The sequence below is a fragment of the Mesoplodon mirus genome, assembly GCF_964341445.2.
Source record: "Mesoplodon mirus genome assembly, chromosome: X".
NCBI lineage: Eukaryota > Metazoa > Chordata > Mammalia > Artiodactyla > Ziphiidae > Mesoplodon > Mesoplodon mirus.
This window is the reverse complement of record NC_138981.1, coordinates 22,166,227-22,310,400: the sequence shown is the minus strand read 5'-3', so window position 1 is coordinate 22,310,400 and position 144,174 is coordinate 22,166,227. Positions and strand designations below refer to the sequence as shown.

Genomic DNA, 144,174 nt, shown 5'->3' with positions numbered 1-144,174 from the left:
CAGATTGGGACCTTTATATACAATTTTCCACTAAAGGAATCAGGGTTCCTGTGATTCCTGGGCTGGAGCAGAAAAGTACAAGATGAACTAGGAATATCTCCTTATAACAGAAAAAAAGAAAGAAAGAAAAGAAAAAGTGTCAAAAGGTCTCAGGAGCCAGATTAAAGAGGCTCCAGTTGGCTAAAGATGAAAAAAATTTGAATGTTAAAAGAATAATTGCTATGGATCAAAACACATTAAGTGGGCTTCCCTGGTGGCGCAGTTGTTGAGAGTCCGCCTGCCGATGCAGGGGACACGAGTTCGTGCCCCGGTCCGGGAGGATCCCACATGCCGCGGAGCGGCTGGGCCCGTGAGCCATGGCCGCTGAGCCTGCACGTCCGGAGCCTGTGCTCCACAACGGGAGAGGCCCCAACAGTGAGAGGCCCGTGTACCGCAAAAAAAAAAAAAAAAAAACAAAAAACAAACACATTAAGTGTGCTCCTGAGTTTATAATGAGGCTTTTAAAAATGATCAACTAGAGACCTCCCTGGTGGCGCAGTGGATAAGACTCTGTGCTCCCAGTGCAGGGGACCCAGGTTTGATCCCTGGTTGGGGAACTAGATCTTGCATTCAGGCTGCAACTAAAGATCCTTCATGCGGCAACAAAGATCCCGCGTGCCACAACTAAGACCTGAAGCAGCCTAAATAAATAAATATTTTAAAACTATAATAAAAATTTAAAAATAAGTAAATAAAAATGATCAACTAGTGGTGATGGTTGCACGGCTTTGTGAGTATACAAGAAACTAGTGAATCATATACTTTAAAAGGGTGAATTTTATAGCATGTGCATTATATCTTTTTTTTTGCCCCCCCCACCTCCCTACCTCCCCACATTATATCTTGATATCTAAAAAATGATCACCTTTGGAGAATACTAGAGAACCAACCATTATTTTGAAAACTAGTAAAGGGAAAGATCAAGTAGTACTTATCCTGTATGAACTATACCTCAGGTTAAACAAATAGTTGATGAAAGGAATATTCTCTTAATAGAAGTATTCCTACTAATACATGAAGAAGGCTTGATAGAATTAGAATATCACCATTTTGCAACCATTAATAAATCAACGGATCTAAGCAACAATCATCTATAGCTGCTAACCAGAGTGACAACCAGACATATGCCTCATAATTGAAGTACACAATGTACTGGCCAAAAAAATCAAATCTGAACCTGATCAACCCCCTAGCTCTTTGCCAATTTACAGGAAATGTAAGGACAGAGAAACTTATCAATGAAACAACAGGGAATGTAATCAACAAAATCTAGATGGTGGGAAACACTATGGGATCTTCTTTCTTCAACAAATAGATTATAAGGAAAAAAACATTGGAGGGAAAACCAACAGATGAGAAAAGACATAAAAAATATATCAATCAATTGAAGTATATGAACTTTATTTTAAACTTGAGTCAAACAAATAAGTATAAAAAAATGAGACAATCGGAGAAATGTGAACACTGACTGGATTGCTATCAACACTAACTGGATAAACGCTGATATAAACAAATTATTGTTAATCTGGTTTAAGTGTAAAGATGGTGTGATTATATCTTTGAGCCCTTATCTTTTAGAGATACATTATCAAAATATTTACAGATAAAATGATACTATGAGAGATGGCCTTCAAGCTAATCTGGGAGGCTGGGGGCGGGAAAGAGGTTGAGGGTTAAGGGGGTGGGGGATATAAATGAAAGAAGATTGCCCTTGAGCAGACAGTTGTTGACGCTGTGGGATGGGCACATGGGGGCTTGATGCATTATTCTCTTTGTATATATATTTGAAATTTTCCATAGCAAGTTTAAAAAACAAACACAAATAAACATACAAAGAAAAAATTATCTTCAAATTTCAAAGAATCTTTGGAGTAAGGTGAGCATTACAGATATTAGTTGCTTCCTTTCTCACTTTTCTGTGGACCATATAACACCACTTATTTTCAAGACAGTTAGCATAATTAAGCAATAAAATTAGAACAACATTAGGAAAACAGCAATGTTTTTCAAATTTGGAAGGGAACAACACCTTGCTAAAGATGCAAATTCCTGGGCCTCAATTCCTAGAAATTCTGATTTTTAGTAGATAAAGTATAGGGCTGAGGAATCTGCAATTTAACCAAGCCCACACACCAACAGAACTTTAAAAAATACTAGTGCATCCTGGTAAGTACCTCTTTGCCCACATTTATAAGACTTTCTCTTGGAGTATAAAGAAGTAAAATTGCTGGATATGGTACATTTTCAATATTACTTTCCAAAATGACTGTACTAATATACATTCCCTCCAGTAGAAGAGAATTCCCAGTTCCCCATTCCTTCGCCAACTCTTTTTTTTTCCTTCGCCAACTCTTGATGTGCTTATGCTTTTAAATTTTTGCCAAGAACATAACTATCTTACAGAATGACCTTTCAGCTAGCAACATTTGTTAAAGCAGCTCTTGAAAAACCTTCCACATTTTGAACAAAGACTCCTTTTTAATGACATAATGACTTTTCACCCCAAAATACATTAAATAAATATGCTAAAAGAAATGATCATTCAAGCTTAAGTTTAAAGCAAAAATATTCTCACCAGCTACGGACATAAGAATTCTTCTTCAGAGAACCTCATATGGAACAAATTTGAATTGTGCTCTGTGTTTACATGAACCACAAATGTTTTTTGATTGTTTTTGCATACAGACATCAAGCAAATAGAAACAAACAGCCCAAATTGAGAACAAAACAGGAAGAAGCATCTGGCAGAAATGTGGAAAGTTTCGTAATTCTCCAAAAGGTGAGGCGAGCCAAGGACACAGCAGGAATCTGACCTAGTAAAGTTAAAGTTTCAGTGAAGTGTGGACTGTGCATATAAGACTCCTAGTCCCTGGCAATGTAGCCCCCACTCTATGATAATAACATTACATTAAGGGAAAATTCACATGAAGATGAAGTAAGCAATAAAGAGAACATGACGTGATCTGGTCTGGTGATAAAGTCTGGGAAGGTTTTTGCTGTAAAGAACGACTTTGTGAGTAGACCAAAAAAAGAAAAAAAAAAAAAAGGATCATGAACAAAAGGGTTAAAGTGGCCTGTGCTCTGGAGCAAAGCTTCTCAGAGGTTAATGGGCACACAAATCGCCTGGGGATGTTGTGAGAAACGCTCTTTGGGATGCAGTGGGTCCTGAATGGTGCCTGAGATTCTGCATTTCCTCTGAGCGCCCAGGCTAGGCCTGTGCCGCAGTGGTCTGTGGGATCCTGCAGAGCCGCCGCTCCTCCCCCGACTCTGCCTGAAGTCTGCACTCAGAAGTCGCGTATGGCAGGTACCTGCCAGCACTGCTGCTAGAAGGACAGAGGCCCTGGCCCGGGAAATGGCCGAAGCCCATCGTCCCGGGGACCCCTCCGGATAAAGGGGCTGCCTCAAGGCAGCCAGGGGCTTCGTCCTCCCAGGCCTTCTGTGGCCCAGGAGGGTTGGGGGTAGAACAAGGAAGGAGTCAAGCGCTCTCGGGATTAACACTGTCCCCCGCGTGCACGCCCCCCGGAGCTCATCAGGCAGAGGTGGAGGAGAGAACGACGAGAGAGAGAGAGAGAGAGAGAGAGAGAGAGAGAGAGACGATCGATCGATACGGAGAACAGAGAGGGAGCACCAGCACCCAGGTACTCGCTGTTCCCAGCCAAGACGTGCAATGAAAGGTCTCTGAGAAAATGGTCTTCCTAAGCTTGAGGAAGATCTGTACCTGCAGACTGCAAGAACTTGCCACACTTCAGGGAAAATGAACTACCTACACGCAGACACAGTTGGCAACAACTTTTAACAAGGGGGAAAAACCCTGTGATCATTACGGCAGGAGAAAACAAGTCATCATTAACCGAGGGCTCACCTGGAGTTCCACACGCCACTCGGTGCTTTCCGTGGACGCTCTCATTTAACCCTCATAGCATTCCAGTAAAGTGGCGGTGCGGGCCTTTCAGTGGACTGGATTCAGAAACTCGGACGATCTTGTCAGGATCCCTGTGCTCTCCAGCTGCCTCAGCTCTCTCATTCCGCGTGGGAGCAGGCAGGCTTCCCCCAGAGCGGCACACGCAGCTCCGGGCTCACGTTGTCCCAGCTCAGTTGCCCCAGAAGAAAGGCAGGGTCCCTCTTCTGGTTTCACCACAGAAGGACACCGGTTGTCTTTATGTTCTGTGCTTGCCCTTGGATCCACCACGGTGGCCAAGAGGAGGGAGGAAGATCCTTGGCCAGGGGCTGAGGGCACTATGATTAGACGTCCCAGAACTAACAGGTTAGAGTGAGAAAAAATAGACAAATAAAAGAGAGGAAGGATGGTTTGGCTAACAAATCCAAAGGGTCCACGACAGGGAGGTCTAGGAGCTGCCCCACTTTACAGATGACGACAGTAAGGATTAGAGAGGTCGAGTAACTTGCCCAAGGTCGCACATCCAGGGTAAGGTGAAGAGCCAGGACACAAACCGAGGCAGTCTGACCAGAGCTGTTAACCACTGTGCTATAAGGCAACAACACCAGTTTGGTTTCAGGCTTCTCTGCAACATCAGCTTTCAGAAGAAAATGGAGCAACAGCTAGACTTTGTGGAGAAAAAGATTGTAACCAAAGATTTGCGTGCCCTGCCAAATTGTCTTTCACAATAATACGGAACAGATATTAAACACACCCTGTGTGGCAGGCACAGGTCTAAGTTCTAAGGGGGCCTGTGCACTAGTATACCTGAGCTGGGGGGAGGGGAGGATGATGGCCCACTTCTCCCAGAGTGACACATCTGCTCTAGAAGAGTGTAAGTGGGCAGGGATAGTAGCCCGTGCTCTTCTCACCTTGCTTCTCCTGCTATGGAACCGTTGCCCTGTGAGCCAGCTGGAGTGATCACGGCCTAGAACTACATAGCCTCCCGCACGTGTAGTAGAACTTCTGTTCTACAGCGGAGGCTGGGCAGGGGGAGAGAGCTCCAACCCTCTGCCCTGCACCTGCCTGGATATACCTTCTGCAACACAGAGCTGGCTGTGATGAGAGATGGTAATGGCCTGCCCTTCCTGGAGTGAAACCATAGCTCTAGACGGGGAGCTGTGAGGAAACGGGGCCGCACCTTTCTGACTGTATTTTCCAAGAATAGAGCTTCCATCACCCTGAGCTGGGGATGGAAAGCAGTTCTTGGCTCAAATGCCACAGACTCCCATTGTTCTTACTAAGGTTTGTAGTAGATTTTCTTGAATACATGTTTCTCTATTCACTGTATGTCCTTAGAACAAATTCCAGAGACTTTAAATGATTGGGCTTTTAGAATAATTTTCACTAGCTAAATGGTTATTTCACTGGGGAGAGTAGCTCCCAACCTCCTTACCCCACCATTTTGAAAGTCTGCTACCTTAATCAGGTCTTTTTTTAGGCAAAAAATGTTTGTTTGGTAGTATTATAAACTCATGATTCAAACACATTCAATGTGGGGCTTCCCTGGTGGCGCAGTGGTTGGGGATCTGCCTGCCAATGCAGGGGACACGGGTTCGAGCCCTGGTCTGGGTAGATCCCACATGCCGCGGAGCAACTAGGCCCGTGAGCCACAACTACTGAGCCTGCGCGTCTGGAGCCTGTGCTCCGCAACAAGAGAGGCCGCGATAGTGAGAGGCCCGCGCACCGCGATGAAGAGTGGTCCCCGCTTGCCACAACTAGGGGAAGCCCTAAAAAAAAAAAAAAAAAAAAAACACATTCAATGTGTTTTGACCCACTGCAATTTTTTGGGGGGGGTGGGGGCTGTGCTGTGCGGCTTAGTTCCCTGACCAGGGATTGAACCTGGGCCCAGCAGTGAAAGCGTGCAGTCCTAATCACTGGACCGCCAGGGAGTTCCCCAATGCAGTTATTTTTATTGATGTTCAAATTATCCCAACTGTGGCTAGTGGGAACTTCTTTAAGTTGCCTCCAGAGTCCTTCTGAAGTGACCCTAACAGTTACGGACAACTTTCTTGCTCCTAAAATACTATGGGGTTTCCCTGGTGGCGCAGTGGTTAAGAATCCACCTGCCAATGCAGGGGACACGGGTTCGAGCCCTGGTCTGGGAAGATCCCACAAGCCGCGGAGCATCTAAGCCTGTGCGTCACAACTATTGAGCTTACGCTCTAGACCCTGCGAGCCATAACTACTGAAGCCTGCACACCTAGAGCCCGTGCTCCACAACAAGAGAAGCCACCGCAATGAGTAGCCCGCGCACTGCAACAAAGAGTAGCCCCCACTCACCGCAGCTAGAGAAAGCCCCATGCACAGCAATGAAGACCCAACACAGCCAAAAATAAATAAAAATAAAATAAATTATAAAAATAAAATAAAATACTATGTACATGACCTTCCACAGACCCACAGAATGCTTTTGAAAAACTTATAAGTCATACTTACCAGGGAACTCCCTGGTGGTCCAGCGGTTAGAACTCCATGCTCTCACTGCAAAGGGCTGGGGTTCACTCCCTGGTCGGGGAACTAAGATCCCACAGCTGCGCAGTGCAGCTAAAAAAAAAAAAAGAAGTCATAGTTACCAGCATCAAAAGGAATATGTAGGCCTTCCAAAGAAACAAAGATAAAATCAAACACTCAAAAGAGAAAAATAAATTTAAAAATCATAAAGCAAATAAAAAATAAGGAAACATTAAAATAGCATAGAAAAATATGACATGAATAATAAAACCAATGTATTAGTGATCATGATAAATAAAAATGGACTCTACTCCCTTATTAAAAATTAAGATTCACAAATTGGATTAAAATTCAATTTTATATTATTTAAATGAAGCACAAAATGAAACAAAAAGATTAATGTAAAGGAAGGGGAAACATATAAAACAAATACAAATTAAGAGAAATCAAATATGAAAATACTTACATTAGTAGAGTTTGACATTAAAAAAAGACATTGAAATTTATAAAGAAATTCATACGTAGAAGGATAGAAAAATGCTTAATAATATGATTAATACCCTGCAAATAAAAGTCCAGGACCAGACAGCTTCATTGAAGAATTCTACCAAACATACAAAGAATGACTTATGCCTAACCTTCTTAAACTAGTCCAAAAAATTGAAGAGGAGGGAACACTCCCAAGTTCATTCTATGAAGATACTATTACCCTGATACCAAAACCAGACAAAGACACTACAAAAAAAGAAAATTACAGGCCAATATCTTTGATGAATACAGATGCAAAAATCCTCACAAATATTAGCAAGACGAATCCAACAATACATAAAAAGGATCACACACCATGATCAAGTTGGATTCATTCCAGGATCGCAAGGATGGTTCAACATATGCAACTCAGTCAATGTGATACAGCACATTAACAAAAAGAAAGATGAAAACCACATAATCAGCTCAATAGATGCAGAAAAAGCTTTTGACAAAATTCAGCATCCATTCGTGATAAAAACTCTCACCAAAATGGGTATAGAGGGAACATAGCTCAACATAAAAAAAGCCATTTACGACAAACCCACAGCCAACATAATAATCAATGGCGAAAAGCTGAAAGCGTTCCTGCTAAGTTCAGGAACAAGACAAGGATGCCCACTCTTACCGCTTCTATTCAACATAGTATTGGAAGTCCAAGCCACAACAATAGGACAAGAAAAAGAAACTAAAGCTATCCAAATTGTAAGGGAAGAGGTAAAACTATCATTATTTGCAGATTTCATGATACTCTATATACAGAGAGAGCCCTAAAGTCTCCACACAAAATCTATTAGAACTAATAAATGAATTCAGCAAGACAGCAGGATACAAAATTAATACACAGAAATCTGCTGCATTTCTTTACACTAATAATGAAATGTCAAAGAGAACATAAAAAACAATCCCAGTTAAAATCACATCAAAAAAATAAAATACCTAGGAATAAACTTAACCAAGGAGGTGAAAGACCTATACACTGAAAACTATAAAACACTGTTAAAGGAAATTGAAGGTGATTCAAAGAAATGGAAAGATATCCCATGCTCTTGGATTGGAAGAATTAATACTGTTAAAATGGCCATACTACCCCAAGCAATCTACAGATTTAATGCAATCCCTATCAAAATACCCATGACATTTTTCACAGAACTAGAACAAACAATCCTAAAATTTATACGGAACCACAAAAGGCCCAGAATTGCCAAAGCAAAGGAAAAAGAACAAAGCTGGAGGCATAACCCTCCCAGCCTTCAGACTATATTACAAAGCTACAGTAATCAAACCGTGTGGTTTTGGAACAAAAACAGACGTGTAAACCAATGGAATAGAATAGAGAGCCCAGAAATAAACCTTCACACCTACAGTCAATTAATCTATGACAAAGAAGGCAAGACTATACAATGGAGAAAAGACAGTCTCTTCAACAAATGGTGTTGGGAAAGCTGGACAGCTACATGTAAATAATGAAATTAGAGCACTCCCTCATACCATATACAAATATAAACTCAAAATGGTTTAAAGACCTACATATAAGGGCTTCCCTAGTGGCGCAGTGGTTAAGAATCTGCCTGCCAATGCAGGGGGCACAGGTTCAAGCCCTGGCCCAGGAAGATCCCACATGCTGCGGAGCAACTAAGCCCGTGCACCACAACTACTGAGCCTGCATTCTAGAGCCTGAGAACTACAACTACTGAGCCTGCAAGCCACAACTACTGAGCCCATGCGCCACAACTACTGAAGCGCACACGCCTAGAGCCTGTGCTTCACAACAAGAGAAGCCACTGCAATGAGAAGCCCGCACACCACAACGAAGAGTAGCCCCCACTCACTGCAAGTAGAGAAAGCCCACATGCAGCAACAAAGACCCAACACAGCCAAAAATAAATAAATAAAATAAATTTATTTTAAAAAAAAGACCTACCTATAAGACATGACTCCATAAAACTCCTAGAAGAGAACATAGGCGAAACATTCTCTGACACAAATCACAGCAGTATTTTTTTAGATCTGTCTCCCAAGGCAAAAGAAATAAAAGCAAAAATAAACAAATGGGACCTAATCAAACTTAAAAGCTTTAGCACAGCAAAGGGAACGATCAACAAAATGAAAAGGCAACCTGTGGAATGGGAGAAAATATTTGCAAACGATGCATCTGACAAGTGGTAACTATCTAAAATATACAAACAGCTCATACATCTCAATATCCAAAAAAAACCAACCCAATCAAAAAATGGGCAGAAGATCTAAATAGACATTTCTCCAAAAAAGACATAGAGATGGCCAATGGGCACATGAAAAGATGCTCAACATCGCTAATCATTAGAGAAATGAAAATCAAAACTACAATGAGGTACCACCTCACACTGGTCAGAATGGCCATCATCAAAAAGTCTACAAATAGGGCTTTCCTGGTGGCGCAGTGGTTGAGAGTCCGCCTGCCGATGCAGGGGACGCGGGTTCGTGCCCTGGTCCGGGAAGATCCCACATGCCGCGGAGCGGCTGGGCCCGTGTGAGCCGTGGCCTCTGAGCCTGCGCTCCGCAACGGGAGAGGCCACAACAGTGAGAGGCCCGCGTACCGCAAAAAAAACAAAAACAAACAAACAAACAAACAAACAAAAAACCCCAAAAGTCTACAAATAATAAATGCTGGAGAGGGTGTAGAGAAAAAGGAATCCTCTACACTGTTGGTGGGAATGTAAACTGGTGCAGTCACTACAGAAAACAGTATGGAGGTTCCTTAAAAAACTAAAAATAGAGCTACCATATGATCCAGCAATCCCACTCCTGAGTATATATCTGGAAAAAATGAAAATTCTAAGTCAAAAAGATACATGCACCCCAATGTTCACAGCAGCACAATTTATAATATATAAGACATGGAAACAACACAAGTGCCTACCAACAGACAACTGGCTTAAGAAGATGTGGTATTTATAGACAATGGAATATAACTCAGCCATAAAAAAGAATGAAATATTGCCACTTGCAGCAACATGGATGTACCTAGAGAATATTGTATTCAGTGAAGTAAGTCAGACAGAAAAAGACAAATACTATATGATATCACTTATATGTGGAATCTAAAAATAATACAAATGAATCTATATACAAAACAGAAACAGACTCACAGACATGAAAACAAACTTATGGTTACCAAAGGGGAGAGGGAGGGAGGGAGGGACAAAATAGGAGTATGAGATTAACAGATACAAACTACTATACATAAAATAGCTAAGCAACAAGGATTTACTGTATAGCACAGGGAATCATATTCCATACCCTGTAATAACTTAAAACGGAATACAATCAGAAAAAAAATAACAGAATCACTTTGTTGTACACCTGAAACTAACACAATATTATAAATCAACTATACTTCAATAAAAATAATAATATCATTAATAAGTCTTGCTATTTAATAGCTCCCTGGAAAGAAACATGTATACTAGACAATATACCATTTTTTCCCCCTCAGTGCCCATGGAACACTTACAGAAATTGAATATATGCTGTAATAACAGTGACACTTAAACAGGGATCAATTGCTGAAGAAGACTCACAGGACCCAAATGACAAAACTTACAAATGTACCGTTTATTACAGGGAAAGGACACACTATAGCAAGAGCGTGAAAGTCAGAACATACATCGGAGCATATGACTCACAGCAGGGGTCTGGAGAGGCCAGGTGCAGGCTCCTATTGTTTTTTTTCCCTCTGGTCCCACAAGATATTCTGTACTCATCTTGTATCTTCCTGCCCCAGTGCTAGAATTAGCCATTTCTTCAAGGAGCCCTGATTCCATTTATGGGAGAAAGGTATTTAGAAACAAAGATTTGGATGCTAGGTGTGCTTACTGCTGCTGGGGTGCCACTGTTTCTAGGCCATTTCAGCAGTCAGAGCCAGGAAATATATCTAAGTATACCACCCTACATATACAGACATACCTATAGTTCTGTATCTATTTACCAACTAGAGTACAGTATTTATGTACAGTTCTTTTTGTTGGTAGCCTTACATTACCTAGTCAAAACACAGGCTTTCTTTTCTTTCTTTCTTTTTTTTTAATATACTGGGGTATAATAGACAAAGAGCATTATACTAGTTTCAGGTATACAACATAATGACTCGATATATGTATATATTACAAAATGATTCCCACAATAAGTCTAGTTAACATCCATCACCATACAAAGTTACAGATTTTTTTCTTGTTATGAGAACTTTTAAAATCTACTCTCTTAGCAACTTTCAAATATGCAATATAGTAGTATTAACTATTATTAAATGAAGCACAAAATGAAACAAAAAGATTCATGTAAATGAAGTGGAAATATATAAAACAAATGCAAATTAAGAGAAATCAAAGATGAAAATACATTACTAGAATTTGAAATTTTAAAAAATGTCACCATGCTGTACATTATATCTCCATGACTTGTTTATTTGTAACTGGAAGTTTATACCTTTTGACCCCCTTCACCCATTTCACCCACTCCTCACCCCTCGCCTCTGGGAACCACCAGTCTGTTCTCTGTATCTATGAGCTTGAAAACACTGTTTTTCAGTTTCTTAGCAACTTTTCCCGCTACCCTCTTTAGTGAAGTTGTCATACATTTTTAATACAATTAAATTATTTTGTCACACTCTGAGATCATTAACAACCAAAGTGATTTTTAAAAATTTGCATACAGTAAAGTTCATTCTTGGTGGTGTACCATTCTACAGGTTTTGACAATTGTAGAGTCGTGTATCCACTACCTCTTGTGCAGCCCATTACATACTCAATCCTTCCCTCTCCCCCAATCCCTGGCAACCACTGATCTGCTTTCCTAGTCCTGTTGTAAACTAAATAGTGATATGGAAAGATAGCCATGTCCTAATCCCCACAATAGTTGAATATTATATCATATGGCAAAGGGGATTTTGCAGATGTGATTATCCAGGTGGGTCCTAAATGTAATCACAAGGGTCCTTAAAGAGGGCAGCAAGAAAGTCAAAGGAGGTAGCATGAGACATGAGGATGGAAGCAAGAGGTTGGAGTGATGTGAGGAAGGAGTCACAAGCTAAGGAATACAGGTGGCCTCCAGAAGCTAGAAAAGTCATGGAAAATAAATTCTCCCCTAGAGGTTCAAGAAGAAACCAGCCCTACCTTGACTTTATTTAGCCTAGTTAAACTGATTTCAGATTTCTGGCCTCCAGAATTGTAAGAGAATAAACTTGTGGTAATTTTTTATAGCAGCAATAGAAAACTAATACACATATCTTTAGTCTTGCCTTTTTCAAAATGCCATATGAATAGAATCATACAATACTTTTGGGTCTTTGGGGTCTGGCTTCTTTCGCCTGGCAAAATGCATTTAAGATTCATCCATGCTTATGTTATGCATATTTTACTACTTAAAAAAATGATTCATTCATGTTATTGAGTGAATCAATAGATCTTTCCTTCTTATGACTGACTAGTATTCCATTGTATGCATGTACCAGTTTGTTTATCCACTCACCTGTTGAAGGACATCTGGTTGGTTCCAGTTTTTGATAAAGATGCTATAAACATTTGCATACAAGTTTTTGTGTGTACATAAATTTTCATTTCACTTGGCTATGAAAGACAACTCATAAGGGACTTCCCTGGTAGTTCAGTGGTAAAGAATCCGCCTTCCAATGCAAGGGATGTGGGTTCGATCCCTGGCCGGAGAACTAAGATCCCACATGCCGTGGGGCAACTAAGCCCGTGCACCACAACTATTGAGGTCACACCCCTCAGTGGGAGAGCCCGCGTGTCGCAAACTATAGAGCCCGTGTGCCCTGGAGCCCGTTCGCCACTAGAGAGAGAAAACCTGCACACCACAACTAGAGAGAAGACCGCGCACTGCAACGAAGAGACTGCGCGGTAACAAAAAGATCCGGTGTGCCACAACTAAGGCCCGACGCAGCCAAAAACATAAGGAAAATAAATAAATAAAATAAATATTAAAAAGACAAATCATAGGTATTCATAGCTTTTAGGCCATGGAGATGTCGATTTAAATATCATTACCAGGGAAACATATTACTAAATAATACAAACAAAAAGAATTAACAGGCTTTTTAAGGCCAAGGTTACATTCACAGAACAAGCCATAAGTTCTCAGTTCCAGATGTCTTACAAGTCCCCTTTGGTAGAAATCACATTTTCAAGGACATTTTAAGAAACCAGAATATCATCTTCTTATTCTGTTGCTGGGATTTCTTACACCAGCAGTTAGGAAGGGCCTGTGGTTTTTCAGACTAAATGATGAAATTCCATTATTTAGAACTGTGAGAAATAAGGACAGTTCTAAGAAGATTAAAACTTACTATGGAAAGGAAAGGGGCAAAATAGAATTACAAACAATTGGAATAGGAGCATGTAATGTTACCCACCCCTACTCCTTAGTATTGTTTGCTATGAAATTTTGTCAAATAGTTTCATGAAGTCATTAAAATTTACCTGTTTTTTTCCAACAGATATGCAGTGACACTTCTGCCAGAGGACTTTTGCCTTAATAGAGAAAAAAAATAAGCCATTCAAACATAAAAGTGGCAATATTTTTCCTTAAGTCACCAAAACTAAAGAGGAAGAACTCTGAGTTGCACCCCTCAATGTGAAATCAGGTTCAAGTCAGGTAATATGCAAAAGGCTTGTAAAACCAACCTCAAAGTGTGTAACAAATATCTGTCAGGGTATGGGATTTTCTCCTACTTACAAGCTAACAAGTTAGTCTGTTACTATTTCCTGGGTGCCAGCAGCACAGTAAGCAGTATGAGCAGTATGAGCATCATCAGCATATTTCTGTGGGTTCTCCACATCCCCAGGTCCAACAGGGGGCCATGCAGAGGGGCCAGGTGTACACAATGCATGTCTGCGTCACAGCCGAAGGATATTGGCCTTGGGAAATTCACATCTTTTACAGCAAGCCTGCTCTTTATCCCAGAAGGAAATATCACCTCATCCCTCAAGACAGCTCCCCGCAAACACAGCCCTGAGAAATGAGCCAGGTAAAGTGGTCAGGGCCTTGCATTCTTGGCATATAAAATGAGAACAAGCAGGGACACTCTGGGCTGTGTCAGATTGTATCTCCCAATAACATTATGCCCAGAGAGAAGAGAGGCCATCTCTCCTTCCACATGAAGTGAACAATAAGATGTACTGCCCAAAGTTTTGTCCCTAGAATATTTTCTTTTACCACTATTTTTCAGTGGTAAAATAGAGGCTAGAATGCAGCTACATTCTGCCTTTAGCTGGTTCCAGCAAACTGTGCAAAAACCAGGCCTGTGCTTTTTCTCTGTTAACCAGCCATAGAGAACTCTCTAGGAAGCCATAAATGTGGATTAAGTGAGAAGTAAATCGGTAGGAGCAAGTACCGTAGGAGTTTAAAACACCTCTTCAGGGCTTCCCTGGAGGCGCAGTGGTTGGGAGTCCGCCTGCCGATGCAGGGGACACGGGTTCGTGCCCCGGTCCGGGAAGATCCCACATGCCGCGGAGCGGCTGGGCCCGTGAGCCGTGGCCGCTGAGCCTGCGCGTCCGGAGCCTGTGCTCCGCAGCGGAGGGGCCGCGGCGGTGAGAGGCCTGCGTACCGCAAAAAAAAAAAAAAAAACAAAACCCAAAACAAAAAACACCTCTTCGGGCAGTTTACTTGTGCCTTCTGACTAGCTTGGACTCAATCGTATATGTAACGTTATCATTTTCAAACAGAATACCGTTGTCACATCCAACTTTATGTTTCCATGGATCAGATAACACCTAGTTCCTGATGGTCATTTCAAGTAGCATACCTCACTCTCCTTTTACCTTCCAGATCTCCTGCCCATGCTTTCCAACGAGTGAACCCACCCAGAAGCTAGAGGGCTAGGAAACCTGCTGATACAATCCCTTCCCAGGGCCAGGGGAGGTAGAGAGGGGTGGAGGGAATCTTGAAGGGCAAATGGAAGATATCCAGTACAGCCCATAAATGGCATTGATGTCATTGGTGTGATTTTCTAAAACATTAAACCATTCTTGGTAACATTCCAAACAAAACAACACACACTCCTTTCAATTTACACAGTAGTTCCGTTCCTGGAAAATTCCAGGATGTTAAAACTGTTCAGAAAATACTTTGAGTTATGCTCGCTTCAGCAGCAATATACTAAAATTGGAATTATACAGAGAAGATTAGCCTGGCCCCTGAACCAGAATGACATGCACATTTGTGGAAGCATCCCATATTTTTAAAAGTAAATTTTAGAAAAAGAAAAAAGTACTTTGACTTTACATGTAAAATGAGGTTAGGCTTAGGCTGAGACAATCACAAATAGGTTTCTCATACACACGACTGGCTAGAGGGACATTTGAAAATTATGTAAGGTGTAGAAAAATTCATCCCTGTGAATGTCACATGCATTGAAGGACATATGACATTCTTGGCCCCTGCCCTCTAACTGCCAGGAGATTCCTGCCAGGGGATTCCTGTCAATCACTGTAACAACCAAAATAGCCCCATGTGTTTTCAAAGCATACCCTTGGTGGTACTGTCCCCAGTGAGACCCACTCTCCTAGGGTGAAACATTCATCCTTACAGAATTTGAGTCTGATACTTCATCCCCTCAGCGGCTGGGGGAGACAATAAATGGAAGAAATGACTTTTCAATTCATGGGTCCTTGTTCAATCCAATATACAAAAGTCTCTGACCCAGCTACCAAACACTTGCTGCCATTTCTAGCAACATACTGTGAATTTGAATTTTATGATTTAATATAAATAAAAAGTAAGAAAATAATTGGATGCGAACTGGATCTATTTTATTGATCTTTGCTATTGTTTTCTTTGTTTCTATTTCATTTATTTCTGCTCTGATCGTTATGATTTCTTTCCTTCTGCTAACTTTGGGTTTTGTTTGTTCTTCTTTCTCTAGTTCCTTTAGGTGTAAGGTTAGATTGTTTATTTGAGATTTTTCTTGTTTCTTGAGGTAGGCTTGTAAAGCTATAAACTTCCCTCTTAGAACTGCTTTTGCTGCATCCCATAGGTTTTGGATCATCGTGTTTTCATTGTCATTGGTCTCTAGGTATTTTGTGATTTCCTCTTTGATTTCTTCAGTGATCTCTTGGTGATTTAGTAACATATTGTTTAGCCTCCATGTGTTTGTGTTTTTTACGTTGTTTTCCCTGTAACTCATTTCTAATCTCATAGCATTGTGGTCAGAAAAGATGCTTGATATGATTTCAATTTTCTTAAATTTACTGAGGCCTGATTTGTGACCCAAGATGTGATCTGTCCTGGAGAATGTTCCATGCACACTTGAGAAGAAAGTGTAGTCTGCTGTTTTTGGATGGATTGTCCTATAAATATCAATTAAATCTATCTGGTCTACTGTGTCATTTAAAGCTTCTGTTTCCTTATTTATTTTCATTTTGGATGATCTGTCCATTGGTGTGAGGTGTTAAAGTCCCCCACTATTATTGTGTTACTGTTGATTTCCTCTTTTATAGCTGTTAGCAGTTGTCTTATGTATTGAGGTGCTCCTATGTTGGGTGCATATGTATTTATAATTGTTATATCTTCTTCTTGGATTGATCCCTCAATCACTATGCAGTGTCCTTCCTTGTCTCTTGTAACATTCTTTATTTTAAGGTTTATTTTATCTGATATGAGTATTGCTACTCCAGCTTTCTTTGGATTTCCATTTGCATGGAATATCTTTTTCCATCCCCTCACTTTCAGTCTGTATGTGTCCCTAGGTCTGAAGTGGGTCTCTTGTAGACAGCATATATATGGTTCTTGCTTTTGTATCCATTCAGCAAGCCTGTGTCTTTTGGTTGGAGCATTTAATCCATTCACGTTTAAGGTAATTATCGAAATATATGTTCCTATGACCATTTTCTTAATTGTTTTGGGTTCGTTTTTGTAGGTCCTTTTCCTCTCTTGTGTTTCCCACTTAGAGAAGTTCCTTTAGCATTCGTTGTAGAGCTGGTTTGGTGGTGCTGAATTCTCTTAGCTTTTGCTTGTCTGTAAAGCTTTTGATTTCTCCATCAAATCTGAATGAGATCCTTGCCGGGTAGAGTAATCTTGGTTGTAGGTTCTTCCCTTTCATCACTTTAAGTATATCATGCCACTCCCTTCTGGCTTGTAGCGTTTCTGCTGAGAAATCAGCTGTTAACCTTATGGGAGTTCCCTTGTATGTTATTTGTCATTTTTCCCTTGCTGCTTTCAATAATTTTTCTTTGTCTTTAATTTTTGCCAATTTGATTACCATGTGTCTCAGTGTGTTTCTCCTTGGGTTTATCCTGTATGGGACTCGTTACGCTTCCTGGACTTGGGTGGCTATTTCCTTTCCCATGTTAGGGAAGTTTTCGACTATAGTCTCTTCAAATATTTTCTTTGATCCTTTCTCTCTCTCTTCTCCTTCTGGGACCCCTATAATGCGAATGTTGGTGCGTTTAATGTTGCCCCAGAGGTCTCTTAGGCTGTTTTCATTTCTTTTCATTCTTTTTACTTTCTTTTGTTCTGCAGAAATGAATTCCACCATTCTGTCTTCCAGGTCACTTATCCGTTCTTCTGCCTCAGTTATTCTGCCATTGATTCCTTCTAGTGTAGTTTTCATTTCAGTTATTGTATTGTTCATGTCTGTTTGTTTGTTCTTTAATTCTTCTAGGTCTTTGTTAAACATTTCTTGCATCTTCTCGAGCTTTGCCTCCATTCTTTTTCCGAGGTCCTGGATCATCTTCACTATCATTATTCTGAATTCTTTTTCTGGAAGATCGCCTATCTCCACCTCATTTAGTTTTTCTGGGGTTTTATCTTGTTCCTTCATCTGGTACATAGCCCTCTGCCTTTTCATCTTGTCTATCTTTCTGTGAATGTGGTTTTTGTTCCACAGGCTGCAGGATTGTAGTTCTTCTTGCTTCTGCTGTCTGCCATCTGGTGGATGAGGCTATCTAAGAGGCTTCTGTAAGTTTCCTGATGGGAGGGACTGGTGGTGGGTAGAGCTGACTGTTGCTCTGGTGGGCAGAGCTCAGTAAAACTTTAATCCGTTTGTCTGCTGATGGGTGGGGCTGGGTTCCCTCCCTGTTGGTTGTTTGGCCTGAGGCGACCCAACACTGGAGCCTACTCGGGCTCTTTGGTGGGACCAATGGCAGACTCTGGGAGGGCTCACGCCAGAGTACTTCCCAGAACTTCTGCTGCCAGTGTCCTTGTCCCCACGGTGAGCCACAGCCACCCCCCGCCTCTGCAGGAGACCCTCCAACACTAGCAGGTAGGTCTGGTTCAGTCTCCTATGGGGTCACTGCTCCTTCCCTTGGGTCCTGATGTGCACACTACTTTGTGTGTGTCCTCCAAGAGTGGAGGCTCTGTTTCCCCCAGTCCTGTCCAAGTCCTGCAATCAAATCCCACGAGCCTTCAAAGTCTGATTCTCTAGGAATTCCTCCTCCCATTGCTGGACCCCCAGGTTGGGAAGCCTGATGTGGGGCTCAGAACCTTCACTCCAGTGGGTGGACTTCTGTGGTATAAGTGTTCTCCAGTCTGTGAGTCACCCACCCAGCAGTTATGGGATTTGATTTTACTGTGATTGAGCCCCTCCTACCATCTCATTGTGGCTTCTCCTTTGTCTTTGGATGTGGGGTATCTTTTTTGGTGAGTTCCAGTGTCTTCCTGTCGATGATTGTCCAGCAGCTAGTTGTGATTCTGGTGTTCTCACAAGAGGGAGTGAGAGCACGTCCTTCTACTCCGCCATCTTGGTTCCTACCTCCAATAAATCTTTAAAGATGTGATTAAGTGCAGGATCTTTTTATAAAAATTTTAAAAATAAATTTATTTATATTTTATTTATTTCTTCTTGGCTGTGTTGGGTGCAGCCCGGTGTGTGGGCTTCTCATTGTGGTGGCTTCTCTTGTTGCAGAACACGGGCTCTAGACATGCAGGCTGCAGTAGTTGCAACATGCCAGCTCAGTAGTTGCAGTGCGTGGGCTCTAGGGCACACGGATTTCAGTAGTTGTGGCACGCAGGCTCAGTAGTTGTGGCACACGGGCTTAGTTGCTCCGTGGCATGTGGGATCTTCCCAGTCCAGGGATCGAACCTGTGTCCCCTGCATTGGCAGACGGATTCTTAACCACTGCACAACCAGGGAAGTCCCGATCTTTTTTTATTATTATTATTTATGTATTTATTTATTATTTTGTTGCACCAGGTTTTAGTTGCAGCAGATGGGCTCCTTAGTTGTGGCTCGTGGGCTCCTTAGTTGCATCATGCATGTGGGATCTAGTTCCCTGACCAGGGATCAAACCTGGGTCTTCTGCACTGAGTGCCACCAGGGAAGTCCCTAAGTGAAGGATCTTGATGGAGAGATGATCCTGGATGATCCATGTGGGCCCAATGTAATCACAAGGGTTCTTATAAAAGGGAAGCAGTGGCTTCCCTGGTGGCGCAGTGGTTGAGTCCGCCTGCCAATGCAGGGGACATGGGTTCGTGCCCTGGCCCCGGGAAGATCCCACATGCCGTGGAGTGGCTGGGCCCGTGAGCCACGGCCGCTGAGCCTGCGCGTCCGGAGCCTGTGCTCTGCAGCGGGAGAGGCCACAACAGTGAGAGGCCCTCATACCGCCAAAAAAAAAAAAAAAAAGGAAGCAGGAGGATCAGAAGGCAGAGAAGGTGATGTGATGATAGAAACAGATACTGAGTGATGTGCATTCAGAGCCAAGGAATGCTAGGAGCCTCTAGAAGGTGGAAGAGGCAAGGAATGGATTCTCCCCTTGAGACTCCAAAAGGAACCAGCCTCGCAGACACCTTGATTTTAGTCCCATAAGACTCATTTTATACTTCTGGCCTCCAAACCTGTGAGAGACTAAATTTGTATTGTTTTAAGCTACTAATCTGTGGTAATTTGTTTCAGCAACAATAGGAAATTCATAAACAACCCCCTCCCCTGCCAACCAAAACAGAGATCCACCTTTGTTAACACCTTAGTACCTGTACTTCGAGATCTTTTCCTATACTATTATGTGTGTGTGTATGTATTTTTTACAAGAATGGATCACAGTGTACATGCTATTTTATAACCTGCTTTTTTTAAGTCAACAAACTCCATCTTTCCATTTCATCAAATACCTAGACTATATTAAAAATTTCCCAAATAACACAAAAATGTCCTTATCAGTTGTTTGGTCCAATCATGATCTGTTCAAGGACCACCCATAGCACATAATTATTAGGTACCTTTCGTTATAGTGTTGACTATTAGAGAGATGGTCCTACAGTTGTTCTGAGGATATACCACCTTCTGGGTTTGTTTAGTTGCTACCTCTTGGTGCTATTTAGTTTGTTCTTCTATCTGTTATTTTCTGTAACAGTCTTATTAAACATTTTTGGCTAGAATATTTTATAGGCGATTGGTATTCATATTGAATTGCATCAGGGGAAACACATAATATATGGTTAATCCATTAATAATCTTAAGATTGATTACTCGATTAAAGTGATGACTGCTTAATCCCTCCATTTTACAATTATATTTTTGCCCTGAAACTAGGAAGTGACCATCTTACTTTTGCATTTTAAAAATATCCAATGCCACCCATTCATTTTAACACCAGTTGATAACCATTATGATGATGATAGTGATCCTGATAATTTCTTTAAAGTTTGTGATGTTTTTCAAAATCTATCATCTTGTCTACATTTACTAATTGGCATTCATCTGTGAAGGAGAGCTTCCCTCATCAACTGGGGATATTTGGTTACCTGAAACACAGATTCTACTGAAAAGGCAGGATAAAATGCTTACTTCTTTACTATTAATTACCAATTTTCATAGTAAGCAGTTGATTTAATAGCTGCCTCAAATGGTGACAAATAAAAATTTTCAGACTTTATTTTGAACATCATTATCAAATCATGGGTTTTCCTAGAATCCGTTTGTTTCAATTAATTGCCACCATTAGTCTTTATAATGTTCTAAATGTCATGGCTGTGGCCAGTGGAACATAACCCCATTGATCTTCAAGAACTTTATGGATTTCTAGCACAACAAAATGTCCCTAGCTCTCCTTGTACTTTCCGTGTCCCAGCCCTGGAATAAACTATTTCTCCAAAAGCACCCAGCTTCCCTTTAAGGCAGAATGGCTTTTCAGAGGCCACAACCTGAGCACGAGGGGGTGTTCGTTATTACTGAGGTGACGTTGCTTTTGGGTCATTTCAATGGACAGAACTAAAAAAAAATACACATATTGTGGCAGACAGACTTTAGGGTGGCCCCCATGAGCCCTGTCTTCTGGTGTTCATACTTTTCTGTGCTCCCCTCCTCCTGAAAGTGGGAAGAACTATGACTTTCTTCTAGTCAGTAGTATATGCCAAAGGTGACAGGATGCACATGATTCCACACACACACACACACACACACACACACAAATATATATGATTATAGTATGTATGATTAATGCCAGCCTTACAAGGAGACTATCTCCCTTGCTGGCTTTAAAGAAGACAACTGCCATGTTGTAAGCTGCCTATGGAGAAGGTCACTTGGCAAGGAACTAAGAGCAGCCTCTGGCTGACAGCCAGCAAGAAACTGAGGCCTTCAGTTCAGCAGCCTGCAAGGAATGAATAAACCTGCCAACAACCATGTGAGCTTGGAAGCAGATGTGACCACAGCCTCGGCTGACACCTCGACTGAAGCTTTGTTAGTCCCTGAAGCAGAGTGTCTAGTTAAGCTATGCCCAGACATCTGACCCACAGAAAGTGTGATATAATAAATGTCTTGTGTTAAGCCTCTAAGTGTGTGGAAATATTGCTATGTAGCAATAGATAACTAGTGCACTATTTAATGATGGATTTACATGAATATTTTCAATTCCATTTTAATATTACAATGTTTTCAATTTCTTGGATTTTATCCTAATATTTTTACCAATAATGGAACTACTGGTCCTATCCCCTGGAGGACTGCACACCAAATTGTGAATGAAAAACTGAAAATGAAGGATCTCCTCTCCTTTCTATTTTTCTATTCTTCCTCTCTTTGAATGGGAACATTTATTCATTCATATTTTCTCCTCTTATGGCCTTGCTCATTTAAGTAAACTAAGTCTATGAAATCACTTCATAATACTTTTAGCCCTAGGATTCCTTTAAATTGTTATTACAAACTGTAATATTTCCTGTTAATATAGTACTTAATGGTTTAAAACTAATTTGTTCATGTATAAGTTTCTCTAATAAATTTTTGGAATAGCATTCAATTAACAGAAATTTGATTTAGGCAAAATTATCATACAAATTATTTGCTTCTCACTAACAATATCTATTTCCCCAAACAAGGCACATCTATGCTTCAAAAAAAAATTTTAAGTTAAATACACTTTGATTCTTCATATTTTTAATTAGCATATTAAACAGAAATTCAAAGTCCAAGCTGTGAACAACCACTTATGATGAATAAAGATGTCCCTAACCTAAACCATCAACTTCTTTGTTTTTGTTTTGTTTTTTGATTTTTTTTTTTTTTTGGCTGCACCGCGTGGCATGCAGGGATCTTAGTTCCCCAACCAGGGATTGAACCCGTGCCCCCTGCAGTGGAAGCACGGAGTCTTAACCACTGGACGGCCAGAGAAGTCCCCACAACCTTTTTTTTGAATATTTGGTAACAAATATTTAATTTTCAAAATTATACAAGTACATTTATATTTCTATTATTTCTGCTCAAAAATTAAATGTTGTCAAACGTCCACTTGAAATGGTATTATTAATACTGATGAAAGAAAAAACTGAGATTCATTTTGAATACTTGTCTATTAATACTTTCAGGTTCAACACAAGATGTTATAGAACAAATAATTCAGCCTGACAAAACATTTCCCAAAAGTACTATTTCCAGTAACAATTTCTCTGCTGAATGAGACTTGACAGTAAACATTGTAAAATATCTCACAACCATCCTGCACATGGATCAATAAATATTACTGTAATGTATTTTTATTTATTTGTTTGTTTGTTTATTTATTTATGGCTGTGTTGGGTCTTCATTTCTGTGCGAGGGCTTTCTCTAGTCGCGGCGAGCGGGGACCACTCTTCATCGCTGTGCGCGGTCCTCTCACTGTCGCGGCCTCTCTTGTTGTGGAGCCCAAGCTCCAGACGCACAGGCTCAGTAGTTGTGGCTCACGGGCCTAGTTGCTCCGCGGCATGTGGGATCTTCCCAGACCAGGGCTCGAATCCAGACCAGGGCTCGAACCCGTGTACCCTGTATTGGCAGGCAGATTCTCAACCACTGTGCCACCATGGAAGTCCTACTGTAATGTATTTTATAGAAAGTAGCAGGACTGGCATTAAAGAAGCTTGAGGAACAAGTTTCTCCTGACCAAAATTATCACACCAACTAAGAAAGAGATTAAGTTGGGCTTCCCTGGTGGTGCAGTGGTTGAGAGTCCGCCTGCCGATGCAGGGGACACGGGTTTGTGCCCCGGTCCGGGAAGATCCCACATGCCGCGGAGCGACTGGGCCCGTGAGCCATGGCCGCTGGGCCTGCGCGTCCGGAGCCTGTGCTCCGCAACGGGAGAGGCTGCAACAGTGAGAGGCCCGCGTACCGCGAAAAAGATATTAAGTTATTTAATACACTTTTATTTTTTTAAATTAATTAATTTATTTATGGTTGTGTTGGGTCTTTGTTGCTGCATGCGGGTTTTCTCTAGTTGCGGCGAGCAGAGGCTACTCTTTGTTGCAGCGCGCAGGCTTCTCACTACAGTGGCTTCTCTTGTTGGGGAGCACGGGCCCTAGGCGCGTGGGCTTCAGCAATTGTGGCACGTGGGCTCAGTAGTTGTGGCTCGCAAGCTCTAGAGCGCCAGCTCAGTAGTTGTGGCACACGGGCTCAGTTGCTCCACGGCATGTGGGATCTTCCCGGACCAGGGCTTGAACCCGTGTCCCCTGCCTTGGCAGGAGGATTCTTAACCACTGCACCACCAGGGAAGTCCCTAAGTTATTTAAATCAAAGACTTTTCTGGCACAGCTTCACATGTTCCTTAAAACACTGTTCTACGTCATGAAATTTCTCTCTGGATTAATAATGCATTGAAGAGGCTGCGGGAATGCTGAGAAAAGGGTCTGGGTTTTATTTAGCTCTGTCCCCCGGTCTAGTATAGAAACTGGCATATTAACTCAATTAATGTTAAATAAATGAATGGATAATTGGGGGAAGGGAGGCAAATGATACAATGAGATGGCCTTATGTGGCTTTAAGTTACTCTGAAATATATTTAAATACCTTAAATGGAACAAAGAAATACAAAGCAATTAAGGACTGAAGGAAGCTAGCCAAAATCTTAAAGCTGCAGATTTCCATGAAGCAGTGAAAGAAATAGGGATTAATAGGCTATAAACCCAGAAATGAGGATTATGTGGTCTGCAGGTACAACCCCTACTTTGAAATTTTGGAATCCATGTTATTTTGTCTATAAAAAGGGAATTAGTCTAGCCTGTGAGACCATGAGAAACTGGAGATCTACAGCCCAGATCTCACAGCCCAGCCAGTCTATGGTCAAAAAGCAACCTCAGTCAAAAGAGACAATTGTCTCAAAAGTGCTATGGGCTCAACAGGGACAACACTGCCCTCTAGGGAGAATTTTAGAAGTTTGTGGGTACTTTTTCTTTGATAAAGGGAATCTTGAAAGCCACAAGAGAAAAAAGGCATTACCACTAAGAAATGTAAATCAGAATATCAGCAGACTTTGCATCAACCATCAACTGATACCAGAAGACAGTGGAATGATATTTTCAAAGTGAAAAGGGAAATTATTAGCAACATAGGATTTTTTTTCTTTTTTTTTTTGCAGTACGCGGGCCTCTCACTGTTGTGGCCTCTCCCGTTGGTGGAGCACAGGCTCCGGACGCGCAGGCTCAGCGGCCATGGCTCACGGGCCCAGCCGCTCCATGGCATGTGGGATCTTCCTGGACCGGGACACAAACCTGTGTCCCCTGCATCGGCAGGCAGACTCTCAACCACCACGCCACCAGGGAAGCCCACAACATAGGATTTTATACCTAGGTAAATTACCATTGTAAAGGCAAAACAGAGATACATACAGACATACAAAGAAGTAATTTACCACTCACAGGCTCTCACTAAAAGAAATATTGTGGATGTACCAATTTCTGCTGCCAGTCAAGATAGAGTAAGCCCACTACAGTCTATCTCTCCCACTTCAAACAACTAAAATCTCTGGGAAAAAAACAGAACACAAAAAGCAACTACTTGAGAATCCTGAAAAGTAAGCAAAGGAGGTGAATTGAGAAGGGAAGTCAATACTTGGAAGAAGTGACTCATACAAGGGTGATTTACCAATTTTTATCTACATTCTATTCCAACACTGATCAGAGGAGAAGTCTCTAGCAGAGCTGCTGTAGGCAGTACAAGGAGAAAAACTCCAAGGAACCCCATACTTCTGGCCAGAGGTCTGAGAAAACGTGCCCCCGAAAGCTGGAAAGTGTAGAAAGAATCACAAAGAGTGAGCTGGAGAAGGGGATCTATTAATTCTGTGTATGAACCAGCAGAAATTCCAGGCTCACCTCTGAGCTGAGCATGCATGGGGCAGACCCAAAGCAACATAGCAGACTTTGAGAACTGAACTACTATATGAAACATCACTCAAACTAACCCTTGAGGAGCGCATATGTAGGATAAGCCCAAAGTATTAGCACAATGGCTTTGAAAACTGAACTGACGCTGGGACCACCTCGCACAGAAGGTGAGCAAGAACTTGTAGACTGAACCTAACTAGGTTGATTGCCTGCTTTAAAAAAAAAATCTCATCCATCAGAGGACTTTAACAGGACCCAGATTCTTATTTTAGGTTCAAAGCATCCAGTATAGAATCCAAAATTACTTGACATACAAAGAATTAAGAAAATGTGACTAATTCCCAAGGGAAAACACATTCAACAGATGCCAAATCCAAAATGATGCAGATGTTGAAATTAACAAAGACTTTAAAGCTGTTATAATTATGCTCTGTGAGGTAAACACACCGTTCAAATAAATGAAAAGGTAGTTCTCAGCAGAGTAAAAAGAAACTATAAAAACTAACCAAATGGAAATTTTAGATGATAAAAATACAATATACAAAATTAAAAACTCAGTGGATGAGCTCAATAGAAGTAAATGTGTAATACATATATATAAAATATATATGTATAAAATCCTCATTATATGTATGTGTATGTATATATATCACACATCTACTTCTACTGAGCTCATCTAGTGAATTATGTTTATATAAAATGAGGATTATGTGGATTGCAGGTACATCCCCTACTTTAAAATTTTGGAATCCATATCATTTTGTCTATAAAAAGGGGATTAGTCTAGCCTTTGAGACCATGAGAAACTGGAGATCTACAGCCCAGATCTTACAACCCAGCCAGTCTCTGGTCAAAAAGCAACCTCAGTCAAAAGAGACAATTGTCTCAAAAGTGCTATGGGCTCAACGGGGACAACACTGCCCTCTAGGGATCATTTTGGAAGCTTGTGGGTACATTTTTTTGATACATTGGAGTCAAACTGCAAAACATCAGTGATAAAGAGAATATATATATGGAGAGTGAGACAGAGAGAGAGACAGAGACAGAAAAAGGGTTTGATTGACTGATTTTAAGGAACTGGCTTAAGGCAATAGTGGGAGCTGCCAAATCCAAAATCTTCAGGGCAGGAGAGCAGGCTGGAGACCCAGGAAAAAATTGATGTTGCAGTCTTGAGTCCAAAAGCAGTCTGGAAGCAGAATTCTTTCTTCCTCAAGGAAGGTCAGTCTTTTCTCTTGAGGCCTTCAACTGATTAGATAAGACCCACCCACGATTATAGAGAAAATCTGCTTTATTCAAAGCCTGCTTATTAAATGTTGATCACATATTTTAAAATATCTTCACAGGAATATCTAAACCAGTTTTTGACCAAACACTGGGTACCATAACCTAGCCAAGTTGACACACAAAATTAACCATTACAGATGACAGAGGAGTTAGTGAGCTTGAAGACAGATGAACAGAAATTATCCAATCCAAAAAATGGAAAGAAAGAAAATTGAAGAAATTTAGCAGAACTTCAGGTCTGTGAAAAAAATATCAAAAGGTCTACCATTTGTACCACTGGAGTCCCAGGAGAGCAGAAAGAGATTAGCATAGGAAAAATATTTGAAGAAATAATGGCTGAAAATTCCCCAAATTTGAAGACAAATATATAAAGATCAGCAAACCCACAAGATAAACTGACCAACAAAAAAGTTTTGTTCATTCTTCTCTATTACATATAGAGCATTTATTTAAAAATGACCAGATATAAGTGACAATGAAGTCTCAACAAATTTCAAAGAATCAATATTAAACAGACCTCGGACCTCCCTAGTGGAGCAGTGGTTAAGAATCTGCCTGCCAATGCAGGGGACACGGGTTTGAGCCCTGATCCGGGAAGATCCCACATGCTGCGGAGCAACTAAGCCCGTGTGCCACAACTACTGAGCCTGCGCTCTAGAGCCTGCGAGCCACAACTACTGAGCCCGCGTGCCACAACTACTGAAGCCCATGCACCCAGAGCCCATGCTCTGCAACAAGAGAGGCCACCATGATGAGAAGCCCACGCACTGCAACAAAGAGTAGCCCCCACTCGCCACCAACTAGAGAAAGCCCGTGCACAGCAACGAAGACCCAACGCAGCCAAAAATATAAATAATTTATTAAAAAAAATTAAACAGACCTTACTCTCTGATGGAAAAGAACTATAAAAGGAAATTTTAAAAATGTGTAGCCAATTATACCCCAATAAAGCTGAAAAAATTGTTTAGAACACTAAAATGCTACTACAGAACTCATGGGGGATTTCCCTGGTGGTCCAGTGGGTAAGACTCTGAGCTCCCAATGCAGGGGGCCTGGGTTCGATCCCTGGTCAGGGAACTAGATACCCCATGCATGCCACAAGTAAGAGTCCACATGCCACAATGAAGATCCTGCGTGCAACTAAGAGCCGGCACAGCCTAAATAAATAAATAAATATTTTAAAAAAGGAAAAGAACTCATGGGTTTAACAATAAATCATGGTTTGGCAAAGGATTCTTAGATATGACACCAAAGCCATGAGCCACAAAAGAAAACATAGATAAATTGGACTTCATCAAAATGAAAAACTTTTGTGTTTCAAAGGATACCACCAAGAAAATGCAAAGGAAGGGGACTTCCCTGGCAGTCCAGTGGTTAAGACTCCATGCTTCCACTGCAGGGGGCACGGGTTCAATCCCTGGTCGGGGAACTAAGATCCTGCATGCTGCGCAGCGTGGCCCCCCACAAAAATAAATAAATAGAAAAGAAAAAATAAATAAAAAAGAAAAAGAAAATGCAAAGAATTGGAGAACGTATCTGCAAATCATAAATCCGTTAAGAGATTTGTATCCAGACTACATAAAGAACTATTACAACACAATAAAGACAATCCAATTTGTTTTTTATCTTATTTATTTATTTTTATTATTTTTTTTGTGGTACGCGGGCCTCTCACTGTTGTGGCCTCTCCCCTTGCGGAGCACAGGCTCTGGACGCACAGGTTCAGCGGCCATGGCTCACAGGTCCAGCCGCTCTGCGGCATGTGGGATCTTCCCTGACCGGGGCATGAACCCGTGTCCCCTGCATCGGCAGGTGGACTCTCAACCACTGCACCACCAGGGAAGCCCTATTTATTTTTTATACAGCAGGTTCTTATTAGTTATCTATTTTATACATATTAGTGTATACATGTCAATCCCAATCTCCCAATTCATCACACCACCACCCCGACCCCCGCCAGTTTCCCTGCTTGGTGTCCATACATTTGTTCTAAAGACAATCCAATTTTTAAATGAGCAAAGGATTTGAATAGACATTTCTCCAAGGAAGATATACAAATCACCAATAAACAAATGAAAGGGTGTTCAAAATAAACAAATGGGACTATATCAAACTCAAAAGCTTCTGAGTAACAAAGGAAACCATCAGCAAAATGAAAAGACAACCTACCAATGAGAGAGGATATTTTCAATTCATATATCCAATAAGGAGTTAATATTCAAACTATATAAAGACCTCATACAACTCAACAACAAACGACCCCATTAATAAATGGGCAGGGCTTCCCTGGTGGCGCAGTGGTTGAGAGTCCGCCTGCTGATGCAGGGGACGCGGGTTTGTGCCCCGGTCCGGGAAGATCCCACATGTCACGGAGCGGCTGGGCCCGTGAGCCATGGCCACTGAGCCTGCGCGTCTGGAGCCTGTGCTCCACCAATGGGAGAGGCCACAACAGTGAGAGGCCCGCGTAACGCAAAAAAAAAAAAAAAAAAAAACGAGTAGAGGAGCTGAATAGACATTTTTCCAAGGAACACATACAGATGGCCAACAGGCACATGAAAAGATGTTCAGCATCGCTAATTATTAGAGAAATGCAAATCAAAACTACAGTGAGATATCACCTCACACCTGTCAGAATGGCAACTATCAAAAAGGCCAGAAACAACAAGTGTTGGCAAAGATGTGGGGAAAAGGGAGCCCTCGTATACTGTTGGTAAGAATGTAAATTGGTGCCGCCACTATGGAAAACAGTATGGAGATTGCTCAAAAAATTAAGAATAGAACTATCACATGATCTATCTATCCCACTTCTGGGTATTTATCCAAAGAATACAAAAACACTAATTTGAAAAGATATATGAACCCCTATGTTCATCACAGCATTATTTACAATAGCCAAGATATGGAAACAACCTAAGTGCTCATCAATGGACAAATGGATAAATAAGATGTGATATATACATGTATACACACATATAAATACAATGGAATACTACTGAGCCATAAAAAAGATGAAATCTTGCTATGTGCAACAACATGGATGGACCCTGAGGGTATTATGTAAAATGAAATAAGTCAGATGGAGAGAAAGACAAATACTGTATGATTTCACTCATATGTGGAATATAAAAAAAAAACTAAAAAAATGAATAAACCATACAAAAGCAAACACATAGATACAGAGAAGAGTGGTTACCAGAGGGGAAGGGGGTAAGGGCAAAATGGGTAAAGGGGGTCAACTGTATGGTGATGAAAGGAAACTAAATTTTTGGTGGTGAGCACATCATAGTGTATACAGAAGTCAAAATATAATGTACACGTGAAATTCATACAATGTTATAAACCAATGTTACCTCAGTAAAGAATAAAATGGGGCTTCCCAGGTGGCGCAGTGGCTGAGAGTCCGCCTGCTGATGCAGGGGACACGGGTTCGTGCCCCGGTCCGGGAAGATTCCACTTGCCGCGGAGCGGCTGGGCCCGTAAGCCATGGCCACTGAGCCTGTGCGTCCGGAGCCTGTGCTCCGCAACGGGAGAGGCCACGGCAGTGAGAGGCCCATGTACCACAAAAAGAAGAATAAAATGAAAAGAAAAAGTTCAACAGCATTAGCCATCAGGGAATGCAAATCAAAATGATAAAGGGATACCACTTCATACCCACTAGGATGGCTAGAATCAAAAAAGCCACAATAAGCAACAGGAACTCTCATCATTGCAGGTGAGAAAGCAAAACATACAGTCGCTTTGGAAGATAGTTTGGCAGTTTCATACAAAACTAAACATACTCTTACGTGATGCAGCAATCACTCTCCTTGGTATTTACCCAAATGAACTGAAAACTTGTGTCCACACAAAAAATTTGCACATGAATGTTTATAGCAGCTTTATTCACAATTGCCAAAATGTGGAAGCAATCAAGATGTCCTTCAATAGATGAATGGATAAACAAACAGTGGTTCATTCACACAATGGAATATTATTCAGTGATAAAAAGAAATAAGGGCCTCCCTGGTGGCGCAGTGGTTGGGAGTCCGCCTGCCGATGCAGGGGATGCGGGTTCGTGCCCCGGTCTGGGAGGATCCCATATGCCGCGGAGCGGCTGGGCCCGTGAGCCATGGCCGCTGGGCCTGCGCATCCGGAGCCTGTGCTCCGCAGCGGGAGAGGCCGCAGCAGTGAGAGGCCCGCATACCGCAAAAAAAAAAAAAAAAAAAAAAGAAATAAGCTATCAAGCCAAGATGACGTGGAGGAACTTTAAATGCAGATTGCTGAAGTGAAAGATGCTAACCTGAAGAGACTACATACTGTAGAATTCCAACTATGACATTCTGGAAAAGGCAAACTATGGAGAGTAAAAAGATCAGTGGTTGCCAAGGGATGGAGGGGAAGGAGGAAAGGATATGAGTAGCAGAGCAAGGGGATTTTTAGGGCAGTAAAGCTATTCTGTATGATAGCGTAATGGCAGATATATGTAATTATACAATTGTCAAAACCCATAGAATGTATAACACAAAGAATGAATCGTAACGTAAACCACGGACTTTAGTTTAAAAAAAAAACTGTTGTAGAGTAAATAATGTAAAATAAAAAGAATATAGCCAAAAGAGAAAAAAGGTCATAATAACAAGTTTGGTAAGATGTGGTGAAATAAGAACCCTCACAGATTGCTGGTAGGAATACAAAATGGTGCAGCCACTTTAGAACACAGCCTGGCAGTTCTTCAAATGATTCAATATAGTTATCATTTGACTCAGTAATTCCATACCTAGCTATATACTAAAGAGAAACAAAAACATATGTCTACACAAAAACTTGCATACAAATGTTTATAGCATCATTATTCATGATAGTCAAAAGATGGAAACCCAAATGACCATCAATGGATGAATGAATAAACAAAATGTGGTATATCCATATGACAGATTATTCAGCAATAAGAGTAATGAAGTACTTACTGATGGAATGTACAACATGGATGAACCTTGAAAGCATGCTAAATGAAGGAAGTCAGTCACAAAAGTCCACATATTATGACTCCAGTCATATGAAAGTTTAGATTGTGGAAATTTATAGAACAGAAAGTAGATTAGTGGTTGTTTAGTGCCGTGGGGGGGCGGGTGGCTTTCAGAGGGAGGGGATGATAGCTAGAGGGTACAGGGTTTCTTTCTGAAGTGATGAAATGGTTCTAAAATTTACTGTGGTGATGACTGCATATATCTATGAATATATTAAAAACCACTGAATTGTACACTCTAAATGGGTGAATTGTATGGTATGTGAATTACATCTCGATAAAGCAGTTTTTAAAAAAGTAATGAAGTACTGATACATGCTACAACATGGATGAATTTCAAAAACATTATGCTAAGTGAAAGAAGCCAGACACAAAAGACCACACGTAATTCCATTCACATGAAAGTCCAGAATAGAAAAATCTATAGCGACAGAAAGTAGATTAGCAGTTATTAGGGCTAGAGAGTTGAAGAACAAGGGAATGAGAGTGGGTGGGTGATATCTAAAGAGTATGGGGTTTCTTTTTGAGATGATTTAAACGTTCTAAAATTTACCGTGATGATGGTTGCACATTTCTATGAATATACTAAAAAACCACTGAATTACATTTTAAATGGGTGAATTGTAGAGTATGTGAACTATATCTCACATATAGCTGTTTTTTTTTTTTTTTGAAAAGAGTAAATAGGGACTTCCCTGATGGCGCAGTAGTTAAGAATCCACCTGCCAAAGCAGGGGACACAGGTTCAAGTCCTGGTCCGGGAAGATCCCACATGCCGTGGAACAACTAAGCCTGTGCACCACAACTACTGAGCCTGTGCTCTAGAGCCCGTGAGCCACAACTACTGAGCCCGCGTGTCACAACTACTGAAGCCTGCACGCCTAGAGCCCTTGCTCTGCAACAAGAGAAGCCACCGCAATGAGAAGCCTGCGCACCGCAATGAAGAGTAGCCCCTGCTCACCGCAACTAGAGAAAGCCCACGCACGGCAACGAAGACCCAAGGAAGCCAAAAGCAAATAAATAAAATAAATTTATAAAATAAAATAAATACAAATAAGAGTAAACTTAAAAATTACAAAATATTTATAGCTGATTTAGAATTTAAGTACTACATACTAAAATGTATGGGGTGTGGCAAAATCAGTATTTTGAGATAACTTTTTGATCCTAAAATGGATTAATTTTAAATAAAAAAGGAAAGCTCCAAAATGGCTGATTCCAAATCTGGGAAGGAAATGTACAAGGCAAACCTGGGACAACTTGCAAGGATGCTACCAGGATGGCACAGGAGTCACGTTGAAGGGGCCCCACTGGCCAAAAAGAATGAGAGAATTAGAAAATCAACAGTTTGCCACCCCTAATGAAGTTATGGATTTACGTTACAATTATCAGTGGAGGCTAAAACCTCTAGATGAGAGGTGAAAGGGAAATTTTATAATGGAGAGATAACACTGAGAACACCTAGGTAACACACACTTGACTCACAAAGATTAAATGTTTTCCCCCTACAAGCCAAGAAACATCAAAGATTGCCAGCCAACTACCAGAAGCTAGGCAAGAGGCCTGGAACAGATTCTCCCTCACAGCCTTCTGGAGGAACCATTCCCGCTAGCACCCTAATCTCAGACCTTTAGCTTCCAGAACAGTGAGACAATAAATTTCTGTTGCTTAAGTCATCCGTTTTGTGGTAATTTGTTATATCAACCCTAGGAAACTAACACAAGTACTGATACAGGCTATAACATGGGTGAATCTTGAAAACATTACGCTAAATAAATCAAGTGTAAAAGGCCATATATTATATGATTCCATATATATTAAATGTCTAGAACAGGCAAATGCATAGAAACAGAAAGGAGATTAGTGGTTACCAGGGGCTGGAGCTGGGAATGACGGCCTACTGGGTATGCGGTATGGGGCTTCAGGTTTGGGAATGACATAGTGATACTGGTTGTACAACTTCGTGAATATACTAAGACCCACTGAATCACACACTTTAAGTGGATGAGTTTAACAATATGTGAATTATATTTCAATGAAAAATAAAATAAACACCCTGAGCCTCAAGGAACAGGACAGTTCCAGTGGCTGCTCCTGGGGAAGGGGCTTGATTTAAGAAAAAAAAAGTTGCAAAATCGAAGATAGGAAATCCTGAGAATAAATGAGCTCCATATTCAGTTCAGGACCCTGGGGTGAAGAAAGTAAACCCAAAAGAACTGGAAAAATGAGTATAAAAATAAAAGAGCAGGGGAGTTCCCTGGCAGTCCAGTGGTTAGGACTCTGTGCTTTCACTGCCAAGGGCATGGGTTCGATCCCTGGTCAGGGAACTAGAAAAAAAAAAAAGAAAGAAAAGAAAAAAATAGGAAAAAAATGTATGTAAGAGCACAAATTAATAATAGAAAACAAAATAATAATCAATAAAACCAAAATCTTGTTCTCTGACAAAACTACTAAACTAGAAAAAACTCCGGGAAGTCTGCTTATCAGAGAGGAGAGAGTGAGAAAATAAACAATATTAGGAACAGAAAAGGAAGTATAACAAACAGTAACAGCAGATATTTTTAATAACATATGAGAATACTATGAATAACTTTATTCCAGTACATTTGAAAACTAGGAAGACATGGAGCGATTTCAAGAAAAATATAAATTACCAAAACTGGAACTGACAATCAAATGTCTTCCATGATAAGAAATACCAAGCCCACAGTTTCACTAAAAAGTTTTACCAAATCTTCAAAGGAAATATAATCTTTCTATATTAAACAACATATTTCATAAAACAGAAGAAGTGGAAAAGTTACTCAGCCCATTTTATGAGCTAACATAAACTTGATATCAAACCAACAAAATAGTAAAAGAAAATAACATTTTAGATCAATCTTGCTTATTAATATGCATGCAAATCTTCTGAATAAAATAGTAACAAACCAAATTTCAGCAGCGCATTAAAAAAAGTAATGTGCTCTGACCAAGTAGAACTTTTTGAGGAATGCATCAAGAAGAGTTCAACATTGGAAAATCAAGTAATATGATATTTTATAGATTAAAGGCAAAAATATAGTCATTTCATGAGCTAGAGAAGAGACGATGAACAATTATTCACTACTTAAAATAAAACAAAATAGGAAATTCCCTGGCAGTCCAGTAGTTAGGATTCGGCGCTTTCACTGCCGTGGCCCGGGTTCAATCCCTGGTCGGGGAACTAAGATCCTGCAAGCTGCGTAGTGCAGCCAGAAAAATAATAATAATAAATAATAATATAAAATAAAACAAAATAAAAACCCTTAAGAGAATTAGAATTAAAAGGAAACTTCTTTAACCTAGGAAAAGAAAGTTATGTTTTTAAAAAAGACTACAGTAGAGAAGGGAAGGTGGAAGACAAATCCTTTCCCAGAAAAGCAACCACAAAGTTGGATAAAATTGACAAAAACCATTTCAGTGTTCTAGAAATCGACCGAAGAGGGGAAAGGGAGGGAGGACACAAACTACCAGTATCAGGAATGAAACGGGATATGACTACAGACCTTGGAGACATAGAAAGGATGATAAGGGATACTACAAACAATTCTACACACAAAAACTTGACAACTAAGAGGAAATGCACCAATTCCTCAAAAAAAAAAAAAAACTACCATAATGCACCTAATATGAAATATATAATTTTAATAGTCCTGTAACTCTGAAAGAAATTGAAGTTTTAATCTTAAAAATCCCAAAAAAAGAAATCTTGAGGCCCAGATCGCTTGATTAGAGAATTATACCAAACTTTTTTTTTTTTTTTTTTTTGCGGTACGCGGGCCTCTCACTGTTGTGGCCTCTCTCGTCACGGAGCACAGGCTCTGGACACGCAGGCTCAGTGGCCACGGCTCACACAGGCCCAGCCGCTCCGCGGCATGTGGGATCTTCCTGGACTGGGGCACGAACCCATGTCCCCTGCATCGGTAGGCGGACTCTCAGCCACTGCGCCACCAGGGAAGCCCTTATACCAAACTTTTAAAGAAGACTTAACATCAACTACATACAGTCTCTTACACAGGTTCTAGTATCAGAGTATATTTAAAAACCTTCTACAACTCAACAACAAAAAGACCCACTTAAAAAATGAACAAAGGACTTGAATAGACATTTCTCCAAAGAAGATATACACATGGGGACTTCCCTGGTGGTGCAGTGGTTAGGAATCCGCCTGCCAATGCAGGAGACATGGGTTCGAGCCCTGATCCAGGAAGATCCCTCATGCTGCGGAACAACTAAGTCCGTGCGTCACAACTACTGAGCCTGTGCTCTTGAGCCCGTGAGCCACAGCTACTGACCCCGCGTGCCACAACTACTGAAGCCCGCGCGCCTAGAGCCTGTGCTCCGCAACAAGAGAAGCCACCGCAATGAGAAGCCTGTGCACCGCAACGAAGAGTAGCCTCCGCTCGCCACAACTAGAGAAAGCCTGCGCGCAGCAACGAAGACCCAACGCTGCCAAAATTAAAATAAATGAAGTAATTTAAAACAAGATATACACATGGCTAACAAGCATATGACAAAGTGCTCAACGTCATTAATGATTAGGAAATGCAAATCAAAACCACAATGAGACACCACTTCACACCTACTAGGGTGGCCATAACAACAACAATAGCAAAACATAAGATAACAGGTATTGATGAGGGTGTTAAGAAACTTGAACCCTCCCTCATAGATTCCTGGTGGGAATGTAAACTGGTGTAGCCACTTTGGAAAACAGTTTGGCAGTTCCTCAAAAAGTTAAAACGTTGAATTACCATATGACCCAGTAATTCCACATCTAGGTATATACCTAGAAGAACTGAAAACAGGTGTCCAAACAAAAACTTGTACATGAAAGTTCACAGTACCACTATTCACAATAGCCAAAAGATGGAAACAACCCAAATGTCCATCAACAGATGAATGGATAAACAAAATATGGCATATTATTCAGTCATAGAAAGGAATGAAGTACTGACATGCTATGACATGGATGAACCTTGAAAACATTATGCTAAGTGAAAGAAACCAGACACGAAAGGCCACATATTGTATAATTCCATTTATATGAAATATGCAGAGCTGGCAAATCCATAGAAACAAAAAGCAGATTAGTGGTTGCCAGGGGCTGGGGGAAATGGGAATGGGAAGAGATTGCTTAATGAGTATGAGGTTTCCTTTAGAGGTGATGAAAACGTTCTGGAATTAGACAGTGGTGATGGCTGCACAACACTGGGAATGTACTTAGCAACACCTAATCGGGCTTCCCTGGTGGCGCAGTGGCTAAGAATCCGCCTGCCAGTGCAGGGGACACAGGTTCGAGCCCTGGTCCGGGAAGATCCCACATGCCGCGGAGCTCTAGAGCCCGTGAGCCACAATTACTGAAGCCTGCGCACCTAGAGCCCATGCTCCGGCAACAAGAGAAGCCACCGCAATGAGAAGGCTGCGGGCACCGCAACGAAGAGTAGCCCCCACTCGCCGAAACTAGAGAATGCCCACGTGCAGCAACGAAGACCCAATGCAGCCAAAAATAAATAAATAAAATAAATAATTTTTTTTAAAAATGCATAAGAAAAAACATTAAAAAACCCCAACTAACTGTATACTTTTAAATGGCTAAAATGGTAAATTGTATGCTATGTGTATTGAATATTTTACCATAATAATTTTTAAAAAAAGAATCATACACCATGACCAAGAGGTTTATTCTCTGGATGCAAATCTAGCTTAATATTCAAAAATCACATCAACAAGCTAAAGATGAAAAATCACATAACCATATCAATTGATGCAGAAAAAGCATTTGAAAAAAGTCAACACCCGTTCCTCATTAAAAAAATCTCAGAAAACTAGGGATAGGAGGTAACTTCTTCAACTCGATAAAGAAAATCTACAAAAAGCTTATAGCTAACATTATACTTATTGGTGAAAGACTGACTGCTTTCCCCCTAAGAACAGGAACAAGGCAAGGACGTCTGCTCTCATCACCTTACTCAACATAGTACTAGAAGTCCTAGTCAGTGCAACAAGACAAAAAAAAAAAAAAAAAAAAGGCAACTTGTTTGTACACAGAAAAATAAAACTGTCCCTATTTGCAGATGACATGCATGTCTATGTAAAAACAATCTATAAAAGAACTCCTAGAACTTAAAAGTGAGTCCAGCAAGGATGCAAGAGAAAAGGTAAACGTATAAAATCAACTGTATTTCTACATATTAACAATGAACACTTGGATACCAAAACTTAAAAGACAATCCCATTTACAATCAGTCCAAAAAAATGAAATGCTTAGGTGTAAACCTAACAAAACATATATAGGACTTGTATGCTGAAAACTACACAGCACTGATGAAAGAAATAAAAGACAAAAAAATGGAGAGACATTCTGTGTTCACAGATTGGAAGACTTAACAAAGAAAAGATGCCCATTCTCCCCAAATTCAGATACAGGATTAATGTAATTCCCATCAAAATCCTAGCAATATTTTTTATAGATGTAGACAAGTTTATTCTAAAATTCATATGGAAAGAAAAAGGAACTACAATAGCTAAATTAATTTTGGAAAAGAGGAATACAGTGGAATGAATAGCTACAGCAATCCAGATTGTGTGACATTTGCAGACAGACATAGATCAATGGACAAAACAGAGAACCCAGAAACAGACCCACACAAATATGCCCAAATGATTTCTGACAAAGGTGCAAAAAGTAATTCAGTGGAAGTAGGAGAACCTTTTCATCAAATGGTGCTCGATCAACTGAACACTGATAGGCAAAAATATGAACCTCGACTTAAACCTTATACCTTACACAAAAATTAACTCAAAATGGATCATGGACTTAAACGTAAAACATAAAACTATAAAACTTTCAGGAAAAAAAATAGGAGAAAATCTTCGGGACCTGAGACAGTTTTCATAGACTTAACATCAAAAGCACCATACAAGGAAAAATGGATAAGCTGAATTTCATTAAAATGTAAAATTTTCCTTTGTGAACAACTTTAACTAGAAGATGAAGAGTCAAGCTACAGACTGGGAGAAAATATTTGCAAAGCACACATCTGACAAAGGACAGTATTTCAAACTCAACTGTAGAAAAGTAAATAATCCAATTACAAAATGAGGAAAAAACATGAACAGACATTTCACCAAAGAGGATATACAGATGGCAGATAAGCCCATAAAAAGATGTTCAATATCATTACCATAAGAGATGCAAATTAAGACAACAATGAGATATCACTACACACTTAACAGAATGGCTAAAATAAAAAACAGTGACAACATCAAATGCTGGTGAGGATACAGAAAGACTGGCTACCTTCCTGGTGGGAAAGTAAAATAGTACAACCATTCCAGAAAAGAGTTTGGCAGTTTCTTGAAAAACTAAACATGCAACTACCACATGACTCAGCAATTGCACTCCTAGGCATTTATTCTGGAGAACTAAAAATTTAAGTCCACACAAAGACCTGTACATGAATGTTTATACCAGCTTTAACTGGAGGCAATAACTGGAAAAAACCAATGTCCTTCAATGGGAGAATGGTTAAACTATGGTATATCCATACCACGAAATACTATTCAGTAATAAAAAGAAATGAACTACTGAACTATTGATACACATAACAACTTAGATGAATCTCCAGAGAACTATGCAGAGTTAAAAAAAAAAAAGAAGCCCATCCCCAAAGGTATGATTCTATTTATATAAACATACTTGAAATGACAAAATTATGAAAACGGAGAACATATTAGTGGTCACCAGGGCTAAAGGACTGAGGGGGAGGGAGAGCAGGAGGAAGGCAGGTATGGCTGCATGAGGGCAACATAAGAGACCCTTGGTGATGGCAAAGCCCAGTATCTTGTCTATGTCAATGTCAATATCTTGGTTGCAAAATGGTATTATAGTTTTGTAAGATGTTACCACCAGGGGACATTGCATAAAGAGTACATGGTTATCACTCTGTATGATTTCTTAGAACAGCATGTGAATTCACAGTTATCTCATAGTAAAAAGTTTAACCTTAAAAATAGGATGCTATGGGGTTTCCCTGGTGGCCCAGTGGTTAAGAATCCGCCTACCAATGCAAGAGACACGGGTTCGAGCCCTGGTCCAGGAAGATCCCACATGCCGCGGAGCAACTAAGCCCGTGTGCCACAATCACTGAGCCTGTGCTCTAGAGCCTGTGAGCCATAACTACTGAGCCTGTGTGCCACAACTACTGAAGCCCACGCGCCTAGAGCCCATGCTCTGCAATGAGAAGCCGCCACCACAATGAGAAGCTTGCGCACCGCAACCAGAGAAAAGCCTGCACACAGCAACGAAGACCCAACACAGCCAAAAATAAAATAAATAAATCTATAATAAAAAAAAGGATGGTATACAGAGAAAACAGTGCTTACAGGGAAATTTATAGTTTCAAATGCCTATATGAGAAAAAGGAGATATCAAATCAATAATCTATCTAATATTTAAAGAAGAAATATTACCAATCCTTCACAAACTCTTTCAGGAGACAGAGGAGGTTAGAACATTGACCAATTAATTCTATGAGCCTAACATTATCATTGTCTCGTATGGACCAAACAAAGCCATCACAAGAAAAGAAAACTAAAAATCAGTATCCCAGGAATTCCCTGGTGGTCCAGTGGTTAGGACTCCACACTTTCACTGCTGAGGGGCAGGTTCAATCCCTGGTCGGGGAACTAAGACCCCGCAAGCCCCTTGATGCAGCCAAAAAAAAAAAAAAATCAATATCCCTCACAACATAAATGCAAGAATCCTTAACAAAACATAAACCAACTGAATTAAGCAACATAAAAAGGATCATACACTATGACCAAATGGGATTTATCCTGGGAATACAAGGTTGATGTAACATCCAAAATTTAATTAATGTAATACACTGTGTTTAAAAAAGAATAAATGACAACACATATTCATCTCAATAGATGCAGAAAAAAATATTTCACAAAATCCATCACCCATCCATGATAAAAACTATCAACAAACAAGGAATCAAAAGGAGCTTCCTCAACCTAAAAAACCCACAGCTAACATCATACTTAATGGTGATAGACTGAATGCTTTCTCTCTTAAGATCAGGAACAAAACAAAGATGTCTACTATTGCCACTTCTATTCAACATTGATCTGGACATTCTATCCAGTATAATAAAGAAGAAGAAAAAAAGTTAAAGGTAACCAAACTGGAAAGGAAGATGTAAAACTGTCTTTATTTGCAAATCATATGATCCTATTTGTAGAAAATCCCAAGGAATTCCCCAAAAAAGATTAGAACCCATAAACGAGCTTATCAAGGTCACAGGATATAAGATCAAAATGTGAAAATCAAAAATCAAATAACCCTGGGCTTCCCTGGTGGCACAGTGGTTGAGAGTCCGCCTGCTGATGCAGGGGACACGGGTTCGTGCCCCGGTCCGGGAAGATCCCACATGCCGCGGAGCGGCTGGGCCCGTGAGCCATGGACGCTGAGCCTGCGCGTCCGGAGCCTGTGCTCCGCAACGGGAGAGGCCACAACAGTGAGAGGCCTGCGTACCGCAAAAAAAAAAAAAAAAAAAAAAAAAAAGCACAAGAGACTTAACAAAGCCAAAAACTGGTCCTTTGAAAAGGCCAATACAATTTTTGAAAAAACAGTCCATGAGGAATAATAGTAGTTGATGAGAAACTTTGGAGACAAAAGATTGTTGGAATAGTGCTTTCGAGAATAAAAACCACTGGACTAATGGGTTTTGTTGTTTCTTTGTTTTTTGTTTTGCGTTATGCGGGCCTCTCACTGTTGTGGCCTCTCCCCTTGCGGAGCACAGGCTCCGGACGTGCAGGCTCAGCGGCCATGGCTCATGGGCCCAGCCGCTCCGCGGCCTGTGGGATTTTCCCGGACCGGGGCACGAACTCGTGTCCCCTGCATCGGCAGGCGGATTCTCAACCACTGTGCCACCAGGGAAGCCCGGGTTTTGTTGTGTTTTTTACAACCCTTTGGAGAAGTTTGAAGATGATTTACAAACCATAAAGTCCCTAAGACTTAAGAGAGTTTGAAAGGGATAAAGATTTTCTTTAAGTTTGAGCTATAATCTGCATCTTGCCATCATTAAACGCATTCCTGGTTAATTGAAGCTCCTACTGTGATATTCTTGACATACCTATCATTTATAAAGGGTTGATTTTTAATTCTTTTGGAGTATACTACTTAAAACTATTATTTCTGCTTAGTCTTTTTATATGTTTGTTGTAGGAAATATATTAGTCACTGTATGCTTGTAATAGGAAATTATATTTTATAGAATGTATTTATTGTAGGAATATAAATTGCAACGGATATACCAGTCTGATAGTGATAAACTTTAATGTATAATTTCACTATTATGTAAGTGGCATGAATTCACTTGCTGGTCTTGACTTTCCCCAAAAAAACTTGTTTGAGAAAATAAACTTGTGAATCTAACAGATTCAGTGCTAACACCGACAAGGAGCATGTTCCTTTGACACTCCTCTCGATTCTTTTTGCTAAGGTGAGCAACAACCAATACTGTATTACGAATTCTCAAAGCACTTTAAGTCAAAGAGATTATTCCCTCTCGGGATTTTCATAAAATACCTTTGGGACCAATATTTTCAGCTTTCATTTTAACCAGGGCTGAATCAAAGGTGGCTTATAGTTTTATTTCATAACACAATAAATGTACCACAAAAGCTACTTAATGATCCCCTTTTGACTAACATTTCGGTGTCCTACAATTGTTGCCACACTAAACAATGCTGGAATAAACATCCTTCTACATAGGTCTTTGTGAACATGAGCAAATATTTCGTTATGATACATTCCCAGATACGGAATTCTGGGTCAAAGGGTGAGATATTTTAAATCTCGATAGATGTAATCAAACTGTCCTCTTTAGAGAATGTACCAGTTTATACTTCTCACCAACACTGGCTGCTATAAATCCTTTTAATTTTCGCCAATTTTAATGAGTGAAAGTGAATCACATTGTTCACGTTTCTTATTAGTAGACAGGCTGAACACTTCACAAATGTGTATTGGGTACTTGCATTTCTTTTATAAACAGTCTATACATATTTGCGAGCTGGATTTTCCCTGTTGCCAAAGAGCTGCAGTCAGACATATTGTTCAATAATGGTGCTTTATCCTCCAGAACGGTGTGATTACCCTGCTGCCCAATGTTTGTAAACATTCCCTTAAATGCAAGCATTAAGAGGAGTATTTGTGTAAGTTCTTCCTGAACAGTGATATGATCCCTGAGTATGAAAGTCAATGGCGGGCTTCCCTGGTGGCACAGTGGTTGAGAGTCCGCCTGCCGATGCAGGGGAAGCGGGTTCGTGCCCCGGTCCGGAAGATCCGCGGAGCGGCTGGGCCCGTGAGCCTGCGCATCCGGAGCCTGTGCTCCGCAACGGGAGAGGCCACAACAGTGAGAGGCCCGCATACCGCAAAAAAAAAAAAAAAAAAAAAAGTCAATGGCTCAGCACAGAACTAATTTTCTCTGCTCTGGCAAGACCCTACCTTATAAGAGTCACTGGCAGCAGCACAGCCCTTCCCTGTTGTGGAGCCTGAGGCACAAAGAAAACTCTATGGAGATGAGATGCCGTGTCTGCTCCTGCCTGTGGGACTTCACTGCCATTAACTTCCGTCTTTGCCCAAATCAAATCAGCGGCACTCAGTGTGCTCATGAGTCTACATGAGTCCTCTTCCTGCTAGTTTAGCCTATCTAAAGTGATGCAATATGTATTTTGTCCCATTTCTATTCTATCTTACTGATTTGTACTAGGAATATTAATCTTTCACATTTCATGTAAGTTTTAATTATTTTCTCTCAACCTATCATCTTTTAAATGTGTAATCTCCTTGGCTGTAAGTTTTGAACTTTTTATGTATCAGATCTACCAACTTTTCCTTTAGGCTTTTGGGTTTGTTTTGCCTTCATCATTCAAACTATTAAAATAATCTCCTAAGATTTCTTTGTTCCTAATTTTGTCTCAATAAAATATCTTAAATAAGGTTTTAAATAAAAGATCTTTTATCCCCAAATGGCTCACGATTTTGACTAAAAAAGTCTATTCTTTTTCTCACTGACATAAAATGCTGCCTATAGCATGTATTATTAAAATTTTATATCTGGTTGTAAAGTTTGTTCCAATGACTGATCTACTTCTGCATCGATACCACACTTCTTATATTGTGGCTTTATCATATGTTCTAAAACATGTCAACTCTCCCATCATAATTCTTTTAAACAAGTTTATTTACTATTCCCCCCAACCCTGTCAAGAACACTTACATTTTTATTCATTCACTTATTTATTTATTTAGCTGTGCTGCATGACTTGTGGGATCTTAGTTCCCTGACAAAGGGTTGAACCTGGGGCCTTGGCAGTGAGAGCGCAGAGTCCTAACTAATGGACTGCCAGAGAATTCCGGTTTATTTACGATTCTTGTGAATCTTACTTTTCCAAATCTTTAATATCAACTGGACAAGTTCTTTAAAAAACCTTATCGAAATTTTAATTCAGAATGCACTGAATTGGGCTTCCCTGGAGGTGCAGTGGTTAAGAATCCGCCTGCCAATGCAGGGGACACGGGTTCGAGCCCTGGTCTGGGAAGATCCCACATGCCACGCATCAACTAAGCCCGTGCACCACAACTACTGAGCCTGTGCTCTAGAGCCTGCGTGGCACAACTACTGAGCCCACGTGCCACAACTACTGAGCCCACATGCCTAGAGCCCGTGCTCCACAACAAGAGAAGCCATCACAATTAGAAGCCTGCGCACCACAAGAGTAGCCCCCCGCTCGCCCCAACTAGAGAAAGCCCATGCACAGCAACGAAGACTCAACACAGCCAAAAATAAAAATTAAATAAAAAAATAAACTATAAAAAAATACACTGAATTTATAGGTGGGAAGAAAAGGAGTCATCTGTACAATATTGAGTATTCTCATCTAAGAGTATTGCCTATTTTCTCATTACTCATATGCTCCTCTCTTGTCCTTCAACAAATTAGTTTTTTATTCATGTATATCTTACATAATCTTGTTAAATTTATACCTGGTAAGTTTATACCCATGGCATTTTCTGATTTGTGTGTCTGTGTGTACGTATGTGTGGTGTAATTAGTAAATTATTTAGTAAACTAATAACTTTTGCATGTTTATTTTGAACTGTCACCTCACTGAACTCTCATAGCAGTTCAAGTTTTTTAGTTTCTGGGTTGTATTTTCTAGGCAGACAATCTTATTATACCTTGTAAGTAACGTTCTGTCGCTTCCATTCTTAATATTTGTCTCATTTGCTAAGCCCCAGAGAACAATATTGTAGAATTCAAGTGGTAGCTGATACTCTTGACTTGTTCCAGACCCTAATGAGAATATAGAGAAGCCAACAATATGAATTCCGGTTCAATGCAATTGATGACTACTTCCCAACCCTCTGAATTTACCCTTGTTATTTCATTAACCTCACAACCCCACATTTTACCCAATTGAAATTTTATCACACCTACAGCATTATGGAAGGATGTTACTGTGCTCCAATGTTTCATCATTAAAAACAATGATTCTGGGCTTCCCTGGTGGCGCAATGGTTGAGAGTCCGCCTGCTGATGCAGGGGACACGGGTTCGTGCCCCGGTCCGGGAAGATCCCACAGGCCGCAGAGCAGCTGGGCCTGTGAGCCACGGCCGCTGAGCCTGCACGTCCGGAGCCTGCGCTCTGCAACTGGAGAGGCCACAACAGTGAGAGGCCCGCATACCGCAAAAAAAAAAAATAATAATAATAATAAATAAAATAAAAACAATGATTCTGGTAGTTCTCTGAGTACCTTATATCAAGTTAATAGTGTCCTTCTCTACATTACCTACATTTAAAAATTTTTGAATTGTATCAAATACATCTTCAAGGTATGCTCTTTCCTTTCCACCTCTAAAAGCTCCAGGTACATACAAGAATGCATTACTCTTTCAATAGAATGCTAATATTTTAGTATGGATTTTATCTTTGTGAGAATGGTCTCTAGTGGTTTGCTTTTGCTTTGTTTTTGGTAGTGTTCTCTCCACGTTTGGGCAGCAAGGATATAATACTTTTGAACAATGAATTAGAATGTCTCCTTTCTTGCCTCCTTTTTGTGTCCTACATTCTGGTACAAATTAAACAACAGGAATTACCCATTCCTTGTATTGTGAGTTTGTGGAAACTTCTGCAGAGGTTAATTTTTTAATAACCTCAGTTTCTTGATTATCAATATTTTAAGGGTATTTGCTTCATCTCTGGTAATTTAAAATTTTTTTGTGTGTTTCCAGAGAAGCATCCATTTCCTTTCACCATATTAAATTTTTCTAGAAATAGAATTTCAGTTTTATGGGAGTGCAGCTATTTGCACACTCTTATTAAAAGAAAAATTCTTTTTTGCTCTGCAAAAACCAAAAACACATCATCATCATCTTTGGAGGTTACATACAAAGAGTGAAATAGTAGAGTGAGCTTTCTAGGTCAGCCTGGAAATCATTTGGAAGATGTCAAAGCTACTGTCCTGATGCCCCCCATTCCTGTGAGATGAACTCTATAATTTATCAGAGTGGTGCATAGCATTCTCTCTTACAAAAAGGTTAACTCTGGCTGTTTTGAGAACAGGCTGCAGTGGGGCAAGTGTGGAAGTGAGGAGTTGTTACAGAGCTATTCAAGGTGAGAGCCACTGGTGGCTTGGACTAGGACAGTAGCAGTGCAGATGGTGAGAACTGGTCAGATTCTGAAAATACCTTAACAGGAGAGCCAACAGGATTTACATATACAGTGTACTTTCATCAATAACCTCGCATTACAGGCAGATTCTCAACCAGGTACAACTTTTGCTGAGAATCACTGTTCTATGAAAACAAGGCCCACTGTTTCCGTATTTGCGTATTCCCATTTACACTAAGCACAGTGCTTTGCAAATTTGTTGAAATTCATGTGGATGTTTGAAATAGAAAAGACTTCTGGTTTCAGTGCTGACATGAGATCAATTACAATACATCAGTGAACTTGGGTCTTACGTTACTCCAGAATTTCTGGTAGAAGGTGCTTACAAAACACATGGGGACATGTTAGACATAAAATTAATGTCTGGATTAAAACCTTGTTTCATTTAAGTGTGTTCTCCATGCTATAACACAACCCTTCAAAGTCAAGGAAGTATGTAACATTAATATGTTTCCCCAAAACTTATAAACTTACGTTAACAACCAGAGCCACAGCTTTTAAACTTCTACAAGGCAGCATGTCCAATGCCCAAAAGAGCACAAGGTTACAACTGTGGCATCAAGTCCCACATTAAATGCAAATTTAAGAAAAGCAAACAAGAATATTATCAGACTACCAAACCTTAGTAAGATTCTGTTATTTGATACTCCTACTTCTCAACTCTCTAAATTTGTTACTCAACACAGGGGAGCTTTAAAAATTAATGCCTGGGCTCTACCCAAAGCCAATTAAAATCAGAATCTCTGTGGAGCATCTATCTTTTTTTAAGCTTCCCCAACAATTCTAATGTCAGCCAGAGTTAAGAACCACTGCTTTAACAGAATTTTATGAAACAAAAATAAACAAAATTGAAATGCGTAACACAGGAAAAGTGCAGGAACACGGAGATTAAGTTAAAAGCGAAAGGGCTCACCCTTTGCTGTATAACATTTTTTGCCTCCTGAAAGTTCCAAAGATTACTAATATTTGAATCTACATCATAACCTTATCAATTAGGTTGGGCAGTTAAGCAAAAACATAAAATAAGGCCTGGAAAGATCTTTGTTACTTAACTAAAATCATCTGGTGTTAACAGTACTTTCCAATGGGGGAAGGCTGTAGGGTTTCGGGCATAAAGCAATGCAGAAACAATCGCAGGGCATCACAGGGAGAGGATGAGAACTTCGGGCTCTAGCTTCCTGTGTTCTAGTCCAGAAAAAAAGGGGAGAGAAAGGAGTGCCCATGGGAACAAGCCCTCATGCCTGAAAGGACAATTTTATTTGAACCTATTAATTTGACACTCAAAGTTAAAAAGATAAAAGCAACATAAAATATGGGGTAAAGGGAAGTTGGTCTTCAAGAATTTGTCTTCAAGTTTTTACTGATAACAATAATCCTTCAAGTCTGGAGCTACTCAAAGACGAATCATGAAAAATAAGAAGAAAACTTTTATTTCAAACAGATTCAGTTGCATGTGTGCTACAGCAAAGGCTGGTTGTAGCAGTTTCCTTTCAAACCTGCACTGATGTATAAATTAGACATTACTTGGGAATGATTAATTTCTGGTAAAATGTAGATTCAATCCAACATTATGCCAATTTTTACATTTACTGTAGACCCTATTTTAGTACTAGAAGTTAAATTTTCATAACCAAAAAATGAAAATAACCTTACAGCTACTCCTAAGGTAATGAACTGTGAAATTAACTCCTCACTATTGCTTTGTAAATATACCCCTAGGTTGTTAAGAGAAATTCCGACTTCCTCCAAATCTGTTATTTAATTCTTCAGTCATCATCTACTGTTGGCTTGATGGTCACTCCTCTTCTTATTTGACCCCAACCAATTAAACTGCAAAATGAAAATAAAAGAAATAATGAATTTTATATCCATTTCATTATCATTACCACATAATCACATGACATAACTAGTTTTACTTGCCTATCTGCTAAATCTAAATGTTTCCAAAACCTGCTCCTTCAGAAAGAAAGCTCACATTATCTTGTTAGACCCAGAGAGATGGGCTCTAGCCAGAAGGAATGATAAGAAAAGCAAACAAAAAGGTGCTAGTATAAATATGCTCATCTTCACTCTTATCAAAATATACCTGCCCCTCAGAACCACTAATGAAGAAATTTCCAGTCTGCCCAAGGAACCATACACAAACCACCTCAGTCTGATTTTTTTTTTTTTAATTTCATTCTCTTTTCCTCTTTGGAAAATGTTTTTGTTTTGTTCTGTTTTGTTTTTTAACCATTCATAGCACTTCAACAGATCACCATGGCTTGCTTTACCATGACTTTAGCTGGTAAAGGAAATTAAGAGAAGTCCTAGAGGACTAGATAATCTATAAACAGATTACTCTCAAGAGCAGAGGGATTTCTGCTCCTTCTCTTTCAATGTCTGCTCTAGTCACTGGTCAGGCCAGACTGCTACCTCAACGGTAGCTTCTAGAACAGAACTTACCTAAGCATGGGTTAAAAACAACAAATCTAAAGAATATAAGGATCATTCAGATGCTTTCATTTCTTTTAACATACTTGCTAATTTTTAAGCAAGGTATAAAATTTCATTTGGGTAGAATCCTCTTACAATATTAGTAGACAGGGACCTCACTGGTGGTCCAGTGGCTAAGACTCTGTGCTCCCAATGCAGGGGGACCGGGTTCGATCCCTGGTCAGGGAACTAGATCCCACATGCTGCAACTAAGAGTTCACGTGCCACAACAAAAGCTCCCGCACGCCACAATGAAGATCCTGTGTGCCACAACTAAGACCTGGCGCAGCCAAATAAATAAATAAATAAATATAAAAAATAGTACACAGACACAAAAAGGTCATTCCTTTCTTTTAAAATACACTGTAAGTCAGTATGTCTATAACAGCAAACAGTATAATCACACAAGAGAGTAAAATCAAGCAGGCATAAATCACCACAAAGCAGAAATGATTTACTTAAAAGAGAACCAAAAGTTTAACTCTGTCTAAATTAGAGAGTAATAATTCATATCTTCTGAACAGTGAATGGTGAGAGACCATCCTGAGGCACTGTACCAGGGAAGCCTTAATAAGGGAGGTAGGTAATGAGAAAAAAAAGCCAAGGGTGACTTGAGTAATTATGGGGACAATCAGGACACAGAACAGTCTAATTTAGAGGGTTTATATGAGACAAAGCAGGAGAAACTTAAAATTCTTTCAAGCAGGCTTCCAGAAAGGTCCTGAATATCAGAAAGTAGTGGGAAGCTACTAAAAATTACTGAGTACAGCATGAAAAAATGTTTAACGAAGATTAATTTTGACTGAGTGCTTAAGTAACAGTGGAAGAGGCGAATTAGGAATCTTTTGCAGTAACTTTTATGTGTGAAATGATGGTGGTATGGGCTATAATGAGGTCACACAGAATAGAAAGGAAACAGCAGATTCAGTAACTAACCAGGAAAAGAGAAGAGAGACAGGAGTCAACAATATGTGCATGTCTCCTAGCTCTATCCACTCGAAGCGCCCCGTAGCAACAGCACCTTAGGAACAACAGGCACACCTAGCACCCATATCTGCATTTCTAGTACCGTTTTCCACTAGAGGAACCAGGGCCTCCTCAGGAGAAATGACCAATTCTACACTGGAGCAGGGGAGAGGTACAAGATGATTCCAGAACATCTTGTGCCACAAAGTGAGGAACTGTCAAAAAACCAAAACCAAAACCAAACCCAATGGGGAAATACTGAGGCTTGCGCAAGTCCCAACCTGTCCATGGGATTGCTATCTGCTTCGTAAAACAAAGCAGAGGGTTTGTCTTCTAAGAAAAGTCATCTTCTCTGAAAAAGCCTCTTATGTAGTTGGCATCTTCCCAAGGTAGGAGGGTAGGGACTGATTCTGGGTTTTCAGTTGAGGTAGAGAAGACAGTGGCTATTACCAGAAAGTCCAGAGTGGGATGTAGTTACCTCCAGAACGCATCACTGCTAACCTAGCCTGGGTTTCATGACAGTCATACAAATGGATTCCTTAATAAGATAATAGCTTTAAAAAAAAGAGGGGAAATGTCAAAAGGACATAGGAGTCACCTAAAGGGTCTCTACTGGACAAATCCTCGACAGTTTGGGCATCAAAATAAATAAGAACAGGTTATCACCTCACACCAGTCAGAATGGGCATCATCAGAAAATCTACAAACAACAAATGCTGGAGAGGGTGTGGAGAAAAGGGAACCCTCTTGCACTGTTGGTGGGAATGTAAATCGATACAGCCACTATGGAGAACAGTATGGCAGTTCCTTAAAAAACTAAAAATAGAACTACCATACGACCCAGCAATCCCACTACTGGGCATATCCCTGAGAAAACCATAATTCAAAAAGAGTCATGTACCAAAATGTTCACTGCAGCACTATTTACAATAGCCCGGACATGGAAGCAACCCAAGTGCCCACTGACAGACGAATGGATAAAGATGTGGTACATATATACAGTGGAATATTACTCAGCCATAAAAAGGAATGAAATTGGGTCATTTGTAGAGACACGGATGGATCTAGAGACTGTCATACAGAGTGAAGTAAGTCAGAAAAACAAATACGTGTATTAACGCATATTTGTGGAACCTAGAAAAACGGTACAGATGAACCGGTTTGCAAGGCAGAAATAGAGACACAGATGGAGAGAACAAACTTGGCGGGGTGGGGAGGTGGTGGTGGGATGAACTGGGAGATTGGGATTGACATATATACACTAATATGTATAAAATGAATAACTAATAAGAACCTGCTGTATAAAAAATAAATAAAATTCAAAAATTCAAAATAAATAAATAAATAAGAACAGTAATGAATCATAACCTACTGAATAAAATAGGATGCCATGAGTGCGTATTATAACTAGATAAGTAAATAACGGGGCAGAAAGAATGACAAATGATAAATGAGGACTGGTGGAGCTGGGGGATGGGGATCACCATTTTGTAAACACTATAATCAAGCTCAGTTCAGACAAAAATCATCAGTGGATGCTAAATCCAGCAGGGTGGGATTTGATGAGGAGCAGGCTATTTGCATAGAGTCGCCCCACAGAACGCTTATTTGCAAGGGTAAAAAAGAGTAACCATATAGTGGAGAAACTGGCTAACACCTTGACTGCATGATCAAAATTAACCTCAACAAGGAGGAATCAGATATCATGTGTCTCTGGCTGTGACTCCCTAAGGAGAGACATCACCACCTACACCAAAGTATTCCAACCAAGAATTCATAACCTGAACCTAATCTTAGGAAATACCAAGTAAGTCCAAACTGAGGAGCAGTCTAGAAAGGAACTACCTTGTATTCTTCAAAATTGCCAATGACAAGACAAAGAAAGGCTGAGGAAGTTCCAGATTAGAGATCAAGAGACATGAAAACTAGGGCTTCCCTGGTGGCGCAGTGGTTGAGAGTCCGCCTGCCGATGCAGGGGACACGGGTTCGTGCCCCGGTCCGGGAAGATCCCACATGCCGCGGAGCAACTAGGCCCATGAGCCATGGCTGCTGAGCCTGCGCGTCCGGAGCCTGAGCTCCGCAATGGGAGAGGCCACAACAGTGAGAGGCCCACATACTGCAAAAAATAAAAAAAAAAAATAAAAAAAATAAAAAAAAAAATAAAAAAAAGAGAGAGACATGAAAACTAAATGCAATGCATGATCCTAGATGGGGGACACAGAGGACATTACTGGAAGAAGTGATAAAACTGGAAAAGACTGTAGATTTCAGTATTTTAACAATGTTAAACTTGTTAAGTGGTTATATAAGAGAATATCCTTGTTTTTAGGAAATATACACCAAAGTATTAAGACATCAAGGGGCAACCTATTCCTCAAACGGTTCAGAAAAAGATAAGGGAGATAGTAAACCTAAGTTCACTGGTTTTCACATAGGTTGTGTCTATCACTCATCAGGCCTAGAAATACAGATTTCTAAGTCATTCGAATAAACAGTTGAGACTTGAAACCACAGTACAGTAACTGTTGCATTCAAGGTAAAGTGTGTTTGTGCATGTGTTAAGAAAACTGATTCTGTCTTTTTTATTAGACACTGACAAAGACTAATAAACTTACCGCCAGTGTTTCTCAACTCTTCGGCTAAGTGCAATTTTTTCTCCTACTTCTGTGCACACAGGATTAGTCAAAACGATTTTGCCCAAATCAGCCTTGACTGCACTAACTCTTCCTCCTGTCGACAGGGATCCTATGTTCACCATAAGCACTTCATTCTTAGACAGCTTTTGCACCTAGGGAAATCAAGGGGGGAAAAATAAACCCCAAAATCAAGAAAATGCTTTCCAAACAACTGCTTATTTTCCTACAACCTTGCCAACAAAAGATGTCAGCAATTTTCCATCTCTGCCACCCTGATCTCAGTAAGACTTTTTAAAAAAACCACATGGATAATAGGAATTATCATGTCACTGTCATACATGACATACTGTTTCCTGTTTTGTTTTACTTTGAACTGACTGCCATACAGAAGTTCTCAATTTTCAGGAAGTCAAGTTTATCTACCTCTTCTTTTTTCTTAATCCCATGTTAACTGAAAAGAAATGAACCTCAAAACTGGTCTTAACTTCACTGTCACTTTTTTTGGAACAGGAATTACAGAAAGCACTTACTTTTGCTGCTTTCTTGTCTCCTTCAGTGCGTACACCTAGAAGCCGTCTAAGCAAGAAATAGGAAATTTCCAGTTCTGTGAAGATCTCAGGTAAAGCTCCAACTGCACCAAGTACCTGCCCCACCATTCTGTCAGCCCGGCACAAAGTGGGGTCAATTTTTGTTCCAACTCCTAATACAAAATAAGATATACATTTTATTGTTCAACATTTTATTTCCTATAAAGCTGTTTACCCAAAAGACTTAGTCAAACAAGTACAGCATATACCTATACATTTTAATACACACTTATATTTTCATACTCATGTATTAGCTACATACATGTGACAAAATACCTGTTTTATATGAAGAAACAGAACTGTAAACTCATGGGTTAGTTGAACATTTGAGAACAGAAAGATTCTCTTGATTTAAATTCTAAGCAAAGGACAAACAGAGCTAAGAGCCTAACTCAAAAATGAGCCTGAATATCCTTAATGAAGGTTGAAAAGATACGAAATTCATAATGAGTAGTTTTCAGGATATTTGCCTGCCATTTCTCCCCTGGAAGGCTGATCAAAAAGATAGCTTAAAGACTTTATATGATTCCTGGGATCCACTTCAAAATATTTTAGCTGTATGTCTTTCAAGCAGAAGAGGGAAGAAGATACAAAGATGAGGCAAGAACAGTAAAGTACTGGGAATTCCTGGCAGTCCAGCGGTTAGGAGTTGGTGCTCTCACTGCCGTGGGCCCAGGTTTCGGGGAACTAATATCCCGCAAACCGCGTAGCGTGGCCAAAGTGAAAAAAAGAGTGGTAAAGTATTAACTGTTGAACCTGGGTGGTGGCTACGTGACCACACATTACACTACATTACACTACATTACACTATTCTCTCTACTTTTATGTTTGAAAAGTTCCATAAGTTAAATTTTAGAAGTCTCCAGAGTTTCCTTGTTTACAAAACAAACAAAAAGGATAAAATTATACACGGTAAACTCCTAATTACAATATACAATAGAAAAATGAATTATATAGCCAAACACCAGAGAACAAAAAGACAAACTCCTTCACCAAATGTTTTCTTCTTTAATCCGTAAGTTATAATACCTCTAATTCTCACTGTATCTTGCCTTTTTCTGGGTATCTGGTAATACACTATTGTATGAGATGAGAAGATCCATAAATTATCTCAGTAATTCCAACATAACGGAAGTTATCTTCTTTAAGTCCCACCTCAGTGTAACTATGATCTGACCTGATTCAGCTGACACTTGTGGGTAACTCTCCATTTGCAAAACATACATTAAAAAAAACAAAAACAGAAACAAAAAAACACCACCACTCTACCCCCAAAACCATGTAGGCTAAAAAAAAAAAGTATAGTTAGGTATTTTAAATGATAGGACATAAAACTTACTTTGTTACTGCTAAAAAGGAGCTACTTTAAAAACTAAACCAAGGGCTTCCCTGGGGGCGCAGTGGTTGAGAGTCCGTCTGCCGACGTGGGGGACACGGGTTCATGTCCCGGTCCGGGAAGATCCCACATGCCACTGAGCGGCTGGGCCCGTGAGCCACGGCCGCTGAGCCTGCGCGTCCGGAGCCTGTGCTCCGCAACGGGAGAGGCCACGACAGTGAGAGGCCCACGTACCGCACAAAAAAAGAAACAAAACTAAACCAAAATTCTACTTTATGTTTATTTTATTTTATTTTTTTTGCAATACGCGGACCTCTCACTGTTGTGGCCTCTCCCGTTGCGGAGCACAGGCTCCGGACGCGCAGGCTCAGCGGCCATGGCTCACGGGCCCAGCCGCTCCACGGCATGTGGGATATTCCCGGACCGGGGCATGAACCCATGTCCCTCGCATCGGCAGGCGGACTCTCAACCACTGCGCCACCAGGGAAGCCCTACTTTATGTTTAAAAATAATTTTTACAAACACATGAAACCATCTTATGACCTAAAATCAACAGCTTAACCACATATGTTCCTCTACCCCATTCAATTCTTAAACATCAAATTAAAAATCTATATCTTTATGAGTAATATGTTTCTCATGAAAAGTACCATGAATATCCACAAATTAAAAACGTAGGGATGAGAGAAAAATCTTTACCAATAAGACCTCCTGGAGCAGCATACTGAAGATCATTATGCTCTGCGAAAAGTGATACAATTTTGGAAAAGATGGGTTTACACATGAGCTTTCCTTCACTATCTTTGGAAACAATACCAGGTCTGACTTCTATCTCCTGGCCCACCTGTAAAAATATACATTAGTGATTAGAATTTGTGGGACAACACGATTTCCATTACATACAAAAAGTCCTAACAGGAAGACCACAAAACTGAAAAGCAATCCTTTCTCTATTTCAAAGATCACTATTTAAAAAAAAAAAGATGTGGGAGAGATCCTCAAAACCAGAACCATCCAAATGTTTCAAACTACCTACCACACAGGCCTATCACCATATAAAATGTGCTCCATGTTCATAGAAGCCTATAAAGTTAGAGGTCAAACACACTCAAAAGATATAATAGTAAACAAAGAAGTCTATATCAAGTACCAGACACCATGAAGAAAAAAATTATTTTTCAATTTGGAGTGTTCATACTATTTTCCTAATTAAGACAAGAGAAAAACAAACAAAATAAAAACACAACAACCAAAACCTAGTTTACCTTTAATACTCCTTTTAGAATACTGCCACCAGCTACACCCCCCTTAAGGTCATCAACTTCACAGCCAGGTTTGTTGACATCAAAGGATCTAATAACTAAAACAAAACAAAACAAATTAAAGCCAATTCTATTCACTTTAACTTCAGAAAAATTTGATTAAGTTAACTTCTCTAAAATAGTAGACACATAAAATTTATACAAGGGGAACTGTGACAAAATCTAATATTATTCCAACTAAGTATACTGCAACCTTAATTACAATGGAAAAAGTGGAAATAACTTAAAAGTTCATTGATAGGAAGCATATTATGGTACACCCATAGTATGGAGTTATTAATAGCTATTATTAATAGCAGTTATTAATAGCAGTTATTAAAAAAGAATGTTAGAGCACATGTAATGATGTGGAAGGATAACCTTCATATATTGTTAAGGAAAAAAGAAAAAACTAGTTATGCATAGTATGATCCCACTTCCACAAACAAAAACTAAAACAAGAAATGTGTATATGTTTATACATGATGATATGAACAAAGAGAAAGGTGCGGGAATAGTACACACCAACTGTTAACTTTGGTTACTTCAGGGCTAAGGGGCGAGGCAGGGAGATTGTAGACCTTTTTCTTCATATACCTCTATATTATATGATTTCTGCATTAAAAATGTAGTTTTAAAACTTCAAAACAACCCTAGGATTGGACTTCCCTGGTGGCGCAGTGGTTAAGAATCCACCCGCGAATGCAGGGGACAAGGGTTCGATCCCTGGTCCGGGAAGATCCCACATGCCACAGAGCAACTAAGCCCGTGCATCACAACTACTGAGCCTGCGCTCTAGAGCCCACGAGCCACAACTACTGAGCTGGCGCGCCTAGAGCCTGTGCTCCGCAATGAGAAGCCTGTGCACTGCAACGAAGAGTAGCCCCGGCTCGCCGCAACTAGAGAAAGCCCACACACAGCAACAAAGACCCAACATAGCCAAAAGATAAATAAATAAATTAATTAATTAATTAAAAACAAAAAATAAAAAACCCCACAACCCTAGAACTACATGACCTGCACTTCAGTCCTGAGAGCGGTGATCATTAACAAGGGGTACACATCACAATCACCCAAGAGAACCCTTCCCACAACACACAGAGGGGGGGCCTGGATGAAGGGAGGGGTTCAAATGTCTGTTTCGAAAAGGCTCCTATATCTATGTAGAAATCACGACTTTAGATGATCAAATTATACCAATATTGGTACTATGAACTTAAATAAGTTGAAAGAGATGAAAATCTTCATTAATGGTACAATGAAATAATTTGTATGGAAATTCTAATATCCTGCTCCTGACTAAAACATAATTCCATACAGAATAATGCATTACTCCATCTCAATCACGTAACATATCACATACCAAGCACAAAAAGACTAAAAGTTCCTTCTGTATTCAAAACTTTCTCTCATCAGTAATGCAATCTAGTACTGCTAATACAATCTCAGAATTAATTGAGTTCAAAAAAAATTTTATGGAGATTGTAATTTATTATCACCTCTGCAGAAATCATTGCTGGTTCCCTTAAAGAGGAATCACCAATGTGGAAAAGATCAGACAAAATCCTATCACTTACCAATAAGTCGGGGTTCTGAAGTAAAGTCTCTTGGAGGTACTGGAATTTTCTTTACTATGTACTCACAGACAACTTCAATATTGTATTTTAGCTGAGCAGAAATTGGAATAATAGGAGCTCCTTCTGCTACTGTACCTGTAAGACAAAATTCAGAAAGATCAAAATTCTTCAGTTTTACAGAACTTGTTCTTTACATATTATAGGAAACAGTTAAGATTACTAAAATAGATGCCTAAACATCCCCAAATGCCAGCAACAGGTAGAAAATGATAATTCTTTTTAGAAAAGTGTCAGTATTCTATGTTTGTTTTTGCTCCTGAAAATGAATACTATTGCATTTAAGGGGAAAAAAAGTCAAAATATATTAATAGATATATTTAATACATCAAAATGATAAAACTGCTCAAAAGAATAAAATACTAACGCTCCTGGGAAAGAGCACGTTACTAGTTGAAAGATTTCTGATAACATGTAATTAACTTCCCAATAAATGTCAAGATAAAATTATAGACTCTGCTAATCAAAGAGTGATGGCATATATAGTATTTGCTCCTTATTAATTAAATGTCAAACAGGCTGGTGAAAGAAACGGACCAAACACAATGAGATTTTAATCAAAATGATTTATTCTTTTTTGTTATGAGAGAACTGGGTGCATAGGAAATCAACCTTTCTAACAAGAAAAACAAGGCTAAGAAAGGATCAAATGTCAATAAGAAGATGTCTTCCCTGAAATGAAAAACACTGCTGTTAGAGGAAAGGAACACTAAAAGATAAAATAAATCACTGTCAGTTTCAATTCTAAAAGTAGCTACTCAGTAAGAACAGTTTAAGACTGAAGTTTTTTTAATGGATTTTTTTTAAAATTAATTAATTTTTTTGGCCACGCCGTGTGGCTTGTGGGATCTTAGTTCCCCGACCAGGGATTGAACCCACTCCCTCGGCAGTGAAAGTGCAGAATCCTAACCACTGGACCACCAGGGAATTCCGAAGACTTAAGGTTTTTTTTTTTTTTTTTTAAATGCTTTTGTTTATTTTACTATCACTGAGGAGGATTCTTATTAGATACTATGGCTTCTTACCTTGTACAAATGCAAGGATCTGTTCATACTGTTCTTTAGCCTGGCTTTCTTTTACCAAATCAATTTTATTTTGTAGAATCAAAATATGCTTCAGTTTCATGATTTCTATAGCAGCCAGGTGTTCAGAAGTCTGGGGCTGAGGACAAGACTCATTACCAGCTAAATAATAAAGAATAAAAAAGATGCATGAGAATTAGCTAGAAATCTTTGTCAGAATAGGCAAATCCATGAGACAGAAGGCACGTTAGTGGTTGCCAGGAACTGAGGGAAAGGGGGATCAGAGTGATTGCTTAATGGGCACCGGGTTTCCTTTTGGGGTGATGAAAATGTTCCAGAACTAGACAGTGCTGACACTTGTAAAACACTGTGAATGTACTTAATATCATTGAATTGTATACTTTAAATGGCTAAAATGCTAAATTTTGTGTTATGTGTATTGTACTACCAAAAAAACACTAGCTGACATCTAAAAAAGGAAACGCTTGAATGCCCTAGCCCTACTCAAGGCAAAAGTCCTGGATCGTTGCCGAGCATCCACCTTTGCCCCTGCTTCATCCACTGTGTCTGGATTCACTGGAGCCTCCTGATCATTTGGCTCTCTTCCCTGGTCCTAAGCCAAAAGCTTGGACTCCACAAGTTTGACATCTCAGGGTCTGCCCTTAGCTTTTGCTCAGGCATAAGGAAGAGCCCTCTGGCTCCGTCTAGTCTTAGAGACGTTCTGGCCCAGTCAAGCTCCCGAGAGGCAGAGAGTAATTAAGGGAAGACACTTAACACAGTCCATGAATTTCAGCTACTATCAGAGGCTACTCCCTAACAAACCGAGGGAAGAACACTAAGAACAACCATTGGTATTATAAAGAAATAGGTATGTTTTTTGGGCACCTTAATGACCATCCTAAGTGATGATGTTCAGGTGTCCTATACTATATCCACTCGGCACACTTTTAAAAATTATATCCCACAGCAACAAAATCTCTTGACAGCTCACATAAAGAAGGCGGCACAACACCAGCCTTGAAAACCCCAATTCATCTAGACTTCAGCACTTATTATGAATGAGATTTGCATCTAAATAAAACCATTATACACCAGTGTTGCAGTAGACAACTCAAAGATGCACACACACAAAAAAATACATGCACTTTTACATGTAAATATAAAACTAATAAATCATTTCATGTGATCTAAGGGGAGAAAATGCACTATTGATTTTTTCAAATATATATATATATACTACCAAAAGAATTCTCATAAGACATCTGCCCTAGGTCTATCTTTAGTATTTTGTGATAGCTGGTAGACAAGGATATCATCCTGGTTGACATGTTAGTTCCCATTTCCGTCACCTTTAGGTACTGGATGTGGCCCTTAAAGGCCTTAGTTTCCCTTTAAATAGTCCATCTTGGATTTGCCCCACAATGATTTGTCCAAACCAGTTCTGACGTATTTACCTATCAACAGAAGAGCTGCATCCATCACTGCGGCACCGTTCAGCATAGTAGCCATCAAAATATCGTGGCCAGGACAGTCAACAAAGGAAACATGTCTAACAATTAAAAAACAGCAATCAGTCCTAAGATCAATCAATACTTCAACATTCGAGTTACAGATTTCCTAAAATTAAATCCCTTTAAATATAGAATATGAATATTACATGTAAGTATGAAATAAGAATATGGAAATAATTCTTATTTCTGTAAAGTCAAGTGGTTACAGGACTTGGTGTTTCTAGACCTTAGAAATAAGATTACCTACTGGCTCAGTTATACTTCAAAAACAAACAAACAAAAAAACTCATAGAAAAAGAGATCAGATTTGTGATTACCAGATCTGCGGTTACCAGAGGTGGGGCATGGAGGGAGGGGGAATCGAATGAAAGCAGTCAAAAGGTACACACTTTCAGTTATAAGATAAGTACTAGAAATATGACGTACAATATGATAAATATAGTTAACACCACTGTTTGTTATACATGAAAGTTGTTAACAGAATAAATCTTAAGAGTTCTCATCATAAGGAAAAAATTTTTCTACTCATTTAAGTTTATACGAGATGATGGATGTTCACTAAACTTATTGTGATCATTTCACGACGTATGTAAGTCAAATCATTATGCTGTATACCTTAAGCTTATACAGTGCTGTATGTCAATTACATCTCAATAAAACTGGAGGGAAAAAATAAAATATGAAAAGAACAACAACAAAAAGTACCTACTGGCTGAGAGTAAAATCACTGCAGATCATTACAAAGCAAATGAAATTAGCTATGTGTAGAAATAACTGGATACAAAAACTCCCAAATCCAATCAAAGTGAATATGGTATAAAGTATATACTGGGAATGTCATTGATTTGAAAGCTAAACCAGTGTTAACAGAATGGGCAGTGCCATCTGAAAAAATTTGCCAAAAACTTCTCTAGCATCTTGAAAAGCCGGAATTGCCCATCTGAAGTGCAGATGGCAGCACCATTTAAACAAAATTATGCTACTCGTTCGGAATCATTATTTTTAATAATTGTATGCTCACACTCACGATCTAAAATAGGGGCAGCAGACTGGCCCACTGCCATAACCACTCATGCACATCATGTCTGCTTTCACAACACAATAGCAGAAATGAGTAGTTGCAAAGAGAATCTATGGCCTGCAAAGCTGAAAATATTTACTATCGGGCCCTTTGCAGGAAAAGTTTGCTGCTATCTGATAAGCGCCACAACTAGGGTGAGGCAAGTGAGCCACTCGCCCTAGGTGCAAAATTTAAGGGGGTGCCCAAAAAAACCCAGTAATCAAGACAAGCAATATTTAAATTTAATATTTAAAAAAATCAAAATTCATGCAAAAAATCTATGATAAAAAAATATCAAAAATTTAAATGAAAACAGGATCAGCAACAATGCCATGCCAAAAGCAAATCAAACAAAAAACCCCAAGTGAGGGCTTCCCTGGTGGCGCAGTGGTTGAGAGTCTGCCTGCCGATGCAGGGGACGCGGGTTCGTGCCCCGGTCAGGGAGGATCCCACATGCCGCGGAGCGGCTGGGCCCGTGAGCCATGGCCGCTGAGCCTGCGCGTCTGGAGCCTGTGCTCCGCAACGGGAGAGGCCACAACAGTGAGAGGCCCGTGTACCACAAAAAAAACAAAAAAAAAAACCCCAAAAAACCCCAAGTGATGATGAAAAGCAAAACACTAGTAGTTTGAGCTGTCGGGGAACTAAGATCCCACACGCTGCACGGTGGGGCCAAATAAATTTTTTTTTAATTTAAAAATAAATAAATAAATAATACTATTTATCTTGATTACCGAGGCCCTTTTGCTTTTCTTTTCTTTTCTTTTTTCTTTTTAAAGCTTCTCCCTCCCCTTAAACTTTGGGCTTCACTCGCCTCTCCCTAGTCCCAGCTGTGCTCCAGTTTACAGTTTCTTTGTGGAATATCCCCAACCCCCATAAACACTGCTGGGTGGATGACAGTATCCTCCAATAAAGAAAAGTATACGCAATCATATTCAGAAAACAGATGGGTAACAAGCCCGTGTATTTAAAAAACGTGATTAAGAATGGCTTTGTTCTCCTCTAAGAAACAGAAACAACATTGTTTAAGAGAAATTTAGGAGGACTGGCAAAAAGAATCCCTTAAATCCAATGAGCTGTGTTTCCCTCCATTTCATTCTGCTTATGTGATACTTTTTCTTTGGAGAACTTACATGTACATCTCTTAATGTAGGTTTAAATACCTGACTTTTCAAATTATTGTCATTATGGACAATAAAAACAAAATAATGCAAACATAAAGCCATTCAACAATTAGGTTCACTGTTTAAAATCTCAGTTAAATATTTCAAAAAGCACAAATCACACAACAACAAAATATGAACTGTAAAGTGTTTTTAGCAGACAAGAGGTCACCTGACTAATTTGAAGTTCCCTTTGGTCCCTGGAATATCGGTAGGAAACTCATCGGGTGTACTACTTCCACAGGATCTATAACATTCTGGCCGAGGACAACTTGGGTCGTCAAGTTTATAAATCTAAAAGTTCCAATGAAAAAAAGACTTGGATTTGTTATCTGCCCATTCAACAATTAAAGTTAGTTTCTAATTTCACTGTACACAGCTCACCTTAGCATTAGCATAGCCAAGTTTGATGGTAATGTTTCTTTCTAGTTCATTTTTGAACCTGACAGTGTGAACTCCAGAAATAGCTTTTACAACCGTAGACTTCCCATGAGCTACATGACCAATTGTACCTATAGACAAAGTACAAAAAATTAATCCATGTGCACTCAGTTACACAACATATTTTTTCAGTTTTAGAGTAGAAAACCCAAAGCCAAAACTCACTGTAAACATCAATGTAAAACTAATAGTGACTTCAATTTCTCCTCCTACACATCCTTGATTACAAAAAACTTACTCTGATACAGGACTGAGGAGAACTTTCCATGTAACCGACAACCTTGTTTTAAACCATACTCAGCATAATAAAAGCTATCCATCTTATGTTTTTACTCACAGAAAAGAATGCCTTCATTTAAAATAAACACTTGGTAAAAAGTACATGAAATCTTGTATATCAAGAAACTTTCCAGCATTTTCAGAGTGAAGTAAATAGGTATGAGGAGCCGTCACACAACAAAAAGGAATCCATGAAAACAAGAAAACAACTCAGGTATCATTACGGTAATGCTGTCAAGGGTAGCACATATCTTATAAGTTTTTAACAGCCTCATGGTAGAGCCTTACTTTTAACTAGGCTTTACTGTGTTGTTTGTGCAGACTCTCAAATACCCCAAATTTACAATCAGTCAACATAACTTCTTCTCTAAAGTTCTACGTGCCAATTAAGAAAAAAAATTATCTAGTTAATATCAAACAAAACTTCCGCAAACTCTGCCCTTGCAATAACCCTGTGTGGCAAGTACAGTCGCATTTCCCCCTCTTCTTTAAAATGCTGCATGACTACAATCACCTTATGCTATTAAACTTTTCTTATGTATTTATCGCTTCTTCTCACCTAGTCTGTAAGCTAGGCACGGGCAACATGGGCTTCCCAAAAATATCTAGCAGGTGCTTGGCTCGCAAGAGCTGAACATCTATTTATTGAATTATCTGCATCTTCATGTAATTCAGGTAATCACACAAAGAGAGAGGTTAAAATTAGTGGCCGGAGATCAATTAAGTCACGTCTCCAAGTTATTCTTATCTTACCTATATTAATTGTGGCCTGTCTGCTGATAACTTCATGTGAAAGTGGCGTCAACTTGGTAACATCCTGCAATCGAACATTTTTATTTTAAATCGCTGTACGGAAGACAAATCACAACTCTGACTTTACATTTGCTACCTACAGCTCTCTACCATTTGAATAACCCTCTTCTACTTCTAAAGCGCTTTTTCTGTATAAGCAACCTTGGACTCTGTTGACTGGGAAGCCCTAAAAGTCCTTCATCGTTACACACTGCCTATGGGAGATGTGGAAGCTTGAGGTCCCCCAACCTTGAGAGCATTAGCACGAGGACAGTGTAGATACTCCCTTCCCAGACCTTCCGAACTGAAAAGCCTTAATGACACTTAACACTGTGACTTTCCAGCCGAATCATTCGGGAGGCTCGGGGTCCCACGACCGCATAGCCTCATTCCCAGCTCGCATACTAGCAGAGGCGCATAGGGCGGCCCGAGCACGACTTAGGGCGCCGGGCCCCGGCTCTACCGCCTAACCCATGCTCCCGACAGCCCGGCACTGCCTCGTCTCAAAACCTCCCGGCAGGCCCGGTCATCCCCACTCCTGAGCTCCTTCAGCATCCTGCCAGAGCGATGACTTACCAAAGTGTTGAGATCTTGCCGAGAAAGGTGCGGCTGCCCTAAAGTCACACCAGCCTCACCCCCCGCCATCTTGCCCGGAGAGGAAGGAAGTCGTCCGGGTGGCTGCCTGACCGTTCGCAAGCCCCCTTGTGCAGGGCTGGGCAGCGGAGGCGGGAGGGCCGACTAGAGCTCAGGCCTGGGAGAGGAGGATGGCCGGTGCAGCGAAGGCCTCACTGCTTGGACTTTTCTCCCCATGGGTTTGTACAGTGCCTGCCGGCAGGCTGACTAAAAAACACAAGGCCAGTTTCAGGATCTATTCGCAGCAGACCTGTGGCATTTTTGTGCAGGCAACGGTGAGGGCAGCCCTAAAAAAGGCCCCTTGCTAGGCAGGCGATGCAACCGACGCGCGCGCTGGGGAGGGTGGAGCCATTTCCGTTTCCCGTGGGGAGGGCCGAAAGAATTTCCCGAAACCTGGGATTCTTATCTGGGGTGTGAGGATAGACACTGGGAATGTCCTTCTTTACCGATTTCTATAATTTAGTAAGGCGAGATCAGCTCCGGGTCCGGCCGGGGCCCTTGGCCGGAAAGTGGCCGCGCACCGAGCTGGCGGTGGGGAGGGCGCCCTCACGCGGAGGTTCCCCGGCCCAGGGAGGGCAAAAGCAAAGTCTCTAACTTGTTCTCGGAGGGAGGTTTCTAGAGCCAGGGAGGTGGTCCATGGTGGCCCTAATGGAGCTAGCACTGGATAGAAGTTAGGTGTCGTGAGAGCGCCCCAATATTTTTTTTAAGCCGATCCGAATTTCCATCTCTATTTTCTTTACTCTTTCTTGTTTCTAAATATTCAATGTGCTTTTTCTGCAGCTAATGAAAAGTGAAGGTCTTCAAATGTCATGTTTGAGAGTACAGATAGTATTCAGTGGAAATTGGGAATCATCAAATATGTTTTTTTATCCCAAGAACATAAAACAATCTGTACATACATATTTTTTGTAAATCTTAAATGTAAGAAAATATAGTTAAAAATCACCTGCTCTGAAATCAAATGTAAAATTATTCTTTGGGGATTTGTTTTTTAAAACAGTGAAAAAAGCGAAGAGTAGTGAATATACTAAAGATATTTATAATCTCTGACTTATTTTAATATACTTGGAATTTTGTTTCTGGTAAGAGCTATTGCTTTCCTGTTTGACTTCCTGATTTTCAGTAAAATGTGCATATAATAACAACAAACTGTATATTCTGTATGAAAAAAACAAATCCGAGAAAACCCACTTCTTCACTGGAACGATTACCAATAAATCGGTATTTTAAAATTTAAAGATTTTTGAGACTTTATTAACCCATTTTTCGTCGTGTTAAAAAGCATTACAGTAAGTTTCATTTTCTCTGCATGCATTTCTACACTTTAGAAATTTTCTATCATGTACAGGTCTTCATTTCTAGCCAGAAAAAATGTAAGGAGAAATGAGTATTTCAGTTACCTGTGGTCATTGAATACTTAAGCAAGATTAAAATTAATATATGTTTTCTATCTGAGAGAAATACCATATGATACCACATATGCGGAATCTAAAATATGACAAATGAACTTATCTACGAAACAGAATCACAGACAGAACAGACTTCTGGTTGCCAAGGGGGAGGGGGATTCAGGGAGGGATGGATTGGGAGTTTGGGATTAGCAGATGCAAACAATTACATATAGGATGGATAAACAACAAGGTCCTACTGTATAGCACAGGGAACTATATTCAACATCCTGTGGTAAACCATAATGGAAAGGAATATGAAAAAGAATGTATATATATGTATAACAATCACTTTGCTGTACAGCAGAAATTAACACATTGTAAATCAACTATACTTCAATAAAATAAACATTTTGTAAACATATATATATGTTTACATATATAAAACATATATATATTTATATATATATATGTTTTCTATCACACAAGTTTTGGGTACAACAGTTAACCTAAAACAGGAAGTTACATTTCAATAAATGCATTCATTGGTTAAGTGATGGTAAAAACTGTACAATATATTGTATTTGGGTGGAGGCATTTAATTCCTAAATTTGAACAAATTTAACTTCTAAATTTATAAGTTCCTAAATTTCAAATTTATCTTACATTCTAAATAGTTATACTGTACCAGCCAATTCAGAAAACCCATTGAGGTAATAAAGATGTGGAATTAGTGGTGATGGTTACACAACTGCAAATATACTAAAAAACAGTGAATTGTACTGTTTAAAAGGGTGAATCTTATGGTATGTGAATTATATCTCAATAAAAAACATAAAATTTGTTGGTAATAGTATATAATATGCTTCACTGTCAGAAACTTTTATTGGAAGTAGAAATGTCACTGAAAATAATGCTATTAATAATAGTATTAACATTGGCTCCAACTTGGGGAATTCCCTGGCGGTCCAGTGGTTAGGATTCATTGCTTTCACGGCCGGGGCCTGGGTTCAATCCCTGGTCGGGGAATTAAGATCCCACAAGCTGCAAGGCACGAGAAGAAAAAAAAAAAAGTATACAATTCAATGCTTTTAAGTAAATTTACAGAGTTGTGCAACCATCACCACAATCCAGATTTTGAACATTTCCATCACCCCAAAGAGATCCCTCATGTCAATCCCATTTGCAGTCAATCCCTGGATCCATCTCTGGCCCCAGGCAACCACTAGTGGTCTTTCTCTATATATAGATTTGCCTTTTCTGGACATTTTATATAAATGGAATTATACAATATGTGGTCTTTTGCTTCTGGCTTCTCTCACTTAGCATAATGATTTTGAGGTTCATCCATGTTGTAGCATCTATCAGTAGTAGTTCATGCCTTTCTATTGCTGAATATAATTCCATTTTATGGACATACCGCTTTTGTTGATCCATTCACCAGTTGATGGATATTGGGATTGTTTCCACTTTTTGGGTGTTGTGAATAATATTGCTATGAACATTTGTGTACAAGTTTTTATGAGAACATATTTTCCTTTATGTTGGTAAATATCTACTTGTGCATTTGCTGAGTCCTATGGTAAATCTATGTTTAACATCTTGAGGAACAGCCAAATTTTTCCAAAGTGGCTGCACCATTTTACATTCCCAGCAGCAACATATGAGAGCTCCAGTTTCTCCACACCCTTACCAATGCTTGATATTGTCTCTTCTTTTTATTGTAGACATTCTAGTAGATGTGGTTTTAATTTGCATTTCTCTAATGACTATGTTGAACATCTTTTCATGTACTTAATAACCATTCATATCTCTTCTTTGGTAAAATATCTATTTAAACCCATTTTAAAATTAGGTTGTTTATCTTATTATTGAGTTGCAAGAGTTCTTTATATATTCTGGATACAAGTCTTCATCAGATGCATGATTTGCAAATGTTTTCTCCCAGTCTGTAGCTTGTCTTTTCATTTTCTTAATGGTATCTGTGAAGAACAAAAGTTTCTACCTTTGATGAAGTCCAATTTATTTCTTCTTTTATGAATCTTGCTTTCGGTGTCAAATTTAAGAACACTTTGCCTAACCCAAGGACACAAAGATTTACTCTTATGTTTTCTTTTGTTTTAATTTATTTATTTATTTATTTTTATTTGTGGCTGCATTGGGTCTTCGTTGCTGTGCACGCGCTTTCTCTAGCTGTGGCGAGCAGGGGCTACTCTTCTGTGCGGTGCGTGGCTTCTCACTGCGGTGGCTTGTCTTGTTGCAGAGCACGTGCTCTAGGCGCGCGGGCTTCAGTAGTTGTGGCTCATGGGCTCTAGAAAGCAGGCTCAGTAGTTGTGGCACACACAGTCTTAGTTGCTCCACAGCATATGTGATCTTCCTGGACCAGGGCTCGAACCTGTGTCCCCTGCATTGGCAGGTGGATCCTTAACCATTGTGCCACCAGGGAAGTCACCTACTCCTATGTTTTCTTCTTAAAGGTTTATGGTTTCAGCTCTTACCTTTTGGGTCTGTGATCTATTTTGTGTATAGTGTGAGCTAAGGGTTTAACTCCATATTTTTGCATGTAGTTATCCAATTGGACCAGCACTATATATTGAAAAGACAATCCTTTTCCTATGGAATTGCCTTGGCACCTTTGTCAAAAATAAATTGACCAAGGACCTCCCGGGTGGTCCAGTGGCTAAGCCTCTGTGCTCCCAATGCAGGGGGCCCGGGTTTGATCCCTGGTTGGGGAACTAGATCCCACATGCCGCAACTAAGAATTCGCACACCGCAACTAAAAAAAAAAAAAAAAAAAAAAAAGATCCCGCATGCCATAACGAAGATCCTGCATGCCGCAACTAAGACCCAGCACAGCCAAATAAATATTTTTGAAAAGAAATTGACCATATAAATGTTTATTTCTGGACTCTCTATTCTGTTCCATTGATCTACATGTCTATCCTTATGCCAGTACCACAATGTCTTGATTTCTATAGTTTTATAGTACATTTTGAATTTGGAATGTGTAAGTCCTTTAACTATGTTCTTTTTCAAAACTGGTTTGGCTCTTCTAGAGCCTTTGTATTTCCATATAAATTTCAGGATCAGCTTGTCAATTTCTGCAATTAAGCCTGCTGGGTTTTTTTTTTTTTTTTTTTTTGCTGTACGCGGGCCTCTCACTGCTGTGGCCTCTCCCGTTGCGGAGCACAGGCTCCGGACACACAGGCTCCGCGGCCATGGCTCGCGGGCCCAGCCGCTCCGCGGCATGTGGGATCCTCCGGGACCGGGGCACGAACCCGTGTCCCCTGCATCGGCAGGCGGACTCTCAACCACTGCGCCACCAGGGAAGCCCCAAGCCTGCTGGGTTTTTGATAGGGATTTTATTTTGGGGGGGATATCTTTTTATTCCTTTGGATGCTCTCCTCTTCCTAAATACCCCCAAATTCTTAGCATATATTTCTTAGGAATAACAATATAAATAAATATTTACTGTTTACCAGGCATGGTGCTGAGTGGTTTACAGTCCTTATTGCATTTGTTCCTTACAATTACCCTTGGAGGACCCACCACCGATCCACCGACGGATTGCCGATCTGCCCAGCTCTCACGTGCGCCATGTCTGGTTCCTCCAGCGTCGCCGCTATGAAGAAAGTGGTTCAACAGCTCCGGCTGGAGGCCAGGCTCAACCGCGTGAAGGGTTCCCAGGCAGCTGCAGATTTGAAACAATTCTGTCTGCAGAATGCTCAACATGACCCCCTGCTGACTAGAGTATCTTCAAGTACAAATCCCTTCAGACCTCAGAAAGTCTGTTCCTTTTTGTAGTAAAATGAATCTTTGCAAGGTTTTTAAACCACTTTTCACAAACCGGTGAATATTCAAAGGAAAGCTAAATTTGAAGGCTGTACAAAAGCCTGTCTCTATAACACGTGCCATACTATACAAACTTCTACTTCTGTCAGTCTACCTCTCTGACTATTCATGAATTTCTGTTTCACAGGGGTAATTATTTTATATACACTGGTGGCAGCATACAATAAAATACTTAGTATATAAAAAAAAGAAAAACAATTACCCTTGGAGATTGTCCATATCCTTGGAAAGGTGAAATTAATTGACATGTACACACTGCTATATTTAAAATAGATAACCAACAAGGACCTACTATATAGCACAGGGAACTCTGCTCAATATTCTGTAATAACTTAAATGGGGAAAGAATTTGAAATAGATACACGTCTATGTATAACTGAATCACTTTACTGTACACCTGAAACTAACACAACATTGTTTATCAACTATACTCCAATATAAAATAAAAAAATTTTTAAAATAAATTGCCCCAAGGCATAAAGCAAAAAAATGGAGGATCTAGGATTTGAACCCACGCAGTCAGACCCAGAACCCACATGTTGAAGCACTGTGCTGCACAGTCTCCTGCACTGCTCTCTGGTGAAGCTGACCAAAGTGCTACAGGCACATGGTGTTTGCTTGTATAAGGAGAACACTTCTGATAGGGATTGTTTTAAAGCTGTAGATAAATTTGAGGAAAATCACCATCTTCACAACCTTGAGACTTCCATTCCCAGAGGGCCATCCTGCCCCACTTATGTTTAGCATTCCAGTGTCCCTCCCAAGTCATGCTCCCAGGACAGCGGAAAGTTCAGCCGTCCTTTCAGCCAGGCCTGGGCCCGGTTGTTCACATGTACCTCCCCTGCTTCCACTTCAGCTACCCCCGCCCCAAGCTGAAGAGGCCAGAACTGACTTACCTGAAGTCCCTCCGTGCCCTGTACTGACAAAGACATTTTGTCCCAAGACAGCTATGCATAGCTGTTTTTTTGAAGAACTTAGTTTTAGAACCAATAAATAACCTCAGAGCCTAGATTCAATCCCGTCTCTATCCTTAACCACAGTCCCCAAACCCTAAAGCTGTGCTCTGGCAACAGTAGTTACTGGAGGCTTTTCTTCACTTCTTTCATCAAGCAAACACCATATAGCAGCTCTTCATTGCTCCCACTCACCTCAACTCTGGCGTTCACACTTAGGATGTGTGTGTGTTTGCATGCAGATCTACTGAAGTGCAGTATTGATGAATATGCGGCTTGTGTCTTGAGGCTTCTAAAGTATAGTATTGCTTTTCATTGGTTCCTAAAGAACATAAAAATGATTAACTTTAGGGGAGGATTTGTTCTTCTTAACATTTTCATTTACAAGGGGGTATTGTCTACATTGTGTTTCAAAGTAAATACACTTCATTAAAATGATGGCATTAATTTCATCTTTGATTGATAGTGGGTGTTTAACAACTTACAGTACTTTTCTAGCGAGCTTAGCATACCACACTGTTTTACTCTTATGTCACTGGCTACTCCTTCTCTGTCTCCTTGACAGCTCTCTATCTTCTCCTAGATGACTCCCTAACGTTGGAGTGCCCCAGAGCCCAGCCCTTGCTCTACTTACCCTCAGCCCCTTGGTAATCTCCCAAACACCTCATGAATATGTGGCTTGCATGTTGAGGCTTCTGAAACACAGTGTTATTTTTCATTAGCTTGTAAGGAGCACAAAAGTGGTGAATTTCTTTAAAAATTTTATTTTTTAATGTTTTCATTTTCAAGGGGGCATTGTCTAGACTGCATTTCGAGGTAAATATTTTCAGTTAAAATGGACCTAGAGACTGTCATATGGAGTGAAGTAAGTCAGACAGACAAAGACAAATATCACATGATATCGCTTATATTGTGGAATCTAAAAAAATGGTACAAATGAACTTATTTACAAAACAGAAATGGAGTCACAGATGTAGAAAACAAACTTATGGTTACCAAGGAGAAAGGGGGGGAGGGATAAATTGGGAGACTGGGATTGACACATACACACTGCTATATATAAAATAGATAACCAACAAAAACCTACTGTATAGCACAGGGAATTCTACTCAATACTCTGTAATGACCTATATGGGAAAAGAATCTAAAAAAGAGTGGATATATGTATAATTGATACAATTTACTGTACAGCAGAAACTAACACAACATTGTATTTTTTGTTTGTTTGTTTTTTGGCCGTGCCTCGTGGCTTGCGGGGTCTTAGTTCCCCAACCAGGGATCAAACCCCGGCCCTTGGCAGTGAAAGCACAGAGTGCTAACCACCGGACCGCCAGGGCATTCCCTAACACAACACTGTAAATCGACTACACTCCAATAAAAATTAATTTTAAAAAATGGCGACATTCACTGTATCTTTTATTGACGGTGGATGTTCAGCAACTTACAGCACGTGTCTCCCCAGCTTGTAGCGTACCACACTCTAGTCTCCTAGACCAGTTCCTGATGTTCTCTGGGATGGCTCCCTACCCTTGGCACGCCCCAGGTTCTACTCCTTGCACCTTCTCCTTTTTCCCCCATTCCCTTCGAACCTGCTCCTTCTTGAAGTCTTCCAGATCTCAGGAAATGAAAATTCCATCCTTCTTTGCTACCTTTCTTTCCTTTATCCCTACATCCAGGAAATTCTGTTGGTTCTACCTTCAACAATATTTACAGACTCTGGCCATTTCTCACCGTCTCCACTGTGGCCCCCATTCCACTACATCGTTGGAAAAGTCCATCTCCTTACCCATCTCCCTGCTTCCACACCTGTCTGCCTAATTCTTTTTTTAAACTGCTCATTTTATTTTTTTGTGTGTATTATCTTCCAGTGTTTTTTTCCCCTTTCAGTTCTATTGAGATGTAACTGACATACAGTACTGTATAAGTTTAAGGTGTACAGCATAATGACCTGACTTACATATATGGTGAAACGATCACCACAATAAGTCTAGTTAACATCCATCATCTCATACAGATACAAAGGGAAAAAAAAAGAAAGAAAAAATGCTTTTTTCCTTGTGGTGAGAACTCTTAGGATCCACTCTTTAAGTAACTTTCAAATATACCATACACCAGTGTTAACTATACTCATCATGTTGTATATTACATTACGCCTAAATTCTGTTCTACACAACAGCCTGAGTGTTAATCATATTACTCCTCTCCTCAAAACCTTCCAAAGGTTCCTAATTTCTCAAAGGCCAAAGACCTTATAATGGCCAATAAGGCTTTACACAGTCTGGTCCCTCATCTCCTTCAAGTCAAGGCTAAAATAATAGAAGAAAAAAAAAAGGGACTTCCCTGGTGGTCCAGTGGTTAAGACTCCGCCCTTCCACTGCAGGGGCGTGGATTCGATCCCTGGTAAGGGAACTAAGATCCTGCATGCTGCGCAGTGTGGCCAAAAAAAGAAAAAAAAAAAAAAAAAAAAGGCTAAAATGACTACCTTATCATCCCAGTTAAAATTGAAACACCTCTCCTCCTTGACACTCGTAATCTCTTTATCCTGCTCTATTATTTCCCCTATGGTCACATTCTAAGAGAGACCATATAATTTGCTTATTTATTTTGTTTATTGCCTGACTTACGCAGTCTATACGAAGGCAAGGATTTTTATATATTTTGGTCACTGATAGATCCGCAGTGCTTAGAACAGGACTTGGCACATAGTAGGTACTCATAAATATTTATGGCATAAATAAATAAATTAGTATAGTAGATTATAAGTGAACAATTTATTGAATTAAGTAGGAGTAAAAAAAAATGCAAGTGTGAAGATCACTGAATATGTTAATCTGTATAATAACATAATACAGTGGAAAGAGCACGGGGTGAGAGGCAACACAGGAGGGGAGAAGCCCTGTCTGCCAAGGTCTGTACATGCCAGCCTTCCTGATTTTTGCTTCTTTTCCCTCTGCCCTTCGGGTCCTACTGTAACCCTATCTAAATTTTCAGCGGTTCTCTAAATAAAGGTGCCTCACTGCCTCTTCCAGGATTGGAAGGCACTGCCCTGTGAGTATCCTTTACTCCTTTTCCCTTTCCTCCTTCCCTTTGGACTGAACTTAGCAATCACTGCCTCCAAGTAACCTTGCTTGACACGCCGAAGCCCAGATTACATCCCCCCGTTTGTGCTAGCTCACACAGCACCCCATGTTGTCTAAATCCGTCACAGTGTGTGAGGGACTCTGACACCAAAGCTGAGTGTTTTTGAATCCTTGTTGGCTGGCCACAGGTGCAAAGCAGTTACCCTAACAACTGCAGGCAGAGAATTGTTTGCTAGGGCTTTAAGGATGGAAGTGAAATATGAAGAAGCATGTGGTTCCTGGAAGAATTAGTGTTGAGTCCCCTTGACCATAAAGATATGTTATCACTTCATTTTCCTTGAGGTAGCTCCCCACATTGGTGAAATAACACAAATGAAAATATTTCAGACACACCTGTTTCATGGGGGGAGTGCCCTGTGAAGGGCCTTTGCTTGTTTGTTTTTGTGTCCACATCGCTTTTGGATGTTTAGGAATTTCGTATTCTCCTAGCTGGGCCCAGGGGATGGGTCTGGGGGCTCATGAGATTGGGGAAGAGAGAAGATGGGAGAAACAACTGATATTTTTAAGAATGGGTTCCCACCAAATAGTACAGATCTGACTTAGAGATGACCAGAAAGAACATCCCTGTGTAAGGATCTCTAGAAGCCATGACCTGTTTAAAGAGATTGCAGTTTCCTTGTGATGGCTTTAGGTTTTTGCTTTGCTAGGGAAGTGGAGGGAGAATTAAGTTTGAGTCACGAAGTGCAAAGAGAGAGTTGGAGAAATATGGAGAGGTGGTGAAAGACCAGAAGGCCAGAGGTAATAACAGGAGAGAAGCTAAGAAGAGTCATTCCAAGTGACAGGTGAGCAACGATGCCCAAGATGTGTAAACGTTAACCAGGATTCCTCCAACATTCATGAAGACACCGATTTCCTATTAGTCATGCAACATAATATTCTGTTTGGCTGTTAAAACAACAAACTTTCAAGGCTGGAAAAGTTTGGGATCAAACAGGGGATCCTGATTGCATTTTGAAGGTTCCACCTGGGATAGGGACCCGGAAATAAGGCCTAGGACAACAGCCACCATCCTGTTGGAATGTGTCAGTGTACAAGTCCTGGTGTGGACCCGCAGAAGTTTGTACTGATTTGGGGGATACCGGTGTACCCTGAGGGGCTTAAAAAAAACGCTGAAGAGCTACAGAATGCTTGGCAAAAGTTTTCGAGGAAAGAAAATGCATATGCAGCTTTATTAGAGTTTGCTGAGGGTGTAACTCTTTGATTCCCTAAGACCGGGGTGGAGGCTAGTTACCTGAAAAGTGATTACCAAGATAATTACCATAGACTCTGGATTTCTGAAGAGCCTCAACTTCTTTTTTAAAAAAAGAGGGAGGGGAGAGGGTATACAGTATCCTAAATCCTCAGAACCCCTGGCTATGAACTTCCTTCTAACTCCACTACCACTCCCAGCCCCAAGCCTCTAGCACGCATCCGGACATTTCTGGACTGCTAGATATCGGGTTTGAGGACTGTACTCTCAAATACTTAAGCTAGATGGCTAGGAAAAGACAGCTTCCAGTTGCCCCATGGGGTTTTTCAGTGTGAAAGGATGCCCTCAAGGCATTTAGGAACTCCCATTACTTTCCAGTAATTGGTGGGAAAAGTAATTGAAGACAGGAATTACCTGGAGGAGTTAGTTTATTTAAATGATGTGGTTTTATTTTGCTTGGTCTTGGAGAAGCAGAATGCTTCTTATTATACTAGACCCTTCTATAAAACACTCATTTTTTAAATTTATTTTTTATGTTTCTTTTAAAAAAATTTTGTTTAAAACGCTCATAAAAAAATATAGTAAAGGAGGCATCAGTGATTAAAGATAACTTTTTTTCGGGGGGGGCTCTACATAGTAAATATATAGATTGGTGGAAAGACAGCCCAGTTTCAGAAACTGTATATATATACACACACACATAAGCTGGACTTAATGGAATGTCACCAGACCGTGTCATGTCATAATAAGGAGCATTGTGATGACAATAGCTCATGACATCACTGTAACTATATATACACGTGCTACTTAGAACACAGACACAGACACATTTCAGTCTCTGCTTGAACAAGTCTCTCTCCGGACACTGCCACACTATGTAATACATAGTTCAAAATGTATGTCTAGGGCTTCCCTGGTGGCGCAGTGGTTGAGAGTCCGCCTTCCGATGCAGCGGACGCGGATTCGTGCCCCGGTCTGGGAAGATCCCACATGCCGCGGAGCGGCTGGGCCCGTGAGCCATGGCCGCTGAGCCTGCGCGTCCGGAGCCTGTGCTCCGCAGCGGGAGAGGCCACAACAGTGAGAGGCCCGCGTACCGCAAAAAAAAAAAAAAAAAAAAAAAAGTATGTCTATTAGCTAATGTACAAAAATCAAAATCCAGCGCTTTTAGATGTTCAAGAATAACGCATGGGGCTTCCCTGGTGGCGCAGTGGTTAAGAATCCGCCTGCCAATGCAGGGGACACGGGTTCGAGCCCTGGTCCAGGAAGATCCCACATGCCGCGGAGCAACTAAGCCCGTACGCCACTACTGAGCCTGCGCTCTAGAGCCCGCGAGCCACAACTACTGAGCCCACGTGCCACAACTACTGAAGCCCGTGTGCCTAGAGCCCGTGCTTCACAACAAGAGAAGCCACCGCAATGAGAAGCCCGTGCACCGCAACGAAGAGTAGCCCCTGCTTGCCACAACTAGAGAAAGCCCACGCACAGCAACGAAGACCCAACACAGCCAAAAAATAAATTAATTAATTAAAAAAAAGAATAACGCATGAAAACTCAGATGTTCAAAGTTGAATCTATAACTTTTTAAAATTTTATTTATCTATTTATTTATTTATTTTTGGCTGAGTTGGGTCTTTTGTTGCTGCACGCGGGCTTCTCATTGTGGTGGCTTCTCTTGTTGAGGAGCTTGGGCTCTAGGCGCGCGGGCTTCAGTAGTTGTGGCTCGCGGGCTCTAGAGCGCAGGCTCAGTAGTTGTGGCTCATGGGCTTAGTTGCTCCGCGGCATGTGGGATCTTCCTGGACCAGGGCTCGAACCCGTGTCCCCTGCATTGGCAGGTGGATTCTTAACCACTGCGCCATCAGGGAAGCCCCATAAAATAACTTTAAAACGTTATAGAGGACTTCCCTGGTGGCGCAATGGTTAAGAATCAGCCTGCCTAAGCAGGGGACACGGGTTCGAGCCCTGGTCCAGGAAGATCCCACATGCCGCAGAGCACTAAGCCCATGCGCCACAACTACTGAGCCTGCGCTCTAGAGCCCGCGAGCCACAACTACTGGAGCCTGTGCTCCGCAACAAGAGAAGCCACGGCAATGAGAAGCCCGCACACTGCAACAAAGAGTAGCCCCCACTCGCCGCAACTAGAGAAAGCCTGCGCACAGCAATGAAGACCCAACGCAGCCAAAAATAAATTTATTTTTTAAAAAGTTATTTATGGCTTACAGTTTTTTAAAGCTTGTTTTATGGTTTAAATCAGAAAAGGGACACGTATTTCCCTATTTTCAAAAGATTAAAGTGATTCACTATTTTTTCACGGAGTAGTCTACTTCAGCAAAACGGTACACAGTGTGCTTTTTTGGCCTCTTGGGAAACATGACATATTCAAGTTTGCTAGAAAGAGATTAATGATCGTTTTTAGCCATACATCTCCCAATATCTTCGGGATATTGGTGTAGAGAGAAAATGGTGGCAGGGGGTGGGGGTAGGAGAAATCTCTCAGTTTAGGATCAGAAATGGGCAATGGATGACTTAATTTAAGGTTAGTTGTAGAACCAGTGGCCTCCAACTGTGTTTTTCTGTCACTTACACTTTTCCCACAAAGAGATTTCACAACAATAAATTTACAAAACAGTCCTGTAATGTAGTTTTAAATTCTTAAATCAAGAAAAGGCGGTATGTGAAAAGCATTAGCTACAACTCTAGAACCGATTTGTCAAAAGCGAACAACAACCCCCAAAATCACTGCCCTCTGAATGTTCGTTCTTGCCATCTTATTTTGACGCAAATAGAAACAGAACAGCGTTTTTAGATCCGGCATTTCTGTGCGGTGCAGACATGCCGTTTTCTATGAATTTTCTCACCTCTGGGAAATGTATTTCTGAAACGTGTAACTGTTGTGCAACTAGCCAAGTGGAACTATGATGCAACAATCCCCTGCAAGTTGCCTTTAAAACAACGATATCATTTGGCGCAGATGTTGTCACGTTTACAACACAGGTACGTACCGCAAAGCTCCCTCCACGTCATCCCTGATTCCCCCACCCCCACCGTGTACAAGATGTAAAAAGACATTTCCCGGGTTTCCTAACCCTCAACTTGTCGAGGGTGGGCGCACCCCACCGGCTCGAGCCCACCGCTCGAGTGGGACCGCGGCGAGGGGACCAGCATTGCCGAGAGTTCCCAGCCCCGACGGCGAAGCCGCGGGGGAAGCCGCGTCGGGCCGGGCCCGCGGCGGCAGCATCGGGCCGCCTTCTTCCCTCGGTGAGGCCCGCTGGCGTGGCCTGTAGAACGTGGGGCCCCGCGGGCGTGGGACAGCCCTGCCCCCACCCCGCTCCCACACGCGCTCCCGCTCCCGCGGCGCCGGAAGTGACGCGCGCTGGCTGAAAGATGGCGGCATTGGCGCTCGACCAGGGGGGAGGTAAACACCCTCCGGGCCGCTCCCCGCGCGCGGGCCCCCTCGAGGCGCCGGTGGGGGCCGAGGGTGCCTCCCAGGCCTACGTTCCAACTCTCGGCTTCCCACCCCACGACCTCCCTACCCGCGTGGCAGGCTTCCGCTTTGCGACGACGGCGGACGGAGCCCCATACCGGCGGGCCCCGCCTCCCTGGGCGGGCCCCGGGCGGCTCCCGTGGCCCGCAGGGGACGCGCGGCCCGGAGCGGCCCGTGGCTCGTGGCCTCGCACGCTCCGCCCCTTGCCCGCCCCTTTCCCGCCTTCCTCCACCCCCGGCGTGGGTGATCCTGAGGCTCGGCGCGCTTCGGGGTAGAAGCCCAGAGACGCCGTCGTCGACGTCGCCGGTGCTTGCACCTCTGCTGCTGCCCGCGACCCCCCAGCCCCTCTCTCCGCCCGAGGCACCGAGTCGGCCCTACCGCCGACCCCCGCCGGGCGCTTCGAGGCCCCTGGCGTTGGCAAGGCCGGGCCCGGCCCCGACGCCGCTCCGCCTCGCGCAGATCCCGACTGTCTCGAATCGCGTCTCAGCGCTGTCTTCTTTCCCAGGACTGGTTTCGTAGGGGCCGCAAGCGCGCAGCCTCGCCCCCCGCCGGAGCGCCCCGGCCCGGCGCCGGAGCGGCCCCTTGTAGACGTTCGAGGAGCCTGCTGAGTGCCGTCCAGGCGCCCGACCGCCCACCGTCCGGCCCGCTGGCCCGCTTCTTCCTGATGCAGACTGCCGTCCACTAGAGGCTGGACGGACCCCCGAGGTGCGTAGCCGCCCCTGGCCCTCCGGCCTGCGGGAGCCCGGGCTTCGTCCGTGGCCCCGCGCTAGGCACGAATTCGGTAGCCCTTTCCGTACCGACCGGAGTCACACATTTGGTTGACGCCGGGATCTAATTTGTCTTTGAGTTTACTTAAATTGTTTGAAATTTAATTTTTTTCAAGGAGAAAAAAAAAAGAAGCATAATTCAGCCATTTTTTGCAGCACACAGCTGCAGGTACCATGATTATCTTCTCCCTAACCCGTTTCTTCCCTTTAAAAATTCTGTGTGTGCCTGAAATAGAACTGTGCGAAATGCGAGGCATAAAACGCGGAATCAGAAGGTCTGGGTTCGACTGGGTGACTCCGAGAAAATCGCTTACCGAACCTCGGTTTCTTATCTATGAAATCTAGTCAGTTATAGCCACATCACAGGGTAGTGAGGACTGTATGAGGCCATATATGTGAAAATAATCTGTAGCTGTAAAGTGTTGTAAAAATGCAAGGCAATTTTTAAAGTAACCTTTGCCAGAGTGGTGAATGTTGTAGTGGCTAACTGTTGCTGCCTCTTTATTTCTATATTATAAGTATAAGGAATAAGTGCGGGATAGCGAAGCAGTGCTATGAAATCGACTAGATATATAATAGTCACGTTGCTTGGCCTTCTTCCTACGAAATGCTAACTGCTTATTTAAATAACGGTATTCTTTAATTCAAATTTAACGTTACTGTAGTGCTTTGCTTTTCATTTTTCTAGGCCGCTTATGCCCTTTTTCTTACTCGGAATATTAAGCACCTTGCATTTGTTTAGTCTTTTCTATATTTTGAATTTACATTTTCTTCTGGTAATCTGATTAAATTGTAATTTAGAAAATGCTTTTAAGATATATACCCTAATTTTAATGCCTGATTTTCATATCTAGGAAACAAGATGCCTGAATATCTCTAGTAATTTGAAAATTGTTTTTGGAGAGCTTGTAAATGCATTCAGATTTCTGTACTTAATAGATCTAGAAATGTATAGAAAATTTCAATTTTGGGACACTTAATTTCATATTTATGTAACTTAATTCTCTTTTTTAATCATCACAACACTTAGTAGGTGCTTAGAACCAGTTTTTCAGTGGTAAAGGATGTTAATTTGCACTTTTTATTGCCGATTAACTTGGGGGGGATACTAGGATATATAAGCCATAAATATTTGTGGTTTGAAAATCGGACTTATTTGTCAGAATTTATGATACATATGTGTAACAGATCAGTATGAAATCATTTTTATTTGGCACATCAAAAATGTATGGCTTCTTAAAATGGTCCACAAAAAGTGAAAGAGAAGCTTTTTTTTTTTTTAGTATATTGTTATTTTTAGCTAACAAATGGTTTTCTGAGTTTTTTTCTGAAATGTTTTATTAAATTTATAATCCAATACCAGTTGTCTTTCCGAATATGCTTTTTTTTTAAAGCAGAATAATATAAGGCGGGCAGGATTAAATTAGCAAAAGGAAGAGCCTATTTTAATGTGCTAGCTTTTATGCATTGGACTTATCGCTTGTCCTGAAGATAAAATTTTGGCAAATCGGTGCTTTATTGGGAATTTCAAGGTTTGGCCTTCTCTCTGCCTTGATTTGGGTTACCTGGGGCTAAAACCTTGGAACCAGGGCTGGCGTGGCTTCATGGGTGTCCAGAAGGACCCCAAACTTGGTTTAATAATCTGCGCGTAAAACTGGCATTGTACAATATAAAGGTGAATGGTGAAATTCGTGGTAGTAATGTAAATTTTTATTTTTCTTTACTTAGAATGCATTAAACAGCAAATAAAAAAACACCATGACATGTCAAGAGAGACCTCAGAAGAAAGGAGAAAGCTTTGTACTTTACTACCTTTAACAACACTTTTTTCCTGCTTTTGAGCGAGGGGCCCCACATTTTCATTTTGCCCTGTGCCCCAAAAATGATGTAGCTGGCCTGTTCTGAAACTTGCCCTTTCCTATTTTAGACGTTTTCAGAGTGAATAAGATTAACTGTGAAGAGAATGAATCTATAGCTTATGAAGGGTCGGATTAATTTATTAGCATATATTTCCTCTGAATTGGAATGCTGTAGCTGTTGTGGGCTTTTTTATTAAAGAGAAATGAAAGGCAGTTATTGGTGAAGCATTGCAGGATAGTGGTTAAACTCGAAGGCTCTGAAGTCAGACTGACCCCAGCTTATGAAGAATCATAGCCCTGGGCAAGTTACTTAACGTCTGTGAGCTTTGATTTTTTTTCATCTCTAAATCAGGGATGGTAACAGAACATGGAGGGTTGCGAGGGTTAAATTTGTTTATTCATCCCACAAATATTTATTAAGCACTTATTATGTACCAAGCACCGTTCCTAGAAAGGTTTTGGGGATACAACAGTCAACGAAACAAAACAAAACAAAAAAAAAGAAAACAGAAAAGTAAACTAAATAAGGAAAATAGCCTGTATCTCCATTTAATATACTATGGAGAAAAATAAAGCAGGAGAAGAACAGGAGGACTTTCTGTTGGGTGGGGCGGGTGGGTGGTTTTCGATTTTAAAGAGGGGGTTTGGGGAAGGCCTCACTGAGATAAGACACGGGAGTAAAGACCTGAAGGGAGCCATGTATATTGGGATTAGTGATCCAGGCAGAGGGAATGGCAAGTTCAGAGGTCTTTAGGCGGGTGTATGGCTGTTTTTCAAGAAACAGCAAGGAGGCAAGTGGCAAGATATTTCCTCAGACTTTTTGTTTTTAATAGAAGACCTTTAAAACTCATTTGGCTGAATCATTGAAGCAGATAAAAACAGAAGATGTATTCTTTGTCTCTGATAAGATCATTGAATTTAGTTAATGATTCTGCATCATTTTAAGATTTGCAGGAAATCTGTATCATAACATCAGGACCTTCCGAAAGGTTCAGTTTAGTTGTTTATTTCTTATGTAAAACTAAGGTGTTAACATTATAGTATTGATGATTTCATGTTAGGAATTAACTTAGTAGAAGATTTGGGGTTTTATTCCCCAATAGAGGCTTTTCCTAGAATTCTCACTGGATCCAATCTCTAAAGGCTAGGGAAGCTGTTTTCCATGACATCACTCTTGGACTACTTTTACTTGTAGTGAGGAATAAGCAGAGGGGCATTAAATTAAAATCTTCTGATGAAAAAGTAGCATTGAAACAGGAGTGGCTTTTTCTTATAAGGTTTCTTTTATTATAGGATGACTAAATACTAAACATACCTGAAAAGTGAAGTAATTTAGATATTAGGTGCCAACCAGGAGGCTGGAGGACCCAGAGCCTTTCTAAAAGCTTAGTTAATGGTCATTTGCAGTTTGGTACTGAGTTATAAAAACATTTTGATGGACAAGAAAGAATTTCCAGTACTAAACAAATTAGTTAACTTATGCAGCCTTTCCTCTAGTATTAGCCTTAGTTGTTTCTCAATTTGAGTAGCATATCTCAGGGTAAAATGACTAATAGAGCTAATAAAGTTAGTCTGTTTTTGGAATTTCTTTCCTTTTAGATTGAGAAGTTGGTTGCTTTGAGATTGTTGAATAAAAATTTTACAGGTTACAGAAATTGTGAGAAATTTTACGATTCAGGCATTAATTCTATTTTTATCCGTAGTAAGCTTTGCATTTTCTTTTTAGGATGCAAGTATGGCATTTTCTGCATAGGCATCAACATTGGTAGGCTAACAGTTTGAGGATGAAGGTAGTCTGAAATATTTCAAAGTTTTCATTGGGGATACGTGTATCAACCTCTGAGAATCTAGCTTTGTACTGAATAAATTAGGGTTTAGTATGAATTTTCAAGCAGCTGTAGGAGGAATGTGAAAGCATTAAATTATTGCTTATGGCATAAACATGGAGGTTAGTTAATTTTGAAATATCTTCTACTTAATTGCCCAGAATTTTGCCTTCCAATCAGAATGACAGCCTTCTAACTGAAAAGGAAGCATTTAATTTCTTTGCCTTTAGTTTCCTGTCCAATTTTACTCCCACCAGACTTCTTTCTTTACTGGTCACTAGAGAGTTTGAACTGTTGGAAATTTCTGTGATACAAATAGCAGTAATGGTCTTCCAGGGCAGAGGTAGGAAGAGGTTGCTTTGTGTGTGTGTGTGTGTTGTTATTTATCTGTTGTACAGTCAGTGGTACTTAAACTTTTTGGTCTCAGAACATCATTATACTCTTAAAAATTACGGGGATCTCAAAGAGCTTTTGTTTATGTGGGTTGTGTCTATTTATATTGACCATATTAGAAATTAAAATTGGGAAGTTTAAAAAAATACTTGTAATTCATTCTAAAAACCCATTACATGTTAATAATTAAAATTGGGAGGTTTAAAAAAATACTTACTTGTTATTCATTCTCAAAAAAACCCATTACCTGTTAATCTAAATAACATTTTTTAATGGAAAATAAATATTTTCCAAAACAACGAAAAACTTGGTGAGAAGAACGGCATCGTTTTACATTTTTGCAAATCTCTTTAAGGTCTGGCTTAATAAAAGACAATAGGCTTCTTATTGGCTTCTGCATTCATATCACATGTAGTATCTGGAAAACACAGAGAATGAAAGTAAAAAAGAAAAATCGCTTTTAAAATCATTATTATGGGCTTCCCTGGTGGCGCAGTGGTTGAGAGTCCGCCTGCCGATGCAGGGGACACGGGTTCGTGCCCTGATCCGGGAAGATCCCACATGCCGTGGAGCGGCTGGGCCCGTGAGCCATGGCCGCTGAGCCTGTGTGTCCGGAGCCTGTGCTCCGCAACGGGAGAGGCCACAACAGTGAGAGGCCCGCGTTCCACAAAAAAATAAATAAATAAAATAAAATAAAATAAAATAATTATTATGAAAATTGTTTTGATCTCACTAAGTTCTCTTAGGGGACTAAGGTCCCAGTTATACCTGGACCACACTTTGAGAAATGCTATACCAGTCATTCTCATGCATAGAAAATGTGAGGCTTTCTTTTTTCTTTAGTCAGTGCCAAGTTTATGGAACAGGACAAACTCCAGTATTTTCTTTCCTCGTAGTATCAGTATGCCTTATCATTTAGTTTAAGTTGGTTCCTCTTTTGAAAAACCCTACCGTTTGAAATTCTGAAGGCCAGGTGTAGAATATAGAAGTGTAGAAAGCCAAGGGTATACAGGTTTATAAACCATGATTTCTCTTAACTTGATGATGTGTTTTGAAAAGTTAGGATACATAATTTTTGACATTGAGCATTTTGTATGTCAGTAAATATCTTTTCTCAAAGCCCCTTAGCAGATTATTTTTCTCTAGCCCTCATTGATTTATAGTTATTTTTGTTTACTTTTACAGTGATTAGTTCTTATAATTATTAATTTATTCCTTAAATTCCTATAATTATCTTACACTTAAGATTTTGTATATTTTTCTTTTTGTATTCTTCTTACACTTACCTTTTTCTTGTTATTTATTTTATTTGCTTACATGTGTGTTTTTGTGTTATTTTTGTTTTATTTTAATCTAAGCCTCACTTTTTTTTTCTTTTCTTTATAGCTTCCAGGGTATGGATTGTGGACAAGTTGGTTTTGTTTCACATGTTCATTTGTAAGTTTGGTTGTTTGACACCTTAAACATTTATGTTATAGATCTGTGCTGTCCGACAGAATATAATGCAAGCCACAATATGTAATTTAAATTTTTCTCATAGCAGCAGCTTTAAAAAGTAAAAAAAGGTGAGATTAATTTTAATGTTTTATTTAACTCAGTATATCCAGAATATTACTTCAACATGTAATCAGTATTAAAAATTTGTATAATGAGATATTTTACTTTTTTTTTTCTAAGTCTTCAAAATCTGGTGTTCATTTTACACTTAAAGCACATCATCTCAGTTTGGTCTTACCATATTTCAAGTGTTCAAAAGCCCTATGGGTAGTGGCTTTCATATTGAACAGCACAGATACAAAGAGTAGTTACTCTTGTTAGGGCAGAAAAGCCTAAGGAGCCCAGAAAAGCTAGAAAATTATACTTGTGTGAAGAGAAAAAAATGGAAAACAATGCCATTGCAAATGAGGTCCAGTGTTTTGACTACCAGTACATCTCCTGATCTCTTATAAACTTGCATTGTGATAAACCTTAGGGAGGTATGGCGTCTGTAGAGGGAAGTTTGAAGGGTGTTAAGTTCCTGTGGTTCTGTGGGTGATAAGGAGCATTAGGTAAGAGCTGGACAGGGAAGGCAGCATTGATTGACCTCTGGTGGGGTGCCTCCCTCTGGGCTAGACATTTAACTTACGTCAGTTTATTTGATCATCACCCCAACTCAGTAATAATAGATGATGATTATTCCTAATATATGGATGGAAACTGAGGTCAGGAAGTTAAATTTCTCCAGGTCACACCGATGGTAAGTACTAAAAACGCTCTGATTTCAAAGATTTTGCTCTTCCTAACCATACTATTTTGTACTTCTTGCAAATCTAGTCTTAACTCTATTTCTAACTAGTTGTATGACTTTGAAGAAAAATTTCACCTGTGGACATTAGTATCTTCATCTCTCAAGTTAGAGTTGGCCTGCGTCCTAAGAGACCTTACTGAGAAAATGAGCTGGGGTTTGAAGTGCTGTTGCTAAGGAGAAGGGTTTCTCCAGAATTAAGAGACTCCAGGTCTGGAGTCCTGTACTCGTAACTCACTACCATTTACAGACTATATCATGTTGGTCAGTTAATCACTGAGTATCATTTTCTACTTACATACATGCTTCCTATAAAAGTGTAAGATACTGCTGCTTCTCTAAAGCTGTCTTATTGATAGATGCACCAAGCTTTTTCATGTAGAAAAAAATTACTGCAAATTTCCCAGCTATTACAAATTAGTTTTAGAAGAACTTTAGATCAGATAAACTTCAGAAATGCGTTGCTAAGACTTAAAAAATAGCTATAGTTTATTTACTTTGCATGTTTTTATACGTGCTTTACACATCTGTAAAATCATATAAAAAGTAGAATAAATAAGAGTTTTATGACTAAAAATTTTTAGAGATCATCGTGTTGAATGCTTTTATTTTATAGGTGCAGAGATAAGGCCAAGGAAGTTTGAGTAACTTACTCAAAGTATAGCTATTTCTGCTCTAAAACTGTATTAGTTAGGGACCTTGGTTATATGTAGGAAAAACCCACCTGAGGTAGTAAGGGGGAAGATCTATTCTGAGCATGTAAGGATTTCTCTCAGCACCCATGGGTAGGAATAGAGCTGGGCCTACGAAGTGGAAAAATGAAGGAGTTAGGGAGAACTCCCTGTCCTCTTGTCTTGGCTCTCCTCTTCTTTCTCAGTTGACTGGCTTTCTCTGATACTCAGCCCACATGGCAGGCAGAAGTTGGTGCCCACAGCTGCTCTTTTACATGTTCTAGTTCCAGTCATACATAGTCAGTGCACGTCTCTTTTTCTTTTTCTCTCCTCTTCTTTCTAAATTCTTGACACAAGAGCGTTCATCTTGATTCATATTTCCCACCCCAATCTGACCATATGTAACAGGACAAGATCACAGGGTGGATGCCTGTCTGCTAGGAATCCCACTTGGTGGGCTGGGTGCCCAGAGGAGAGTGGGTGCTCTCCTTACATCTTTAGGGTCTTTTGCCTCACAGCTTATCAGTCCTCCTCATTCCCGCCCCCCCACCCCAGCTTCTTTGCCCTATGATGTTACCACCATATTAAGTATCTGGAACCTAGGTTACTTTTTTTGAGAAAGCATGGTATCTCCTTTAAAATCTTTCCTTTAGATGGAATCTTTGTCCAAAAGGTGAATATTAGCTGTTTGAGACCATATCACATAGTGATAACTGTTAAATAGAGAGGGTTACTTTGACAAGAAGTGAAATGTATGGTATTTTAGGCACCGTCAAAATAACAGATTAATGAAACAAAGCAGTTTCCTCTCAAGTATATAAATGCTCATGTCCAACCTTCTACTATTAAATCTACATTAACTGTGACCAATAAATCTTGATGAGTCAGAGTGATAGTTGGTGTCCTTAATGATCCTGAGAAAGATAATGAAATATCAAAATTTCATCCAGTTTAATTTGTTTTTTATTCTAATTATTTTGAAAATTGAGAATTAGTGTGATGTTGATAGCCTTCTACTAACCAGAATATTTGATTATTCCGATATGTTCCTTTTGTTCGCAGTATGCATTTTTGTACATGTGCCTTATATCACTTGGAAAATTCTAAGTTCATTCATTTTACCTTTAAAAATAATTCAGGAAATAAAATCTGATAGCTTACTTTAGTCTTGAATGTGTTAGTAAAGTAGTTCTGCCAAGCATTGATTACAGTATCTAAAATATATCTATTTTCCAAATTATAGACAGCCCTCTTGTGTTCTGTCTTTGCAAAGTGAAAGTATATAGCTTTTGGATTAATGGAGTGCTGATAAAAATTTTGATATTAATTTCATCTTGTGCATACTTTGCTGTGTTAGGTAAGTGAACATATTATGTTGGGTAATCAGTAAGACTTACAGGTAAGTTAAGGACAAAGGGGAGGAAAGAGGCACCTAGAATGCCTCTTGATAAGACGGGGAATACAAAAGAAAGAACTGATTGGGGAGAGAGTAGCGTTATGATTCTGTTTAGACACAATTTTGAAATCCCTGTGGGGCACCCAGAGGTATCTAACAGGAGATTTGCTATGTACAGTACTAGTGTAAGGATAGAGATTGGGACAGTGATGGTGAAGGCACTGATAAAGGTAGGTATTAGTAGAAACCATGGGTTTAGATGAGATCGTTGAGGGAAATACAGTGTTTAGATGAGAGGAGGAAAGGTGCAACAATAGAATCCTAGGGAACACCAGTGTTTAAGGGATAGCTCTCTTAGATAAAAATCCACCTTCTATTGCTCCTTGTTACTTACCATATACACATATCCTGATCTCTCTCTCTCTCCCCTCCATATTCACTGATGACTGTGGTACCTGGCTAAGACTCATTTTCTCCACCTCTTCAATGTTCACATAAGACCACTCATCCAAAAACAGAGGCAAAGTTCCCTGACCACCTAAACTCTTATAACCTCCCCCCCCAGCCCTGCTCCATTTTAAAACCTTATTCTCAAACCTGCTGGGCCTTGCCACAATCAGGAACTGATCCACACCTGAAATCTTTAACTGTCGGCTTCCCAGTCTCTGGCTTAATCTCCTCTCTTTTCATTTGGTCTGTCATCTCCAAACTTTACCTCTGTCCTTCTCCAGCTTAGACCTTCTTTCCTTTCCCTGGTTGAGTGTTTGGGTGGACCACGAGCCCTACAGCGAAGCAGCTGGCACCGCAGTCACTGCTGGCACCTGCTCTACCTCCTTCAGGGAGGCCATCCTGGCAGCCTCACCGCTCTATTACCAGTGCCTTCCCCTTTGTTAACCAAAAGAAGAGCACCTCTGTGTGCCAGGCGTTACGTTAGATATAGTGGTATATGCCTCCCAGGAATCCCCTCTGCCATGTTTTAGAAAAAGGACAGTAGAAAGCTAAAAGAAGGCTTATTAGAAGGTAGGTCGTAAGCTATAGAAGAGCATTTTGTTCTAAGAAGAACGTAGAAGAGGGTTGTTCTGTTTTTTGTTTTTAAATCAGAAAGCAGAGAAAACTTTCTGTGACCGGCATGAGCCTGTAGGGGAGTTTGTTTACACTGAAGCAAGGTTCCACAGGGCACAGTGGAAAGGGTTGGGAGGGAATTCGTGGATGGGATGATGTGTCATCGTGGAGAAAGCTTGGAGCTGTGTGAGGATGAGAGTTGAGGAGAGGATAGATAGTTGGCCTGGGGGGGTTGTGTGGAAAGAAAATTACTTTGCTTCATAAACAGTCTAGTAGACTGAATTAGTTTATTCTGCTTAAGAGATCTAATTATAATCCCACTATTTGGCTTCATTTCTCTGATATGCAAAAATGCGGTTTAATTTCCTTTAAAAATTATGTATTTATGTTTTAAATATATAAACAATACATGGTCATTGTTTTTAAAAATAAGGTTAATGAGGTAAGTAAGAAGGAAAAGATAAACCTCAAAATTTCCTGAAGTCCCACTACCCCAGGGACATCATTTTGGTATATATTCCTCCAGACTTTTTCTCATCTAAACATATATATATATATGTATATTTAATTTTTTGAAAATATACTGAGTATACTGCAATTGCCTGCTTTTTTTCCCACATAATAGCAATACCTAGTAAATATTATTTCTCAGAATAGGTAGATTGCTGCCATCATTTTTAGTTGTTATAGTAATCCATTGTAGGACTGTACTGTATTTATTTCTATTGTTGGGCTTTTGAATACTTTCCAGTTTTTTATTATAAATAAGGTTAGAAAGAAAAACCTTGTGTGTGCAAGTTGGCATATGTATCTGATTATTTCCTTTGGGTAAGTTTCTAGGAGGTTTCAAGGTCAACAGTGTACTTTTTGGTTTAATTTCTTACCTCTTTTTCTCATGATTTAGTATTTGGCTGAGAAATCCTTTTTGGTTGATAATTTGGGGACATGTTTAAATATATTTGGTAAACAGTGTAAAATCACTGGGATAGGCATATATTTGTAAGTTAACAATTTACCATTGTTGAATAGATATTTAATAGATTTTTTCCCCCAGGTAGGGAAGCCAAAAATATTAGCCCACAAACCTTTAAGTTGTTTTCTCCCAAAGGGTTTGTACATGTAGGACTTAGGCAGTGGAATTGAGATAATTATAAAAACTTTTTAAGCTCTAAGTTAATAATGTCTTCAGAATGCATGGAAATGATTAACACAGTTTTCTTTGATTACTTTTTTTCCAGGTGATTCATGGCAGGGGACGTGGAAGGATTCTGTTCCTCCATCCATGACACCAGTGTCTCTGCTGGGTTCAGAGCACTGTATGAGGAGGGATTGCTTCTTGATGTCACTCTGGTTATTGAAGATCATCAGTTCCAGGCCCATAAAGCACTCTTGGCCACCCAGAGTGATTACTTCAGAATTATGTTTACCGCAGACATGAGGGAGCGAGATCAGGACAAAATTCATTTAAAAGGTCTAACTGCTACCGGTTTCAGCCACGTCCTTCAGTTTATGTACTATGGAACTATAGAACTGAGTATGAGTACTGTTCATGAGATTCTTCAGGCTGCCATGTATGTTCAACTTATAGAAGTGGTGAAGTTCTGCTGCTCTTTTCTATTAGCAAAAATCTGCTTAGAAAACTGTGCAGAAATTATGAGACTCTTAGATGATTTCGGTGTAAACATCGAGGGAGTCAGGGAGAAGTTGGACGCCTTTCTGCTAGACAACTTCGTACCACTCATGTCCAGGCCTGACTTCCTGTCTTATCTGAGCTTTGAGAAGCTCATGTCTTACTTGGATAATGATCATCTGAGCAGGTTCCCAGAGATAGAGCTGTACGAGGCTGTGCAGTCTTGGCTGCGGCATGATAGAAGACGCTGGAGACATACCGATACCATCATTCAGAACATCAGGTTTTGTTTGATGACCCCATCCAGTGTTTTTGAGAAGGTTGGTACATTTGAAAGCAATAGACAGGACTCATCGTTTAGCTAATAAGGCAGTATGTCTTTATAGATAAGATTCTCAGGCTTGGTCAGGAGCCAGAAAGAATGAATAGTTTTTAAGAATAGTGATGTGTAAGAAGTCTAATTTGTTGTAGCTTGTGTATTTAGGTTTTTTAAAACACATTTTGTGGGTGAAAGATGAACCAGGTAGGTGGTAGAATAGTTTCATTTTGAAAGTACTTTTAAAGTTGAAGCATAATTATTTAACCCCAAATATTATAAGTTTGCTTTAGCTTCTCTTTCTTTTCACAGAGTAATTAAATTTGAACTGGGTCCATCTAGCTCTCTTTTTAAAAATGAGTTTAAGTGATACATGATGAAATTAGAGTTGAGAGGAGTTTTGTAGTTCTGAATGATAAGTATTAACACAATTTCGTATTCCTCTAAAATGTAGTGAGGAAACATAAAATAGCTCTTGAAAACCAGTAGGCCCTGGCGCTGATTTTCTTCCCTACTCTTGCCTAGTTCTGCGCCTCCCCATCCGTCTCCCCCACCCCCCTTCACTGTGAATACTAACTAAATTTAATCTTGAAAACATGTTTGTCTAAAACCGTTGTTTTGGCATTTCTAAACAAATAGACTATAGATCCTCTACCTACATTGATCAAACATCCCTGTGCACATTTTACCATGTAATAGTTCTGCTGTCTTAAAATTGTCTTTCTCCAAAACAGCCTTGGCCTTTTTGCATGTAAGCATTTTTCATTTTTATATCAGAGTCTCGGTTGTAATGCTCTCTTGCCCAAAGGAGAGAAAGCAGTTTCAGTAATTACTTAACTTAATTGGTTTCTAATCACATGGTTTTACCTCTGGCGCTCTGTTTACCTCTTGCATCTTTTCTTCTTTCTAGAAAGCACATTGAAAGCTTTGGTCGACACCTTTCATGTTAGGTGGTTCCTTAGCTTTAGTTACCAGACCTGGTGATAAAAATATAATATTTGCAAAGGAGGGTTGTTTACACCATTTGAAAAATAAACAAATTTGCGCCTTCGAATAACACTCAGCAGCCTGGCATGTCTTTTTTTTTCCCCTCTGAAATGCTGTGAAATATCATTAACTTAAACTTTTACTAGATAACTCAGTTTTGTGGGATTTTATCTTTATTCTCAGAATGTACTGATATGACAGAAATAATTGAAACTAAAGAATACATTTCTTAATTATTTTTTGTTCAGTGATAATCAGCCCCACATCAACAATGTAAATCATTTTTCTCTGATGTTTTGATTTTTTTCCTTACTATTGTTTTTATTGCTCTCTTTTCCTGGGGAATCCTGTTTTGTCTTTACATGTTAGATGGAAATGCTTTCCCACTATTAAAGCAAACAAACACCCCTCAACTTCAGTCTAGATGGAAGTGCTCATGAAATAGAGAATAAAATTTTCCCTCTTGTAGGACACTATAATGGATAATTGATAGCAGTAAATGATTAAGTGCTGAGCTGCAGAGCCTTTTTATATTCCAACTATCAGTTCAGTGTGGTCAATAGTGACAGTGGATGGAAGTTAATATCATCAGGTAATTTTGTAGTTTTTTTTTTTTCCATCATCTTCTTTCTTTCTTTCTTTCTTTCTTTTTTTTTTTTTTGGCCGCACTGTGCGGCTTGTGGGATCTTAATTCCCCGACCAGGGATCGAAGCATGGAGTCCTAACCACTGGACCGCCAGGGAACTCCCAGTTTGGTAAATCATATAAAACAACACTTGTACCTTCTGATGGTTCTGTTTGCATATATAGCGTAGGATGTGGTTATTACTTATTGGCCAGGTATTGGGAATCTCATCAGAATAAAAATGTTGTTAAGGCTTCCTTCTTGAATTAATTTCTTACGAAAACTTAATAAGGCCCTGGCTACAGAGAAATCTTTCTGTTTTTTATATAAATCTTCCAGTTTTATTTGTGATACTGACAAGGTAAATGGAAGGGAAGGTAGTTGGTGATTCTTGTCTTAGCAGTGTGTGAGAGATAATGTTTATCAAAGGAATGTGTTGTAAAACACTAAGCAGATTTGAGACCTTATCTCTAGAAATTAAACTTCAGAAACTAAAATGGAAAATTTGGTTGGGAAATAAGAATTTGGACTATTTTACACCATACTGTTACGAGCTCCTTGAAAATAGGGCCCATCTATTTTTCCTGTACTCAGCACTCTGCAGGTCTCAAACAAGGCCGTTTTAAAACCATTATATATGCATGGAACCAGAAAGGGCACAGAAATAAAGACATAGTACATCTGTGCTGGTCCTTTTTTAGTATGAGGATCTACATGGGGAAAAGTGTAGGCAGTTTTGATTTGTGGTTTTATCCTATTTGCTGAAATTTAGAAAAATGAAATGTTAATATGCACTTTTTAGCTTTCAATTTTTAAAAACTGTCTATTAGACTTTGTAAACATACAAAAAAGCTGAAGGAACAGTAGAATGATCACCCATAAACATATCTTGTAGGTTAATAGTTGTTGTCATTTTGCCACCCTGTTTTTAGATAGAGAGGAGAGTGTGTGCCTTTATGTAAAATTTTTGTTTTTTGCTAAACCATTTCAAAGAAAGTTGTAGATGTGACGTTTCCTCCTTAACTACTTCAGCAAGCATCTTATCTCCCAAGAGTGAGGAAATTCTACATAACCATAATACCGTTATTGAAATTAAAATGAATACCTATATAGCTATCACCTAGATTCAAGAACTGTTAACATTTTACCATATTTTCTTTATGTAGATTTTTTTCCTTTGCTGAACGTTTGAAAATAAGTTGAAAACATCATGACATCTCATCCCTTAATACTTACTAGCATGCTTCTCCTAAGAATAAGGACTTTTTCCTACCCAGGTTCAATACCATTCCACCCAGGAAAATTAACAGTAAGACCCTGATATCATCTAACAGCTAGTTCATATTCAGAGTTGTCCCCCAAATGCCCTAGGATCCAGTCATGGTTTACACATTGCTTTTGGTTATCATGTCTGTTTAATCTTTCTTAAAGAATCTAAAACAGTCCCCCACTTTTTTTTTTAGAAAGATCAGATTACCAATTGTCCTAGTGTGTCCCCACATTCTGGATTTATCAGATTATTTCCTTGTGTTGGTGTTAACTTAGTTCTTCTCTTCCTTATATTTCCTGTTAACACACCTACTTTTTAGCATCGTGTATTTTCAGGAACAATTACAGAAAAATATTGTTGTAATGCCAGAGAAAGTCTTGGAAAACCACTTAGCAACTCTGATCAAACTTAGAATTTGCCATTCTTTTCTGTATTAAGAGGCTAAGTAGCCCAATCCTATGACTAAAATCATCAAGGACTTTATTCACACTACTCTGCATTAGGTTCCTTTTAGATTCATAAAATTTCCCTCCCTTTAAAAAAAAATTTGGAGCCTTTCCATTCAATTTATTGGAATTAAAACTAGCTAAAATGTCGAAATTAAAAGATTATTCTTTCTTATTAAAAAAGTAGTGTATCTCTAAGAACCATGCTGTTCAATACAATCACTGCTTGTGGCTTTTGAATACTTGAAATGTGACAAGTCTGATTTGAGATTTCAAAGGTTAAGATGACACAAAGGATATAAATTACCTCATTACTAACTTTTATATTGATTATATGTTGAAATGATATTTTGGATATATTGGGCTAAAATACATTACTAAAGTCAATTTCACCTTTTTGCTTTTTAAACTATGGCCACTAAAAAGTTTAAAAATTACATCGTTGGCTCACATTTGTGGCTCAGATTATATTTCCGTTGCACAGCGCTGCTCTACAAGTTCAGGGAGTAAGTTGTGCTCTAGAAACTCTAAATATGCATACATTAAACAGCCTTTCTAACTTATTTAACCCTTTCCTGGAGCCTTAGCCTTTAGAAATGTTCTGTACAGTATAGTGTTAAGTGAACCTTCCTACTTAACTATTCTGTGGAATGGCTGATGAAGATAACTTAAGTATAGCATCTCTTTGTCAGAATCCTTTCCCTGGCCTCAGGAATATAAAAAGTGATTGAACAAAGCTTCGTGAAGAAACCTTTAGAGATTTTAATTCTTCCTTTGGTAGTAACGATCAGATCTGAGCAATGGCTTTGTAGGGCCATTCTGCCTCTCCCTAAGGAATAGCCCCCACTGATTCCAGGGACCTGAATCATGCCCTCTAGCTGTGCGGAAATCTTTGGGTTTTTCTTCTACGGTATCTTTTCCCCTAGTCGTCTACTGGATTTTCTCCCCAGCTGAAAACAGACTGTCTTAACTTTTGTACTGACTCTGTGGGACAGGATCATCAACCAAGAGACCAAGACTTTGCAGATTTCCTCACCAAGTTCCTTAGAGGCAGTGATTCTACTTACCTGGACACCTTACACTTATATGCCAGGCCTTGCACTGAGTGCTGTACACATAGGTAGAGTCTGCAGGTTATCTCTGTTTTGTAGGTAAGAAAACAGGCTCAGAAGAGTTAGGAGTCTTATCCCAGAGTAAGTGGCACTGTCTAGACTGGAACCCGGGTCTGGTTGCTTCTCAGTCCAAGCTACTAGAGTAGGGAGAGGACCCTCATGTGCAGGAAGCATGTAGTTAACCCTGTGGGCCTGCTTGGGTGGTTTAGAAGTTGTTACAGAGCTGTGAAAATTCTAACATGTTTGCATGAACAAAACATAGCCTAAGAATTTTAATGGCACTGAAAAAAGTGTAAGATGTGGGAACACTGTAAGGTGTGAAAGCAGAATTCTGGAGTTTTCACTGTATAATCGAGGAAAGCTGAAAATTAAGGATCTTGTCCTTTTGACATAGTTGGTTACAAGTATGATTGATTTTAACTATAGTCCATTCTCAGTTTTAATGCTAGACTTCAATCTCAGTTTTTACGTAATGCAAATGTCTGTGTCATGTATTTTTACTAACTCTAATGGTCTTTGCATCTGTTAACAGAGATAAGGCCTGACATTTGTCATTCTGAATTTCAGTGATGTGAAGATTTAAATAGTTTAAACTTTGCTCTCTTTGGTCTTTTGGTTTTTAAAAAACAATTATTGCTTTATTGAAAACATTTTATTAAGTAAATGTATATTTGGCAAAATGCCTCTTTTACTTTTTTGTACAGGAAAGATCTTTTTAGCAAAATTGTTAAATTATTCATTAAAATACCCATATGTTGATTTTTTAGTAAAGTGACATTTTAATATTTTTGAACGCAGGGCATCTTCAGTATCATAAATATGTGTAAGGTAAGATTCAGCATACCAATGATCCCCTTAGAAATTATATTAATCATAATCATAAGATCTTACAATTTTTCAAAAGGAAAGAAAATTATTTTTTAAGGAATCAGATTATATAGATGAATTCTGCTTTATTCCAAATATTTTGTTTTATAAACTAGCTCATGATATTCAGATACCATAATGTGCTTTTTTTCCCCAACCTGTTAAATGTAATTCACCATATCCCCCCAAATTACATTTATTCAACTTTTGAAGAGCAAAGCTAATGTTTTAATGAGAAAAGATGTTCTTCACTGAGAATATATTTGGATTTAGCAAATCATGTCTGCATTTTATAAAAGTTTGTTGTTATAAGGATATTTACAGCCTTGAGATAATTTTGATAGTCCATTGAAAAAAGATAAGTTCATTACTAGTGAATATTAATCCTAGGATCAGAGTGAAAATGCTTCAGAAAGGCTAACACTTTTTTTTTTTTAATGTCTTTTACTTAAGGACCAGAATTTGTGGCTTTAAAAGCTGCAGTTTAAAATGGGGTAAGGTGTCCTGGACTCACCTTGAAACTGATAGAATTTAAGGATTACAAATTAAGTATCCAAGTATACCTTACTAAGACCCTTAGTACTTTCTGAAGAACGTGGTAGCTCTCAGAACTGGTCTTCACAAAGCACTGATAATCTTCCAAATATTTCCCTATCAGCATAGTTGTTTATATAGCATTAACAGTGGACTATGACACATAAGGAAATTTATTCTTCATGTGTCGTGCTTGGGTGTGCGATATTTTGGTTGAGGCACAACCCACTTGGTAATGAAATTGCCTGGGCAAGGACACATCTATGTAAAAATGTAGGTGCTGTGTACCCCCTCAGAATTCCTTCACTTAGGCACTGCAACATGTTTTGACTAAACTAGCACTTGACCAATCCAAAATTTCTGTCCAGAAACCAAACCATTAACTTCAGTGTTACCACAGTTTAGCCCAAAAACTCAAAAAAAGTAATTATTTCTAATGACTTATACTACAGCCAGACAAATCTAGAGGAAAAAAACCCAAATTTCCCTCTAACCCTCACAGTTTTAGAAGAAACAAGCAGTGCTGTATTTGACAATAAAAATATTTTTTAGAAGACAGTAACCTGGATTTCCAATGTGAAATTTGATTAGACTTTCTAATAAGCTTGAGTTGTTTTTGAAAAAGTTTAAAATCCCCTTCATATATTAAATAGTACTTATACAGCTATAAACATGAAATTACTTAACAATCAGCTCACTTGCCCCTTGGAGTGAAAACACAGAGATTAGCAGGTTTTTGTTTGAAATTAGGTCAGTGGGTTAAGCGTACTTTCTCAGTCAGTGTCTTTTTCTGCATCAGTCTCTTTTTTATCGACCCCTCCCTCCCAGCCCCATGGACTTGGATGATTGTAATTAATACATGTGCGCTTCTTTAAAAATCACCCAAGGTGTTTTTCTCCTCTCCAGTCTTCTGCCCTTTGTGTATAGATTTGGAGTGCTCTTATTTTCCACCTTTGACTTGCATTCATTCCAGGTTCCTAGAGTTGACTAGGTGTTGACTGCTGTGAAATCCCCTGGGAAAGAGACTATTAGAATGTTGTATTAAGCTGGTAGGAACCTATTGAAAATGGGAGTTAAAAAATTCAACCTTACTTGCTGATTTTCCTTTTAAATAAAAGGGAGATGAAAACAAAAGCATAGAATTGGAAACTGACTGTGGAGTAACAGGAGAGGAAGACATGGAATGGGGACAGCCATATTTACTTGTAAAAGGAGAAAATCTTTTTAATGAATTGGGAAATAAAGAGAGGGAGAGAAACCAAATGATAAGCAGAAATCAAAAAGGATCAGAGAATTCAGAAAATGACTGGAGAAAAGGTTAGGAGCAGGAAAGGAACCAGGGGGGTATATTAAGATTTTAGGCTTTAAAGTTTTAATTCTCAAATTTAATATTTACCCAGAAAATGTTACATGTGTCATAGGTAAGCCTTGCTCATTCAGAAGTTAGTTCTAGGATTAAACCTTTTATTTGACTTTCCTTCTGCTCTTCCGTATTTATAAATAAAATATTGACATAGTTGAGAGTATTTCCATAAGTATGGAAAAAATTGTGTAAAAAAAGTTGTGAATTCTAGAACTTAGTTGTACTATCTAAATATTAGTGTAATCAGGTGATAAGATATTCTTAAGTCTTTTACATTATTTTCTACCTTTTAGGCTTGTGCACTCATTTAATTTCTAGTGGTGCTCTATTACTGTCGTACCAAAATTGGAAGGAAATTAGACTTTCTAAGCCCATTTATTTATCTATCTATTTATTTATTTTTGGCCTTGCAGCGCAGCTTGTGGGGTCTTAGTTCCCCGACCAGGGATCGAACTTGGGCCCTTGGCAGTGAAAGCGCCAAGTCCTCACCACTGGACCCCCAGGGAATTCCCTAAGCACATTTATTTATTTATTTATAATTATTTTTTATTGGAGTATAGTTGATTTACAATGTTGTGTTAGTTTCTGCTGTACAGCAAAGTGAATCAGTTACACATACACATATATCCACTGTTTTTTAGATTCTATTCCCATATAGGTCATTACAGAGTATTGAGTAGAGTTCCCTGTACTATACAGTAGGTTCTTACTCGTTATCTATTTTATATATAGTAGTGTGTGTATATGTCAGTCCCAATCTCCCAGTTTATCCCTCCCACCCGCCCCCCTTGGTAACCGTAAGTTTATTTCCTACATATGAAGCACGTTTATTTTTGAGTTAAATGTTTTTCACTATCTATAGAAAAGTTGAAGGGATAGAGGACTCACCAAATTGTGCTGAAACTCGTATAAGAAGATCGTCCTGAGGGAGTCCTTTCCCTTTCCCCCATTTGCCCTGGTCACTTGCCTTCTGAAGCTGTCAGTACTTCAGACTCTTGCCTACCTGGAGAAGACAGGATGTGTAAATCCTTTTTCAAATTTGTTTTAACTGTTTGGTATTTGACTGCAATTATAGTGTTATTGAGAGGATTTGTGCTTAACAGGAACTAATTTTTTTAAATAGCCTTATCCCTGGTCATTATTCAGTTTTTCAGGACAAAGGGATTAATTAAAGGCACTTTGTAACTAGCTTTTTTTGTGTCACATAAATCAATACAAGCTTCAGTTCTGAGCATGATTTTATAAGTAAGCCTCTGATATCAGGGTAGATGCTTTTGCAGTAAAACATATAAAGACTTCCACATTTTACTGAATATCAAAATTAATATCAAGTGTAGCTGTGGTTCCCAAAGACATAATTTGTTTTCGCACTAAAGCTCCATGACAGTAACTGCTTTATTTCTGGGTATTTTTTTTGAGAATACTGAATCATGGAGGAAGGATGATAAAACTGACAGCCAGGACTCAGTCTTCCTTCCACATGACACCTTATACTCACCATTGCAAAAATTAGGTTAGCAGTTTTGGATGTAGGAGGGCCAGAGAGATGTCTGTTCATGCAACTTACTCCTTTTATAAAGGGAAAATACCTAAACTGGAGGCTCCATGGTCACACAGTGACTTGGGGACAGTGCCAAGTCTAAGACCTGGGATCTTGAGTTCAGAGATTATTCTGACCCTCAGTTCTCACCCCTCTCACCTCCCTACAACTGGATAAACTAATAAAAGGCCTTTTGTTTCTTTGGTTTAGTATATTGGGCATTTAAAAAATCCTTTTGAAAGGTGAAACAGCTGATAGTACCTTAAATTGGCTGGCTGAAAGCCTAAAATAATTTTTTAAACTATAGCCTGTTTTAGTAGATACTTTTAAATTGTAGATTTTTAATCGAATAAAGGTAGTAAGCTCTATGGAAGTGCCTGTTTTAATTATATTGCCTGCTTCATTTTAATTCTTTCAAAATTAAGAGCTGTATAAACAAATTACCTTTAAAAGTTAAAAATTTAGTAAGTGGATTATATAACATTTTGACAGAAGAGAATCATGGAATTTTTACCCAGTGCTAATGGCTAGCTATTATTTCTTTGACTTAATAAACATATTTAGAGGAATCACATTCAAAATTATTAATTCTCACATTTTCTCTACATGCATATGTGCATGCACACAATTTCATTAAACCAAAAGATTAGAGGAGGAAATGGCCAATTTAAAATTTTCAGATCACTGTTTTTAAGAGGTAGTAAATACTTTCACTTCAAAATGCTTTTCATAATACAATTTTTTTTTCTTTTTTTTTTTGCGGTACGCGGGCCTCTCACTGTTGTGGCCTCTCCCGTTGCGGAGCACAGGCTCTGGACACGCAGGCTCAGCGGCCATGGCTCACGGGCCTCGCCGTGCCGCGGCATGTGGAATCTTCCCGGACTGGGGCACGAACCCGTGTCCCCTGCATCGGCAGGCGGACTCTCAACCACTGCGCCACCAGGGAAGCCCCATAATACAATTTTTTTAAGTATCAAAGCAAGAAAAGTGATAATCTTTCCAAGTTTTAACGTAAGACAGCTTTTTAAATCCTAGAAAGGATAAGGAAAGTAATTCAGAACATGAAAGAAATGTCATTCTTTCCGTATCTTTCTTTTGAAAGAGCCTGATACACAGATAGTTAAACTGTTATATGAGGAGCAAATGATGAGAGAAGTGCTTTCTCTGTGAAAAAATGAGCCACACGTTTCTTTTTGGATAGCTCCCTTCATTAATGCATTTTAAGTGATTCCATTCACAAAGAAGCTTTTGGCCCTACACTTTTTGTTTTAAAGCAGAGTGTATCTGTAATTACTTTGTCCAGGATTATCACAGATTCATTAATTTTCTGTTCTTATCATGAAAGGAGAAGCTAGTTATGCTTATTGATATTGTGTGGTTTTAGAGGAAAATTGCAGCAATAAGTAGCCCTGGAAAAAGGCAAGGTAGGTCTAGAACTTCTAGCCTTGGCAGAGAGAAGTAGGAGCTAAATTTCTTTGGTTAGAATATCTCTTAGGGTATAATAGCTATCTCAAAAGGCACAACTTCCATTATTGTGGGCTTAGAGGTAGAACAGATCAGGTAAAGATGCAGCTTTGACTGGGACTTCAACATAGTGCTGAAATGATTCTTGTAAACTCATTGGAACCCAAATATCAAAGGAGCACAATAGAATGAATAGGGAGAGGACAAAGGGACCAAAGATTGGGTATACAAAAAAAAGGAAAGACTAGGAAGTGACTCTAGGAAGCCATTAAGCTGGCCCAGTTTGACGTGATCTGCAAGAACCTGGGGTTGGAAGGTGGAAAGCCATTATAGGCCATTCTGCCTAGTCCTCGTGTGATGCTGGAATTCCTCTCCAGCCATCCTGATAGGTGGCCACACCTGGACTACCTTCAGTGGCAGGATGCTAGACTCCAGAAGTAGACAGTTCTTCACTTTGGGAACATGTACCCGTACCCTTTTTACTGTAGTCCTTGTAGAAAAGCCCAGTACAGACCTATTTCGAATCTAAAAAGGGCAAGCCCCTCAAGAGCTCACTGGTAACTATATGTTGTACACGTATTATATACATTTTTCCCCTGCATATACTGCTGACTGTGCAAAACAGTCCATTTTTATTTTTTGAGTATTATATATACAGTACTGCAGGTTTTGTCATTTTGACATTTTGAATGTCTGTTACTGCATGTGGATTAATATCATTCCTTTTAATGATTGCATGTTATATACCAGAGTTTGGTCAACCAATTTAATATTAATAGATATGTGAGTTGTGCCCAGTGTTTGTGCTCTTACAAATAATAATGCAGTGAACATCCATTATGTTGTCAGTCCTAATTGCAAAGCTTTTCCTTATATTGGCCTAAAGTCTCTCTCTTACCTTCTACTTATTGGTCCTGAAAACAGTTGCCATCTTTCTCTCCTGAGTCTTCTCTTGGATTGAAACATTCTTCATCTGTTTGACCACTCTTCCTGTGATTTGGATCTCTTTGCTGTCTTCTCGACATGATCCACTTTGTTGTCTAAAGTACACTGGTGGAATTGAACAGTGTCTTAGTTGTGGTTTCACCTGAACAGAGAGGGTGGGACTGTCTAATTCAGTCCATGATTTTATTAGTTCTTAAGACTGTCATATCACATTGTTGGTTCGTAGTGAGGATAGAGTCAGTTAAAGCTTTACATTTGGAGTTTGTGGATCCCTGGAACATCTGATAAAAGCTTTGGACTTCCCCCCTCCCCCCCCAAATGCATTAACATAATTACTGTTGCAATTTCAGGTGGTTCATGGGTCCCTAGTGTTTCTGTTTTCTTTATGACTAAGCTTTGTTGATTACTTTGCTGAAGTCATAGGTTCTCTCATTCTCTAGCAGTGTTGTTACATCATCAAAAATTAAACCAGAAATGGTCAGTCTTGGCATTACTTGGTGAGTCTGTGTTGCCTCCTAGTTTGTAGTGCTTTCTTACATGCAAGTGCTAACTAGTTTTGAACAATGCAGGATCAGGCTCAAGCTAAGCAGTCTTAGTTCGGAAGTCTGTCTGGTTTCTAGTCCTCTGCCATCCTTCATGATTCCACACAGATTACAGAAAGCAGTTAAGCAGCCTTATCTGTGAAGGCTCCTAGGATCCCAGGACGTGATTTGTGAGATCAGATGACTTGAACTCGGTGTGAATATCTAGCTGGTTTTTCTTTTTTCTCAGCCATCTTGGATTTAAGTTTTTTCTTAGTTATTGTGTTTGATCTTCAGATTGGAAAGAATATAATATTCTTAGCCAAGAATGGAAATAAGATAGGAGGCTGTTTCTCTTTATCTTTATTAATATTACATTAACCACCTCATCCAGGGGGGAATTCACTTTTTCCTCTACTTTTTTTTTACTTTAACCTCTAAAATGCCATTTATTCACTATCTGGCACTTTGTAAAGTCACAGTTCCCCCTTAGGCTTTAGCTTTGTTCACAATATTCTTACAGCTCCATTTCACTCTTTATAATACTTGTTTTATGTGCCTGTTTTTTACCATCTGTCGTAAGTGGTTTTTTAACATCCGAATTCCAGAAAGCTCTCTGCAGCACATCAGATTTTTTAGATACTTTCCCCCTTTCTTCCCCTCATCAGTATGTTTTGCAATTATGCAGTCAGCATTATGCTTTTGAGAGCCTCCAAGCCTTCTCGAGCTTCTTTACACAGTTTCTGATCTTGGAATTGATCCTATTTTTCCTTTGAAAATCTTGAAATCTGCCTATCCATTATGGGCAGCATTCCCCTTCCTTTCTTTCTTGATCTCCAGACAACATGGCTGCTTCCTCTAAAGCTTCCTCCTACTTGCATGTCATCAGTCATGCTTTTCTGGTGAGGATTAGATACAAAGTAACAGTTTTTCTCATTTCTCCTCTACTTTCTGGAAGACTTAATATTTACACAAACAAACGCACATCATCAGATGCATTAATGTAAATTGAGTGACACTTCCACAGATGTCCCCTGGTCAGTAATAATAGCTAATAACAGCTGTGATTTTTCCTGCACTGCCACATGACAGGCACCATACTAAGTCCTTTCCGCGTAGGATTATCTTGCCTGTCTCCTACCTTAGGGTTATGAGGTGTAGGTGCTACTGTCCCAGTAATACAGATGAGGAAACTGGCTTAAAGATACTGAGTCACTTGCCCCAAATCACACAGCTTGTGAGTGGCAAAGTCAGATATTTCCTAAATCGAATTCTTAATCACCATACTGGGCTGCTTGATGTGGTGCTTAATTACTATGCTGATTCTGTGACTTCAAAACCTGTGTAGCCGTCAGACTACTGGCTGTGCACAGTAGGCACTTAAATATTTAATTTGTTAGCCTAATGGCCCCTCTAAGAGAAAAGATAGTATAATTGTTCTTAATACAAAGAATTAATCATATGATCACAATGATTGGACATACAATCTAATTCTTCCTAGCAAAATAACTGTGAAAGAAACCACAGCAAATAATAATAGTGAACAATTTCAATAAAGAGAAAAAGTATAAAATCTGTCGATTTTATCTCTACAGGATCCAAATGGTAACCATCCAAGTCCTAGCCCTCTTATCTCACCCTTGTCATTATGATACGGGCTGTTTCTGCTTGGTTTCCAACTTCCTACCTCTTTCGCAAAACATCCCTTGAATGTTTTGGACCAGTTTGATATGTTCTGTATCTAAAGTTCGTAGCACTCACAGATGTGCTATACAGCTTCATACCTAACTGTCAATTGCCTCATTTACTTAAAACTGGTAGATGTGTATTTGTTTTCATTTCCTGAAATATACTCTAAGTTCTTTGAGGAAATGGACCACATCTTATACTCTTTTTTTTTTAATCTCCCCACAGAAGTTAGCATGATACTTAAAAGTGCTTCATAAGATGTTAGCAGTCATTATAATTCGGTAGTTCCAACCCCCCGCAAAAAAAGGAAAAAGTTTGACCTTTTCTTGTCAACTGAATTATTACTATAGGAGTTAATGATATCAGACCAAGTTTTTTGTTGTTGTTGTTGTTGTTGTTGTTTTGGTGGTACGCGGGCCTCTCCCGTTGCGGAGCACAGGCTCCGGACACGCAGGCTCAGCGGCCATGGCTCACGGGCCCAGCCACTCCGCGGCATGTGGGATCTTCCCGGACCGGGGCACGAACCTGTGTCCCCTGCATCGGCAGGCAGATTCTCAACCACTGTGCCACCAGGGAAGCCCCGCAGACCAAGTTTTTATGTCAAAAACCAACTGAGAATTTTGTGTGTATTTAAATTTTTACTAACTCACTAACTTAATTCCCCAAATTATTCAGCCATGGGTGTTCTTACAGTGTTCCTTGTGGTTAAGAAAAGCAAGGCCAACGTTTCCTCTACTGTGAAACCTCTACTTGTCCTCATATAGCCATCGTTTGTAGCCCAGGTCCCGACATATATTAGATGATTAATACATTTTTTTGTTAGAGGAATTTAGCTTGTGCCTGGAAAATAACTTGTTTACTTTTAAAAAGATTGGGAATGTGCATAAATTAGTACAAATACAAATTACAAAAACAAATATGATAAAAGCTGTGTAAAAAAAACAATAAAAAGAAAGTATGTGATCTTAACAGGAAATCAGTTTTAGTAAAGTAGCTTAAAATCATAAGCTAATCATCTTAGTAGGCTTTGATATTTTGTTTGCCATTGATGTTTTGTTTTTGTTTTTTGTTTTTGTTGTTAAATTATTTTACTTGTATTCTTAGGTTAAGACATCAGAATTTTATAGATACTCCCGACAGCTGCGCTATGAAGTTGATCAAGCCTTGAATTACTTTCAGAACGTTCACCAGCAGCCTCTGTTGGACATGAAATCAAGCCGCATCCGCTCTGCCAAACCCCAAACTACAGTATTCCGAGGCATGATTGGACATAGCATGGTTAACAGTAAAATACTTCTCTTAAAGAAACCAAGAGTCTGGTGGGAACTGGAGGGCCCACAAGTACCTCTGCGTCCGGACTGCCTTGCTATCGTGAATAACTTCGTGTTCTTGTTGGGTGGGGAAGAACTGGGCCCAGATGGCGAATTCCATGCTTCTTCCAAAGTGTTCAGGTATGACCCGAGACAAAACTCTTGGCTCCGGATGGCAGACATGTCTGTACCACGTTCAGAATTTGCAGTTGGTGTTATTGGAAAGTTTATTTACGCTGTAGCAGGCAGAACCAGAGATGAGACTTTCTATTCAACAGAGAGATATGATATCACGAATGATAAGTGGGAATTTGTGGATCCTTATCCAGTTAACAAATATGGACATGAGGGGACAGTGCTCAATAACAAGTTGTTTATCACTGGTGGAATCACCTCATCTTCCACCTCCAAACAAGTGTGCGTGTTTGACCCCAGTAAAGAAGGGACCATAGAACAGCGGACCAGGAGAACTCAAGTAGTTACCAACTGTTGGGAGAATAAGAGCAAAATGAATTACGCTAGATGCTTTCACAAGATGATTTCTTACAACGGCAAGCTTTATGTCTTCGGTGGTGTCTGTGTGATCTTGAGGGCCTCTTTTGAGTCTCAGGGATGCCCTTCCACAGAAGTGTACAACCCAGAGACTGATCAGTGGACCATCTTGGCGTCCATGCCAATTGGTAGAAGTGGCCATGGTGTGACTGTGCTGGACAAACAGATAATGGTTCTTGGAGGTCTTTGCTACAATGGTCATTACAGCGATTCTATTCTCACTTTTGATCCGGATGAAAACAAATGGAAGGAAGATGAGTACCCGCGGATGCCCTGCAAGCTGGATGGTTTACAAGTATGCAACCTGCATTTTCCAGAATATATACTGGACGAGGTCAGACGTTGCAATTAATGGCATCTTTCTCCCTTCAAAAAAGCCAAACAAAAAATGTTTGAGACAAAGTAGTTAATTAAGAAACATAAGAAAAACCTCACTAGTTTTGCTATCAAAGCCATTGGTCTAATATATAAAAATAATTTCATTCTGTTCTCACATCCTTTTTTTTCTTTTTAGTGGCCTCAAACTCATGCAATAAGTCAATTCTAAGCACTAGCTCTTGAAACTACTTCCAGAAGCAGTTTAATAGAACGATTCACTTATCTGGGAAGTTGATGTTATGCTTTAAACATTTCTTTCAAATGTCAGTGTAGGAGTCATGCATCTTCTAAGAGAAGACCTGATAAGTGTCACTGGATGTAATTTCAGTTCCTATCTCTATCTGAAATCTTTTTGAACATTTATTTCGGTGTATTGCAGTCTGTTAGACTTTGATTTTATTTTTTAAGTTTAACACTCTTGACCTTTTTGCATGGCTTTTTGCTGAAAATGCAAAAATATAAATTTTCTATAAATTTAACTTTTTTATATTCAGAACACTATTTCTAAGCTGCCTTCTCTTATCTGCATTGTGTTAGTGAATGCATATCCATACTGGCTTACATCTTATGAATATATAAGGCACATCCCCTTTTATGCGTGGTTAGGATTCTATATTTTTAAGCTAGTGCACTTGCACACACGGTTTGCCATACTTCTTGTATTCTAGATGTAATGTCTTTTCATGTATTAACATTTTTAGAAAGTTAAAATAACTGGAGTCCTCGTTTGGTATCAGAGTAGCCTATCTTCAGTCCATACTGATTCAGTAATATTCAAACTGCTTATATTCCTGAAACATGTATGGTTTTATGAAAACTAACTTTTTTTTTTTTTTTTTTTTTTTGCGGTACGCGGGCCTCTCACCGTTGTGCCCTCTCCCGTTGCGGAGCAGAGGCTCCGGACGCGCAGGCTCAGCGGCCATGGCTCACGGGCCCAGCCGCTCCGCGGCATGTGGGATCTTCCCGGACCGGGGCACGAACCCGTGTCCCCTGCATCGGCAGGCGGACTCTCAACCACTGAGCCACCAGGGAAGCCCTGAAAACTAACATTTTATGTTTTATTTTCAAAAGTAAACGTTAATGTTGCTTATCGATGTATGTCTTCTTTTTGAAAATGTTTTTCTTTGCAGTCTGTTTAATGTTACCCTGTTTTTAGTGAGAATTGGAGTGGTATATGACAAGCCCTGGCCCTGCAGCGTGCAAGCACTTTTAAAGAGAATTTAGGTAATACCAGAGTCCTAAATAAAGGCCCCTTAAAAGTAAGTGCAACTCCCGTTCTTTACATTCAATAAGGCTGCTGCATCTGTTATTGAATGGAAAGTAGCAACTTGTGGAAAATTTGAGCTCAGTTTTGACTTAGAGGTAAGGAGTAGAATTATAATCTTAACTGGTCATATCTACTTGTTTATTTAGTACAAAATATTTAGTGGCACTGGGGATGTAAGCCCTCAGCTTTTGTTTTATTTACTGAAAGCTACTAGCATGAAGGATAGTAACCTCAAAGTTCAGAATGGATCAAGAATAACTGTTTCAAAGCATTTATAATAAGTGTTTTAGGATTAGCCGCACCTTTCAACTCTTTAAACTCGAAGAAAAAACATATAGTTGTCAAAATTAAGCAAGAATAACCAGGGAGTGGATCATGCAAATTGATGCCATTTTCTTCTGAGTAGACTCTATATATGATACAGTCTAGATCTACACTGGCAAAACTTGCCAGACCTTAGGATATTGGTGCAATATTGCAATGCCTTCTATATGGCTGTTGTATAAATTTTCTAGTTTCACTTTTTTTTTTTTTTTTTTTTGCTGCTGCCACCACTGAATATGAAATGGAAGAGTGAAGTCATGGAAATGTGAAGACTTGTTTCAGTTTTGCAATTAAAATAGACAATTATGAAAAAAACCTGATTTTAAAACTCTACAACTGGAGGCTAGAAACAGTCAGGTACATAAGTAGTTTTTAAAAAAGCGAAACATTGGGATTGGCTTTAGAAATCTAGTTAATATTCTTTTGTATATGAGACTTAATTTTTTATTAAGTTGTCCTTTCATTTACTTTCAGTTTCTAAAAATGAAATTCAGTATCACGTTTCCCATGGTAATATGGGTAAAAGTCTTTTTCTACATCTTAAAAATCATTTTTAGTCGTTTTATTTTTGAAAACTAGGAGCTAGATTAGCCATTTAATTCTTTTTCTAATATATTAGTTGGCTTAGTGTTTTATATGTGTGCCATCTTGCTTTAAAGAAAATAACAGTAACGTCTTCATTATTTTCCTCATTGTTGTCTTTTGCTGGAAAAGACCGAGACAGGGTACCCTATCAGGCTTTTACACTCCAGTGGTGGTTCTCTTTAATTGCTTAGATATGACTTCGTAGTCCTAGTTAAAGTAAGATCTGGGCAAACAATTGAATATTCTTGGTCTTCATTGTAAAAACACAAGGCCAAGATCAAAGTTCATGTTTTGGAAAATTTGTGAAATCTTTTAACTTGAACTAACTCTGGGTTTAGCTTCACACGTAAGTCATGTCTGACCTGATGTTAGCTGTAATCAGTTTTGAGCTTTAAGAATAGTTGTTATTGCTTGGGTTCTGAATGTATGAGAAAACTCTTCTGTTTATATGTAGTGCTAATTTAGGTTATTTTAAATCCATGATTAACGTACATTCCCTTTTAAAATTATGGTTTAATTGCTGAAAGAGATTTATTTTTGTTATACTAAACTATGGAAAAATTTTTCATAGAATTTTTTTCAAGTTTATTTTTTGTGTGCTTCATTTGGAACCATTTTTGTTTATATACATTATATGTGCTCAAAATAGCTTTTTAAAAATTCAGTAAGATTTAAAACTATACAGTGTAATTGCTGTGATCTTTGTGTGTTAATTTTCACTTTACATTTTAAATGCCAGACTTTACAAAAATAGCTGATTTTTGTTAATTGCATCTTAATTAGAAAGTTTGTTCTCTTCCATGTCTTTGACATAAGTTTTTATTTTAATCTGCTTAAAGAAAATCCTTGCACTACAACCTTTTCATAAAATTCAAGATTCTCACGTTGAAGGTTTTGTATTGGAAGAAATACTACTGGTTTTTAAAAAGTAAAGCTTAATTAATAGAATTATTAGCTTTTCTTGAGACAGCTTTCTCTGTGTCCTCATTACTCTGCGTGAGTGTTACTATAACTTGTGAAATATTGACTGAGCCCTTCACTTATCTTTTCTAAAGCAGCACCTTTGGACACCTCATTCTGGGAAGCCTGCTCGAGTCATAGGAAAGGACACACACATTTGTGTGGGCAGAAGTGGTAAAAATGGTTTTGTCTTAATTACATGAAACTAAGCTTTAAAATATTTTATAACAAATTATTTGAGCTGCATTATCTAAACATGTCAGACGTTCAGTGGGACTATTTTTATATATGTATATGTGGTTGTAGGTCATAACATTTCAGTTTATAATATAATTTGTTATTTCAGTTTATAAGCTATCTCTCAGAAAAGACTAGCTCTTTTGAGAATACGTAATTTAAAATTTTAGACTGAAGTAAAACACAACATAGATAATAGTGTAAATTAGATATAAATGAGGGCTATATGGCAGTAAAACTGCTAGTGCCATTTTTCCTGTTTGCCTATTATACATTTTTTTTTTGTACTCTGAACATTTTTAGGGATCATGCATTCTATCAGATTAGAGTTGGTTTGGGGATAAATATCTTCTAAAAAGAGATTTATCTTAAAAATGAAAGTTCTGAAAAATTAGTTTATCAAGAGTTTATAAAGTCAAATATTCAATAGACATAGACTGGAATAGGTAAACTCATGGAAGTCGTTTCCTTTCAGTATACCAGTATAACTTCAATATTACACGAGTAACATTGAGAGAATGCCATCAGCTTTGTTTGTTCCTCCTTAATGTTCTTAGATTTTCTTTTTACATCTTTGGGAACAACTACATTAAAAACCTTATTAATCAGTATATCAGTAAGGATTAGGTGTTTGCTTTCTGAAGGAATGTTCCAGTGAGGTGATCAGAGAGGTTATTTTCTATCTAACTTGTATATGCCCTATACCCCTTGGGCATATTTTGTCTATAGAAAAAATATTTTGACCTTTAGGTACATTTTGGGCCAGTAGTCAAATAATCCTAGGGCCGATTTAAAAATCTTAGAATAATTTAAGGTTTGCCTTTTATACCTGTTTTGGAAGCCTTTACATTTTTGTCAGGTAATTTTTCCCAAGCCGTGAATATAATCTATTCAAAACATGTTTATGCTATCCATTCTGTTTTTGAATTGAAAAAAATGTTAAAAGTGTTTATGAAGAAAAGTTTAAATAAAATATTTTTAATCTTTAAAATATACTTCATCTCTTATTATTTACTATCTTGATATAATCTATCACTTTCAAAGTCGCTCATGACTTGATTAACAGTATACATTTTGTTTTCCTTCAACGTGCCAAGGAAGTGCCACAAAAATGTAATTTCTACCGATGCTTTCAGCCACAGATTGAAATGAGAGCATTTGAGTGAAATTATTTACACTTACATGCAATGGAAATTTTATAGTGAAGCCAAGTAATTAAAGTTCCACTAACAGAGTTTTGCAGAATGGAAATAGAGAACTGAGAAAAAGCATTTATAAGCCCTCAAGCCTTAGTTTGGTGATTTTTAGATTTCCTTTAGCATTTTTGATTCATTGTTCTTAAAGGCATTTCTGAAATTAGGGAATCCGGTAGAAATGAATCTGTTGCAACACAAGCACTTGGATATATTTAGGCACATGTGTGCCTTCTTTAAAATGGACTCCTGAGAAACCTGGACAGGATTCCCTGGATCCTGGCCTCAAGCCACCTTTCCCACCTCTTTCTATCACTTCCAGCACTCTATTCTGTTGTGATCTTTGCTAATTTCCAGCTTCAAATCGCTTGCCTTGTTTCCCCTTCCCTGCTTGCAAAGTCCACTTATTTTGCAAAGCCCGACTCAAATGCTCTCCTCCTCTCCTGAAACATGTTTTATCTCTTCCATTGAATTAATTGCCTCTTCTATGCTCAACACATTTATAGCTCTTATTTCATTTCATTTTGCATACTAGTTGGGTGTAATTCCTTCCACAATTAGAACATAGTCTCCTTGGATGAAGGGACCTTCTTTTATTCCTCTTTGTACCCTCATATCTAGCATGATACTTTTTGTACATAATAGGCACTGAGCTAAATGTTTATTGCTATATGAGTTACAAAAAGATTCTGTAGGCATTTGGAAGAGGGAGATAATATAGTTCCTCAGGGTTTTTGTCTCTGCTTTTTTCTCAGTCTATACATTCCCTGTCCAGTTTCACCCACATCTATGGCTTCACCTACCACTTTTATTCTGATACCTGTTAAATCTCTATTTCTCAACCCAGAGTTCCAACCATCTTCTGAACATCTCTCACATGTTTTATCGGAATCTCAAACTGAACGAGTGCAAACCTCGGTACATTATCTTCTCCCCCCCAAACCTGCCCCTTGTCCTGTATTCCATGTATTATTATGTGGCGCTACCATTGCCTCTCTCCTGCTTCACCCCAACGTCTTACTTCACCCACTCCTATCACTTTAAACTCTCAACTGCCCTCACCTTGCCATCCATACTGGCCTCGTGGAGCTTTCTCTCTGATCTTCTACCTCCACAATCCATTTTCTACACTGCTTGCAGAGTGACCTTTCAAAAGGTAAATCTGATCCTGAGATTCAACAGCATTTAATAATCCCCCTTCACCATGAGAATAAGATTCAAACCTAGCATGCCCTTCATACCTGTTCAGTCTCTCCTGTGCCCTATTCTCTAGCTATGCAAGCTGCTGGGAGTTCCCTGAACATGCCATGTTCTCTCCAGCCTCTCTGCCTTCACACATGATCTGTCCCTCTTTTCCTGGCTAACCCTTTCTTGGCCTTCAAGAACCAGCCTGGGCATCATGGCCTTTGTCATCTTTTTTAAATGCCCCCTTGGTCTTACCATAGCACCTTGTGGATACCTAGACCCCACCTCCTCTAAAACTTGATTATAAATGTCTTCTTTACCTTACCTTTAACTGTACTCATTGAGGACAGATGCTGTCTTTTTATTTTCCAAGAGTCTGACTTAATGTCTGGCACATGATAAGTCTGCCTTAATAAAAATAGAACCCAGAAACTTGGAAGATCACCAATGAAATACTCCTGGTGAGGAGGGGCAGCTGTATTAGAGAGCTAGATTGTCTGCCAAAATTGACCTCCCAGAGGAATTTCCCTCCATTCAGTTTCCACCACCATCGCTCCTATGTCTAAAAGGTTGATGCATACAGCTATCACAGTTGTCAACAGATAGCTCTTCCCTTAATATCCAGTATTTCTGACCCAGGCTAAAAATGTCAAATGAAACAAGACCAAAGGGTGTTTTGCAGGTCATTAATCCCCTGAAATGCTCTGGGGGGGGGGGATAGTGTTCAGTGGTCACGATAATTTGAGGAAACCCTACATATCGTTTCTCAGAGAATCTCAAACAGCATGTTAAAAGGCTGTGAGAAGTCCTTATGTAAATTCATTTGATTTCGTTTAGCTAGGTGTAAATCAAACATTTGACCAGGGAGCTCTTTTTTTCATGGAATGTATATGATCCATGAATGCTCTTGAGAAAGCCTGGCTAAGGAGTAACCGAAAGAAAACAAGCACAGAGGACCACTGATTCAGGCACTCTGGTTTACAAAGTAGGACTTAACTCCTGCAGCTCCAGTTAGCTTCCAGGCTTGAAGTGAAAATCTTGCCAAGGCAACATTACCCTGGGGATTTCACATCCCAAGGAAGGTCCCACCTTCTCCCCCCAGGAGTAAGATAAGTTTGTGTAATTAATTTGTACAACTTGTATGATTTAAGGAGCAGGACTTCCAGAATGGCCAACTAAGGAGCTCAGCAAATCCTCTCCCTAAAAAACAATGATAAAAGTGAACAATCTTGTCAAAAAAAATGTAAAGACTCTGGAAATTGACCAAAGGCATCCAACAACTTGAGAAGCACTTATTCAAGAAAATGTACTGAACCTCAGTAAGAACAGTGGGAGTCTGATGTTTTAGCCTGGGGCTGTTCTCATCCTAACTCCTTGTCCCCCAGCTCTGTGGCATGGAAATTCTACCAGGGCCATTGGAGGGGTCTGCCTTTCTTTGGAATGGAGTGTGGAGAATCCCATGTGTCAGTGTGGCCGACACTGCAGCTAGCCTGAGGTCTCAATAGTGATTGGGTTTAGCAATAGACTAGTGGACAGACCAGGAGATCTTGTGAATGAGATATTTACTTTAACCCTGGTGGTCTAGGAAGCTGTGCTCATGGACAAGGCTGTGTGTAACTAAGGGGAGACCTAAGAGGGCCCTAGCAAGCCACTTGTCCCTGGCTGGATGTGAGGCCTTGCAAACACAGAAAGTAAAAGCTGTAATAGACTTGGAAACTGCAGAGACTTCGAATGCATTCCCCAGGCCACACACAGATTGCTCAGCAAAGGGCAGAAGCTTTACTGGCTCAAGGTGTTTAAGTGTAACTTCTGACCAATCACTGGCTGACCACAAAGCTGTGATGACTCCGGTGATCCCTGGGCATCCCAGTTTAAAAATAAAAACAAGAGTTAAAAAAAAAAAAAAGTGAGCTGAGACATCAGTGGTTGTACCTGGGTGGGGGAGGGGGGCGGGGAATAGCCACCACAATTCCTCCAGGCAAGTCACTAAACAAACACAACAAACCAAAAAAACAGCAAAACAACCCCACAGGATCCAGAGTTGCTACAATATATTATCTAAATTTCTAATGAAAAATTGTGAGACATGCTAAGAAACAGGAAAGTGACTCATACCTAGGAGTCAATAGAAAGCTGTCTTGGGGATCAGAGTGTTATGGAGATGAGTGAGATTAGTTTTGTATCCTGTATTTGTACCCTGTATTCCACATAAAATTTTATTAGAAACAATTTCACAAGTCATTAAAATTTCTTTGAAAATATTTGTAGTGATTGCCTAGTGTTCCATAATATGGCTGTACCGTAATTTATCTAACCATGCCCCTCTTGTTCCTATACTACATTTAAAAAATTTCTTTCATTTGATATGTTCCAGACTTACAGTTGTTTCCTAAATGTAGTTTTGTAAGATGGAATTAAAAAATGAACTGAAGTCCCTGACAAATATTGCTAGGTTAAGTTCCAGGAAAGTTGTACAATATTAAACTCACATCAGCAGTGAATTTGAGTTTCTCTATGACCATACCCTGTACTTAGAAATAAATAAATTAGCAATTTAATAGATGAAAATTGTATTTTAATTACTATTTCTTTGATTATAGTGAGTGTTGAGTAATTTTCACGTCTATTTGTCATATATGTTCTATGAATTCCTGTTCATGTCATTTATGCATTTTTCAATGATATTTTGGTGTTTTATGATGGATTTTGAAGGATTCTTCAACTATGCTTTGTCACTCTTCAGTATAGTATTTCAAATGATGACTAGGTATCTTTAATTATTGGCAATTATTAAAAATCATATCATCACATTTCATTAAATACGGAAAGCAAATAAAACAATTTAGAGAAAAAGGGATGGAAAATATACTAATGTAACAAAATGATTAAGAATCAAATATATTTGAGAGACAAAATATTGAGAAAAGCGTGTTATACATTACAGATTCAAAAGAAACCCTAAATAGCATTCTCCTTAGATCTGGATTATGAGAATTTTCTTTGTAGGGTTCCATCTTCTGTAATGAAAACATACGTTCAAACTTTTATTAAATACCTGCTATGTGGGTGCTAGTGGGAGTGAAAGAAAAGATCTACTTTGCTCTCAATCTAATGAGGAAACAGAAACACCTAAAAATCACTTAAGACAAGGTGCCAAGTAGAAGGAAAAACAGGAATGCTGTGGGAGCTCAGAGTTATAGTTACTATTGATGAGAATCAGTAAAAGGTTCATGGAGGAATTGGCATTTCTACTTGGTCATGGAGATTAAGTTGGATTTCTCTAGGTGGAGAATATGAAAAAGGCTTTTTAAGAAAGGATGTGCAAAAAAGCACAGGATGTCACATGAGGCAGGAGGTTCTGACCCAGGCATGCACCCAGATCCAATCTATCAGTTTTCTATTCAAGTAGATTCTAGTTCTGGTAGAAATAATCAACATAGAATAGCACCTAGTAAAATTTGTTAAGATGAAAAAATGGCTCATTTTTATTTAGGGGCTCATTTATTTTAACTCATTAAAAAATTTTTTTTATCTCTGGGAATTAAAAAAAAAACACCAACCATGGAAAATTTAGACTCCATAAAAATAATCAACACAATATAACTGACAATGGCAAAAACTTTATACAATTATATTTGTAATCTTAGGTTGGGCTCCCTGGAAGCTGACTCCATCTGAGACTAGAATGAGAGTGTTAGAATGATCTAAGAGGTCACTCCAGAAAGCATCAGTAGGGAGGTGGGAAATAAGACAGGGCTGGGGATGAGCCAGTAAAGAGTATATCAGCAAGCAGTTTTTCACTGGGGGTCAATCCCACCCCTTTCCCCGGCGTACTGGGAAAAACTGTAGAACTCACCTGAGTCATCTCACCAGAGGACAAGGAAGCTAAGGATATTTATCCTCCAACTGCTGTCCGTCATTGGCTCAGGGTTACTCCCAGGCACATTAACCCCCCAGCACTTCTGGCCTGGGGTGTCTGGCTGAGAGAAAGCCCTCAGGTGGGGAGTTGCAGGTATACTGAAGGGTGAGTGCCAAGGGAGTATGGGGAGGGTCACCACTACTATCTTCTACATTTGTTATTGGCTCAAAACTATCAGAAGAATCACGTCTTGGCAAAATTCAGGGCCACAAAATTTGCATCTCAGGAAATTGGTAGACAAAATTGCCATAAAAGTAAACTCACTTGTAAGAGGTTAAATTTTTTTATTGGGACAATTTTTTTTTTTTTTTTTTTTTTTTGCGGTACGCGGGCCTCTCACTGTTGTGGCCTCTCCGTTGTGGAGCACAGGCTCCGGACGCGCAGGCTCAGTGGCCATGGCTCACGGGCGCAGCCGCTCCGCGGCACGTGGGATCTTCCCAGACCGGGCCACGAACCCGTGTCCCCTGCATCGGCAGGTGGACTCTCAACCACTGCGCCACCAGGGAAGCCCTATTGGGACAAATTTTAAAAGAGGTCTCCATGGTGACATTTTTATAAACAAGAATTTTCCAGATGAAAATAATTAGTAAAATAAAAGCAAATAAATTTAAATATATACTAGAAACATTTTACCTGCATTATACAGAAAAATGATATCAAGGAATTAAATTGATCTGAATTTGCTCAGGAAAATATGTTCTTCATTAAATTTCATCAATGTTGGCATGATTCTGATTAGAATGTTTGTACTCACAAACATGGAGTCACAGTGTCCTCGGCTCAAAAGAAGAGGAGGATCGAAACATCCTGTTCTTGAATTGCTAGAGGCCAAAAAATGAAGAGGATTTGTGCCAGGGGAAATTGCATGGGTAAATGCAGAGTGGAAAAGCATATGGAATGCTTTGGGAATGATGAATTCCTCACTGACAGAGCTATGGGAGCAGATGTTAAGAAAAAAAATCATATTCATGAATATTCTGTGGATCTACAGAGTTCTTTGTTGAAAGCGGATAAGAGAAAAATTGGATATTACAGTCCTCCAGTGAAACTCCTCACAACTTTTCACTAATATCCCATGACCTTACAGAAAAGAATAAAAACCCATTAAAATAATGAAAGATTGACAGGCAACATAATATAAAATTGTGAGCAGCCCTGAAAATAATTTTAAGGCAGATGGAGTTAGACTGAGAAAAATAGATCCATACTTCACATTATGGAATACTCAGGCTTCCCTTCATGAAAGAGAGCAAGTGGAGAAATACATATTTTTTAAGGTATATTGTTATTGCTCCACCAACTGCGTCCTGACTCAGAGATTCGGACTTTTACTAGCCAGAGAACTGGGCATTCAATTCTCTTGATTCCAAGGAGCTACACTGTAAGTGAGGCAGTTTTGTTCCTGAGTTTTGCCCCTTGCCTTGAAACCCCTCACCCCCACCAGCGCCCTCTGACCCCTCCGGCCCCCATCCCCACCGCTCAGTCTACCCAACTGTCTTTTTACATTTTCACATTGAGACAGAACAAGCCCAGCAATCAACTAGGCAGGAAGTAAGGACCAAGTGGCCGTGGTATAAAGCATATCCTCCCCCATTACTCACTCAGTGTAGGCGACCACAGACATAGGAAGAACAGTTTCACTTACTGCCACTGGCTTCCAGTACCAGAGAAGGAGACAATGAGAGGAGGGCAATAATCACCAGAATTCAACAGGTGCAATGAGAGCCTATTAGAAGCTGAAATGTGGACTGGAAGCTGTGCTCATCAACTCACCCACTTTCCAACTACAGATGTATCAAAGGGATGGAACCGCTACCCAAACAGATAGAAGTTGAGACTAAAGGCAACCCATGCATTCTGTTGACCCACTGAGTCTGGAAGGGTCTTCCCTTATTTGTTTATGACTTAAGTGAAAAAAGAAGTTGGGTGAAAAAACAAGTTGGGGTTTACAAACAAAGACTATGGGATAAGAGAAGTAGTTGGAAGACTCAGAGAAAGGAAATATTTGTGGGAAATTATTTGCTTTCAGGTCCAGAAGAAGGAAGTCACACTACTTGGCATCTTCAAAAGATTGCAAGTAATCATAACCTCTGTGCGTGAGGAGCAAAAGGTCACAGGAAGATGAAGAGCAAAAGACGAAAAGGTAGTTGACTCAAAGACTAAGAAAATTCCAAAGGCAGCAAGAGAATTAAAATCCATATGAAGTCAGTAAAGAATAGAAAGGAAGTGGTAGAAAATTCACCTGCTCACATGAAAGACATCTTTGAGATGCTTTCCCAGAGTGCAGAAGAAAATGACAAGGAGATTCAGTTCTTCACCACATGCTTCATGAACACCTATTATGTGCCAGTCACTGTGCTAGGTGCTAGGATCTAAAGGCTTTCATATTCTCTATCTTCAGAGTACGAGAGGCAGCCATTAAACCCTTAAACACAAGTTAACATGTAATTGCAAATTGTGATGGCTGCCACAATTGGCACTATAAAGATTACTCAGGAGAAGCCAGTTCTGACTGGGTGTTTAGGAAAGGTCTCTCTAAAGAAGGACTATATAGCTGGAGATATAAAGGATGAGTAAGAGAAGATCGAAAAATAGAGAGTGGGCAGGGGTGTGTAGCTCTGCAGCAAAAAAGCATGTGGGGCAGCAGAGAGACTAAAAGAGGACTGAGGAGAGGAAGGTGGGAAATGTGGTGCAAGATGTGATGGGAGAGGTACTAGGGCCAGATCACACAAGGCCACCTAAGTCTGGGTGAGGAGTTTGTATTTTATTCTAAGGGAAATGGGAAGTCATTGAAGGGTTCTAAATAAGTGGCCGATGTGATTTATATTTTAAAGGTTCGTCTGGTCCCCAGATGGCAATAAGGATGGAGCTGGGACTCTCACTGAGTGGGTCAGGGAAGTGTGAAGGGTGATGATGACTTGGAAAACAGTGGTGGCTGACACTGCAGACAGAGAAGCGAATGGTTGGGACATCCTCTGGAGGTTACAACTGACAGAACTTGGTGATGGGTTGGGTACAAGAGGTGCTGGAGAGGGGACCATCTTGAGTACAGGACACATGATGATGCCATAAATTACAGTGGGAAGGATGGGTAGAAGAGCGATTTGGGGAGGAAGTAGCGGGAGTGCAGGTTCAGTCCCATCAGGTCTCAAATGCTTGTGAGGTGTTCACAAGTGTAAAGGTCAAAAAAGTCCCTAGATATAAATCTAGATGAAGCTTAGAAGAGAGGTCAGAGCTGGAGAGATACATTGGACAGTCATCCACTGTTACAGACAGTACTTATTTATTTTGCTTTTACGTACCTTTTCCTGATGGAAATATGCAGAGGTACACAGAAGTAGACAAAATTGTATATTGAATTTCTATATACCCATTATAGTACACATAATATTTTGTCATGAGAATGGAAGTATCTTAAAGAGAGAGAGAAAGATCCCAATTCCAACTCATCCAAAAAATGGGAATATTTGAACCTACCTGATGGAGTTGCAATGAGATTAACCATGTCAATGGTGTGTGGTAACCAATGTTAGCCATTAATATTTTGTTACTGTTGGGTGGGCAATATTGATCCAGTGCTGGAGAAAGAAAATGTATCACGGTTAGTGAGTAGAAACAAATTAGTTACCTTTCTAAACTCCAGGAGAAAGTATTCAAATCATTGAGCTCTTATGGAGAGAAGAACAAAACAGAAGCTGCTGACACATTATGGCAAGGTGAGGCGAGCCAAGGACACAGCAGGAATCCGACCTAGTAAAGTTAAAGTTTCAGTGAAGTGTGGACTGTGCATATAAGACTCCTAGTCCCTGGCAATGGAGCCCCCACTCTATGATAATAACATTACATTAAGGGAAAATTCACATGAAGATGAAGTAAGCAATAAAGAGAACATGACGTGATCTGGTCTGGTGATAAAGTCTGGGAAGGTTTTTGCTGTAAAGAACGGCTTTGTGAGTAGACCAAAAAAAGAAAAAAAAAAAAAGGATCATGAACAAAAGGGTTAAAGTGGCCTGTGCTCTGGAGCAAAGCTTCTCAGAGGTTAATGGGCACACAAATCGCCTGGGGATGTTGTGAGAAACGCTCCTTGGGATGCAGTGGGTCCTGAATGGTGCCTGAGATTCTGCATTTCCTCTGAGCGCCCAGGCTAGGCCTGTGCAGCAGTGGTCTGTGGGATCCTGCAGAGCCGCCGCTCCTCCCCCGACTCTGCCTGAAGTCTGCACTCAGAAGTCGCGTATGGCAGGTACCTGCCAGCACTGCTGCTAGAAGGACAGAGGCCCTGGCCCGGGAAATGGCCGAAGCCCATCGTCCCGGGGACCCCTCCGGATAAAGGGGCTGCCTCAAGGCAGCCAGGGGCTTCGTCCTCCCAGGCCTTCTGTGGCCCAGGAGGGTTGGGGGTAGAACAAGGAAGGAGTCAAGCGCTCTCGGGATTAACACTGTCCCCCGCGTGCACGCCCCCCGGAGCTCATCAGGCAGAGGTGGAGGAGAGAACGACGAGAGAGAGAGAGAGAGAGAGAGAGAGAGAGAGAGAGAGAGAGACGATCGATCGATACGGAGAACAGAGAGGGAGCACCAGCACCCAGGTACTCGCTGTTCCCAGCCAAGACGTGCAATGAAAGGTCTCTGAGAAAATGGTCTTCCTAAGCTTGAGGAAGATCTGTACCTGCAGACTGCAAGAACTTGCCACACTTCAGGGAAAATGAACTACCTACACGCAGACACAGTTGGCAACAACTTTTAACAAGGGGGAAAAACCCTGTGATCATTACGGCAGGAGAAAACAAGTCATCATTAACCGAGGGCTCACCTGGAGTTCCACACGCCACTCGGTGCTTTCCGTGGACGCTCTCATTTAACCCTCATAGCATTCCAGTAAAGTGGCGGTGCGGGCCTTTCAGTGGACTGGATTCAGAAACTCGGACGATCTTGTCAGGATCCCTGTGCTCTCCAGCTGCCTCAGCTCTCTCATTCCGCGTGGGAGCAGGCAGGCTTCCCCCAGAGCGGCACACGCAGCTCCGGGCTCACGTTGTCCCAGCTCAGTTGCCCCAGAAGAAAGGCAGGGTCCCTCTTCTGGTTTCACCACAGAAGGACACCGGTTGTCTTTATGTTCTGTGCTTGCCCTTGGATCCACCACGGTGGCCAAGAGGAGGGAGGAAGATCCTTGGCCAGGGGCTGAGGGCACTATGATTAGACGTCCCAGAACTAACAGGTTAGAGTGAGAAAAAATAGACAAATAAAAGAGAGGAAGGATGGTTTGGCTAACAAATCCAAAGGGTCCACGACAGGGAGGTCTAGGAGCTGCCCCACTTTACAGATGACGACAGTAAGGATTAGAGAGGTCGAGTAACTTGCCCAAGGTCGCACATCCAGGGTAAGGTGAAGAGCCAGGACACAAACCGAGGCAGTCTGACCAGAGCTGTTAACCACTGTGCTATAAGGCAACAACACCAGTTTGGTTTCAGGCTTCTCTGCAACATCAGCTTTCAGAAGAAAATGGAGCAACAGCTAGACTTTGTGGAGAAAAAGATTGTAACCAAAGATTTGCGTGCCCTGCCAAATTGTCTTTCACAATAATACGGAACAGATATTAAACACACCCTGTGTGGACTTCCCCAGTGGTCCAGTGGTTAAGAGTCCATGTTTCCACTGCAGGGGGCACAGGTTTGATCCCTGGTCCGCATGCCACGCGGGGCGGCCCCCCCCCCAAAAAAAGAAAACCACACCCTGTGTGACAGGCACTGTTCTAAGTGTTTTATATATATTGACTCATCCACTCTATGGACAACCCTGTAAGACAGAAATTCTTATTATCCTCATTTTACAGATGAGGAAACTGAAGCCCAGAGAGATTGAGTACCTTATCTAAGAGCCAGGATGGTGCCTAGGCAATCTGATCTTCTAAGCCCATGCTGGGAACCGCTCTTCCACACTGTCAGGGTTCAAAAGCATATCATCAACACACACTTTTTATTTTATTATATTTGTTTTGGCCATGCTGTGTGGCATGTGGGATCTTAGTTCCCCAACCAGGGATTGAACCTACGCCCTCTGCATTGGAAGTGCGGAATCTTAACCACTGGACCACCAGGGAAGTCCCAACACATACTTCTTGAAAAAAAATTTAATAAAAATATATGCCACAATAACGAGAGTAAAGAAACAGAGTTCAAAAAAATTACAAAATCGTGTAAAAACGACAAAATTTTTAAAAGTCTAAATGATTAATCTGCATCTAAATGTAAGATTTTATTAACAAAGAGAAGAGGGAGGAAAGTAAAAGTGAGCTCAACTTGGCTGAATCAGGAGAAACTAAAAGATTACTATTTCATTTAAAAAATTCTGATAATTTAAGAAATACAGGCCACAGAATGCTTTTTTAAAAAATTGTTGTTCTGCTTGCATATTTTATTTAGCAGTTTTCCAAATACAGCTGGGGCCAGAAACAGCTCTTAAAAAAAAAACAGTAAGTTTTTTTAAAAAGATAAACAGTAAAGGTTTTTTGGTAATATGAACTCATGGATTCAAACATATTTGATGTGTTTCACACCAGTGCAATTATCTTTATTGATGCTAAAATTATCCCCACTTTAGCTAGGGGGAACTTGAAATTGGCTCCTGAATCCTTTTGACATGATCTAGTAGTCTCTGATAGTTTTATTGCTATCAAAACACCTTGTATGTGTCCTTCTCCAGACCCACAGAATGCTTAAAGGGCATACTTACTAGTCCTAAGAGGAGTATATATGCCTTCCAAAGCATGAAGAAGTTAAAGCAAAGGAAATACTCATAAAAGAAAAATCATAAACCAAAGGAAATGGCAAAAAAGCCCACTAAAAATAGCTTAGAAAAAGATGAAACATAATAAACTAAATGTATTAGCGATAATGATAAATATAAATGGAATCTGCTCCCATATTTAAAAATAAAATTTCCCAGACTGGATTTTAAAAAATCATTTCTATGTTATTTAAAAGAATCACACAATGGCACAAAAGGAGAATTGGAGAAACATGCAAAACAGATACAAATGAAGGGAAACCAAGATCAAGATACTTGAATTAGTAGAATTTGAGACCAAAAACTGAATGAAATGGCTTGGAAATGTATAAAACTAAAATATGAAGGATAAAGCCTCAATAATAACAGTAAGTCTTATTTAATAGCTCCCTGGAAAGAAACATGTATACTAGACAATATACCATTTTTTCCCCCTCAGTGCCCATGGAACACTTACAGAAATTGAATATATGCTGTAATAACAGTGACACTTAAACAGGGATCAATTGCTGAAGAAGACTCACAGGACCCAAATGACAAAACTTACAAATGTACCGTTTATTACAGGGAAAGGACACACTATAGCAAGAGCGTGAAAGTCAGAACATACATCGGAGCATATGACTCACAGCAGGGGTCTGGAGAGGCCAGGTGCAGGCTCCTATTGTCCCCTTGCTGGAAAGGCCAGGCCAGATGTCTTGTGGATCGGGAACCACTGATGTATGCACAGAACACTTCAGAACCAGGGAGACTAAAATGAAGTCTTTGCTGAGGTTGTTTACATTTTGCTCACCACCTAGGCATAGCCCTGCTGCAGAACCAGCAGAACCCTGGGGCGGGGGCTGGGGAGTATCACACCAAACCAGGTGCAACTCTTCAATCTCACTGTTAATGAACAAGGCGGACAAGCTGGGCCAAACTACCCTGAAACTCTTTGGATTCATGGTTACATAGAGACACTACACATCAGTGTTTCCTGCCGTGACCAGGAGTCAGTGTCAATCAGGAGGTTTAATTTTACCAAACAGCTCAGGTTAATTGCAGATCTGCTGTGATTAACCTTTACAGTGCAAAAGCAAAACACAAAGTATAACTCAATAATTTCCAAAATACTGAAACCATACAAACCCTATTTTTGGACCATAATTCAAAAAATGAATAAATACGATGAGTACAAAGTTATCAAAATGCAAATTATAATAAGGTACATTTTTGAGAATGTAAGTCTGATGAAAAGTCACAAGAATGTTAACATCTAGTGTTAGTAAGGATCCAGGGGAACTAGGCTTCTACATTTACTGCTCCTGGAAACATAAATCTGTAGACCCTTTCTCAAGTACATCTTGGTATCTATATCAAAATCCTTAAAAAGGATTCTCTTGGCCCAGAAGTTACATATTTGGCATTTCGAGTAAATAACTGAGGATGTGGGCAGGCAAGGATGTTTACTGCAGTGCAGTGTATAATAGCAAAATATTGGAAATAATCAAAATGTCCAGCAATATGGGGACTGCTTCACTAAGTTATATACATGTCTAATTATTCAAAATAATTTTGTTGAGGTCTATTGTGGCAGGCTTTGTTAATTGCATGTCTAAAATCCTTTCCCCTCTTCCTCTATAGTGACAGAACCCAGATATTTTTCAGGGCAGCAATGCTCACTTCGAAGGCAGAAAATCATGACAATCCTGTTCCCACTTTCCCAGCTTCCCTTGCACCTAGGAGTGGACATGTGATCCGGTTCTGGTCAATGAAATCTAAGGAGAAGTCTACTGGGGGCTTTGAGGAAGTTTTTTGCTTTCCTAATCAAAGGGAAAGATTCTGTTGATGCCAATAATCATCTACTGCAGACCTTATATTAAGGGAGAAATTTTTAACTATTTGTTAAGCAAGAGTTGCTTGGGTTTTCTGTTTTTTGGAGCCCAAAGTGTCTCTAACTTGATGGATGTTGTGATGTGCTTCCTCAGATCTCCCTTCAGGGCTCCCAGATACTAGGAGTGCTCCAGGCTGCCAGTCTTCACCTGCCAGCTATCTCCAGGAATTGCACTCAGCTGAAGTTGGCTGCCTTGCTCAATGTCACATTTCCCCTCCCAGGAGGCAGCCCACATCCACCTGTCCACAGAAGTGTAAAGACCCAGCCTTCTTTCTTCGATTTGCAGGGCCCTCCCAGCTCCAGAGCTGGAGCCCTTGCGACTACTGCACCATTGCCTAACTTCCCCTTCTGCCTAGTCCTACTTTATTCCCTTTCCCTATGGTGTTGATCTTAAGAGTTGTCCCAGATAAACTTCCTGCGCTCAAATCTCTTCAGAGTCCGTTTCCTGGGGAACCCCGCCCACAGCACTGCTGACACATTTATTCACGTGAAAAAGATGTTCAAAATATATTGCTAAATGACACAACAACAAGTTATAAAGCAGTATGCATGGTGTTTTCTTATTATACTGATGACATATCTGCATGGAAAAAATTTCCATAAGGAAAACACTAATAATTTCACAGCAGAACTTGTGTTTTCCAGCAATATGCTGAACTAGGTATTTAGAGAAACTCCTAGTTCAGAAGACATTAAATGCCAAAAAAAGAAGTTTTAACATTTTATTTTTTGGCCGTGTAGCATGTGGGATCTTAGTTCCCTGACCAGGGATCGAACCCGCACTCGCTGCATTGGATGCGTGGAGTCTTAACCACTGGACCGCCAGGGAAGTCCCCTAGTTTTAATATTTTAATACATAGGGTAGTGGTGGGAAAGTACGGGAATTCCTGGGGTGGGGGCAGGAATGATAAGAAAGCACAAATCCACAAGAGTTAGAGGTCATATTACTCTGGAGGTATCTGCTGATTCCTGATGGTCTAGAGCCAGCTTTTAATGAGCCATTGCTGTGGGGGACAGGAGACAAATCCTAGAGCCAAGCAGTGTGAGAGGTCAGGATGGAGACGTTTGCATAAAGGTCGGAGAGCCAAAGAGCAACAGCCTCAAGAAGTTCAGCTAGAAAAAGCCCACCCTGCAGATGGAACTGGGGGAAGTAAACTTCATGGGAACAGCCACGCACAAGCGAACTCACATGAGTATGGGCCAGATCTAAACCTGAATCGCTGTGGCCAAAATAAACACCATGTCCAAAATAGAGTTCAAAGTGGTCCTTGGTAGTGCCCTCAGAAAACTGCCAGAAGAAAACAAAAATTTTTCTTTGAAGGAACACGTTTACCAGCTTTAAAGAATTACCATAAAGTTACTAATTCAGAATAATAACTAAATCACTAAATCCATGAGAGTCAATATGAACATCAAAATTCAGACTCAGCTACATACACACACAAAACAATAGATATGGGATATTCATGTACCAATTATAAAACAGCAATGTTTGTTGTATATAAAGAATTAGGGACTTGCCTGGTGGCACAGTGGTTAAGAATCCGCCTGCCAATGCAGGGGACACGGGTTTGAGCCCTGGTCCAGGAAGATGCCACATGCCGTGGAGCAACTAACCCTGTGCGCCAAAACTACTGAACCTGCACTCTAGAGCCCGCAAGCCACAACTACTGAACCCCAAGCACCTAGAGCCCGTGCTCCGCAACAAGAGAAGCCACCACAATGAGAAGGCCGCGTACCACTACGAAGAGCAGCCCCCGCTCACCGCAGCTAGAGAAAGCCTGCACGCAGCAACGAAGACCCAACACAGCCAAAAATAAATAAATAAATACATTAAAAAAATTTAAAATAGGCTTGACAATTAAGGGCAAAGAGACTATCAAAACTGACTAGGGTAAGTTTGAAAGAAAATCAAATAGGAGTTTATACAATAAAAAAGTAATAATTTAAATTAGAAACTCAAAGGATGTTATAAACAGCAGCTAGAACTAAAGATAAAATCAGAGAATTAGAAGAGAGATCTAAATAAATTACCAATATAGGAAAAAAGACAATGATAGAAAATACTAATTAGAGGTTAAGAGAAATAGAGTGTGGAAAAGGTCCAATATATGTTCCAAGTGGAATTCCAGAAGGAGAGAAGAATGATAATAGAGGAAAACGCAATATATAAAGAGATAAGTTTTCAGTTATTATGAAGGACACCAATCTTCAGATGCAGAAACCTAAGAATTCTAAGCAGGATAATTAAAATAAATTCACACTTAAACACGTAGTAATAAAACTTCAGTATAGCAAAGACAAGCAGAAGACTTTCCAGTAATGGTAGCCAGAAGACAATAAAATAGTATATTTGAAGCGGCAAGAGAAATAACTGTGAACCTAGAATTTTATACCAGCAAATAAACTTTTTAAAAAATTAATTAATTTATTTTTGGCTGCGTTGGGTCTTTGTTGCTGTGCACGGGCTTTCTCTAGTTACGGCGAGTGGGGGGCCACTTCTCATTGAGGTGCGCGGGCTTCTCCTGTTGCGTAGCACAGGTTCCAGGTGCGTGCGAGCTTCAGTAGTTGTGACACACGGGCTTAGTTGCTCCGCGGCATGTGGGATCTGCCCTGACCAGGGATGGAAACCATGTCCCCTGCGTTGGCAGGCAGATTCTTAACCACTGTGCCACCAGGGAAGTTCCACCAGCAAATAAACTTTTATGAATTATGGTGAAATAGAGATATTTTCAGATATAAACAGACATCATTAAAAGAACTTTTAAAGAATATATCCCAGAAGGATAAAAATGATTCTAAGAGGAACATCTGGGACATTGCCAGTGAAAAAAGGCAAGAAAAAGAAATAAACAGCATACATATCAGAAAAGAAATAAAATCATTTATATTGATAAACAACCCTTCCATGTATAAAAACCCAAAGAGTCTACGAAAAAACTACTAGAAACAATAAGTGAGTTTATCAAGGTCATAGGACCGGAGGTCAATATGTGAAAATCAACTATATTTCTGTATATTAGTAATAAACAATTGGAAATTGAGAATTGAAAATAGTCCTATTTACAAGAGCACCAGAAACACGAAATCCTTAGGTATGATTCTTATAAAATATGTGCAAGATCAGTATGCTGAAAATTACAAAATATCAGTGAAAGAAATCAAAGAAGACGTCAATACATAATGATATATTATCTTCATAAACTGGAAGACTCATTGTTAAGATGTCTGTGGTAGGCAGCCTTTAAGATGGCCCTTAAGAAGCAGCTGCATAGCACAGGGAGATCAGTTCGGTGCTTTGTGACCACCTAGAGGGGTGGGATAGGGACAGTGGGAGGGAGATGCAAGAGGGAGGAGATATGGGGATATATGTATATGTATAGCTGATTCACTTTGTTATAAAGCAGAAACTAACGCACTGTTATAAAGCAATTATACTCCAATAAAGATGTTGAAAAAAAAAAAGATGGCCCTTAATGATCCCTGCCTTCTGGTACTCATGCCCTTGCACTAACTCCTCCCCTTGAAGGTGGGCTACATAGGGTCATGCACATCTAATGAACAGAATAGGGCAAAAATGATGTGGCTTCCTAGATTAGGTTGCAAAGATTCTGTGGTTTTGTCTTGAGCACTCTCTCACCCTGTTGCTCAGAGGAAAACAAGCTACCATGTTGTGAGCTGCTCTTCAGAAAGGCCCATGGGTAAAGGAACTGAGGGAGGCTTCCAGCCAACACCCCAAAAGGAACTGAATCTTGCCAACAACCACATGAGTGAGTTTGGAAGGAGAACCTCCACAAGTTGAGCCTTCAACCAAGCCCCGGCTGACAACTTATTGCAAGCTGGTGAAAAGACATGAGGCAGAGGCACCCTGCTAAGCTGAGACACCTGATCCACAGAATCTGTGAGGTAATAAATATTTGATGGTGTAGACTGGTTAATTTTAGGCTAGTCTGTTATGTAGTAATAGATAATACTATGTCAATTTTCCCCAAATTGGTGGATAGATTCCATGCAATCCCAACCAAAAATCTCAGAAAGATTTTTTGTAGAAATTGTCAGTCTGCCTCTAAAATTGATATAGTAAAGCAAAGGAACTAGAATAGTCAAAATAATTTTGAAAAAGAAGAGCAGAGCTGGAGGGCTCAAAGTGTCTGATTTCAAGATGTGATATAAAGCTAGAGTAATTAAGTGTGGTATTGGCAAAAAGACCCATAGACCAAAACAAAAAACAAAAAACAAAAACAAAAACAAAACAAAACAAAACAAAAAAGATCCATAGACCCATGAAATAGAACAGAGAATCCAGAAATAAACCCACACATATATGGTCAATTGATTTTTAACATAGGCACAAAGGCAATTTTTAAATAGATAATTTCTTCAACAAATGTTGCTGGAACCACTGAACAGTCACAGGGAAAACAAACAAGAGAACTTCATTGTATACCTCACGTCATATACACAAATGAATTAAGCATAGATCACAGAACTAGATGTAAAATCTAAAGCAGAAAACTTTTAGAATGAAATTCTTGTGACTTTTGTTAGACAAGGAATCCTTATCTCTGACACTAAAAGGACAATCTATAAAAAATTGATGCTGGACTTCACTAAAATTCTGCTCTTTGAAAAACATTTTTAAGAAAAGGAAACAGACAAACCACAGGCTGAGAAAAATATTTGCAAAATACATATCTGATAAAGGAATTGTAGGCAGAATACGTAATGAACTCTGAAAACTCACTAAGAACACAAACAACCTAACTAAAAAATGGTCAAAATATTTAAACAGATACTTCACTAAAGAAGATATATGGATGACGAAAAGCTGCTTGACATCATTAGTTATTAGGGAAACGCAAATTTAAACCATAATGAAATACCACTCCACTCCCTCTAGAATGGCTAAGATTAAGACAACTAATAATATCAAGCGCAAAGTAAGGCTGTGGCGCCATTAGAACTCTTATACATTGCTGGTGAGAATGCAAAATGTTATGGCCTCTTTGGAAAAGAGATTGGCAGTTTCTTATAAAGTTAAACATACACTTACAAAGTTAAACACACATAGGCTGAATAATGACCTTCCAAATGCGTCCACATCCTAATCGCTGGAATTTGTGAAAGTTACTTTACATGGTAAAAGGAACAAGCAGATGTGATTAAGTTAAGGCTATTGGGATGAGGGAATAATCCTGGATTATCTGGGTGGGGCTCACGTAATCACAGTGGTACTTATAAGAGGGATGCAAGAGAAGTCAGTAAGAGGAGAAGGTAATGTGATGATGGAAGCAGAGAATTGGAGTGATGAGCTTTGAAGATGGAAGAAGAGACCTTCATCCATCCTTCTGTATTCCACCTGAAGAAAGAATACAAGTGGCCACTAGAAACTGAAAAAGGCAAGGAAAAGGATCTCTCTTCATAGCCTCCAGAAAGAATCAGCCCTACTGACATCTTGATTTTAGCCACTTAAGACTCATTTTCGGGACTTCCCTGGGGGTCCAGTGGCTAAAACTCCACGCTCCCAATGCAGGGGGCCCGGGTTCAATCCCTGGTCAGGGAACTAGATCCCACATGCCGCAAGTAAAGATCCTGCATGCCGCAACTAAGACCAGGCGCAGCCAAATAAATAAATACTAAAAAAAAAAAAAAAAAAAAAGACTCATTTTGGACTTCTGACCTCCAGAACTGTAGGAGAATAAATATGTGTTGTTTTAAGCCAGTGAGTTTTTGGTAATTTGTTACAACAGCAATAGGAAACTAATACAACTTGCCATACCACACAGCAATTCCACTCCTAGATATTTACTTAAGAGAAATGAAAACAGATGTTTAGACAAAACCCTGCATGCAAATGTGTATGGTAGCATTATTCACAGTTGTCAAAAACTGGATGCAACCCAGATATCATTCTACTGCTGAGTGGATAAACAAAGTATGGTACATCAATAAAATGGAATAATATTCAGCATTAAAAAGGAACTACTGATGCATGCAACATTATGGAAGAATCTCAAATGCATTATGGTAAGTGAAAGAATCTAGGTTCAAAAAGCTACACGCTGTGTAATTCCATCTATATGGCATTCTGGAAAAAGGCAAAACCATGAAGACAGAATAGATGTCAGTGGTTTCCACTGGTAAGGGGTAAAAGTTGTACACAAATATTCATAGCAGCATTATTCTTAATATCGAAAAGTGAAAAGTATCCAAATGTCCATCAACTGATGAATGGATAAAAAAATGTGGTACATATATCCATACACTGTAATATTATTCAGCAATAAAAGGAATGAACTACTATACTGACGTATGCTACATGGATGAATCTCGAGGATAGACACTTTGTGTAATAGGTAAGAACCTTTGTATTCTATTACAAGTTAATCACTAAAGGGATGCTGCCTATAAACTTAAATTATACATAATGGCCCATATCTGGGAACCCTGCCTCCCAGGTAATGAGCCTTAAGCTAAAATACCTTTGTTTAGCTCACAGGAAACATCGTGGCCAGGCCTACCTGTGAATGGCTGCAGGAAGGACGAAATTAACACACCCTCTCTGGAGTCTGGCTGGAACCAAGACTTTACCCTTCTCCCTTGACTATAAAAGAAGGCTGAATTCTAACTTGGGGAAGATGGCTCTTTGGAACACTAGTCCACTGTCTTCTTGGTCTGCTGGCTTTCAGAATAAAGTCGCTATTCCTTGCCCTGACAATTCCTCTCTCGATTTATCGGCCTGTCAGGCAGCAAGCAGTATGAGCTCGGACTCGGTAATGTATGTTTAGTGAAATAAGCCAGTCACAGAAAGAAAAATACTGTATGATACCAATCATATGAAATACTTGGAGTTGTCAAAATCATGGAGACAGAAAATAGAATGGTGGTTGCCAGGGACTTGGCAGGGGGTGGGGCGGGAGGGGGAATTGAGGAATGAGGAGATATTGCTTAATGGGTATACAGCTTCAGTTCTACAAGAAGAGAAGCGTTCTGGAGATGGATGGTGGTGATGGTAGCATAATATGAATGTATTTAATACCACTGAGCTGTACTTTACCATCAAAGTAGCTAAGATGGCAAATGTATCTTATGTGTATTTTACCACAATAAAAAAAATGGGGAAAAAAAGGAATGAAGTACTGATACATGCTACAACGTGATTAACTTTGAAGACATGATGCTAAGTAAAAGAAGTCAGACATAAAAGGTCACATATTATATGATTCCATTTATATGAAATGCCCAGAATAGGCAAATCTATAGAGACATAAAGTAGACTGGTGGTTGCCTAGGGCTGGGGGTGGGGGCAGTGGTAGGGGGTAAATGGAGAGTGACTGATAACGGGTATGAGATTTCCTTTTGCTGTATGAAAATGTTCTAGAATTGACTGCAGTGATGGTTTCACAACTCTGTGAATATACTAATTAATAACCATAAAATTGTACACTTTAAATGGGTGAATTGTATGGTATGTGAATTGTATTTCAATTAAGCTGTTTTAAAAAGGCATCCAGATTGGGAAAAGGAAGTAAAATTGTCTTGTACAAGATTATATATGTAGAAAATCTGATGGAATCTACAAAAAAAAGCTACTAGAACTAATGAGTTTAGCAAGGTAGTAGGATACAAGAACAATACACAAACATCAATTTTACTTCTATATATTCACAATAAACAGTTGAAAATTGAAATTTTGAAAAAATTTTATTTATAGTAGCATAAAACATTAAATACTTGGGGATTAACTTGCCAAAAGATGTGAAAGACCTACACTCTGAAAACTACAAAATATTGCTGAGAGAGATTTAAAAAGACTCAATTAATGACAAGATATACTTAGTTTAAATGGGTGAATTGGGGCTTCCCTGGTGGCGCAGTGGTTAAGAATCCGCCTGCCAATGCAGGGGACACGGGTTTGAGCCCTCATCCCAGAAGATCCCACATGCCGCGGAGCAACTAAGCCCGTGCGCCACAACTACTGAAGCCCTTCTGCCTAGAGCCCGTGCTCCACAACAAGAGAAGCCATCGCAATGAGAGGCCCGCACACCACAGTGAAGAAGAGTAGCCCCCGCTCGCCGCAACTAGAAAAAGCCCATGCACAGCGAAGACACAGTGCAGCCAAAAATAAATAAATTAATTTAAAAAAATAAATGGGTGAAATGTATGGTATGTGTCTTCTTAATATTGAAGACTCAATATTAAGATGTTAATTCTCTCCCACACTGATCAAAAATTGAATGCAATCCCAAAGTCCTAGCAGGATCTTTTTTGGGTAAAATATTGACAAATAGATTAATGGAATAAAATAGAGAGTTCAGGAATAAATCCACACATATATGAACAACTTATTTTTTACAACGGTGCAAAGGCAATGCAGTGGAGAAAGAATAGCCTTTTCAACAAATGGTACTGTAACAGTTGGTTATTCACATGCAAAAAAACCAAAAAAACAAAAGGAACTTGGATACATGCCTCACACTATATACTCACCATATACCAAAATTAATTCAAAATGGATCATATACCTAAATGTAAAACCTATAACTATAAAACTATAAGAAAACATACGAGAAAATTTTTGTGACCTTGAGTTAGGTGAAGATTTCTTAGATAGGACAACAAAAGCATAATCCATTAAAAACCAAACTGATAAATTAGACCATCAAAATTAAGAACTGGTCTTCAGGAGACTTCCCTGGTGGTCCAGTGATTAAGAATCCACCTTCCAATACAGGGGACGTAGGTTCAATTCCTGGTCATGGAACTAAGATCCCACACCTGCGGGGCAACTAAGTCTGCGCGCCACAACTAGAGAGAAGCCCGTGTGCGGCAACAAAAGATCCCACGTGCCACAACTAAGACCCCATGCAGCCAAATAAATAAATATTAAAAAAAAAAGAACTGGTCTTCAAAAGACACTTGTGATGAAAAGACAAGCCACAGACTGGGAGAAAATCTCTTCAGAGAATATATCTGATAAAGGATTTGTATCCAGAGTATATAAAAACTCTCAATATCCAATAAGAAAACAACCCAATAAAAATATGGGCAAAAGATTTGGCAAGATACTTCACCAAAGAAGATATATGAATGGCAATTAAGCACATGAAAAGATGTTCAACATCATCAGTCCTTGAGGAAATACATATTAAACTACAGTAAGATATCACTTCACACTTATCAGAATGGCTAAAATTAAAAAGACTTGAATTGGTACAGCCACTATGGAGAACAGTATGGAGGTTCCTTAAAAAACTACAAATAGAACTACCATATGACCCAGCAATCCCACTACTAGGCATATACCCTGAGAAAACCATAATTCAAAAAGAGACATGTACCAAAATGTTCATTGCAGCTCTATTCACAATAGCCCGGAGCTGGAAACAACCTAAGTGTCCATCATCGGATGAATGGATAAAGAAGATGTGGCACATATATACAATGGAATATTACTCAGCCATAAAAAGAAACGAAACTGAGCTATTTGTAATGAGGTGGATAGACCTAGAGTCTGTCATACAGAGTGAAGTAAGTCAGAAAGAGAAAGACAAATACCGTATGCTAACACATATATACGGAATTAAAAAAAAAATGTCATGAAGAACCTAGGGGTAAAACGGGAATAAAGACACAGACCTACTTGAGAATGGACTTGAGGATATGGGGAGGGGGAAGGGTAAGCTGTGACAAAGCGAAAGAGAGGCATGGACATATATACACTACCAAACGTAAGGTAGATAGATAGTGGGAAGCAGCCGCAGAGCACAGGGAGATCAGCTCGGTGCTTTGTGACCGCCTGGAGGGGTGGGATGGGGAGGGTGGGAGGGAGGGAGATGCATGAGGGAAGGGATGTGGGAACAGATGTATATGTATGACTGATTCACTTTGTTATAAAGCAGAAACTAATAAAAAAATAAAAAAATAAAAATAAAATAAAATAAAATAAAATAAAATAAAAGACTGATGATGTCAAGAGAAATGAAAGTCTATGTCCACACAAAGACTGTACATAAATGTTCAAAGCAGTAGTTTTATTTGTAATAGCCCCAAAACTGGATACAACTCAAATGTCCATTTATAGGTGAACTACCCAACATGGATAAACAAATTGTGGTCTATCCAAACAATGAAATACTACTCAGATGAGTACGTGCAACAACACAGATGAATCTCAAGATAATTATGTTGAGTGAAAGAAGCTGGGCAAAAAAAAGCACATGTCATTTGATTCCACTTATATAGAATGCTAGAAAATGCAAACAAATTTATACTGACAGAAAGCACATCAGTGGTTGCTTGGAGATGGGGGCTGGGAAAGGCATAAGGGAGGGACTAAAGTGGCGTGAAGAAACCTATGGGGATGGAGGACATGTTCACTACTTTGACTGTGGTGATGGTTTTATGGGTATATACATAGGTCAAAACTTCTCAAATTGTCCTTTCAATATGTATGATTTATTGTATGTCTAGTACACCTCAACAACGCAGTTGCAATTTTTAAAATTAAGATTTGTGTACTGTGTAGTTTTTTAAAATTAATTAATTAATTAATTAATATTTTTGGCTGCGTTGGGTCTTTGTTGCTGCTTGCGGGCTTTCTCTGGTTGTGGCAAGCGGGGACTACTCATCCTTGTGGTGCGCAGGCTTCTCCTTGTTGTGGCTTCTCTTGTTGCAGAGCACAGGCTCTAGGCGCGTGGGCTTCAGTAGTTGTGGCATGTGGGCTCAGTAGTTGTGGCTCGCGGGCTCTAGAGCACAGGCTCAGTAGTTGTGGCACACAGGCTTAGTTGCTCCATGGCATGTGGGATCTTCATGGACCAGGGCTCGAACCCGTGTCCCCTGCACTGGCAGGCGGATTCTTAACCACTGCGCCATGAGGGAAGTCCCTGTACTGTATATTGAGAATATTTTTCCCTGGCCCAATTTTCTATGTGAGGATTATAACCATAGTCATGCTTGACCAGGCACTCACCATTTATTAGTTATCACAAGCAGAAAAACAGGGATGCTAAGGCTAAGATACTTTTCTCCTCTTTGAAAATTATTCATCTTTTATTTGCAGAATTAAACTTCTTCAATCAATGCACTTCAACATTTGGCTAAAATGTGAAACATTTTAGTAAAGTCAGGAAGGAAATAAATGAAAGATAAAACTTAAATTTGAAAAATTTTACCATACTGCTTTGTCCATTATCACTGTTGATCTCTCATCTCAATCTGACCAAAATACTATTAAAGTATTATTAATTTCACTAGCATGGAGCTTCAAGTCTAGAATCAAATGATAGAAAAAAATTGAGTTCTGTCCGAAAAGGAATGTGACTCTATAATTCAGCCCCTGTTCCAGCTATTCTTCATGTGCAAAGGCAAACATTTCAGACATTTAAGGAGTCATGTCCCTTTCTGAAAAGACAACTGGAAGCAATAATAATGGCATATGAAAAATTAATCAGAGTGAAGCAAGCTCAAAATATGGGAAACATTGATGTGAGGTTCAAGTTAACGTTCTTCTATTTTTGCTTATGGACATCCAACTGTTCAACCACCATTTGTTGAGATGACTATTCTTCCTCTATTGAATTGCTTTTACATGTTTGTAAAAAATCAATTTGGTGTATTTATTTTGGTTTACTTCTGGGTTCTATTTTGTTCTATTGATCTATGTGTCTTTTCCTTCACCAATATCACACTGCCTTGATTACTGTAGCTATATAGTACGTTAACATCAGGTAGAGTGATTATTGCCACTTTATACCTGCTTTTCAAAATGTTGTAGCTATTTCAGTTCCTTTGCCTTTCCATATAACTTTTATTTTTATTTTTTTAAAAATAAATTTATTTATTTATTTTTGGCTGCGTGGGGTCTTCGTTGCTGTGCGCAGGCTTTCTCTAGTTGCAGCAAGCGGGGGCTACTCTTCGTTGGGGTGCACGGGCTTCTCACTGCGGTGGCTTCTCCTGTTGCGGAGCACAGGCTTTAGAGCACAGCCTCAGTAGTTGTGGCGCACGGGCTTAGTTGCTCCGAGGCATGTGGGATCTTCCTGGACCAGGGCTCGAACCCACATCCCCTGCATTGGCAGACGGATTCTTAACCACTGCGCCACCAGGGAAGTCCCATATAACTTTTAGAATAAGCTTTTCCATATCTACAAAAAAGTCTTACTGGGAGTTTGACAAGAATTGTGTTAAATCTGTATATCAATTTAGAGATAATTAACACCTTTACTATATTGTCTGCCCATTCATGAACACAGTATGTCTCTCCATGTATTTCAATCTTTGGTTTCTTTCATCCACATTTAAAAATTTTCAGCATACATGTTTTACATGACTGTTTAGATTTACACCTGGGTGGGGGTGTCTTCGGTAATGATATGAGACGGTATGCTTTTTCAGTTTCCACATGTTTCTTGGTAGTATATAGGAATAGATCGATTTCAGGGTATTTACCTTGTACTCTGCAACCTTGTTGAACTCATTAGTTCTATAAGTTTTTGTGGTAGATTCCTTGGGATTTCTTATGTAGACAATCAAGCCATCTGCAAATAGGAATCGTTTTCAGTCTTTCTTTCTGATATGTATGCATCTTATTTCCTTTTATCGTTTTTATTGCACTGGCTGGGACTCACAGTGCTGTGCTGAATAAGAGTGGTGAGAGTGGACATCCTTGCCTTGTTCCTGATCCTAGGGAGAAAGCATTCAGTTTTTTACGGTTGTGTATGATGTTAGCTATAGGGGTTTTTTTCAATGCTCTTTATCAGGTGAGGAAGTTCCCTTATATTCCTAATTTGCTGAGTGTTTATTATGAATGAGTGTTTAATTTTGTTAAATGCTTTTTCTGCATCAATTATATTATCATGTGATTATTCTACTTTAGCCTGTTCATATGATTTTTTAATATTTGACCTTTACATCCTGGAATAAACCCCACTTGATTATGGTGTATATACTTCTTTTTATATATTGCAGGATTTGATTTGCTAAAAAATTTTTTGAGGATTTTTGTGTCTAAGTTCATGCGTGATATTATTCTATAGTTTTCTTTTTGCGCTGATTTTATCTGGTTTGGGTATTATTATATTGTCCTCAAAATGAGTTGGGAAGCATTCCATCCTCTTCAACTTTGTGGAAGAGTTTCTGTAGAATTGGTGCTAAAACTCATAGAATTTTAAAGCTGGAAGGCACCTTTGAAATCGAGTACTGACTAGGACCTTGATTTGACTATAGGGACACCAGAGACCCCATTTTTTTCTCTCCAGGTAGCCAAATTTAATTGTAGATTTCTACACCTTGGAGGATTAGCAAAGGAATTAAAATGACTATTCTTGACACAGAATAGAAAAAAGATAGTATGTTCAGAAGGAGCTGAAAAGTCATTTCCTAACAAAGGTGATATTTGTTCTCTTCATTGCACTATAAAACCAGGAAATGACAAATAAATTCAAATGTTGAGGATAGAATGAACCAAAGCAGTAAGGGCTGGTCTTTGGTTGGTTTTCCCCAGAAGCTGACCCTGAGGCAAGGATTCCAGTGCAGGTAGCTTATTTAGAAGGTAGAAAAGCAAACAAACAAACACCTCAGTAGGAGAATGAGGAAGTTATTGGGAAAGTAAGACAAGGGAGGCAGGGCAGCCAACAGAGTGAATTATTAAGTCCATTGCCACTATGGGTGACTGGAACTTAATCGTGCTGGTGAAATTCTGAGAACCAGTGTAAGGCGCACACACACCTCAGTTACTCCACCAAAGACAGAAGGAGCTGGGATATTTATATACCAAGTTCTTTCAGGCGTTGCATTAGAGTCACTCTTGAGAGGCACTGATTCCCTGGCACTTCTGGCCTGCTATGTAAAAACCAGCAGCAGAATGCCCTAAACAAAGATCAGTCTGCTTACCAAACAAAAAGCCAAGCACACACAAAACAAAAACAAAAGCAACGGTTTTACCTGTTGGTCCCAATATTTCTTATTGCTCCAGGTTTTGCATTCCTTTCTTAATCCACTCTTCTCTTCTTTTTGTGGTCCTTCATCTCTCTATACTGACAATTCTCAAATACATTCTCCCAGGTTTAAATTTAAAAAGTTGTTTACCATTAGTACATTGCAGTGGTCTTCCTAATGATGATATTAAATATGAAGACATAATTTTATGAATAAGAGGAAAAAAGGTGGTCAGGGGTTGGTAAGTTGGAAGTTAGACTGTGTGCACGGAAGTGGTAAAGGGGAAGGGATACACACAGCACATCTACAGCATCTGCCATAGCTGGGAAGGGGAATCGCATTTTGGAGACAGTGAAATTACCTTGCAGAGAAAGATTCGTGTGATTTTAGAAGGAAAATATGAATATCATGATTTAATTTATTCCAAAATTACTCAAACTATAGGAACGTATTCCTGGGAGTGACACTATAAAATTTTTGTCAAAAATAATAGCCCTTTGATGCTATGCCTTCAGAAATAATCTGTGAAGGCAATAAGGGACTGGCAATGCATAGTCTTTGCATAGAGCATTTTTATTCACTTTAAATTAACGCAAACCTGAATATCATCATCTGATCCTATTTAGCATGTTAAAAGAATTACATCAGGGCCTCCCTGGTGGCGCAGTGGTTGAGAGTCCGCCTGCCGATGCAGGGGATACGGGTTCGTGCCCCGGTCTGGGAGGATCCCATATGCCGCGGAGCGGCTGGGCCCGTGAGCCATGGCCGCTGGGCCTGCGCATCCGGAGCCTGTGCTCCGCAACGGGAGAGGCCACAACAGTGAGAGGCCCACATACCGCAAAAAAAAAGAAAAAAAAAAAAAAAAAAAAAGAATTACATCAACTTATGTGCACTAAATGAGAAAGTACTCTGAATGAGGAAAAAAAGTAATGGATTCCATGCTGAGAATAACCTATGGATTAATATTTAAAGTTTCTCAAGAGATGATGTCATAATAAAACTCCCTGGGACAGATAGTATAATGGCATTAGTCATAGATTTCCAGAAATGCTGATCCAACGTCTTTTAACACTGGAGGATTTTTATTTATAGAAACTCGTAATAATTATTGATCCAAAATAAGCTCAGGTTGTGTTTGATTCTTTCTTAATATTTCATGACGGAATGGTATAATTTTTGGTATCTATTTTTTTAGTCTGGTCCATAACCATCACTGATATTTTCACTTTTAGAAGTTTCTCATATCTCTGCAAATGTTGGACAGTATAATTTGACAGGTTAATTTTAATGCCAAAGATTGTCAAAATTTAATATTACCAGGGAGAAATGAATATTCACTTTTCCAAAAATACAGAAGGAAATGACTTACTCTTGGAGAACTTTAAAAAATGATACACATGAATATTTTAAACTTAATGTCATTCCTATGAATCATAGCTGAATATAATACTGTAAATTTATAAAATAGGGTTGAAATTTTTTGGTATTTGGGCAATATTCATTCTTTCTTATCTTTCTGGTCCACAAATGTGAGCATCTCACCTTACTTCCAAGCAAAGATTGAATAGTAGAGGTGAAGTAAATTCTTCTTACTAAAACTTAATTAATTTTATCAGCATAATATACATATGTAAAACATTCACTAGTACACTATGAAAATAAGCCACAAAACTATTCTAAATTAAACCACACTTTAAATAATTTAGCCTAGTACCATTTATGAACAGGAAGCCTTGACGTTTGATTTAAAGCAAATCAACAGTTCTTCAAGTTTCAATATTATTCTAGAAATAATTAGTATTAGTTAAGGAGACTGTATTATTGGTTCATCATGGGAAAAAGTTACAGAGAGCATCAAGTTATAGAATCTTACTGTTCTGTGTCCTATTTTAAACTTAAGGTTCTGATTTTTTTTTGGCCACGCCGCACGGCTTGCGGGGCCTTAGTTCCCTGACCAGGGATCGAACTTCGGCCCTGGCAGTGAAAGCGCCAAGTCCTAACCACTGGACTGCCAGGGAATTCCCAGGTTCTGATTACTTAGAACTGTGTAATCAAATTTCCTCCTTTTCTTTTAAAAGTCCTTTACTGCTGAGTTCCTACAAACTGTTTCTATAAAATTTGCAATCAGTGTCAGTGGTGTCTGGTAAATGTACTAGCCTTGAAAAAACAGACAAACGTTTCTATACAAGTGGTTATGCAGTTAATAATTTCTTCAGGAAGGCATTGTTGCACTACTGCTATGCTATTATCAGGAGTCCCTCTGTCAGTTAATAAACATTTCACATATAAAACCTCACACTTTTTTTTTTTTTTTTTTTTTTTTTTTTGCGGTACGCAGGCCTCTCACTGTTGTGGCCTCTCCCGTTGCGGAGCACAGGCTCCGGACGCACAGGCTCAGCGGCCATGGCTCACGGGCCCAGCCGCTCCGCGGCATGTGGGATCTTCCCGGACCGGGGCACGAACCCGTATCCCCTGCATCGGCAGTCGGACTCTCAACCACTGCGCCACCAGGGAGGCCCCAAAAGCTCACACTTTTGGAGATGCATCCTAAGCTGGTGACCAAGCTAATGCTATAGAATGAAGTATAACAACTTGTCCCTCAAGAAGATTCTGTCAGTTACCTGAAAATAATGAAAGTCCTTAAAAATTACTTCGTATTTTTATAGCATCCCATTAAGGCATGTAATAAATGTTCAATATATATTTACTGAATTACTATTTTTGTTGTTGTCATTGTTGTTAATAATAAAGAGCGAGCCTCTAGATCCACTTACCAATTTATAGGAAATACACAGAAGAACATGTTAAGCTACCCCATGGGAATTCAATCAGCAAAATCCAGATCATGGGAGATGCTAAAGATAAATGATCCAGTTTTGTCAACAAATTGGAAGGGGGAGAAAAAGAGGTGGATGGGGAACCTACAGATTAAAAAGAGGTAAAAGCCATATAAAAATAATAGGTGAAACTAAACTGTAGTGTTTATGGATGCATGCTTAGGTGATGAAACTGTAAAGTAATGAAGTGACTACTGTAAAAGTCAGAAGTATGGTTACTCTTAGAAGGGGAGCAGCTGGAGAGCTTCTGGGGTGGTTAGCCATGGTTCTTTTTCTGACATGGATCGTAGTTACAAAGGTGCTTTGGCTTCCAATAATTCATTAAACTATATATTAGTCTTATATAGTTTTCTATAGATGTGTTATATTTAACAATAAAAAGTTTAAGAAGTAAACAAGAAATACATATATTTTCAAGTTACTTTCCAACATGATACCACAACACGGAGTTCAGAAGAGATGTCCAGTAGCACAACATTATATAGCATTTCTACCAGACAGATAAAATAGATATAAATAACAGCAAGGTCACAGATCATAGTAAAATGTAGTAAGATAAATAGGAAGTGATGAGTTTTGAGTAACTAACTGTGCTTTTAATATAATAGTTTATTTAATTGTAAGCATATATAATTTAATTTTTAATAATGGCTATATTCAACAACTGGCTTATGAAATTCCTGGAAATTTAACAACCAGCTTGAGCAAGCTAAGTATGAGCTGCTCTGACACACTACTGTCTGCATCCCAACAATTCTCTTGCTTTCTTGTATTTTTTTAAAAATTTAGTTTTTAAAGTCAAATGCATACTTGCACAGAGTTTTAAAAGTCAAAGAGTTCTACAATTATGGCTCTAAAATCCACTAGACTGCTCCTCTTTCTCCCATTTTCTCATCCTTACAGGCAACCATTTCAATTCTTTTAACTGGTTCTGTCTTCACATGGCTGTCTTCCTATAAAGACACCCATCTTATTGGATTAGGGGCCCACCCTATTCTAGGATGACCTCATCTTAAATAATTATATCTGCAACAACTCTGTTTCCAAATAAGGTCACATTCTGAGGTACTAGGGGTTAGGACTTCAACATATATTTTCTGTGGAAGAGGATGGGACACAATTCAACCCATAACAGTGGGAAGGGGATTTGGTGTTTTAGTTGCTTCTTTAACAGATTTTCAGCCAGTTCTTTCTCCTTCACTTCACCCCTCACTTCCAAAAATAACCTGTTAGTTGTTGCCAATTCCTGAGTCTTCTGGGGGTCACACGGTGTAAATTGGTTCGCTTCTTAGCTTTCCTTAGCCAGTTTCAGATAGTTTTCTCAGACATGCTACATCAACTATGTCAAAAACTTGTAAGTTTTCCAACTGACAAAATTTTGCCACTGTTTTCTCTGATCTCTCTTTATCATTGAAAGTTTATGCTTTAAAAAAATCTTTTTACTGTTATTTTAGTGGGTTTTGGCACGGGAGAAGAGACTATGATAGATGTTCAAGCCAGCATTTTTAGTCACAAGTTCTTCTACATGTATCTTAATTCTCTCCTTTTCAAAGGGAAGAATTAATTAATTCTTTCTTAATTCTCTTGCATCTCAAACCACAACAAAACTTTTTAGGGAAAGTGTTTCTCTAATCTGTATATGTGTGAATAGTGGCAGAATAGAGAGAGATGGGGTAGGGAGAGAGAAGCAGATTTGGGTGATTTAAACCCATACTCTATGATACTACTCTGCCTCCATGAAGTGGATAAACAAACATCAATATAGTACTCACCACTCAAAATACGAACAGCTATAAAAATCTTTAAAATCTCTGGCTTCCCTGGTGGCGCAGTGGTTGAGAGTCTGCTTGCCGATGCAGGGGATGCGGGTTCGTGCCCCTGGTCCGGGAAGATCCCACATGCAGCAGAGTGGCTGGGCCCATGAGCCATGGCTGCTGAGCCTGCGCGTCCAGAGCCTGTGCTCCGCAACGGGAGAGACCACAGCAGTGAGAGGCCTGCGTACCAAAAAAAAAAAAAAAAAAAAAAAAAGTTTAAAATCTCTGACGCAGTAAGTAGTACCACTCTCAACATTTTATCCTAGGGGTGTAATTCAACAGAATTAAATGACAATGTGAACTTTCACTTATGAGAAAATGGTAGACTAAATATTCTGAAAAACCATCCCACTGCAAAAACCACAGAAACTCTAGATAAAATAAAATTTAAAATCTTTTAAAAGGTATAGTTGAGGAACTTCCCTAGTGGTCCAGTGGTTAAGACTCTGAGCTTCCACTGCAGGGGTGGGGGGCGCAGGTTCGATCCCTGGTGGAGGAACTAAGATCCCACATGCCGCGCGGTACGGCTGAAAAAAAAAGAAAAGAAAGAAAAAAAAGGTATAGTTGAGCTTGTAAGAATGAAAATCCTCAGGAGTGAAAAATAAAGAGGGAGCTACACACTAGCACATTTGTCACTCCCTGGAACCTAAAGTCTCAGGTTTTAATTTTATTTGTTTATTTATTTATTTTTTGCCACATCTCATGGCATGCGGGATCAAACCCCCTGCAGTGGAAGTGGGGAGTCTTAACCACTGGACCACCGGGGAAGTCCCTGAAGTCTCAGGTTTTAATGACCTCATGTATGTGGGAGACAAAATCTTGGGCTCAGGTAAGGTTGGAACTGAGACCTCCGCATAAAGCCAGACTCTCAAAGAACAGTGAGGTGAAACAAAACGGAGATGGAAGAGAGAGAATGTGGGACAATCTTCTTCAGTACAACTGAAGAGCACAAAATACAAAGAGAAAAGAGAGAGCATCTAAAAGGCACAACAAATAGACTGGCAGCAACAGGGGAACAATAACTTCAGATTGCTGAGAGAAAACCACTGTCA

General features: G+C 39.6%; 4 protein-coding genes across 6 annotated transcripts; 2 read left to right on the top strand and 2 right to left on the bottom strand.

Moving 5' to 3' along the window:
• Nucleotides 1-47,990: 47,990 nt before the first annotated feature.
• Nucleotides 47,991-64,562, bottom strand: EIF2S3 (eukaryotic translation initiation factor 2 subunit gamma). Its single transcript, XM_082610584.1, has 12 exons — nucleotides 64,353-64,562; nucleotides 63,738-63,801; nucleotides 62,649-62,776; nucleotides 62,437-62,558; nucleotides 59,988-60,082; nucleotides 58,537-58,695; nucleotides 57,455-57,589; nucleotides 55,842-55,936; nucleotides 55,276-55,420; nucleotides 53,184-53,353; nucleotides 52,633-52,805; nucleotides 47,991-48,406 (listed from the first exon to the last, which is right to left on the bottom strand). Exons 1-12 carry the CDS (start codon nucleotides 64,419-64,421, stop codon nucleotides 48,343-48,345), a joined length of 1,419 nt encoding a protein of 472 aa, XP_082466710.1. The 5' UTR covers nucleotides 64,422-64,562; the 3' UTR covers nucleotides 47,991-48,342.
• Nucleotides 64,563-69,246: 4,684 nt separating this feature from the next.
• On the bottom strand, nucleotides 69,247-88,456 carry LOC309796138 (uncharacterized protein; the record flags this gene model as incomplete). Its single annotated transcript, XM_082609193.1, has 6 exons — nucleotides 69,247-69,488; nucleotides 70,798-70,924; nucleotides 71,237-71,297; nucleotides 78,462-79,178; nucleotides 80,992-81,097; nucleotides 88,395-88,456. 5 exons carry the CDS (start codon nucleotides 88,454-88,456, stop codon nucleotides 70,818-70,820), a joined length of 1,053 nt encoding a protein of 350 aa, XP_082465319.1. The 3' UTR covers nucleotides 69,247-69,488; nucleotides 70,798-70,817.
• LOC309797147 (guanine nucleotide-binding protein G(I)/G(S)/G(O) subunit gamma-5-like) lies at nucleotides 69,395-69,804 on the top strand (the record flags this gene model as incomplete). The annotated part of the gene is made up of 1 exon (XM_082610590.1): nucleotides 69,395-69,804. The coding sequence occupies one exon, from the start codon at nucleotides 69,395-69,397 to the stop codon at nucleotides 69,599-69,601; it is 207 nt and encodes a 68-aa protein (XP_082466716.1). The 3' UTR covers nucleotides 69,602-69,804.
• Nucleotides 79,031-109,030, top strand: KLHL15 (kelch like family member 15). 3 transcript variants are annotated; one of them, XM_082610583.1, is made up of 4 exons: nucleotides 79,031-79,117; nucleotides 84,644-84,694; nucleotides 89,909-90,620; nucleotides 105,084-109,030. In XM_082610583.1, the coding sequence occupies exons 3-4, from the start codon at nucleotides 89,916-89,918 to the stop codon at nucleotides 106,191-106,193; spliced, it is 1,815 nt and encodes a 604-aa protein (XP_082466709.1). In that variant the 5' UTR covers nucleotides 79,031-79,117; nucleotides 84,644-84,694; nucleotides 89,909-89,915; the 3' UTR covers nucleotides 106,194-109,030. The 3 variants fall into 3 exon arrangements, with proteins under 3 accessions (XP_082466709.1, XP_082466707.1, XP_082466708.1); XM_082610581.1 differs by lacking the exon at nucleotides 84,644-84,694 and having other exon boundaries at nucleotides 79,032-79,117; XM_082610582.1 differs by lacking the exons at nucleotides 79,031-79,117; nucleotides 84,644-84,694 and having other exon boundaries at nucleotides 89,286-90,620.
• Nucleotides 109,031-144,174: the final 35,144 nt, after the last annotated feature.

Coding starts and splice junctions, on each gene's coding strand:
- EIF2S3 (XM_082610584.1), bottom strand. CDS start 64,421: ATGGCGGGGGGTGAGGCTGGTGTGACTTTAGGGCAGCCGCACCTTTCT. Junction 62,777..63,737: donor ACAGGCCACAATTAATATAG/GTAAGATAAGAA, acceptor CTTTGTCTATAG/GTACAATTGGTCATGTAGCT. Junction 52,806..53,183: donor GAGACAAGAAAGCAGCAAAA/GTAAGTGCTTTC, acceptor TGATTTCCCTAG/GTGCAAAAGCTGTCTAAGAA.
- KLHL15 (XM_082610583.1), top strand. CDS start 89,916: ATGGCAGGGGACGTGGAAGGATTCTGTTCCTCCATCCATGACACCAGT. Junction 90,621..105,083: donor CATCCAGTGTTTTTGAGAAG/GTTGGTACATTT, acceptor TTGTATTCTTAG/GTTAAGACATCAGAATTTTA.